General features: G+C 46.2%; 6 protein-coding genes and 1 non-coding gene across 28 annotated transcripts; 5 read left to right on the top strand and 2 right to left on the bottom strand.

Moving 5' to 3' along the window:
* Positions 1–5,738: 5,738 nt before the first annotated feature.
* CUNH9orf43 (chromosome unknown C9orf43 homolog) lies at positions 5,739–38,341 on the bottom strand. Of its 12 annotated transcripts, none has more exons than XM_050131026.1 (16): positions 38,262–38,327; positions 37,619–37,715; positions 32,935–33,087; positions 32,673–32,823; positions 28,723–28,777; positions 27,193–27,293; positions 26,682–26,745; positions 26,212–26,265; positions 25,135–25,310; positions 24,351–24,498; positions 23,915–23,987; positions 23,601–23,659; positions 23,374–23,416; positions 19,921–20,003; positions 18,891–18,960; positions 17,763–18,651 (listed from the first exon to the last, which is right to left on the bottom strand). In XM_050131026.1, exons 2-16 carry the CDS (start codon positions 37,677–37,679, stop codon positions 18,422–18,424), a joined length of 1,521 nt encoding a protein of 506 aa, XP_049986983.1. In that variant the 5' UTR covers positions 37,680–37,715; positions 38,262–38,327; the 3' UTR covers positions 17,763–18,421. The 12 variants fall into 12 exon arrangements, with proteins under 12 accessions (XP_049986991.1, XP_049986993.1, XP_049986983.1 ...); XM_050131025.1 differs by having other exon boundaries at positions 38,243–38,317; XM_050131033.1 differs by having other exon boundaries at positions 17,763–18,575; positions 38,243–38,317.
* Positions 38,336–41,783, top strand: Pole3 (DNA polymerase epsilon 3, accessory subunit). The gene is made up of 4 exons (XM_050131037.1): positions 38,336–38,548; positions 38,641–38,726; positions 39,017–39,135; positions 39,326–41,783. The coding sequence occupies exons 1-4, from the start codon at positions 38,483–38,485 to the stop codon at positions 39,493–39,495; spliced, it is 441 nt and encodes a 146-aa protein (XP_049986994.1). The 5' UTR covers positions 38,336–38,482; the 3' UTR covers positions 39,496–41,783.
* A 1,552-nt stretch (positions 41,784–43,335) lies between these two features.
* Positions 43,336–53,482, top strand: Alad (aminolevulinate dehydratase). 4 transcript variants are annotated; one of them, XM_050130996.1, is made up of 13 exons: positions 43,449–43,478; positions 45,594–45,687; positions 48,265–48,447; positions 49,141–49,191; positions 49,702–49,798; positions 50,514–50,649; positions 50,754–50,837; positions 50,926–51,014; positions 51,548–51,603; positions 51,686–51,773; positions 51,861–51,947; positions 52,203–52,332; positions 53,347–53,482. In XM_050130996.1, the coding sequence occupies exons 3-13, from the start codon at positions 48,335–48,337 to the stop codon at positions 53,406–53,408; spliced, it is 993 nt and encodes a 330-aa protein (XP_049986953.1). In that variant the 5' UTR covers positions 43,449–43,478; positions 45,594–45,687; positions 48,265–48,334; the 3' UTR covers positions 53,409–53,482. The 4 variants fall into 4 exon arrangements, with proteins under 4 accessions (XP_049986951.1, XP_049986954.1, XP_049986953.1 ...); XM_050130994.1 differs by lacking the exon at positions 45,594–45,687 and having other exon boundaries at positions 43,336–43,478; XM_050130997.1 differs by lacking the exon at positions 45,594–45,687 and having other exon boundaries at positions 43,375–43,482.
* A 7,213-nt stretch (positions 53,483–60,695) lies between these two features.
* On the top strand, positions 60,696–63,485 carry Hdhd3 (haloacid dehalogenase like hydrolase domain containing 3). 2 transcript variants are annotated; one of them, XM_050130998.1, is made up of 2 exons: positions 60,696–60,839; positions 62,558–63,485. In XM_050130998.1, exon 2 carries the CDS (start codon positions 62,696–62,698, stop codon positions 63,467–63,469), a length of 774 nt encoding a protein of 257 aa, XP_049986955.1. In that variant the 5' UTR covers positions 60,696–60,839; positions 62,558–62,695; the 3' UTR covers positions 63,470–63,485. The 2 variants fall into 2 exon arrangements, with proteins under 2 accessions (XP_049986955.1, XP_049986956.1); XM_050130999.1 differs by lacking the exon at positions 60,696–60,839 and adding an exon at positions 62,353–62,455.
* A 1,258-nt stretch (positions 63,486–64,743) lies between these two features.
* Bspry (B-box and SPRY domain containing) lies at positions 64,744–82,862 on the bottom strand. Its single transcript, XM_050130993.1, has 6 exons — positions 82,297–82,862; positions 78,352–78,450; positions 74,568–74,798; positions 73,093–73,118; positions 68,754–68,878; positions 64,744–67,535 (listed from the first exon to the last, which is right to left on the bottom strand). The coding sequence occupies exons 1-6, from the start codon at positions 82,801–82,803 to the stop codon at positions 66,997–66,999; spliced, it is 1,527 nt and encodes a 508-aa protein (XP_049986950.1). The 5' UTR covers positions 82,804–82,862; the 3' UTR covers positions 64,744–66,996.
* Positions 82,863–97,661: 14,799 nt separating this feature from the next.
* LOC126493910 (U6 spliceosomal RNA) lies at positions 97,662–97,765 on the top strand. The gene has a single exon (XR_007589898.1). It is a non-coding gene; the product is annotated as a U6 spliceosomal RNA (small nuclear RNA).
* Positions 97,766–98,674: 909 nt separating this feature from the next.
* Wdr31 (WD repeat domain 31) lies at positions 98,675–117,436 on the top strand. 7 transcript variants are annotated; one of them, XM_050131017.1, is made up of 11 exons: positions 98,742–98,787; positions 102,108–102,190; positions 102,716–102,803; positions 106,817–106,960; positions 107,295–107,427; positions 108,567–108,641; positions 109,931–110,176; positions 111,300–111,367; positions 112,599–112,740; positions 114,138–114,300; positions 116,114–117,436. In XM_050131017.1, the coding sequence occupies exons 4-11, from the start codon at positions 106,845–106,847 to the stop codon at positions 116,272–116,274; spliced, it is 1,104 nt and encodes a 367-aa protein (XP_049986974.1). In that variant the 5' UTR covers positions 98,742–98,787; positions 102,108–102,190; positions 102,716–102,803; positions 106,817–106,844; the 3' UTR covers positions 116,275–117,436. The 7 variants fall into 7 exon arrangements, with proteins under 7 accessions (XP_049986973.1, XP_049986970.1, XP_049986975.1 ...); XM_050131016.1 differs by lacking the exon at positions 102,108–102,190 and having other exon boundaries at positions 98,675–98,791; XM_050131013.1 differs by lacking the exon at positions 102,108–102,190 and having other exon boundaries at positions 98,681–98,787; positions 102,646–102,803.
* The last annotated feature ends 9,935 nt before the right edge of the window (positions 117,437–127,371 follow it).

The raw sequence follows: 127,371 nt of genomic DNA, 5'->3' as shown, positions 1-127,371 counted from the left end.
ATATATACATATTAGAGTACTACTCAGCAGTAAAAAACAAGGACTTCTTGAAGTTTGCAGGCAAATGGATGGAAATAGAAAACACTATCCTGAGTGAGGTAAGCCAGACCCAAAAAGAGGAACATGGGATGTACTCACTCATATTTGGTTTCTAGCCATAAATAAAGGACATTGAGCCTATAATTCGGGTTCTTAGAGAAGCTAAATAAGGAGAACCCAAAGAAAAACATATAGGCATCCTCCTGAATATTAACCTTCATCAGGCGATGAAAGGAGACAGAGACAGAGACCCACATTGGAGCACCGGACTGAAATCAAGGTCCAAATCAGGAATAGAAGGAGAGAGAGCACGAGCAAGGAACTTAGGACCACGAGGGGTGTACCCACACACTGAGACAATGGGGATGTTCTTGGGAACTCACCAAGGCCAGCTGGCCTGGGTCTGAAAAAGCCTGGGATAAAACTGGACTTGCTGAACATAGCAGACAATGAGGACTACTGAGAACTCAAGAACAATGGCAATGGGTTTTTGATCCTACTGCACGTATTAGCTTTGTCCTTGGACTTCCCACAGGACAGGGAACCCTGATTGCTCTTTGGGCTGACGAGGGAGGGAGACTTGATTGGGAGAGGGGGAGGGAAAGGGGAGGCAGCGGTGGGGAAGAGACAGAAATCTTTAATAAATAAATAAAAAAGGAAAAAATAAAAAATAAAAACTTAAAAAAAAAGAAATCAGAGAAGAATCCCAAAGGAAGCGACCTGAAAGGTGACTAATTTAAGCAAAAGTGGTGAGGAAGGGGTTACAGGCACAAAGAACAAAAGCTTAAAAGGCCATAAAATAACAGAAGCACCATAGCTTGAGGAAGTGAACAACGGGAAGCATGGGCAGAATTTAGAATGGGGCAGAGGAGTGGTATGTAACAGGCTAAACAGGGACCAGATCATATGGGCGCTAACACTTTACTATGACGACCACAGGACACTTGCCAAGCACCCATGCAGCCCTGGTTTGATCTCCAGCTCCATGAAATGAAACAAAAGGAAAATGAGTTTTAGACCATAGGAGCCTAGTGTGGTCACTGAAAGATTTGAACAGGGCCCTTCAAGCTTTCATTCGTCTTTTATAAAGTCCTTTCTGACTAGAGTTGGCAGAAGAGAGCCATGAGAGTGGTGTGGGAGTCCCCTCTGTGTGCTGTGAATACCAGTGGTAGGCTCAGGGCAAAATAGAGGTAGGCAGGGAAAACTAAACTGAACGCTGGGAGAAAGGAGGCAGAGTCAGGAGAAGCCATGTAGCCCCGCCTGAGACAGACAACAGAACTTTACCCAGTAAGCCACAGCCTCAAGGCGATACACAGATTAATAGAAATGAGTTAAATTAAGATGCAAGAGTTAGCCAATAAGAAGATAGTGATTTCATTAATACAGTTTCTGTGGGGTTATTTCGGGGCTGAGCAGCCGGGAACCAACAAGCAGCCTCCCACAGCAGTGAGAGGAGCTGGTATGAGGGCTAGAAACAGAAGGTTCTCTGGGTGCTCTAAGAAGGCCTCTACCAGACTAACCAGCAGTGCTCCCAAAAGAATGGAAGGAATATCATTGTCAGGGCTTGGTAACCAAAAGGACGGTTGAATAAAAGGAATTCTGGCTTTAGAAACAAAATGGGCAGGTGCAGCCTTCACAGAGATGTAGCACCTGACAAGGAATCCTGAACCAAGGGGAGTGGGCTTCCATGAGGCTTGTCCTGGTTAGGGTTTCTTTAGCTGTCATAATCACAAATGACCAAAGCAACTTGGGGGAAGAAAGGGTTAATTTGGCCTACACTTCCACATTGTAGTCCATCACTGCAGAACCTGGAGGCAGGAGCTGATGCAGAGGCCATGGAGGGGTGCTGCTTACTGGCTTGCTCATCATGGCTTGCTCAGCCTGTTTTCTTATAAACCCAGGACCACCAGCCTAGGGATGGCACCACCCATATTGGGCTGGGTCCTCCCCATCAATCAGTAACTAAGAAAATGCCCTATGGGATCTTATGGAAGCATTTTCTCAGTTCAGGTTCTTCCTTTCATGACTCTAGTTTATGGCAAGTTGACATAAAACTATCCGGGACAAGGCTGCTAAGGGTGAGTTAGCTCTGCAAGACCTAAGCGAAACTGGACATTCCGGGGTGGCTCTCAAAAAGAAATATTTAGGCTAGAAATGTTGGTTTAGGAGTTCCCAGGAAAGCCACAGGCATGGATAAGAAAGCCCGACGATAATGTTCCATGTGAGAGGAAGGCTCAAGATCTAACCACGCAATGTACCAACTGAAAGGACAAAAATAGAAAGATCAGGGAAGGGAGGAAAAAAATCAGGGAATGTGCTGGAGAGAGCTGTCCGCATTGAATGCCGCTGAGGGGTCAAGCAGGTTAATAACTGAGAAGTGCCCGCTGGATTTAGCCACAAAGCTGTCATTGTTGACCTCCCACCCCAAGCTATACAGCAGCGAGGCCACAGGTCCACATGAGGAAAGATTGCCGAGTCGCTCTAAAAGGGAAAGCACCAGGCTCAGTGCCAGAGAATACTCTGGACTCAGTTTGTTTTCTCGTTTTTTGTTTTCCCTCATCCTAAATTTAACCAGTCGGAATGCTTGGTTAAGTAGTGTTTTGTTCGTCCTTGAAATGGAGGACTTGTCTTTGAAGAGTGTGTCTGCACGTCATCTCCACAGTGGAGCACAGTGTCTTTGGGGTAGGGACTCTCTAAGGAGCAAATGCTAGGTACTGCAAGTGCAATGGAGGAACTTTTTATTTGCCTCCAGTGGAGACATTTTTGTTGACCTAAATACTCAAAGAGCATCTAAGTGGAAACTGAGGCCACATGAAAAAGACTAACCGTCTACTAATGGGAAGTGAAATAGTTAAATTGAGGTCAAAGTCTTGATATGATCCAGGAAGAAAGCATGGTCCCTATAGCTCCTCAAATTACTGTATCCTTGTGCTTGAGCTGAAACCCTTTCAGTCCTTGGAGAAGTACCCTTTTCCTGGCCTGATTGAAGAGCACTTGGCTTGCCATGGTTTTGCATTCCTGAGTGTTCCAAACTTAAAGAACAGTGCAGATGTCCACTTCTAGCCAAAGTGGAATATCAGGGACATAAGGCTTTATGAGCCCTGAGAAACAGAGGATCATCAGACCAGACTGCTACCACTGCAGGTTTTCCAAAAGGGAAACTCTGAGCCCTGACTTAAGACATTAGGGAGGCCAAGGTAGCTAGAGTTCATGAGACAAAGTAACAGAAAGCAGACAGCCGCACAAAGAGGAGAACACCAGAGACCTGCCGAGGTGCCCCAACCTCTGCTATACAATACTCCTGGGTATTAGGAAAATACCCACAGATGATGGAGAACTACCTTGAGCTGGGCATGGTGGTGCATGCCTTTAATCCCAGCACTTGGGAGGCAGAGGCAGGCACATCTTTGTGAGTTCGAGTCCAGCCTGGTCTACAGAGTGAGTTCCAGGATAGTCAGAGTTATTACACAGAGAAACCCTGTCTCAAAAATAAAAAAACAAACCAAAAAGAACTACCTAAAAGTATTAGAGAAAGAACAGTCTTTGAAGCTTTCACAGAGCCAAGAACAGCCTTTCCTCTCCTCAGCCACAACGGGAAGACTTCCCACCCCCAATTCAGAAGGCATTGGGCAGCAGACCCAGAAGGGTCTTGCTGCATTTGTGCCCTAAGAGTAAAAAAAAAAAAAAGCCCATCTAAAAAAGCTCAACAACAAGACCCAAAAGATCAAACTGTTTCTTTGTAACCTAACAGCATCCCAGAACAAGCTCGAGATTATTTATAGGAATACAAAAATATCCAGCACCCAGCAAGGTACAAGTCATGACTGAAGTTCAATAAAAAGCCTCCAAGCATGCAAAAAAGAGGCAAATATGGCCCACAGAGGAGCACTGTCAATCAACAGACACGAGTCCGTGGAAGAACACAACTGATAGACTTCGCAGACAAAGAATTTAAAATAGTCCAGTCCGTGTAACTGTGTTTTATAGGCTAGAGATGCCCTTTAACAGTGTTACTGTTTGGATATGAAATGTGTTGAAGGCATGGCACCCAGACCCAGCTATGGTGCTAGAGGAGGTGACCCAGATATGAAGGCTCTAACTCCATCAGTGACCTGATCCACTGATGAGGGCAGGGGGGCCTGGTGAGAGGAAGCAGGCCATTGAGGGCATGGCATTGAAGGGTATATATTTTTGGCACCCTCCCATCTCTCTCTCCCTCTCCCTCTTTCTCTGCGCTGTGAAATAACCACCTTTCTTCTGCTACTCCTTCCACCATGACACACATTACCTCACCATACAAGCCCCAAAACACAGACCAAGCAAAACAGAAACTCTAAATCTATGAGCCAAATAAATCTTTATTCCTTACAAGTTATTTTCTCTGGTATTTTGGATTATCAACAGAAAACACAATTAAGTGAAATATTAACTATCTAAAGAAGGAAATGTTGTGTAATATTTTGACTAAATTCTGACAATAAAGTTTGTTTTGAATCAGAGGGTGGAGCTAGCTACTAGCTGACCAAAATTAACCACAGAGATTTTGGAGGACTGAAGATAGAGAGACAGGAAGTAGTAGGGTGAGGCTTACAAAGGATCTCGGGCCCCTTTTGGTTGTAGGAATGGAAGAGATAAGAGGTACCTGGTCACTTCTCCACTGCTTTTCTGATCATTCAGGTTTTTATTCTGCTATCTGACTTCCCAGTTTTATTGATAGGGAATAATTAGATAAACACTTCAGGAAAATATGCCAGAGATAAAAAAAAATTGCAAAAGATGTAATTACTGAACTTGAAGTTTACAACATAAATTCAAGGGCTGGGAAAATGGCTCAATCAGTAGTGTGCTTGCTGTAAGCATGAGGACTGAGTTCGATCCCAGAACCCCATATAAAACCAGACATGGTACTGTGCACTTGTAATCACGGAGACTGGTGAATGCCAGAGTTCCTAGGTGTCAGCCATGATAGCCTTCTGGATGAATTCCAGGAGTCAGCCCCTGAGAAACTACACTTAAGGTTGACCTCTGGCCTCCATATGAAGACACACAAATGTGCAGTTGCACGCGCGCGCGCGCACACACACACACACACACACACACACACACACACGGGGGAGGGGAGGGAAGGGAAGAGAAGGGAGGGAGGGAGGGAAGGAGAGACTTAAAATGAAAAGGATGGATCAGGAAGCTTCAGGACGGTTCAAACAACCTAACACTGTCCCTGGAACCTGAAGGAAGGAGGAGACAGTGGATCTTAATGTTCCAAATTTACAGAAACTGTAAGACACCACAAAGCCAAGAATCTCAGTGAACCCTAAACAAAGAAATATAAAGAGGCTTACGCCAGAGCGTCAGGATGAAATTGCCTAAAGCCCGTGAGATGCGGGCATCTCAGAGAAGCCCTTTCAAGAGAATGGCGTCAGACCACAAGTACGTTGCCAACAAAGGCAGGTAGGAACCTCCAAGTTTTGTTATTGTTCTTTGGGGTTTGTTTGTTTATTTGTTTGTTTGTTTGTTTGTTATTTTGTTTTGTTTTGAGACAAACCTCACTATATAGCCCTGGCTGACCTAGAACTCATTGTGTAGACCAGGCTGACCTTGAACTCGCAGATGTCTACCTGCCTCCCCAGAGCTGGGATTAAAGGTCTGGGCTCTGAAGAGAACTTCTTTAAAATCGTGAGAGAAACAAAATGTAAACCAGAATTCTCCACTCAGCAAAAATACCTTTCAAAGAAATGAAGATGAAGCATTGTCTCAGATTTGAAAAAGCTGAGTGGACACAAAGTCTACATATGCACTAAGGGTCTTTCAGGCCAAGAGAAAATGGCAGACTGTCATCTGCACCTGCTCAAAAGGATGGAGAAAACACCAGAAATGCTAAGTGGGCATTATAAAAGTGGGTTTTCTTATTATTTAAATCTTTTCGAAAAGAACAATGTAACCAGGGTAAGGAAGCCTTAGCTGAAAACGCGCAGGACCCCTGCGTCCTGGAACGAGCTGCTGTCTGCTGCCTTGTCTAGATTCTGATGAGGTCACCACAAGAAACGAACTCCCCAGAAGCTCTTAGCAGGTTAGTGTTTATGGTCATGTGGGAATCTGGTTGTGCAAGGAAATACTGCAGATTCGATTAGGAGAGCGCACAAGAAGCACTGCTTACATTCGTGGCTCGGCTGGACCCCACGCAAGCTGGACTGTAAGACTCAAGTAGATCAGAGCCTACTTCTGTATCAGTGTAAGACGTCGAGGTTCAGTTCTGCGGTGTCAGCCAGTCACAAAAGGAAGAGGCCATGATACCCAGGAAGCCGATTCTTCAACACTGCCGGTTTTTCTGGTTCTGTAACAGAGAGGTGACATGTATTCTCTTTGCTCCCAGATTTTCATCAGCCACTTCCGCCACCACCGCAGCTGAAGCTGTCGAGTGGTTTGTCGGTCACCACTCATTTCCTTACGAGAGCTGCTTTTCTGTTCTTGAGGGTCTCCACCTTGCCTGTGGTTTCCCGCTTCTCTACACTTGCCTTCTGTTATGACTGACTCTTCTACCTTTCCAGGGAAAATGTGCTGCTTCCCCTCCCCCTTCTCAGTTTCCTCTCCCTCTGACGCATCAAACAGTCTTGCTATTTTACTGTTCTGATGACTCCACAACCTCTCTCCAATTCCAGGACCCCCAGGCCATCTTGGCCTTGACATGCCTGTCTCCAGTCTTCCTCTGTGGGCTCAGCTTTCCAACTGTTCACCTACACTAGAGCCCTAATTGCCTGCTCCCCCATCTTTCCACTCAGAGTGAACGACACCACAGTGTGAGGATTGAGAGGGTCTTCATAGCTGCCTACTGCCCATTTAGCACCTGCCAGGAACTGGGCAGTGTGAGGGGGGCGGGGGAGTCTACGTCATGCCAGGAATTTCAGTTCTATAATCAACACATAAGACATAGGTTAGGATAGCCACAGTTGCCCTCAAATGATCCCTTAAGCTACTCATAAAATCATGCGGCTTTACAAATGAAAGAGAGAACAGCGAATTTCCCTTCTCCATCTTGGCCCCCCTTTGGAAGTACCGCGTGGAGTGGGAGAGCTGGGACAACTCCATTAGCTGCATTATCTCTGTTGCTTCCTCTTCCACTCTTTTTACACCCCACGCATTGATTGGATTTCCACAAGAGAAATGCAGTCTTCACGCTACCACATAAGGGTTTGATGAATGAATTCTTTCCCTCAACTGCTTTTCCCCTTGACTTCTACTTTCTGCCGCGACTGAACACAGTGACCCTGCCTGCTCCTTCCTCATTTCTCTTGTGTTCACTGGTCACTCCCCACAGTCCTGCTGCCCCCATCACTCCAGGCCCTAACCATGCCCATCTTAACTTCTAGGAAAGCCTCCAGCGCACTCTCACTGGTCTGCAGCAGTTCATGTTTTACATGGCCACGGGAGCAACATTTTCTGAAGCAGCAATTTACTCAGCCATCAATGGTTCTCCACTGGCTAGCTACTAATGTCCAGGTCCTGTCCAATCTAGTCCCAAGCCATCTTCAGCCTCCCAGAAGAACTCTATCCCTTGCCTAATGCCCGAGTTTGTCCCGTTTATATCACTGTGTTCTGCCTCAAAGCCACCCACAAAATTGGAAACCCAGTTTCAAATGCTGACATCCCAACTGGCCTTTTCTTCTCACCACTGCAGCTCCACTTTTTTTAGACAGGGTTTTTCTGTGTATCCCTGGCCGCCCTGGACCTAGTTCTTGTAGACCAGGCTGGCCTCGAACTCACAGAGATCGACCTGCCTCTGCCTCCCGAGTGCTAGGCGGCTCCACTTTTGAATGGTGTATCTCACACTGCTTGATCATGAGTATACTAAAGAAAAGAACATGTTGGGGGCTGGAGAGATGGCTCAGTGGTTAAGAGCAAAATTGCTCCTCTTCCAGAGTCCCAGCATCCAGATTCAGAACTGTTTGTCACTCCAGTTCCAGCGCCTTCTCTGGCCTCCATGAGCATCAAGAATACATGTGGTGCACAGATATACATGTAGGCAAAGCACCCAAATATATTAGACTTTTATTTAATTTTTAAAAAGGAAGAAACGCTGGACATGGTGGTGCATGCCTTTAATCCCAGCACTCAAGAGTCAGGCAGGCACATCTCTGTGAGTCCAAGGCCAGTCTGGTCCACACAGCAAGTTCCAGGACATCCAGAGCTACAAAGTGAGACTCTGTGTTTCAAAAAACCAGTAATTATAATAGTAATAGGAATACTAGTAATGAGGAAGGAAAGAAGGGAGAGTGGGAGGGAGGAGGGGAGGGACGCGTCTCATCACTCACTGTCTCAGCATGCATCACTGGGCACTTACAATGTGGCGGGCACTCAAGCAAACGTGGAAACACACCGTGGCACCATCAGAACCATAGTTCGACAGCAGGGGGTGGCATAGACAAGCTGTGACACACACCCCACGGAGACCACGAAAAGACAGATAAAAGGAGACTCACCTTTACAGTGCTCAGGTGGGGAAAGGGCTTGTTTCCAAGTTGAGGAACACGTAAGTTGAGACCCAAGAATGAATAGAAAATAACAAAACAAGAAGGAAAAAAGAGTGTTCCAGGTTGAATGGAAAGTACCAAAAAATTTTAAGACTGAAAATAGCATAGGACATGGCTCATTAGAAGAATTCAAAATAAAAAACAATCATGGTTAGAGCATACAGAACAAAGCAGCAGCCGTGAATAGGGTGAGGCTTGTAACCTTGTCAGAGAGACTGCATGAGCCTCCCTTCCAGGGAGGGCTTAGGGAAAGGTGCGAGAATTAGAGAACTGCGGTGTCAGCAGAGCGGGGCTTGAGGCACTAACCAGGAGACGCAGGCTAAGACAAGAAGAGATAATGAGACGAAATGATCACATAGCTAGACCACTGCCATAGCCATAGCGGTTGTCCGACTAATAGTTGTGCCGTGGGGCTGGAGAGAGCACTTACTGCACAGTTGTGAGCACTGGAGTTCAGAGCCCAGCACCCACAGAACAAGTCAGGCTTCTTGCAGATGCCTGAAACTCCAGCTCTGAGGGACCCTACACTCTTCCACCTTCCACACGGCACACACGTGTGTACATTCATCCAGCCAGACACACACAAGCTAATCATTAAAGGAATATTCTGTCCTGCATGACTGTACAAGTCAGCAAAGGAGAGGCGATGCCCTCACGACTACAGATGTGCACCACCACACTACACTCTGCATTTCTTTCTTTCTTTGTTTTCAAGACAGGGTTTCTCTGTAGCTTTGGAGCCTGTCCTAGAACTCGCTCTGTAGACCAGGCTGGCCTCGAACTCAGAGATCTGCCTGCCTCTGCCTCCTGAGTGCTGGGATTAAAGGCGTGCGCCACCACTGACTAGCTACACTCTGTATTTCTATTTTAGATTTATTTTATTTTATCTGTATGGATGTTTTGCCTGCATGTGTGTATATACATGCAACACGCGGAGTCCCAAAGAGAGTGTCAGATCACCTGAGACTGGAGTTATAGACAGTTGTGAGGACCGTGTAGGTGCCAGGTCCTCTGGAAGAGCAGCCAGTGCTCTGACCTCCTATGTCATCTCTGCAGCAGCCTCTCTCTGTATTTCTCTTTTGTCTCTGTGTGGGTACACACTTGTCAGTGTGTGTGTGTTTCCATCATGTGGGTCCTGGAGATCGAATTCCAGTTATCAAGCTTGGGAGCAGGTGCCTTTACACAGTGGGGTCTCCTCACCAGCCCATTCTCTGACACGGGCCCTGAGAGTACTACCTATAATCTAGGCCCTCAGAAGCAGAGGCAAGAAGGATCTCAAATTAAAGACTGGGTTTGGCTAAGTTTCAAAAGTTTCACATATACACGTGGACTTGGTTCTTTTTTTCCCTTTCTTCCTTGTGGTGCTAGGACTTAATCCTGGGCTTCATAATTTTTAGGCAAAAAAAAAAAAAAAAAAAAAAAACCCAGACCATACAGAGTTACACCTGGGGACAGAGTTACACCTGGGGACAAGGGAGAAAGCAAACCAGTGTTGGCGCCTTAGGTTACTTTTGGTATTTTCAGCCTCCTGAGTCTGCCCAGCCGATGATAATCAGGTCATCAATAGCTCCCAACTTTCCCGAGTCCAAGGCTTCTGGATTCCAGAATTCCGCACATTCTTGAAAGGGTGCTTCCAGTGATAATCTAAATTATTAAGATATGTCCATCTGTTTGTCAGCTAGTTATCCACTGACTCCCATTTGTCATTTGTTACCTGGGGTTGTAACCGTGACAACAGGCACAGCCTCAGTGAGCTACCGGTCCCTCAAGCATTTAAGTTAGACCCCATATGTAAATTAGAAAACATCTTTTTCTTCATTTACTCCTCAAGAAATGCCTTTGTTGTATAGACACTGCCACAAGGCTCGTTTTCACGATGTAATACTGCCACCTAGTGGGCCCAACCAGGGAAACAGTGATCAGGAGATTTTCCCTGCAGAAATCTATTTTCAGGAAATAACTTTCTACCACTTGAACCCTTCCTTTCTTTTCTAGGCACTAAGATAGCTGGGTCATTTGTGTTGGTTGGTTTTTGTCAACTTGACCTAAGCTAAAGTTATCTGGAAAGAGGCATCTCAATTGAGAAAATGCCTTCATCAGACTGCCTGTAGGCAAGCCTGTAGGACATTTTCTTGACTAATGATTGAGGTGGATGGGCCCAGCCACAGAGGAATGGTCCTGAGTTGTATAAGAAAGTCAGCTGAGCAAGCCAGGAGGAGCAAGACAGCACACCCACTCCAGCACAAGGTCTGCTTCAGTTCCAAACTCCAGGCTCACTACCTCAGTGACCGACTGCTACCTGCAAGTGTCTGGAATCCCAGCATCTGAGAGGCTGATGCGGGAGGACTGTCATGATTATGAAGCCATCCAGGACTACAGAGAGAGCCCCTGCTTCAAAACAACAAAAAGTAACCTAGGAGTTAATTCTCTAAGACAGTAGTCCTCCCGCTTCCTGATGCTACGACACCTTAATACAGTTCCTCATGTTGTGGTGACTGCCAACCATAGAATCATTTTCATTGCTACTTCATAACTGTAATTTGCTAGTTATGAATCATAATATAAATATCTCTTTTCCAATGGCCTTAGGCAACACCTGTGAAAGGGCCATTTGACACACACACACACCCCTGGCAGGGGTCATGACCCACAAGTTGAGAACCACTGCTCTAACACATAACAGGTAAATAAGCATTTGTTAATGTATAATAGAAGAACACATTAGTTTTATAATCTGGCACTTTATGGCAACAGAAAGAAAAAAATAAATTCTTTCGGATTCCGCTTGGCTCCAAAGGGCCTCTAATCACTTCCATCTACAGGCCAGGGATATTTCTGTCCCTAATCTAGCAAGAAATTCTTTCAGGCATACTTGAATAAACTAACTTTTTAAGGGTCACTGGTGAAACCCTGACCCCTTCCCACCAAACTCAGGGACTTTCTCTAATCCAAAAATGGAGAACAGATTCTGTGGTCCCTGAGGCCGGGACAACACCCAAACTGGACAGTGTGTGGACCCAGGATTCTGAGGGTGCTTACAATGACTGCTTCTACACACAGATATGCCTATGATGCTCAAAAATCCAAGTGAATTAAATCAAGTGGTCTGTTTCTAACAGGCATAAGGTGACAAAGAGCAAAAGACCGATGACTCTTTTCTTGGAAATATTACCTTCCCAAGACAATATTTCAACACACTAAACTACAAGTTCCCCTGTCAAATTATGGGAAGTTAACTGCAAGCCCAAGTCTTACTTGTTTCCCGAGGCCCCGGTGATGGGAAGTGGCAGTTAGCAACAGTTACCTGGGTCCTCCTTGGTCAGAACACTGCCAGGCTGAGGCAGAGGACGACCTAAGAGGTCCTCGTCATTTCTTGTTTTTATGGCCTTATCCTTTCTTTCTGCTTTAGGTGTCTATCTCAGCTTACATTAAAGGGCCAGAGCGATGTCACAGGCACTGTGGCGGGGGGGGGGGGGGGGGAGGTTCTACTACTGATGTTTTTCAAAATAGACATTTGTTAATTGCCTTCTACATACAAATGTTTATAACCATAGACTCGTGAGTTCTCAGACTTGGTCAAGGAAGCCTCTTTTAGCAGTCGGTGATGGTCAAAGTATGGACTCATAACTAGTCAAAACTCTGAGAATAACTCTGTTGATGCTTGTCTCAAATGGGACATCTCCGGCACTCCCTCCAAGGCCTAGGGAACATCATAGGAGAGGAAGTGAACCGACTGTGGGCACCAAAGACTAGGGAATCAAAGAGTGAGGAGCCACCACCTTCTTGATAAGATGTGGTCACTGCAATCATGAACGCACAGCAGTGTGATATCATCACTGTCGATGGGACAATGGGAGGTAGCAGGTTTGGCTTTCTACTTTGGTCCATTTCGAGACCATGTTTAATCAAACTGTCCTTAGGATAATGAATAATTGATGAGGGAAAGTTTCTCTTCAAAGATCTTAGACTCAACCAGAGTTCCTATGTGACCCAGGACGTGAGGAGCTTCATTGTTCTCCAGTCAAGCACTCAGACTCGGGTCTACAGGACTCCTCACAAAGGTATACAACCAAACAATACTTACCCAACAGGCTAGAGGATGACTCAACAGTTAAGAGTGCTTGTTTCTCTTATTTAACAAAAGCAACAACTCAGGTCTTGTACCCATGTGGTGGTTTCTTTTACAGGGGAATTGATTCCCTGTTCTGACCTCAGTGGGCACCATGCATGAACATGGCACTACACACTTGTAGGGAAAACAGTCATGGAAATGAAATAAACTAAATAAATCTCTTAGAAAAAGAGGAGGAAAAACATTTTTTTTCAAGAAAATATACAAAAACAGGCAGATAAGATGGTTCAGTAGGTAGAGGCACTTGCTGCCAAGTCTAACACCCAAGTTTGATCCCAGGGACCCTTGTTGTGAAGGAGAGAACCAAATCCCACAAAATGTCCTCTGACCTATGCATGAGTGCCGTGACATGTGCATACACACCCACCCCTACCCCCCCCCCACACACCATATTTTTAAAAGTTATTTTTTAATTTATTTTTATTTTATGTGCATTAGTGTTTTGCCTGCATGTATGTCTGTAAGAGGGTGTTGGATCCCCTGGAACTAGAGTTACAGACAGTAACCTAGTAGGTGCTGGGAACTGAGCCCAGGTCCTCTGGAAGATTAGCCTATCCATGCTCTTAAGCACTGAGCCATCTCTCCAGCCCTGTGGAAGGAAGGAAGAAAGGAAGGGAGGGAGACAGGGAGGAAAATAAAGTTTACAAAATTTTCTTGAAACTCTTAGGTTCTATGGTATGTGACCAAGAATATGAACTTTTTGAGAGACAGAAAGTATACTCTGGTCTACTGCAGCCAAAAATGCATGGCTGCTTCATCTCCAGCAACAAATCAGGGGACTATTTTCCAGGAGGGACCAGTTATCAGCTCCCTACCACCTGTTTCCAATCCTAAGTTCCAGGTCAGTACACTGGCTTATTTGAGTGAGGACTCCCTTCTTCTACCCAGGGGCTCTACTCTGGGCATGGTCCCACTGAGAATACTGGGGCCCTGGTGACCTTGTCATCGCTATGGAGCAGGGTTTCATACCAACAGAGGTAGGCAAGGTCTCAAGACCCACATCTGCCAATCGCTCTGATCTTAACAGAGAGCACAGCACTGTCCCTGTCCTCCCACCACAGCCTGAGCTCAGAAACGTCCCCAAAGACATGCATATATATGTGAGAAAGTGAGAATCTGTGAGGCCACAAACATGTGATGGACAACACAAAGTGGACTTTTTTTCCTTTCTTCTTTTTCTTTGTGTGTGTGGGGGTGTTACAAGGAAAGGGAAACAGACATGAGAGAACTGGGAGCTGAGCATGATTGAGGCGCATGATGTGAAATTCCCCCCAAAAAAAGGTCAATAAAAATATTATGCTTTTAAAAAGAAATAGAATCTAGGATGAAAATCATTAGAAATAGTTAAGAGAATTATAACCAAGTAAAATTGATCTTTTAAGGTGGAAAAAAATAAGACCCACATTCAAAAAGTAGAGGTGGAGATATATATATAGGTCAGTGATAGACCATTTACCTAGTACCTGTGGAGATATATAGGTCAGGGGTAGACCCTTTACCTAGTACGTGTAGTTCTAAATCCAATCCCTGCTACTACAAAAACAAACAAACAAATAAATACTAAAATCAACAACCTGTCTTCGACCTTAAGCCACTGGGGAAATAACAAACACCCACAGCAAACAGAAAGAAGGAAACAGGAACAAGAAGGCTAGAAACTCATTTTCTAATGGAAATGACAAATCATTAGCTAATCAACAAAAGAAACAAACAAACAAAATAAAAGAGGAAGACTCAGTTCTGATCCTACTAATCAGGAATGACAGGGGGACGTGAGCCCAGAAGTAAGCAAGCGAGGGAGTCCTGCTGAGCACCCAGGAGGGAGAGGTGGAGGATGGAGGCTTCAAGGTCATCTTCAGCTCACAGTAAGGTACAGGTCAGGCTAGGCTACAGGAGAACCTGTCTTAACAGAGAGAGGCAAGTGTAGGAAGAACACAGAGACACTACTGCCAACCTTACAGAGATAAAAGATATCATAAGAAATAACATATATATACATCCAGGCAGTGGTGGTGCACACCTTTAATCCCAGCACCTGAGGGCAGAGGCAGTGGATCTCTATGAGTTCAGACCATCTTTTCTACAGAGTGGGTTCCAGAACAGCTGAAACCACATAGGGAACACTTTCCCCGCAAAAAAAAAAAAAAAAAAAAAAAAAAAGTGGTTACAAAAAATAAAATATATAATTGTGTGCAAAGAAATGACAATGTAGATGAAATTGACAAATATTTAGAAACTACAGAAACAGATTAAAGAAGAAACAGGGCTGGAAAGATAGCTCAGTAGTTAAGAGCACTGGCTGCTCTTTCAGAAGACCTGGGTTCAGTTCCCAGCACCAACATAACAGCTCACAACCATCTGGAACTCTAGTCCCAGAGGCACTAGGCAAGGACATGATGCACAGACACACATGCAGATAAAACTCCCAAACACATAAAAATAAAAATAAATATTCTGATGACGTAAAACAATGGGTTGAGTTCATAATTAATAAACAATCAAATAAATAAATAAAAAACTATTCCAAAAGAAAAGTCCAAACCCATATTGCTTCATTGGCACATTCTACCAAAAGTTAAAGAATTTAATGTCTTCACCAACTTTCCCAAAAAACAAAGAATACCAACAAATAAAAACATAATATACCAACTTATTATAATGAGTCTTTGATATCAAAACTAGGGACACCACAAGAAAGGTACATCCAAGAGGGCTCTAGAGCATGGCAGCTCAAGCCTATAATCCAGCTGCTCAGGAGGCTGATGCAGGAGGATTGTAAGTCTGAGGTCAGCCTCTGCTACATAATAATTGATATGCCAGCCCAAGCTACAAACTAAGATCCTGTCTAAGTAATAACTGATACACCAGCCCAAGCTACAAACTAAGATCCTGTCTTTAAAAAAAAAAGCTAGGAAATTGAATCCAAAGACTTAAAAATAGCCATACACCACAATCAAGTAAAATTTATCTCAGGAATGCAGGTTGGTTTAATAGCCAAAGGAAAAAATCCATGTGATATATTAATGAAATAAACAGCCAAAAATATATACTCATTAAACAGAAAAAATTTACAAACACCAATGTCTTTTCACAGTTAAGGAACAAAAGAATTCTCAACAAGCAAAGGACAGAATTTCTAATCCATATGGACTCCTATGGAAAGACCTATAGCTAACAACAACCTTGTGGCAAAAGAGAGCATTTTTTCTCCTAAGGTCAAGAACAAGACAAGGATGTCTGCTTTCACCACTTCTGCTAACACTGTACTAGATGATATGGTTAGACAAAGAAAAGCAACAGGCTGCCGAGAGAGCTCAGTGGTTAAGGGTGCACACTGCTCTTGTGGAAGACCCATGTCAGACAGCTTCTTACTTCATAGCAGTTGAGGGTGTCTGCACAGGGCATGCACAATCTCACCCCAACTTTTTCTTAAATTTTATTTAATTGATTGTGTTATCTGTGGTTTGTAGGTACGAGTGCAGGCAGATATGAACCATGTCATACACATGTCGGAACTCCTCCCACTGTAGGATCGGAGGACCCAGCTTGGGGTCTTCAGTTCCACACAGCAAGTGCTTTCACACACTGTCATCCCACCTGCCCGGAGAAGAGCATAAACCAGTTCTACTGAGTATGCTTGTGCATGGAAGAATTACAAGTCAAGATACCACACACTTTCCTACTTGATCAGTTGTGGTGTTATGAGTAAGAATGGCTCCCATAAGCCCATACGTTTGAATATTCGGCCCCAATTGGTGGAACTGTTTGGGAATGATTGGGATGTATGGCCTTGATGGAGGAGGTTCAGGCTCCAAAGAACTCGCACAATACCCACTGCTCTCTCCTCTCTCCTCACACTCTCAGATCAAGACGTGAGTTCTCAGTGGTTCTTGCTGCCATCATGGGCTCAAAGTCACCAAAACTGTGATAACAAATTAAACATTTTGTTTTATAAACTGCCTTGGTCACTGTGGCTTATCACAGTAATAGAAAAGTAACTAAGCCACCAGTCCATACTCAGCATCATGCAAACCTCACAGCTTCGGGAGATGCCACACCTGACAGCCTAAGTACACAGCCGTTCTCATCAGTCACACCTGCAGGCGCTCCAGCCCTCTAACCAGACCTCTTTTAAGCGCCTCAAACCCAGCAGCACACATATAGCTGGCAGGCTCAGGAAAGAGCCTTGCAGAGGCCATGGAAGCAAGTGTGCGACCATTTAGTTAGGGAATTCTAGGGTTCCAGACACCAGGGGCCAAATACAAAAGAAATGAGACTTCAAGAAGGTATGCTTGGGAGACACAAGGGTCAATATGATCAAAATACATGGTATGCATTATGAAGTTCTCGAAGAACTTTAAGAGTTACATTTTTAAAAGAAGGTAAGCTTGTCATTGGTCTTATAGACTTCTCTGTCCATGAAAAACATTAGCTAGAAAAACAAAACAAAGCAAGAGTAGGTCTTTCTAAAGTATGTGGTCCAACCCAACCAAAGGCCTTTAAAAACAAACTTACCAATGCCCCAGGTAGAGTTTTGCTATATTATATTATATTCCCTTTACTTTTTATGCAATTTTGAAATTTTACAGGTTAAAAGATTTCAGCTTTTAATAGTAAAGGTTTTTTATGGGCTAAACACAATGGAAAAAATTTCATCCAAAAACCAAGTTAGAAGGCTCCTGAGTCTCTGGAATTCTGGGTCTTTGTCTTTATGGACATTGAAATTTCCCTGAAGACTAGGTTTCTTGTGTGTGTGTGTGTGTGTGTGTGTGTGTGTGTGTGTTTGTTTTGTTTTGTTTTTCGAGACAGGGTTTCTCTGTAGCTTTGGAACCTATCCTGGAACTAGCTCTTGTAGACCAGGCTGGCCTCGAACTCACAGAGATTCACCTGCCTCTGCCTCCTGAGTGCTGGAATTAAAGGCGTGCGCCACCACTGCCCAGCATGACTAGATTTCTTAGAAACTAGAAATTTTGTTAAGTTCTTTAGAGTTGGAATGAATTCTAGGAAAAGAGAAAGAAAAAATGAGGGGGGTGTACAAATTAAAAGAGATTAGCGCATACTGAGAAAATGTAACTTATAAATTTTATTTGAATTCTAATACGAATATGTCAACTGTAAAAAAAACTTAATAAGACATGAAAATTTGAATGTGCTTGGATATGTGAAATCAAGCGATCAGTATTAGTTCTGTGTAATGAAATAATTTTTGGATTTTTAGTGCTTTTTTTCAATACTGAATTATTTGTAGCTAAGATGAACTCAAAGGTGGGAGCAGCCCACAGTGATTCCCACTTGATAATGGTGCAGGCCCCGTTACCAAGAGACGGCATCTCCAGGGAATGAGCAGAGTATGTAGGGATATTATAAAGGTTCCCATAGCTGAGTCTAGCTTCCTACCCCTACAAAGATTTCAGAGCAATAAAGGGGACCCAGAAAACAGACACAAGGAAGCACCTACCTCCTCTCTTCCTGGAAACAGAGAACAAGTCCTTTGATAAGGGATTGGGTTTAATAGTGAAAATAATCTGCCCTGGAAAAGTTTCCTATATTTAGCGGAACTAAGGGTTTTTTCTCACTCATTTTGGAGTTGTAAAGCAAGTGAAAAAAGCAAGGTCTCTAAGCCCTCATCCTGTTGGAGGAATCCAGAGAACAATGTCCAAGGTCATTGTCCTCAAAATACCAAGAACTGTTCCGGTAGGCTGCCCCGTATGACATCCCCAGCCTAAGCATCCTGAGACGCCTCGCTCTGTGCCCTAGAAAGATGGTTCTCCTCATCTTCCTCAACACTGGCCTGAAGAATCCTCAGCAGTTTGAGATCAGGGTTCCAGCCGGTTCTGTCCACACTTCCAGACATACTCCTGGGACTGCTGTCTTGGCTGGAAGGAAGCATTCCCAACATAGTCTCATCCACATCACTCATGTCCTTGTAATCTGACTCAAATATTACAGGACCTAAAAGAAGACCCAACCATTAATAGCATGGGGTATTTCTCCCAAATAACTGTAACAAGAGGCATTTTAGAACAGACTGGCTCTCTTTAGGACCCCTCCAAAGCATAAGGACTGTGCTCCTCCTCCCCCCCCCATCCCTGCTCGTCCTCCCCCCAACCCTGCTACTCCTCTCCAGAAAGTCAGCCGTCCTAGCCAGCACAGGGTCCACAGGGTCGGCTCTCCTGTTCTCAGGCACTTACTCTCTGGGCTGGTGTAGTAGTCTGTGTAGTAGGTGTCCAAGTCATATGTCACTGAGTTATCTATGGAAACCTAAACTCATGGGGGTAAGCAGAAGAAATGTAAATCTAGCAAACCAAAGGAACTTTCTGAAAGACAGTTTTCTTGGGGAAATTAACATCTAAGGCAGAATAAAGAGTCCCAGGACAGAAATCAAGCCTTTATCACATTCTTTGTTTTCCAGGCCACCTAGGTGAAGCCAGGGCCCACTTATCCCCATTTCCAGGAAGCTTGCCTCCAGAGATGGCTGCCCAGAACTGCCAGACTGCTCTCACCAAGAAAATTCACTCCTGGGAATTTATGTGAAATGGTGGCTACTTTAGTCAATAAATGGTACAAGAAGTAACACTGTTTTATGGAGTGTCTAAAAAAATTAGTAATTTAAAAAACCGAGAGCTGGTTCAGCAGTTAAGAACATATATTGCTCTTGCAGTGTTCAAGTCCCCAGCACCCATGTCAGAAAGCAAATAACTACCCACAATTCCAATTCCAGTTCCCAGTGATCTGATGTCCTCTTGTGGCTTCTCTCTCTCTCTCTCTCTCTCTCTCTCTCTCTCTCTCTCTCTCTCTCTCTCTAACATAGACATAAAATAAATGTATTTTTAAAATATAAAAAGTGACTAGTCTTTCAATAAGCACTAATAAATTACATAAAGAGAAATCATAGGTGAGAACACAGGCAACTTGGCTAATAGCCCTTCCTCCAGGGGCACTGAATGATCTCAAATAAGAGAAGAATGACTGACTGTCCAGTCAACCCTGACTTATTGGAAACCACACATCATGGCTAGGCATGGTGACATGAGCTTGTGATCATAGTCCTCTGGAGACTGAAGCAGGAAGACCATCAAGTATGAAGTCATCCTGGGCTACATAGCAAGATCCCATCTCAACAAAAAAAGGAACTGAATAGCTATCTCTGCCTGTACTTTGATGTTTGCTAACAGCAGGAGGGGATCGAACCTGGGCTGCAGGGGTCTGGGGCATACTCACATGCTTCACACTGACTTTCTTCCCCTCCTCTTCCTGCTCCTTCTGCTTTTGCTCACTTTCCTGTCTTGATGGGATTCTTGGGCCTAGTAACACAAAGTAGGTTCAATCCTCTTCTTATTGGCATTTCACGCCCCACTGCTGGACTTCTGGCTGACCCCTAAAGTAGCTCCCTAGGCAGGACAAGATGAGGCCTTGCTGGCAGATAAAGGGAGTTAGACCTTCTAAATTCCATTTCTGTCAAGGAGCATCTTTTTTATATAACTGATGTATAAAAAATATTGTACCTATTTATGAGTTTCCATGTGATGTTTCAAAATATGCATATGCCATGTGAAGCCTTCTGAGCTGTTTGTGGTCCTGTCTACCTAGGTTGTAACCACGTCTACTAGAGAATAAAGCATGTGCCAAGAGACTCAGTGCCAGCAGTGGTGAGGCACACAGCACTCAGGAGGCAGAAGCAGGTGAGTTCCAACTCAACCAGGCTAGCTGGGACCACACCATGAGAACTTGTCTCAAAAAAAAAAAAAAAAAAAAAAAAAAAAAAAAAAAAAAAAAAAAAAAAAAAAAAAAAAGTAGGAAGAGGACTGGAGAGATGGCTTAGTGGTTAAGAGAACTAGTTGCTTTTTTCCAGAGGACCCAAGTTCACATCCCAGAATACACAATGAAGTTCATAACTATCAGAGCAGAAGGAGAGAGAGCACAAGCAAGCAACTCAGGACCACGAGGGGTGCACCCACACACTGAGACAATGGGGATAGTCTATCGGGAACTCACCAAGGACAGCTGGACTGGGTCTAAAAAAAGCATGGGATAAAACCGGACTCGCTGAACATAACAGACAATGAGGGCTGCTGAGAAGTCAAAAACAATGGCACTGAGTTTTGATCCTACTGCACGTACTGGCTTTGTGGGAGCCTAGGCTGTTTGGATGCTCACCTTACTAGACCTGGAAGGAGGTGGGAGATCCTTGGACTTCCCACAAGACAGGGAACCCTGACTGCTCTTCGGGCTGCTGAGGGAGGGGGGAGTTGATTGTGGGAGGGGAAGGGAAATGGGAAGCGGTGGCCGGGAGGAGGCAGAAATCTATAATAGATAGATAGATAGATAGATAGATAGATAGATAGATAGATAGATAGATAGATAGATAGATAGATAGATAGGCAGGCAGACAGACAGACAGACAGACAGATAGAAACTCTAGTCCCAGAGCATCCGATGTCTTCTTTTGGCTTTCTTGGGCACCACATCCACAGGGTCCACAGGTACACATAAACATAAAATAAAATTTAAATTTAAAGAGAGAGACACTCGCCTCTTTGAGGCCATTGCTGGAGAGGCAGGAACCAAATAAAGTCCAATCTCTTTATAACTTCTGACTGAAGCAAGAACTATCCAAAGAACTGAGACAGAAGTGTAATGCTCAGTCTATGCCCATTACAGGATGAGAGAGTTCATGTTGTACAGGGACATCTCAAAAGTCATCAAAGTGATGAAGCAGTCCAGGATTTACAAGTAGAGCAGACAAAAGCTGATGACACAATTGTCCATGCGGGCCTTGCCCAGCCAGGTGAGAGGAAAGTCAAGTCTTACCATGTAAGGAAAGGAAAGAGTGAATACAAGGGAGGACAACTGGAAAATACAAGAAGAAAGCAATACGTAACTTGCATTCAACAAAGGCGACAGACAGACAGAGACATAGAGACCCAGAATTCCTCAAAGAGGTGCAAAGTGGATCCCTGCCATTATCAGCAGCAAAAGAAACTGGATCTCTAAGGCAGGCATGGCAGTGTACGCCTGTCATCCCAGCACTTAGAAGCAATGGAAGAAGGATCAAGAGTCTGAGGTCAACCTGATCTACTAGTGAGTTCCAGGCCAGCCTGGGCTACACAGTGAGACCTTGTCTCAAAAAGAAATCAAGAGGCTGCTGCTATCTCGGTTTCCACCCATTACTATCCCTTCTGTGAGAATGTGACTGCCGTCCTCTGGGGATACCCCAACAGGCCCATATTAGTTTCTGAATACAGGCCCTAGGGTGTTTCTTTTACGTACACAGTTTTCACAATCACACCCTGAACGCACCCATCCTCTCTTTCTCAACCTTCTCTAGATGAACAGCTTCCGAATATTCTGCTGAAACAGAGCACCTATCATGCTCCCATGAGCACTGGTTCTCAGCTAAGTTCACATTAGCAGCACTGGGAAGCTTTAACATACCTGGGTCCCCAATTCCAGAAATTCAAATGTGGGTTCAGGATGGGTGTTAAGTTTTAAAAAGCTTCTCATGTGGCGTCAGTGTGTAGTCAGGATGGACATACTGACCTGGGACCTAAAGGGCAAATATAGGTGCAGAGAGTCCATGTAGGACGCCCTCTCCACACTCTCCCTTAAACCCTCTTAGCCACTCTAAGCAGTTACACTAGGCAAGATGTGTCTTCATAGGCTACTCTCAATTCCAGGAATCCTTTCCCCACATCAGGATCCAATTCACACATCGTCTTCTCTGTAAAGTCCATCTCAGGGAGGACAGACACTGCTCTGAGACCCTAACTCAGAGAGGCATACCAGTCACCCAAGCAAAACAGCTCTTGTTGGGGGCATCAGGAAGAAGCACAAAAGGTACCAGAAGAGAACTGTGGGAGTGATCATCATGGATATGAACTCTCCAGGCTAACAGATAGAGTGATACAGAGAACGTAGGACACGAAGCAAAGCAAGAGGACGGCATCTTTCTCAGGGACGTCTCACCTGAGCCCTCTCAGGACCCCAGATTCCACAACGAATTCTGAGAATTTGGTTGTTTGCAAAGTAAAGCCAGAAATACACAGTCTGAGCAAGGCAGAACAATCTTAAAAGATTCTAGAAGAGTCTTCCTTGGCCTTTCTACTCTGCATTCAAGCTGAGAAATGTCAGCCAGACAGTGTTCCATGTTCCCTTCAGTCGTATGAGATCAGAGTTCCATAAACAGAGGTACTATTCTGGGTTTCAACATCAACACCGGTTTAAAAAGGCTGCCTGTTGAGTACTGGCTACTGTTGATACAATCTGTTGAATACCCAGTGAGCCCCAGAACTCTCCAGCTTTTGGTAGGGAAACCAGAGGGCTCTTGAGAGACAGGATCTGTCTATGTAACCCTCAAACTTCCAACCCTCTCACCTCAGCCTGTGATGTACTGGTAGAAGCTCTGAAGAAAATACAACTATGAATCAGCCATCTCTCGAAAGCCCGTGTGAAGCAGACATATTGCTAACCTGCTTGTTCAGTTACTAGTTAGTTCAAGGATGACTCGGGGCAGACCAGTCAGCCAGACTGAGTATTTCCTGAACAATTCTGAATGCCTGACAAAGGCAAGTTTTACAATGACAAAAGCATGCCTGACTGCTGCCTTCACTACAGCCCAGGACACCAGCACTTGACTGAGCAAAGGGAGAGTTATAGACGTCGACCTGTACATACTAGGCTCTCTCTCCACATCACTCTTGACTGTCTTCTTAGCCTCCTGAAACCAACATAAGGAACTGAATTAGGACTTTTGGAAGCAAAGAAAACTTTTGCAAAAAGAAAGACATCTGGGTAGTAATGTCATATCCACACCCGACAGATAGGGGAGAACCCCTCCTCTCAGTTACCCCTTCCCAGTCCTCACTGTACCCCTACCCAAGAGACTTTCTTCACTACTATACCTGCATTTCAGTAGAGGTTTTCACCTTCCTCTGCTGCTGCTTCTGCTGCTTCTTGTAACCTGGTAACCAGAGAGGCCAGCTCAGTCTTCTCCCCTACTGAGAGCCCACACCTTCTGCTAGGCTACCTACTGTGACCTGCCCCACTATGGTACTCTGCTTCCCTGGCCAGGACCAAGCAAGAAGCTGCTCTGAAACTGGAGTCTCCTGAGTTCTCCACGTGACTCGGTGTGACTGTGGCAAGAGAGAGACCTGAACATGGACCAAGTGATGTGAGAGAACACAGTGGCAGTGCAGGGGCCGACGGGAGACGGTACCTGAAGATCCTTCGTCTCTCTTCAGGTTGTACTGCAGCTTCCTCAGATGTTCAGGGTACCTCAATGATGGTCTCTGCCAGAACAAAAATGCATGAGAAGCTCCTGTGCGGGTCTTTCTCTGCCCCAAGCACGCACTGACCTAGTCTATAAGCATGTTTTGAGAAACAGATGTTTGGCAGCAGCTTTCTACCAAGGTCCGAGGAAGAAAGGAAAGGAGTTGAAAACAGGGTCCAGAAGACCCAGAGACATTGCTCCCCTTGCCCCTCCCCCTATACTGGCTTTCACTCCCATATAACCCAGCCCTCCACTCTGCAAGGCCTGGGCCCAGAGTTGCAGGGCAGAGCGAAGATAGCAGACAGCCAAATCTTCCTGTCTTGAAGACAGATGGGCATGACTTCATTGTAGGCCTTCTCCTCTGAGACACCATGGCTCTTACTTGCAAGGTCAGGCGGTGCACAGTTAGATACATCTTAGAAGAGAGAGCGCTGTCAGGGCGGGTCCTTTCCAGAGGAAGATTCTTTTTCATCTTGGCCAACTCTGTCTTTACCTCAGGACAAGCCATGGTTTTCTCATGTGCCAAAATGCTAAAGGGGACAGAGACATCTAGATAGTCAGCAACTTTCCAGTCGGCTCTTCCCAGAGAGTGGAGCTTGAGAGAAAGAAAAGGGGCTTTAAAGAAAGTTCCACTTGGGCTCTAGAAAGACTTGCGTGGGTCTCTCTCAGTAACATGTCTTCTACTCAGTTAATGGCTAACTCTGTACCAGACTCCTGTGCTTTATACCACTAATCCCTTACAGCACCTAAGGACAGACATTATCATCCTCCTCAGTCTGCAGATGAGGAAAGCTAGGCAGAAATGAGCTAAATAAGTTACCAATAATTCACAAAGCCAGTTAAGTTTCAATATGCAATTCAAAGGCTGTCACACGCCAAACTACACACACCATTATACCTCCCAAATGGACAAATGTCCATAATTAATCAATGGGGGAAAAAGGAGAACAGGAATTCAAATGAGAGGCCACCTAATAGGCTTAGCCTGGAGCCCAGTGGACAGTCAGGGCTTGATGAATGGTGGCAGTGATAACTCTCACCCTGCATGTCAGTAATCCAAACAAGGGTCGAGCTTGCTCCCTGTTCTCAAAGCACATGGTTCTGCCCTTTTCAACTTCAACAAAGAGCAGGGCTCTGGCTCTCCTCACTGACTCCATAATACTCACCATTCCTTCAGGAGATCCCGGGGAAGCATGTCCACTTGGGTCAATAGAGGTATGGCTTTGGAACTTAATTGGTCAAATAAGTGCACTGGGGAGGGAGGAGGCACAGTCACCCCCAGACTTCTCGAATGTGTTGACGTATACTGCCTTCCAGAAAAATACAGAGATGGCTTGCTTTTCTGGAAGAAACCATGCAAGTCACTCTCTGAAGCATTCTCCTCCCAATATTCCACCCTGACAAATGAAACTCCTCATTTCCAGACTGTGTCAATTTGATTGAATTAAAACAAACAAACAAACAAACAAAAAAACCTGAGGTGAGGCTGAAGAGATGGCTCAGGGGTTAAGAGCAGTGGCAGCTCTTCCAGAGGTCTTGAGTTCAATTCCAGCAACCACATGGTGGCTCGTGATCATCTACAATAGACCTGATGCCCTCTTCTGGCATGCAGGTGTACATGCAGAGCTCTCATACATAAAACATAAACAAATAAAATAAAACACTGAGAGCAGCAGGTGACTGGGCTCAGTGGGTAAAAACACTTGCTGCACAATCTGGAAGCCATGATGGAAAGAGAGGATCGACTCTTAAGAGTTGTCCTCTGATCACACATACACACTAACAACAACTACTAAAAATGTTAAAAAGATTAGCAAAGCACCCTCTGGGTGTGTCTGAAAGGACTCCAGAAATGATTAGACCATGAGGCCACTGATGTCATGAGTGGATTAATCCCTTGATGGGTTCATAATATGATGGCACAAATGGGACGCAGTAAAGGGGAGGTGGAACCTAGGTGGCAGCAGTGGGCAACTGGAGACGTGGTCCTAGAGGCCACAGCTTTCCTAGCCTCTTCCTCTGCACCCAGTCTGCCAATCATCCAACAGCCTCTGCCACATGCTCCTACCAGCCCAAAGTCTGCCCAGGCACCTGAGGCCAAGCAACCACTTGCTGTGAGCCCTCTGAAACTCGAGCCAGTAGAAGGTTTTCCACCCGTGAAGTTGTTCTCTTGGGAATTTTGGTGATTGCAACAACAACAACAACAACAAAATAACACACAGACCTACGTCAACTTTTCCCACCTTCTCTCCTCCATGAAGGACACCCAGTTTCTCCCTTGTTGGGCTTCTAACATGCTGTTTCAATGATACAAAGCCAGGATCAATTTGTTTTTCTGAAGAGGCCGTTCACTTATCCACTGAACAAACTAACAACACTAATCCAATTGGGTACCAGACAGAAAGTGGGAGTTGGTCAAGAAAGGACATGGAACAGGAACTACTTCCAGGGACATAAGATCATATTTACGAGAAAGGCAGGCTTGGGGTTGGAGGCCCAGGCCATAATAACTCCTGATCCACTGGAATACTATCCCATCACACTGGGAATTTGCTTCTGACTGGCCACTGCTTCCTTCCTTCCTCTCTTCAAGTATTTCTTACCTTCCCACAGAGAATAGATAGGGAGGGGTCTGAAGATGTCTGTGGCTACTCCTAAAGAACCCCTGTCAGCTCTACAGCATCACTTCATAAGGGGCAAAGATGAAACTCACCTCTCCCAGCTTCTTCCTCTTCTTCTCAAGCCACCTGGAAAAAGCAGAAGTCTTTCCAACTGAGCTTGAAATAAAAAAACCAGAACTCATTCCCAGACGTTTTAAAATAGAAGCACTACAGACATTTGTGAGTGACAAGCATGGAGATGGCGGGAAGCTACGCTATGTTTCAGTTTCTTTCATACGACCACCATTCTATCCCAGGCCCACCTACCCCCACAATTTCTTTACAAGAAAGAAAAGGAACTTTAATGGCTCTTGTTGGTGACAGCACACATACGCGTTCACGCTCTCTCTCTCTCACACACACACACATGATGCATATATAAAGAAGGATAATTTGGTCACAAAGCGAAAGTGGAAAAGAAATTCTTAAGATTGATATGAATGAGAAATCTATTGTTTTGTTTTTGTTTTGCTTACAATGAGATGAAAAAGGGGTCACAGAAGCCTACAGGGAACTTAGAGAGTATGGGTACCATGGCGGCTAAGGTTTAGACAGGATGCTCACCTCACGCTCTTCTCCACTTCTTCTGGAACCCAGGTTACCACCATGTTTCTGACATCTTCGGAGAAAGGAAGTTTTGCCTCATTCAAATTCAACACTGAAAGCTAGGAAAAGGTGTGCAGTGGTCTGGGACTGAGCACCAGCAGGAGGCTGGGGCCACACACCAAATGCTATATTGTTATATTCACCAAAACATTTCATGATTCAGAAAATTATTTAAAAAAAAACCCTCCTACATCAGATAGCAATACAAGTACTTCTCAAGGGGTAGAAGTTTTAAACAATAACATTCCCTGCTTCTGCATGACATTAGTGTAGAATTTAGAAAAACCCATTTCATATGAAGCTATCTTGAGGCAACCCTACAGGGACTCTACTTATTCTGCCACTCCACTGCAAAGACTGGGATTCCCTGTAGGTAAGGCAGCCCACATTTTGGAACCAGGGACATACTGAGTACAGGTAATCAAGGTTTCTTCCTTTAGTTTAACCCTGTCTATAATTACAGAAATCCATATAAGTTAGCATGTTAATTTCTCCCACCCCTGAGATCGATCACACAGCACTAGGGTTCAAGGAAATCCTATGAATCATCTAGTCCATATTCTGTTTAAGTCTTGCCTTCTGATCAGAACTGACTGTCCTGGGGAGGTGGAGGCAAGGGTATCTCTGTGAGTTCCAGGCCAGCCTAATATACATAACAAGTTCCAAGCCACCTGGGGCTACATAATGAGACTCTGTCTCAAAAAAAGAAAAAGGAAAAAAAAAAAAAAAAAACAAGAAAGAGAGGAGCAAGGAGAGAGAGAAAGAGAGAGAACAAGACAGGAAATATCAGAATATTTACCCTATGGGAAGGTAAAAATTTTCTGATGCTCTTTTTGACTGCAAAATCTAGCATTATTTTTAGTTGGCATATAAAATGATGGGTTTCATTATGACATTTTCATACATGTATATAAAATCCGTGTCTAACCATGGATCACAGTTTTTAAAGTTGCAGGCATCAGACTAGATGACCTTAAGGCCCATTTTAAGCATGACATTTTGGCAACCTAAGTTCTCTGGATATGAAATAAGAATGTTTACTTAAAAGCTGAAAATGTCCTATATAAGGACAGAGAGAAATCCTTACCTGTTCCAAATATTCACAGATCACTCCCATGCGTCTGAGGTTTCTAAAGACAATGTAGTGTGTGGAGCTGTTAGCATAGAGCCTAGCATACGCTAAAGAGAGCTCTTATCCTCCTCATTCCATGATGCTGGGGCTGGAGAGATGACTCAGAGAATAAGACCCAGGTCCAATCCCTAGCACCCAGATGGTAGCTAACAACCGTCTGTAACTCCAGCTCCAGGGGATCCAAATGCCTTCTTCTGGCTTTGGAAGGCACTGGGCATATATGTGGTGCACAAACATACGGGGACATACACATACCACCATACACAGAGAATAAACATTTTTAAGAAAGAACAATTTCAAGGGCAAAATATTCCCACTAATAAAGAGAAAATGTTGAGGAACCAACTGTGACTTACTTTAGGAGGTCTAGAGCAACTGGCTACACCTTTGTCATAGAAAGCCTTCTGAGACCTGGAAGACACGAGTTCCAAGCATGAAACAGAGTAAAAAATAAAATAAAATAAAATAAAATAAAATAAAATAAAATAAAGCCAGGGCTGGAAAGATGGCTCAGCAGTTAAGAGCACTGGCTGATTTTTCAGAGGTCATAAATTCAATTCCCAGCAACCACATGGTGGCTCACAACCATCTCTAATGGGATCTGATGCCACCTTCTGGCTTTAAGGTATACATACAGATATAACTCATGAATAAAATAAATCTTAAAAGAAAGAAAAAGTCAATGGAATAGCAAAGTTTATGCTCTGAATAAAACCCATTCACTTACTATGAAGCCCCAAGATTTACTATTAATCAAATAAACACAGGTACTCCTATACAGATATTGTATACTGCACTTTACAACTAGATAGCTCACCAAACTCAATCCATAGCCTATGTCTGTCCTTCTACCTATAGAGAAATAGGTATAGCACCTTAAACAACAGTGTAGGAAGAGCCAGCGAAATGGCTCAAGGATAGAAGCACTTGCTGTGCAAGCCTGGCAACCTAACCTTGGTCCCTGACCCCCAAAAGTTGTCCTCTGACCTCCACACATGCAGTGTCATACACACATGCTTGTATATACACACACAAACACGCACACAAAAGAGAGACAACCTGTAATGTTTCACAACATTTGTTCCTTATTTTTTAAGACACCTTAAGTTTACGAATGAAAGAGTAATATGGAAGTATGCAAACAAAGATTCCACTCATCCTGATTCATGAGGTCTCATGTGATAGAGACCTTAATTCCCAGTGGCATTTTCTACAGCTCAGCCTTAGCTCTGAGCCCACGTCATTGCTACTCTATGTTCCAAACTCTGGAAGAATGTCCTCCCCCTTGTAGGCCCTGTATGTGTTAGTCCTGTAGTTTAGATTTTCCCCCTGCCAGCTTCCCACATACAAGCCTCCCCTTCAATGCACTGCTCTAACTTGAGCGCTGGGGATCGATGCTCTCTGTGCAGATAACAGTGCCCTAGGACAGAAACTCTTTCCTGGGCTTCCATAGCAGTAGGGAGCAGTCCTTTCAGGGCTCCACTGGATACCCTGACCTCCCCTCTGGAAACACATCTGTCAGCTGCACATGTGACTAAGCAAATGATGCTGTGACTCCTGCCTAAGGGGGCTTAAAATCCAAGGGTGCAAGAAGATGGAGGGCTGGAGCACATCCACAAACATGGCGGGAGGATTCGGAAGAAGAGGTAAAACTCAGCCTTGACAATGGAGCAGGCCATATCGCTTATTCGTCAGAAAACTGAGCTTCCATTCCATGCCATGTACTGTTGGAGACACAGGAAGGAATAGAACTCTGACGAGGAATCCATCCTGGGCCCCCTGGAAGGGCGGCCAGTGCTCTTCACCATTAAGTCATCTCTCCAGCCCCCAACACTGACATTTTAATGAAGGGAGACTGTGGACTGATGTCCCCAAAGTCATATCGATATTGAAAAAGTCTATAAATGTTCTGAAGGAATGACTGGGATTGTGGAGAGTTGGGATGTTACTGATCCAGAACCAAATTTTCTTGGCTTTCCTTTCATATTCATATTTCTTTCATAACCATTTGCTGTCCAGCTCTGTGTCTGACCTAACATGCTATAGCCATCAGGTGAAACCTTTTGAGATTTGGTAACAGATCATTACCACCCCAGAGCTAAGGAAGAATGTCATCCTGCAGCCCCTGAGATCATAACAGAGACCTCTCCTGCTTTGTTGTAACCTCTGTGTTTCAGGCCATGGTCACTCATATTTGACTCAAGAATGAACAATCTTGTGTTCCTTTTTGTTGTTGTTATTTGAGACAGGGTTTCTCTGTGTAGCCCTAGCTGTCCTGGAATTCACTCTGTAGACAAGGCTGGCTTCAAACTCACAGAGATCAGCTTCTTGCCTCCTGAGTGCTGGGATTAAGTGTTCCACCACAACCAGCTTGCATTCCCTTTAAATGTGATGTAGGAGTGTCATATATCAATCTGTTGATTTCATTGGTTAAGCAATAAAGGAACTCCTTGGCCCTGATAGGTTAAAAGATAGATGGGAGGAGGAAACAGAATAGAATTCTGGGCGGAAGAGGAAGTGAGGTCAGACTCTGCTCTGCTCCCGGAGAGACCCTACAGCTTAGCAGAGACACCATGCTCAGCTCTCCTGGGTAGACTCGACAGCTCTGCTCTAGACTCGACAGCTCTGCTCTGGAGCAGAGACACCAGGATGGACGGAGGCTAGAATCTTCCTGGTAAGCGCACCTTGGGGTGCTTACACACATCATTAGAAATGGGCTAGTCCAGGTGCGAGAATTAGCCTGTAAGGGTTAGAGTTCATGGGCCAAGCAGTGTTTCAATGAACACAGTTTGTGTGTTGTTATTTCGGGCATAAGCTAGCCAAGCGGCCGGGGTGTTGGGGACGCAGCCCCGCCGCTCCTATTTCAACAGTGAGAGCTGTGTTTTGTGGCACAAGGCAAGCAAATCAATAAAAGGCTTCTCAGAGCAGGATGCGAGGCAAAAGAAGCCAAATCAAATGGTGGTTGTTTGTGTTCATGGGAAATTTTAAAGAGGTGTTCACCTCTTTGAAAAAGGAATTCTTAACATTTAAACTAGATGACAAGGAAGAGTTAGCTGTAGGGGGATCTAGAGCAATTTTCTCAAACGGGCAACTCTGCCCCCAAGGGACATCTGGCAATGTATGGATTATTTTAGGTTGTCAAAGCAGCAGGAGAGGTAGTACTGCCTGCAGAGAGCAGAGACAGGAATAAAGCTCAGTGACAAAGAGCACAGACCCTAGTAATAGCTTTCTTCCCAAAGTGTGAGTAATGGTGGGTTGCAAAACCCCAGTCTAGGAAGCAAACTGTAGGTGGATGAGCTGTGGGGTAGGAAGTGTGGAGTATGTGACAGACAGAAAGGACAACATAGCTGGAACCTACTAAACAAGGAAGAGAGACACATAAGAAGAGGTCCATCAGGAATGCAGGACCTCCTGTGGCAGTAAAAGCTACTCCAGGAATGTTATGAAGCAGATCAGAGGGAACGGACTCTTTAAGGTTGGGAAGACTGCATGGTCACAGTGTTGGAGACAGAAGTCACCATCAGAAAAGCCAGTTTGACTCTGAGAAAAAGCTGACATCAGAGAGTGAGGACCATGAGTAGAGAGGAGTCCAGCAATACAGAGGCTACAACTCTAGAATGAGCAGATTTTAAGGAAGGAGTTGAGTGAGGGGATGGGCAAAGCATTAATCTGAGGTCACAATGTGAAAGTGTTAAAGAGGAGGAGAGCAGATGCCCACACTCGGGACATGCCGGGAGCAGCTAAGTTGTGCCCCGACACCTAGGGTTCATTCGCTGAGTTCCTAGGCCCAGTACTTCAGAGTGACTATACTTACAGACAGAACTCTTTGAAGAGATAACTCAAATAAGATGAGGTCCTGTGGAAGGGTCCTTATCCAATAGGACTAATATGCTTATAAAATGAAAATAGGGTTAAGACAGACCAAGAAGACTGAAGGACAAGATGTCATCTCCTAAGGGAGGGACCTAGAAAGTCTTGCCTCCAGAATTCTGTGACAAAGAATTTTGTTAGTCCTACCATTTAAGCAATGGTATTTGGCATGGGCACCAATACAGCCCGGAACTACCCTGCTCCTGGAACACACATGGGACTGTTTCCTTTGGGCTCTCCTCCCGTTTTCTACTTACTTAAGTTTGGGTGTGTTCCATTGTGCTATTTTGTTTTTTGTAACACTGGGGATCAAACTCAAAGCCTTGTATGTGCTGAGCAAAGGGATTTTATTACTGAGCTACATCTCCAGCCCTTAGTATTTCCTTTTAAACCCATCATTCCCAGAGTCCTCTATGTGGATAAGAGAAACACTCACCTGCTGTAACGCCTGGAAGCTGGTTTCAACAATAAAGACCGCTCCCACTCCTTAGGGAAGATAAATTTTGGTGACTGTCGCTGAGCCATCCTCTTCTTGGTCCACAGGCAGCTATCCGTGATATTGACAATGGTGAGTGTTGGGAGTTTATCTAAGAAAGCAGACCAGAACAAAACATGTAACCTACTGCCTTTAGAAAGGGAAGCAAACAGAAATAGTGTAAGGACTTTGTGAAGAAAACGACAAAGGCTAGCCAACGCACCATCAATCTCCCGGGAAGATTTGCCGGGTGAGTCCAGGATCCTAGGATGGCCCCTCTCAATCCGTCGGAGAGATGCCCAGCATTGTGGATGCTGACAAACTGCTGAGCTGCAGTTGGTTTCATCCCACAGATCCTCATTTGGCAAGTTCATAGCTATAAACGATTTAAGACAAAATCCAGTCTTGCAGTATTTTAGCCCTCTGGAGAATTAGCAGCCACCCACTTAGGTGTTATTATTTTTATACATTGGACAGCCATGCAATCCAGATCTCATTTTGAAATGAAATCATAAACTATCTATTGACTCCATATAAGTAAATGCTGGTCACACAAAAACAATAGAGAATTGAAAAACAAGCAAGTATAAAGATAAGTCAAAAGGCAAGTCTGAGAGATTATCTTCAAGAGCCCACTGATTGGCCATTCACAGCTGCATGACATGAGACTTTCCCACTCTGTCTGCTCATCTGTAAAATGATAAGTCTGTTTCAGGAACTATTAGTTTATAGACATTCAAAAACTTGCTTAAGGCTGGACGTGGTGGTGCACACCTTAAATCCCAGCACTCAGGAGGCAAATGGTGGTGGATTTCTGTGAGTTCAGGGCCAACATGGTCTACATGGTGAGACCGTCATCTCAAAGAACAACAACAAAAAACAAAAACAAAAAAAATTGTTCAAATAATTCAAAAATTAAATATCAGAGCTAAATGCTTATACATGTAATCCCAGCAGCTCAGGAGGCTGAGATAGGAGGATTAATAGGAATTTGAAGGCAGCCTGGGCTACATAATGCATTATGAGCCATCCTCGGCTATAGTGTAGGATCTTTGTCTTAAAAAAACAAAAGTAGGGGCAGGGAAATGGCTCAATGAGTAAAAGCATTTACCAGCAAGCCTAACAATAAATAAGAGTTTAATGATCCCCAAACCCCACATGGCGGAAGGAGAGAACCGAATCCTGCAAGCTGTCCTCTGGCCTCCATACATACACATACACACATTAAGCAAGCAGACAGAAAAAAATACTAAGCATAAAAAACGAGGAAATCCAGGCCTGGGGAGCTGACTCGGTGCTCTGGAGTGCACAGCTCCGCAGCAGCACATCACAGCCAGGCACAGCACTGCACATCTGCAACCTCGGCTGGAGAGGCACAGACAGCTGGGTCAGGGCTGTGAGCCAGCTAGTGAGACATCCTGAACTTTCAAGAAATAAGGCTGAGAAGCAATTAGGGAAGTCAACCTAGTGTTGACTTTTGGCTTCTATATACATCTGAATGGTCAAACATATATGCATGTACACATGCATTTTACACACACACACACACAATGAAAAATAAAATATTATCAGCAGCCTTTCCTTTTCCCCTTCATTTATCATTACAAAAATGCCATCTTTGAAAGTTACGATCAGTAGAGACAGGCATACAACTTTAATCCCAGCATTCTAGGAAGAGGCAGGTAGATCTCTATGAATGAAAGGCCAGTATAATCTACATAGCAAGTTTCAGGCCAGTCAAGGCTGTATAGTAAGACTCCATATCAAAAAGAAACCAACAATAAAAACTTAAAAGCAATGAAATCACAGAAGTGCTTTTTAGCTGGCTCAAGCCTTTAGGAGGCATTTTTCACTGTTCAGATGCTATAATCATCACAGAATATCCCCTACCTGTGAATGGCTTTGCTTAAGACTGCAAATCAGATGGCCTGTTGTTGCTTCAGAGACCACTAACTTTTCATCTACTTCATACTTCTCAGGTCATTTCCTCACAGAAGAGAGTCGAGGGTCCTGGAGACTGGGCTCAATGGTTCAGAGAACTAACTGCTCCTCCAGAGAACCTGAGTTTAATTCCCAGCATTCATGTGATGGCTCACAACCTTCTGTAAAGACAGTTCCAAAGGGTTCCTTACCCCTCTTCTGACCTCCACAAGTACCGTATGCATATGGCATATACATTCAGGCCAATACCACTACACATAAAATAAATTTTAAAAATTTCATTGTAGGAACACACACACCAACAATTAAAGAAAAGGAGAAGGGACGAGCAGGGCACAAATGATCTGAAGAAAGAAATGGTGAAAATAAGGAGTTCTGACTAGAAGATGGGGGATAAATATACAAGTGGGGGAGTATGATAAAATAACAGAATGTCTGAAAAATCATAAGAAATCATCCTTTTCTGGTTTTTGAGACAAGGTTTCTCTGTGTATTTCTGGCTGTCCTGGATCTCACTCTGTAGACCAGGCTGGCCTCAAACTGACAGAGATACACCTGCCTCTGCCCCCCCCCAGTGCTGAAATTAAAGATGTGCACCACTATGTCTATCTACCTAAAAATACCTATAATACACGTAAGTCAGTATATAAATAGACATATAGCGTTTAAGTGAAATTTTCCCATCTGGGCTGAGAGTGCTCCCCCCAAGAGCCATAGGCCATCAACAACAACAACAAAACCCACAACACTGGGTATGAGAAACCCTCTTTTTAGTTGTTGGTCAGGGTTGTCCAAGAGACTCCCAAAACATTACAGTCTATTGCTACTGTCCTTGGTTGCCCCCCAAAGGTGGAAGGAAAGACCCTATTACTGAAGACATAATACACTTCAGACACAGGGCTCAAATTAACTTGAAAGCCTCCTCCCCAAAGACTAGCTTTCATGTTACCAGAGGTGCCAAGAAAGAATTTCTTCCAAAGAAGAGAAGCAATCAAAGATGCTATGAGTCACATCAATGAACAACGTGGCATCATAACTGTAGCAGTAAAATAGAGGCATGCACACCTTGGTGGTAACCAACAGCTTTTTCATAGGACTTAAGACCCACTTAACAAGTGGAAGATCATGCCTGGTACTGGAAACCTTGTCAGCTACCTAGAGCTCGGGAAGAACCTACAACCACCAATTTACTAAACTAACTACGCTCTATGTATTTGTCCTTATACCCACATATAAGCCTAGTCCTCACCCCCTCAATAAGGAAACTTCTCTTTGCAACAGAGACCATTACTGAAAACCACATCCAATTGAAATTCAGGGTTAGAGAGCCCAGTCCCAGTGGTACAGCTACAACACAATTCTTATACCTACACCTCAGGGACCACTGTGGTAGATGCCCCCCAAATTCCTCATCCAGGGGCTATATAACCTGTAACCATGACTCTAATAAACGGAGGCTTTGACAAGAACTCTCTGCTTGGCCTCCTTCCTCTTTCCCGCCCATATCTTTCAGATAGCGCCTCTCCGGGACCCTGGAATTACTGACCTGACAGGCAGGTTACAGCCCCTAGACTGAGTAACCTTCCAAGGTGGACCACAATCATCAGGCTGGGGAGATGCTCCATAGCCAGAGCACTGAGAGGGCAAAACATGCGAACTGAGTTCAACGCCCAGATCCACATGAGGTAAGGCACAGTGCACGTCTGTAACCCCACTGCTCCCACTATGAAATAGAAAGCAGAGGTCTGAGACTCCTGCGAAGCTTATGGGCTAACTAGCCTGGCATATGACGGTGTTTCAGGTAGAAGGCAAGACCAAGACTCAGGGTAGTCCTCTGGCCTCCATACCAGCATGGCACAGGAATATCCATACTAGTACACATTTAAGGGCGTTACATTAAATGCACACACAAATAAAATTATACTAAAAATAAGTATTATCCCCTTTTTAAAAATGTCATGTAGTTCCTACAATTACCTTATTCCTTTTAAGATATAATTGTGTTTTATTCATCTATTTGTGGGTTCGGGTGCTACAGTACACATGTGAGTGAGCAGGAGCCCATTCTTCCATGAGTCCAGAGACTGCTCGGGTCCTCAGCCTTGGTACAAAGTTTCTCTAACCTCTGAGCCATCTCACTGGTCCCCTTATTCACTTTTTAAGGACACTGTCCATTTCTTCTAGTCAACACATTTATTGACTACCAAATATGTGAGAGAACCTGTTTGGGGCATGGAGAACAGCAATAAACAAACTCTGTTCTAAACAGCTTGCAATTTAAACCAGAAGTAGGAAACTATTGGACTGAGCCAGTCTCTTGACATTGAAATGGGTCATTATGTGCGGATTTCTGGCTTCTCTGCTCGATCAGCTAACTAGTGGCTGGCACTCAGGCTGAGGAAGTCTTTAAAGCAGGCCTCTTCTAAGAGCAGAGCTCTTTTGCCATAACAATCCTCAGTGCACTCGTCACTCTCTTTACCTTGTTGTGGGTTTCTTTTTCTCCCAGTAGGAAAATATTTCTTTTTTTAACTTTTTTATTTTTGCAATTTTTTTTCAAGACAGGGTTTCCCTGTGTAACAATCCTGGCTGTCCTGGAACTAGCTCTTGTAGACCAAGCTGGCCTCAAATTCACAGGGATTCACCTGCCTCTGCCTCCTGAGTGCTGGAAAATATTTCTTTGTAATTATGTCTTCATGAAAAGTGGGAAAACAAGTCTTGGACCATGTTTTAAGAAAAGAAAGAGAGCAACAAAGAAAGAGGGAGAGAGAGACACCAACATTAGTTCTCAGTAAGAATTTTTCCTGTACTTAATACAAAAATTTTATAACTTAAAACGTCATTGTAAATGTAAAACCTTGTAAAGAGTTTGATGGGGAATATGTATGCTAAATCACTTAATGAATTAAGAAATACAACTTTAACACGGGCTTTTGAATGAGAATGAGAATATGATGCATTATTCTTACACTCAGGTGCTTCTCGCCCTTTTAGGACCAGACCAGTCCAAACTGTACCCCGGAGTCTCATCAGGTGTCTCCCGATATCGCCAGCCTTATAGCTGTTCTAATAAAATAGTTGGCATTAAAAAAAAAAAATAACAACAAAGTTTTAGATAACATTTACCCTTAATACGAGTATCACAAAGATGGAAGTGAAATAAGATTAAAGATGGACATCGGTGCAGTAAAATTGAAAGAAAATCTCCACTGAGTTCCGAGCCAAAAAAAGAAAATAAAAAAGTGTCAGTGGTCAGCGGTTCCGAGGCATAAAAGGAGATTCCAAAGCGCTCTGTTCTAGGGACAATGCTGAGAGAGCGAAAACGCTGCAAGGCTTTGGCTCCGCCCACGCCTCCCAGGGCCCCGCCCGCCTCTCCCAGAGAGGCCCCGCCCCCTCCCCCAGAGCCCCGCCCATCCTGTCCGGCGGAATTGCACGCTAGGCACCATGCCGCCCCGTTGCCTAGCAACAGCGCAAGGCACAATGGGAGAATAGACGGAAAACTCAGAAAGCCAAACTTAGTTTGGTACGAAAGTTCCAGTAATAGTGACAGTACGTGGCAAAGAAACGAGTCTAGAGAGGAACGTGAATGATACGGTCGAAGCTAGCGAGAACCTCAGTGAGCCGAAATCACCGCGATATGGAAAGCTTGGCTAAACCGCCGACTTAGGCGGGGCTGAAGAAGGGAGGCTGTGGCGCGCAAAGCACTGTGGGGCACTGGCAACGTGGGGTGGGACGGAAGCCACCGAGGGTCAGATCTTACCGACGCGGGAAGTCCAGACACCAGAACTGTCTGTAGGCCTGAGGCGGAGGAGGCTCGGGCTCCAGCGGAGGCCATGGCGGAGAGGCCCGAGGACCTAAATCTGCCCAACGCCGTCATTACTAGGATCATTAAGGAAGCGGTGAGCTGCTCGGGCTGGCGAATGGGTCGAGGGCGGACGAGCGAGCCGGAGGTTAACAAGATCCGCGTGTGTGTTTATCTCCACTCTCGCAGCTCCCGGACGGCGTCAACATCTCCAAGGAGGCCCGGAGCGCCATCTCCCGCGCCGCCAGCGTCTTCGTTCTGTATGCCACATCCTGGTGAGTCAAGCAGAGGCAGAAGGAAGGCTCTGCGGGATCTCGTCCCCGACTTCGTGGCCCCAGTAATTGTTCCCTGCTCCAGTAGAGAGAGCACTCCTCCAGTTCCCACAAATTCTGAAGCAGGTTAAACAAGGTTCCCGTAGCCCATTGTACGGGGAAGGAATGAACTGAGTCGTGTTCACAAAACCCATGAATCTAAGATAAATACGGATTTTCCCGTCCCACCTCTTGGTGTCTCTTGTTCCCACCCACTCTGACAGCTTCTGAAGGGGTTTTGCTTTTTTCTTCAGTGCGAACAACTTCGCAATGAAAGGGAAGCGCAAGACTCTCAATGCCAGCGATGTGCTGTCAGCCATGGAAGAGATGGAGTTCCAGCGGTTCGTCACACCGTTGAAAGAAGCTCTAGAAGGTATCGTCCGCTCTTCGGTTTCTTAAGCCTTAGGAAAGATGATCCATCCTTTGTTCCCTGATGGCCTTGATTGCAGTAATCTGGCACTGGGCACGATTCCTCTGTTTAGTTGGTACCAGCTGAGATACGTGATACGGGCCTGGTTATCTTTCTATGCCTTGGTTTGCAATAATCTGCTGCTTCCTTACAGCATACAGGCGGGAGCAAAAAGGCAAGAAGGAGGCTTCCGAGCAAAAGAAGAAGGACAAAGACAAAAAAACAGATTCCGAGGAGCAGGACAAGAGCAGGGAGGAAGACGATGAAGATGAAGAACGATTGGATGAGGAAGAACAGAATGAAGAGGAGGAAGTAGACAACTGAGTGGAGAGTGGGCAGACGGTGGCGCCATGGAAGTGACCACCTACAGTGTCTTCATGTGAAGCGTTTCCCTGCAAGGCAGAGCCATCTTCGGCACAGGTGCCTGAGATCAAAATGAAAACTGACCGGAAAGATCAAAATCAGTTCTTCCGACACTCAGAGAACCTGAATGACAGAAACCTGTTTTGCTGAATCAGTCTGGAGGTTGTGACTTTTTAGTATAAGGGATTCTGAATGACTAAATAGTTTGATATTGTTTGTTTACTTAAGTATGTGACTAGCTACTTTTTGATCCCATTTCCCTGCCCCTCCAAAAAAGTAGTAACTTCCATGTTGCCTGCTGTGTTCTAGTTCACAGAGGAGAAATGGGGCTTTGAGCAGTCACCCTGTTTGATTGTACAGTGTTGGCAGTAGGTCAGAATGGTTGCTCTTTAAGACATGACTAAAAAGCTGTAGGAGAATAAGGTAATCTCATCACTGGAGTGTAGCATTACTTGTTAGTTTGTTGACTGGAGTTAATTAGCTTGTAGCCCTTCTTTATTGACTGTAGATGTTCCGTCTGCGGTGGTGGCTGTACATACATTCTTAAATTCTTAATGTCGATTGTAATCTGTCAAAAAAATGGTGCCAATTCTTAAAAACAGATGGCTCAATCTTTGGCAGTAACTCAGTGCCTGCACTGTAAGATTTAGTGCTACCCCCTGGAAGGCATAACATCCCAGGCTCTCTTCATTAGCCCATCTCCCTGACCTGCAGCTGCTACTTTTCATTCCCTGAACTCTTGACAAGTTCCAGAATTTATTTCCTCTAGCTCTTTCCCCCTTACATCTCTCTCCTGCCTCTGCTTCCCAGCCCCACTTTCTCTTCCTTTTACTTATTTCATCTTCCAGTCTAGGAACTTTAATAACCTATATACTATCCCAAAGTGCAAGTTCCTCAGATTCCTTAGTCCTCCCTGAAATGCCTCTGAAGCTCAAGGCAGATGTAATGGTGCTCGGGAATCTAGCGCCAGAGCCACCACCGCTGTGGCTTTGGAAGTGTCTGCTGGCCTTTCCTTTCTCCCCATTCAGTGCTCCACGCACTTTTTTGTCTTAGCTGAGCACTTGAGGTTGACAAGTAATGTAATATAGCTGGATACTGTGAGCTGGGTGAGTGGCTGTGGTGAAGACTATTGAAAGTGACTGGGGACTGCTGAGACGATTTTAATGCTTTATACAAATAAAGAACATTTTTGTTTAAAATGATGACTCATACAATGTGCTTTTGGAAAGGACCCATCTAGATTGATCAATCTCTCTCTCTCTCTCTCTCTCTCTCTCTCTCTCTCTCTCTCTCTCACACACACACACACACACACACACACACACACACACAAAAGCACAGAACCCTGTATCTCTGGATCACCAGCAGATGAATGAGCATAACCACAGCCAACATTTTCCAAGAGTAGCCTTGACTGCCCCAGCACTCACTCTGTAGACCAGACTGGCCTTGAACTCACAGGGAGATTTGCCTCCATGCTCCAGTGCCTCTGTGCCAGTGCTGGGATTAAAGGCTTGAGCCACCACCACCTAGCCACCTATCAAACAGCATTTTCGTTACCTCTGTTAGGTCTTACCACAGCTCTATATCGTTCTTAAGTCAACTTTATTTCACAAAGAACCCAATGGTCATTTGATATCCTTTCTTCATTCCATGTATAATACTTAGCAAATAGATCTTCCTAGAACATAACTTTACTTTGTGAGATCTACCATCTAATAACCACCATAAGGCCAATAGAAATGGAAAGGACTCAGTTAACAGGGTACTTGCCTAGCATGTTCAAACAAACAAAAAAAGTTCTTTATGTTTTTAGTTCATCCTGTCCAATCCCTTAGCCAAACTTGTTAACTGTCTAAGAGAAACCTTTTCTATCTGGAAGAATCTTTGAAGTCATCCATCAGCTTTTCCTCAATCCTGCCTACACCTCCCCATAATGGCATCTGGATTTTGAAGGTTTTCCAGCAGACCAAGGTATGTTTCTCATCTCTAAGCAGAGTAGCATGGATCTGGGCAGTGGAAGAGTTCTTGTTCTAATTCATTCAAAACTACTTTGAGGGTCTGAAGAGATGGCTCAGCAGTGATGCTCTTCTAGAGGACCAGGATCCACATGGCAGCTGAAAATGTCTGTAGCTACAGTTCAAGGGAATCCCATGCCCCTTTCTGGCCTCCTGTCACTGCAGGCAGGTGGTGCTAGCCATGCAGGCAGGCAAAACATTCACACATAAAAATAAACACTTAAAAACATCTTTTTGTGTGCTAGCCCCTATCTTATAGGAAGTTGAAGCTCTTTTACGAGAAATTACTGAGATCATGATCCAGTGGCCTTTGGCCTTCTGTTTTTATTTTCATAAACTTTGTAAATGGTTGGGATAATTTGAGATACAGAAGAATTACAAGGAGTGCAGTTCTCATGTACCCTTCATCCGACTTCTCATATTGCACCTTTAAGTCCAGATTTTCTAGTGAATGTTTAAAATCCAAAATGAGATCACAGATCATAAACTTAACCGTTTTGAAATGAAGATTTGCTGGTCTAAGCACATTTACAGTATCACACAGCTACTTTTCCACCCATCTCACTAGTGGGCAGGTCACTGCCCATGCCTCCCTCCACTCAGGGCCTCACTCCCCCCACCCCCAAGTCTTTGTTTCTGACTCCATGCTCTGAGCATCCACAGAACTTTAACTTTTTGTTGTTTTTGTTTGATTGATTTTGTTTTTCGAGAAGGGTTTCTGTGTGTAACACCTCTAACTGTCCTGGAACTCACTCTATAGACCAGGCTGGCCTTGAATTCACCTGCCCCTGCCACCCGAGTGCTGGGATTTTGTGCATCACCACTGCCTGGCTAAATTTTTAAATTAATCGTGTTGTCTGTTGTTTTTTGTTGTTGTTGTTGTTGTTTTTTTGGGTTTTTTTTTTNCAGTATTTTAAATTAGCTTTAGATTTTCTTGTTTGGGAACAGTGATTTATGCTTTTAGTTTTTAAACTTTTCTTTCAGATTTTTCAGTACAGTGGGATATGTACAAATAATGAACACATCAGGTTTTCTTTGGGTTTCTCTGTGGCTTTGGAGCCTGTCCTGGAACTAGCTCTGTAAACCAGGCTGGTCTCGAACTCACAGAGATCCGCCTGCCTCTGCCTCCCGAGTGCTGGGATTAAGCTATTACTATGTGATAGCATTGGCTGACCTGGAACTCACTTTATAGACTAAGTTGACCTCAAATTCAGAGATCCACCTGTCTCTACTTCCTAGTGCTGGGCTGAAGGGGTACACCACCAGTCTGCTCCCTTTGGTCAGATTTTAATGTATACATTTTAGGTAAACATGATACCCCTGTCATATGTGGTTACTTTTCTTTATTTTCAATATCCACATATTTCAACCCATCACAGATCAAGGGCTGGACAATTAATTACGCTGTAATACGTTGGTCTAAAATGGGCCGTCTGCTGCTGAATACAACAACTTAAAAGTGCTTAGTCCGCCAAAATGGATCTACCCGCTGTGTTTTATTGTCTTGAACATCTTTTTTTAACCAAAGAGCAGCAGCCAGTTTTTTTGCTGGAGGCTAAGAAGAGACCTAGAGAACTCTTCGGTGAGTTCGGAATGACAAGCCAGGGTTCCCCAGATGCTCGGGCCTTCTCCCCTCCAGTGAGGCCCGCGGGGTCGGATGGTGTGTGGACCGGAGAGGCGGGGTAGGCGGGCTCTCGCGCTCCCCGAAGGCTCCAGATTGGCCAAGATTCCACCCTCTGAGCGTGGGCCAGGCCCAGCGGGCGAGCAGAGGCTGCCCTGAAGGGAGCGTAGGCTGCACGCCCGTGGGGGCGGGCAGAAGGAGAGCCGCTTCCGGGTGAGTCGCCCCGCCCCTACGTGGACTTGCTCTCTTAGAGCGGGAGAGGCGGGAGTCAGGAGCGGAGCTGCGGCGGGGGAGCAGTGTCCGTGGTAGGTGAGCGGGCCCGTCCTCTGGCAAGTGGTGGTTTGGGTGGGCATCCCGGATGGCATTGTGCTTCTGGCGCTGCGGCGGAGACGCAGTCCTGGTGCACCCTCTAGAGTGGGCGGGATCTTGCCGCTACACGGTCTTGTGCTTCCAGGCTTGGGGATTCAAAAGTGGCCTCCACCCGCCTCCCTTCTCCGAGGCCTCTGGGGGTAGTCTGGGAGTGCAAGGTGTCTGGCAGGCTGGAGAGCTAGGGGAAAACAATCTGCTCTTTCAGTCAGTACAACCACCCATTGAGGTCTCTTGAAGCCCCAGTTTACCACATGAAGAGACAGGAGTTTGCCCCCAAGCCTTTTAAATCCCACTTAACTCTCCTGCTACCAGCAGTGGTCATGTCTAGGTCACATCCTCTTCCCTCCCCTCCTCCCTCACCTGGAGCTCTCAGTCGGCTCATCTCTGCTGGGAATATCATGTATGAACTCTGATCTTCTAGTGTCAAAGGCCAAAGTGAGGGTTGAGGGCTGCTGGACTCCTGAATTTTGGGCCAGATTTCCTGCTGCCCTGCTCTTATGTCCTTCTCAGAGTTCAGTTTTACCATTGTTGGATGTAGAAGCTCCCAGCCAGAATCTTATAGCAATCTGGGAAAAGCAACTCATAGTTTGAAATGGCTAAACCCTGGCAGGGGAGATTACGCCAGCAGACTAGACAAGGTCTAGTTTTCTGTCTGATCCCTCCTAAAAATACTGTGGCAGGTGGCAGCTAAAGTATTCAGGTCTGACTGCCCGTAGCTGCCTTTCCTGGGCCGGTTTGAGAATGCTTCAGATATCCCAGTGTTAGACCTTCCACCTAGCTGGCCCTCCTGAGGAGTCTATTCCCCAACCCTTGCCGAACCTGCCAGAACTGGCACTAGCTCACCTCTATCTATGCCAAGAGCACAGCCTCTGGAATCCTCCATGGGGCACAGCCTGGGAGCCCAGGCCCTGAAGCTCTTTCTCAGCCACACCTGGTGGCAGTCTCTCTCAGTTTTTTCTGGTGACAGGCAAAATAAAAGGCAAGAGATATTACTCTTAGTCTCAGTGCAGAGGACCTGGGCTCAGTCCCTAGACTCCATATAACAACCATAAGTAATTCTAGTTCCAGGGGATCCCACAGCCCCTTCTCTTGTGAGATATTTGATTGCACTATGTAAAGATATGTCAGTGTGATTGGTTTAATAGACAGCTATACAGCCAATAACTAGCTAGGCCGGAGGTATAACGGGGACTTCTGGACAGAGAGAGCTCTGGGAAGAAGAAAGGTGGAGTCGCCAGCCAGATGCAGAGGATACAAGACATACAGAAGTAAAAGCCACTAGCCACGTGGCAGCATGTAGCTGAATGGAAATGTTATAAGAACTAGTGAGACAAGAAGCTATAGGCCAAGCTTTTATAATTAATAAGTCTCCGTGTCATTTTTTGTGAGCTGGCAGCCTCAAGAAAAATCTGTCTTATCCTTCTAAACTCTGCCATCACTGCAAATGTATGATGCATTTACATGCCCATAGGCAAAATCTTCAATATTTAACAAAATCCAAGTTGTGCTGTTCTGGCTGGGGATGTAGCTCAGTAATGGAGCACAGGGGTCCAGGAGTTCAGTCCCACAAGAAGCAAACAGGAGCTGCTGTAGTGCCCCACCGCCCACACCTCTGCACTCCTCCCATAGCTCCCACCTCCCACACCTCTCCACTCCCCCCCATAGCTCCCACCTCCCACACTCTGCACTCCCCCCTATAGCTCCCACCGCCCACACCTCTGCACTCCTCCCCATAGCTCCCAGCTACCCTGAAGTAAAATTTGGAGAACCACACAGCTCCTATAGGTGGCCCTCCAAGTTTTACTTTCAGGCAGATGGCCTATCAGTTACTCCCTTAAGCTTTTACAGGTGATGAGTGAGAGCCAGGGAATGCAGGTGTGGATTCCATAAGCCAGGTTCTGCTACAGAGAATGTTCTTGGGCAGATGAATCCAAATATGCACGTGGTTTCAAAACCTGGCTCCAAGCCACAATGGCACTGAGCAAGTTCCATAACCTCTCCTGGCTTCTGTCTCCTAACTATTCCACTGAACGCTATATTGACTTTTGCAGTTAAATGAGCTGAAGTTCCACCTTCAGTGCTCTGTGCTGCTGAACTCAGTAGATCAGTGTCCCCAGAGGGAGACCAGCTGGAGCCCAGAACAAGGTCAAATTCTCGTTTTTTCACTAACTGGCTATATGGTTTTGAGCAAATAATTTTACCTCTCGGCTAACTCCTGGCAGATAAGAGAGCCAAGTTTTGCACAAAGTGGGTAGATAAATCCTCGTGTGTACTGAGTGTGACATCTCTAAGGAGGCCTGGCCTCCCGTGTCCTGTGATGAGGCTGGCCCACCCAGGGGTGTGGTGATAGGGTTGGTTCTGTGTGGTCCTGATAACCCCAGCTCTACCAAGGAGGAAGACGGGATAAGATGGGCCCCTGAGCTAGTTGGGAGGACTGAGAAACAAACACAGCAGGGTGCAGCGAAGGATTCCAGCGCTCTGGACTTGTTTCCACTTCTGATTTGCTGCAGGATTTTGGGTAAGTACCTCCCCTCTGGTCCTGGATATTTCCTTTGTTCGAAGAGCCAGGGATTCAAACCTACCAGCCTCCACTTTCTGTGGCTTTTTTTTTTTAACTTGTCTGCTTAGTAGCCAAAGGGTATCTCCGAAAGCAAATGTCTAAAATGGAACTAGCTGTCCAGCCCTTCATCCCGCTACCCTCTTCCTGCTTTGTTCCTGTCTCCGTTGTCCCCTGGGTCAGAGCATCTGCCCTAGGAGACAGCTTCTTGGCTGCCTCAGGATGGCCCTTCTCTGCCTCCTGACCTCCCCCTGCTCCTCTGCTTCCTGTCTGATCTCCTCAGCCACAAGAGTTCTCTTAAAGGCGCGTCAGGCCAGTGCCCTATTTGCTCAGAACTTGTCCCTGTCTCAATTCCTCCACCTCTGTCACGTGACCCCTGTTACATCCGTGAGTATTCAGAACAGTCCACAGTAATCCTCACCTTTCCCCTGCCAGATTCACACATCCCACAGAAGAGACCCCAAGCCCTGTCTTCTTCTACAAGCTCTCCTGCCCTCCTCTCTGGGTCCCAGGATCATGTAGGCCTGGGCTGCCTGGCTCTGCAATGCACTTAGGAGTCCTGCCCACCCCCCACCCCCAGGATTAGCCTATGACTTCCAAAAGGCATGTGAGAGGGTGCCGTCGGGGGCTGGCACACAGTAGGTGCTCCTAAAACAGTGTGGCACCCAGGCTTCCTTCAGGCGTATATCACTTTTGAGGCATGCAGTTTTGTCTTGTGCTCAGTGTGATGAAATACTTGCTCTGTGCTAGAGTCCATGTGTGGGGAGAGCACTGTGTGGGAGGCAGGACTGCCCTGTAGAAGCTCTGTTTACTAGGGCAAGATAAGCCGGTGCCACAAAGAACTGTTACATAAGAGGCATTGTAAAGTGGGCAAGAAGGAAGCCACGCGGGAGAGGGTGAGGCTGTGCAGAGTGTAGGCCTAGGGAAAGAGAGGAGCGTGCCACCACAAAACAAGCAGTTGGACTGGTGGAGCGCTTGCCTGGCGTTCACAGAAGCCTGGGTTCCTGTCTGAGAATCACATAATCCTAAGCCTTGAGGGTTAGATGCAGGAGGATCAGTTGTTTGTACTTGACCAGCGCAGAAGGCTCCTTGGTTGTACGAGGTCTTTAGAGGACACTGTACAGGGGAGGACATGTGTGTCCCTCTGTCCAGTCATGCACGCAGTACTTGATCTTGGAATACATTGTGCCTCTGGCCACAGTCCACATGTCAAGGCATTAACAGTGCTTTGCACGGGCAGCGGAATTCCAGGGCGTTTTTCTTTTTGCTTATCTAAAATACTGGCTAAGCAAGTTTGAGGCCAGCCTGAATTACATAGTGAAACCCTACCTCAAAATCAACACAAAATCCTAAGGCTGGGGCTGTAACTTAGTAGTTGAATCCTTGCCTCCCATGTGCAAAGCCCCTGAGTTTGATCCACGGCACCACATTAAAAAAAAAAAGTTCACAAAACAAAAAAAGCCGTGTGGTGGCGCTTGCCTTTAATCCCAGCACTCAGGAGGCAGAAGCAGGCGGATCTTTGTGTTTGAGTTTGAGGACCGGCTCCAAAGTTACAGAAACAAGTCTCCAAAAACAACAAACAAAAAAACAAAAACAAAAAGATAACCTCTCAATCTGCCTTAATCATGGGCGTTTATAATGCATTAAATGAAGTTTAAATGTTGAATGAACAGTACTTCTCAAAATATGTGCAAGGAAGAATCCATTCGGTTTCTCTTTTATTTCTAATCTTCAGATTCTTTACTAAGATACAATTTAAAGTTGCCAGAAATTTTATGTAATTTTTTATGTGCATTAGTGTTTTGTCTGTATTCATGTCTGTGTGTGGGTGTCAGATCCTCTGGAACTGGAGTTACAGATAGTTGTGAACTGACATGTGGGTGCTGGGAATTGAACCCAGGTCCTCTGGAAGAGCAGCTAGTGCTCTTAACCGTGAGCAATCTCTCCAGCCCCTGAAAACTGGTTTGTTTGTTTTTTAACTATCAGTCCTGGGAACTATAGCCCAAGTGCTATCATTAGATTGAAATTTCTCTGAAACTTCTACAGGATTCCCTGCCTTACCTTGTTCTGGAGGGGCAGCAGTTGACTGGAGAGAGGGGAGGCAGAAACCTAAAAGAACTGTCCTCCGAACGTCACGTCTTACGCTTCCTGTTGATCCCCCACAGAACTGAGTGGACAGCGGACACTCGGAGCCTAGAGTCCATCTAGCAGGCTACCCTGTACCCCGCCCACACCATGCATCACCAGTCCATACTGCACAGCGGCTACTTCCACCCACTGCTGCGGACCTGGCAGGCCTCTGCCTCCACCATCAGTGCCTCCAACCTCATCTATCCCATCTTTGTCACGTGAGTCCCCAGCAGTGTGCCAGACCTGGAGCGGGCAGTCCTGTCGGGAGGGGGAAGCCTTAAAGTGGTCTGTGAGGTTGGGGACTATGGTCTTTGGAACCATACAAGCTCCGAAAAGAACTCCAGTTGTCACGTCATGATTACCCTTGCCATTCCAGAGCTTTGGTGGTTAAAACAGAAGAGGGAAGTATCTGGGTCAAATGCTATGTCTGAGTTAAGAGGCAATTGTTAGCAACCACAGAAGATATTTGTGGAGTGCTTACTGCATAGCAGGTACTGTGCTAGGCTCCTGCAGTCCTGGCCTCTTCACAAGGAAGAAAAAGACATCCTTATGCGTCCCAACTCTGGAGGGCAGGGATTGTTGCCTGATTGGCTCACTGTTCTTATCTACTGATAAGAACACTACCTAGAACACTACCTAGCACTTGAGAACTGTTGAGTAAATCTTAAGTGCTTGAAGAAATTAATCTACGCAGGATCCAGATGAAGTGCCTAAGGCTAAAGGAGATGCTTGGCTCAGACACAAGGACCCTCTGAACTCAGAGTCAAGTCCTTCAGTACCGTTGCTCTTACTGCCATGCTATTATTGTTCCTGTTACTGTTAGGCCTGGGCTTGGCCAGGCAGGGGGATCAGACATCCCAATCTTGTCAGTCACACAACCATTAATTCGTAACCCTCTCCAACTCTTGCAGGGATGTTCCTGATGATGTCCAGCCTATTGCCAGCCTCCCAGGAGTGGCCAGGTAGGGGTTATGGTGGGTGGCGGGGATGGTGGAAGGAAAGATTGCACAGGTGCAGGTGCCAGGAAGTAGAAGCACACTTAACAGGTAGCAGATATGAAAAGACACTGGAAAGAAGGATTTCATGGAGAGTAAACTGTTAGCTAGTATGGGAGGCAACCTCATAAAGTGACAAGCATCCCACCATCGGGGACATTGGGGCAGAGGCTATTGTAGGCAGGAACTGAGCTTGAGACGGGAGGAGTCTGCCACAGCTAACTGCATAGCTCTCCTGTCTGTGACCCAGTTTGCCCGTCTCTCTGGTGGGTATGCTGCTACTTGGTCCTGGACTATGGGGCTTGCGCTCTCCGGTACCCTACGCAGCTTGGCTCTTCACATGCTAGCAAGTGTGTTTCCACAGAGCTATACCCCAGCCTGCAGCTTGACTTGTAACAGAAGCACTATTCAAAGGCATGGAGGCCTGGGCAGGAGACCTGTTCTCTCAGCGCTTTGCGCTTCCTTGCCCTTCCCCAGGTACGGCGTGAACCAGCTAGAGGACATGCTGAGACCCCTGGTGGAAGCAGGCTTGCGCGCTGTCCTGATCTTTGGTGTCCCCAGCAGAGTTCCCAAGGTGACAAATGGAAGAGTGGAGAGGAAGATGAGGGAAGTGTCTGGGCTGGTAGAGCTTGCTGCTCCAGCTTGAGGACCTGAGTTCAGTCCCAAGACCCATTCTGAAAAGCTGAGAGGCAGTGTATGACTGTTCTCCAGTGCGAGGAGGTAGAGACTGTGGCTCCTGGGGTTTGCGGGACAGCCAGTCTGCCTGATTGGACACCTGTGCTACGGTGGTACACGCCTTTAATCCCAGCATGAGATTGGTACGACAGGCCCCTCTCTCTCAGTTCAAAGCCAGCATGGTCTATACAGCTAGTTCTAGGCCAGCCAGAACTACATGGTAAGTGAGATCCTACTTCCAAAACAAAAAAATTAAACTAAGGTGGATAGTGATTGAGGAAGACACCCAGTTTTGGCCTGTGCTCTCCACATGTGGAGACACACACACACATAAGAAGGAAGGAAAGACAAAGGAAGCCTGAGGGAGGGAGGACTGAAGCGCTGTGCTCACTGTGGCTCTGCTCTGGGCAGGCTTTGGGGGCCATAGTCGCATTGCTGTATTCTTTGCCTTTGACCCCAGGTCAGGAAGCTCACGAGTAGGCCTGTGACAGCCTAACTGGGTGGTTCTGCTGTACTCTGTAAATGGGGCTGGGCCTGTGTTCTTCGGTGGCAGCCAGCATACCTTCTGAAAAGGTGTGTAATAGACGTACCACCTTGTCCTTCCCTGGCTCCAGGACGAACAGGGCTCTGCAGCTGACTCTGAGGACTCCCCAGCTGTTGAAGCCGTCCGCTTGTTGAGGAAGACCTTCCCTGACCTCCTAGTGGCCTGTGATGTTTGCCTGTGCCCCTACACCTCCCATGGTCACTGTGGTGAGCTCCTGCATACAGACCTTGTTATCTCAGCCCAGCGGCCCCCCAGGGTGGGGACAGACAAGGGCCAAGGTGCACTCCCAACCCAGCATCTTGTCTCCCAGGCCTCCTGAGTGAGAAAGGAGCATTCCTAGCTGAGGAAAGCCGACAGCGGTTGGCAGAGGTGGCACTGGCCTATGCCAAAGCAGGTGAGTGAGTGCCCTAGTAGCAGAGACAGGGAGTCGGCATGTGGGCAAGAAAGATCCAGAATTCTGAAGGTCACCCTCTGTCCCTCAGGATGTCAGGTTGTAGCTCCATCAGACATGATGGACGGACGTGTCGAAGCCATCAAGACTGCCCTGCTAAAACACGGTCTTGGCAACAGGGTATGACCTGAGGGCAGGGAGGGGTGTGAAGTTGGATGGACGGAGAGGGCCTGGGCAGCCCTCGGAATATGGCTCAGTCAGTAAAGCACTTGCTTGCAAGTGTGAGGACCTGAGTTCGGATCTTCTAACCCATGTAAGAAGCAGGCATGGTGGTGTGTGTGTGTGTGTGTGTGTGTGTAATCCCAGTGATGGGGAGGTGGAGCTTGCTGGCCTGCTAGCCTACCCTTGGTAAAGCTGTAGGCCAGTGAGAGATCCTATCTCAGAAACCTTAGACAGCACCTAAGGAATGCTGCCGTTGTTGTCTGTGCCCCGCATGCATGTGCACACACACGTACCTACACGTGAGCCAGTACATACAGTGCGTCTCAGAATTGAGAGCGACGCTGGGTGAGCCCTTTGGGTTACACCTCAAGGCCTAGTGTTCAGAGACTAGATTATAGGTCCTTTGATTCCTGCCTGAGGACCTTCCCTTGTTTGACCCCTGGGATTTGGGAAGGGCTGACTAGGCCTAGACTCCACTGTCTTCTCTCTAGGTCTCTGTGATGAGCTATAGTGCCAAATTTGCCTCCTGTTTCTATGGCCCTTTCCGGTGAGTGGAGTCAACAGTGGTCTATTAAATTCCTGGCCCAGTCTCCTGACGCTGGACCCCAGCATTGTGATATTCTTTGCAGGGATGCAGCTCAGTCGAGCCCAGCTTTTGGGGACCGCCGCTGTTATCAGCTGCCTCCTGGAGCCCGTGGCCTGGCCCTCCGTGCAGTTGTGAGTGATCTCAACTTAAACCCCACACCCACCTGTCCTGTCCTGTCCCTGTCTCAGGCGCTACCCACACTTCACCCTTATCCCTAGGCCCGGGACATTCGGGAAGGAGCTGACATGCTCATGGTGAAGCCAGGATTGCCCTACCTGGATGTGGTGCGGGAGGTGAAGGACAAGGTAAGGACAGAATGTAGGGTGGAAGAGGTTGTCCCCTATAGTGGACCCTAAATGGGAGAGGGGGGCTGTAGAATCAATCTCTGAGCCAGAACAGGAACCCTCTCCCACCCTGCTTAGTTCTGCGTGGCTCATGGCAGCACCTAGACAGCTGTGGACGGACGGTTTCAGAGTGAGCTGGCTCTCGGTGGCAGTGATTATTCAGACGGGGCAGGAAGGAAGGGACAGTCACTTGACCCCATCTGCCATTCTCTGCAGCACCCCGAGCTCCCCCTCGCGGTATACCAGGTGTCAGGAGAGTTTGCCATGTTGTGGCACGGAGCCCAGGCTGGGGCCTTTGATCTCAGGACTGCTGTACTGGAGGCTGTGACTGCCTTCCGCAGAGCTGGTAAGCAGGGGTGGGGTTTGTGACTTGTGCCACAGGGCATGATGGTCACTCTGCCCAAGAAAGAAAGCAAAGGTCTTGAGAAGCTCGGATTCTTTGCCCAGTTCGGATCACCAGGCACAAATAGAGAAGAGTGTGAGGAAGGGCAGAAAACTGCAGCGATGACAGCAATAGGACCGCCATACAGCTTTCTGCTTGAGAGAGCTTGGGCAAGCCGCTTTGTCAGTCTTGGGGTCCTGGTCCATAGGCCAGGATAAGATACCTGGTACATACTGTCCTGAGGAGTGCTGAGATAATATGCAGTGTATACTCTTATTACCTTATAAATGGGAGCAGGTTTGGCTAGTATCACAGACCATCCTGGTTGTCAGGTTGGGTTTAACAGCAGACGCCTGTTATCCCCACTTACCGGAAAGGTCCATAGGAAAAAGCAAATTGAAGCCCGGTGGTGGTGGCGCACGCCTTTAATCCCAGCACTCAGGAGGCAGAGGCCTGCAGATCTCTGAGTTTGAGGCCAGCCTGGTCAGAGCTAGTTCCAGGACAGGCACCATCAAAGATACAGAGAAGCCTTGTCTCAAAAAGAGGGAGGGAGGGACGGAGAGACGGAGAGGTGGGTATTGTGTATGTGCAGTGCCCGCAGAGGCCACAAGAGGACATCAGATCACTGGGAACTGGAATTGGAATTGTGGGTAGTTATTTGCTTCCTGACATGGGTCTAAGTCTGGCTGGATCTCAGAGTGACATGGCAGAGGAGAAAGAGCCTCAGCTAGAAATGTCTGTAGTTTGGTCTCAGTGCCGCACTGGGCCTCGGTTTCCCCAGACAGCTGGGACATTCAGGCTAGTGCTTGCCTGCTTCTTCTGCACATATCACACATCAGCAAATCGGGCCCCAGGTTCAGTCTTAGGCTGCGACACCATGCTATGCCTCTCCATGGTGGTCCTTCCCTGCCTGGCTCTCCTCTCCCAAGTGTGCTAAGAGCTGATGTCATAACCCTCTCGTTTTTGTTTTCTATGTAGGTGCCGACATTATCATCACCTACTTTACACCCCAGTTGCTGAAGTGGCTAAAGGAAGAGTGATGGAGAGTATAGGATTTGATGTTGACAAAGCTCCTTGGGCCTTGAGTGAAGCCAAAGTAAATGCTGGAACTGTGCCTGTGCGGTCTTCCTGCGTGCTGTTGGCGGGCGCAGCACCATGGGTGGTCCTGCCAACATGCTGAGCTCCCACTCTCTTTCCCACCCTGGCTCAGCCCAGAGATTCATCTCCCTGCTTCTGAGGTGTGGCTTCAGCTCGGCAGGAGCCAGGAGCCGTAGGCACAGGCCTTGGGCTTTGTGACGAGAGGGGAGCAGCTGGATCTTGAACCCCAAAGAAGACTTATGCATTAGTGAGGCTCAAATCCCAGAAGCAGAGGGAACACACACACACACACACACACACACACACACACACACACAGACAGTTCCTGAGAACGTCTGACCAGGGCTATTTGGACGCAGCAGGACACACAGTAGCTTGTCTCTAGACAGAGAGGGGAGTCAGATAAGACATAACAAAGCAGTTGAAGTGATACTTCCTTTGAAGGAAAGGGTCAAGACAGAAGCTGCCCCTCAGCTGAGACCTCAGAGGGACAAAGAGGACAGATGTTCAGAGACCCCTTTGGGAGGAGGAGTTTTACAGGACTGGAGGACAGTCCAGGAGGAAGGTGGATAACAGGCTGGAGCTTGGAGTGATTACTTCCCACACATTTGGTGTCTGATGACAGCCATCTTAATGATGCTGAGGTGGTTTGGTGTGGTTTGATTTGCTCCACTGAGGACTGAATACTCACCCATCAAGGCAAGCGCTCTGCCACTGAGCTGTCCTAGCCCTTCAAGAGAGAATCTGGAGAGCTGGGAGGTGGTGGCGCACGCCTTTAATCCCAGCACTCGGGAAGCAGAGGCACGCTGATCTCTGAGTTCAAAGCCAGCCTGGTTTCCAGAGCAAGTTCCAGGACAGGCTCCAAAGCTACAGAGAAATCTGTCTCAAAAAAAAAAAAAAAAGAGAGAATCTGGAAAGAGGACTAGAGAGACTTTGGTGGAAGGCAATAGGGACAGGAGGGAGTGGGGGTGTCTATGGCAGCTTAAGCACCGGCTGCTTCAGTTCACCTGACATCTGACACGCACTGCCACTAATGGACGTTAGGTGGGGCTAGTTTGCAGCTCACCCCACTTCAGAGTCCTCACTGTAGCACCAAAGCAAGTTCAGTTCAGACTCTAAAGCGAAATGAAATCCGTCTTTAAAATGTACAATTATTGGGTTATAAACTGGCAGCTTCTGCAGTTAGACTGGTCCTAACTCTTGGTACCTTTCATTTAGAGCTGTGACTGACCCATAAGAGCTGAGCTTCCTGTTTCTCACCTTGTGAAAGGTAGCCTCCAAAATCAGGTTTTTTCAAAGTTTTTTATTGAGCTGTGTATTTTTCTCCCCTCCCTTCTCTCCCCTCTCCTACCTACCACCCTCTTCCACAGTCTCCCCACACTCCCAATTTCCTCAGGACATCTTGTCTTTTTGGTTTTTGTTTGTTTTTGTTTTTTTGAGACAGGGTTTCTCTGTGGTTTTGGAGCCTGTCCTGGAACTAGCTCTTGTAGACCAGGCTGGTCTCGAACTCACAGAGATCCACCTGCCTCTGCCTCCCAAGTCATCTTGTCTTTTTCTATTCCCCATGTAGATTAGATCCATGTATGTCTCTCTTAGGGTCCTCTTTGTTGTCTAGGTTATCTGCAAAATCAGATCTTAAGAGTCCTAAACATTCCCTTTCTGGAAGCCTGAGCCTAGATCGACAGTCTGGAGCTCAGATCACTAATTTGAGACATGCCATCATTGGGCCAGAAGTATACCAGACTAGAACTGTCTTAACTCCTAGACATGTTCCACCACCTCTGAGCTCTTCTTCAGTTAAAATGGTTCATGTGTTAGGGGTGGCTTTCCTTGGCCATCCTGGAGCCATCGTCACCAAGTCAGTGCAGAAAGCCAGAAGATGTGCTGCCCACTGCAGGTACACCATGTTAACCGATGTACCCAGGAACTTACTGTAGACGCCGAGCAGAGACAAGTGAAGTGTGAAGGTCACCAGGTCCCGACCTCTGAAGGTTCAGAGAATTGTTCCCTGAAAGACCAATATTTGGATGAGTAGCTAAGCTGAGAAAGAATTGGGCAATAATGTTCTAGGGAAAGAACCATTGTGCAAAGTTCCTGGGACCCAAAGCTATGAGCACAGGACGAGTGGCTGGCATACCAGGAAAGATACAAGCAGGTGACCTCAAGAGTGGAGCTTCAGGCCGAACCACACGGGCTCAAGGTCACATCTCCCTAACTTTATTCCAAGGTGGAAAGGCATTTCAAGGGTGTCAGCAGAATGGCCTCTTAACAACCATGGACATGATACAGATGAGGTGTTTGAGCTGTGTGGGCTAAGTGACCATAGAGATGCAGTATAGATGTATTTAGGGCATAATTAGAGGTGAATTGGACATGAGACATGAACTCGCTTGACTAGGTGGCAGGTGGGCGGGCCATTTAGTGGAGAAAACAGGTCCATGGTAAGTTTAGCTTGGGATTCTTGGCAATGACAGGTCTGTTTAGAGATTTGATGGCACTCCTCCGAGGCCATATTTGTGGCATTCTGACCTGACTCCAAAGTCTCTGCTTTTAACCACTTCCTGACATCCTCCAGTAAGCAGCAGTGAACGCATGGCTGGCGCTTGTGTATGATCGACTTTGGCATGGCGGGAAGGCCCAGGAACCCATTTTCCTTCAGGTGTCGGTGGCGCCCCCTGGAGTCTTGTCACCTAAGTGTCCACTTGGTGACATCTTTAGAAAGCAGTTGCATCTAGGTTAGGATAGGAGGGGCAATTGTGCCCATGAAGTTAGAGCAGGATGGTTGCCAGGACTTCTAGACGAATCCCAGCTGCAGTTTTTTTTTTACAATCGGGAAGGGACAGAGTCATCTGGAAAGATTGCCGTCTTCCTGTGGATCTGCACCCATCTCTGGATAGAGAAATAGACTTTCACAGGCTGGCGAGGCATCAGAAGCCTCAGTGAGTAAGACTTGGTTTTTCGTTCTCAAATGTGCTAGTTTAGGCTGTAGCTTGTCTGTTTGACGGGCATTTTAACCAGCTACCTCACTCCCCAGAGTGGAGACCATGTGTTTCCAGCCCTTGTCCCACATGGACTGCCAGTTCCACAGAGGAAGGGCCTGTGATTTGTGGCACACCAGATTCTGGGTGGCTTTGATTGCAGGCTAAAACAGTTAAATAGAAAAAGCAGCTCAACTGGTTTTCACGCCAAGATCTTGATAAGACCAGAAGTGTCCCTGGGTCAAAGACTTACTCTTGGCCTTGTGTAGACTTTATTGCTATAGATAAGCCTTCCCAGTAAACTGTGAACCCTGTAACCCTGAAAGGACCCCTAAGATTTGTAATCTCAGAAAAAAAATCCATTCTGTCCCTCCCCTGCTGGAAGAGCTGCGGTTGCTCTGCTTGGTCACATGCCTGCCATTTGGCTCACTCACTATGAACTAAGGGGCAACAGTTGAGCTGCCCCATTGCATGAAAGGCTGGCAAGGCCCTGACTCTTGTACCAATGGTCCTCTCTGCCTGAAATGCATTTCCCTCTAAGTCTGGGTGTCTCCTTTTATGTGCTGAGCTAAGCTGGTGTCACTCACTTCCTCGAACCTGATCCAACAATCTGTCAAAGCTTACCCTCTCTGTATTTGGATTAGTGAATAGAACAAAAGCCAAAATAATAAGTTTAAAGGTTTACTTCTTGGAAGTGGTGACTCAACAGATCTAAATGCTTGCCTTGCAAGTCTCACCTGAATTCAATCCATAGCACCCACTGAAAAGAATTAACTTCCAAAACGTCTTCTGACTACCACATGCCCACTTTTGTATTCGTGTGTGTGTGTGTGTGTGTGTGTGTGTGTGTGTGTGAGAGAGAGAGAGAGAGAGAGAGAGAGAGAGAGAGAGAGAGAATTATATAATTCTGTAAGCACACTGGGACTGGTTTGCCAGTTTGTGCAGGCAGGGGAATTGATCTCAGCTCCTGTTATTCTGCATTCCATTTTCATCTCAAGTGTGGTAGCACATTCTTATAAACCCAGCATTGGACACCTGGGGCAGGAGGATCGTGAGTTCAAGGCTATCCCATGCAACATAACAGCTCGCAAAATCACGTGCATGAGCACCAAAGGGGTGGGGAACCTTGAGTTGTCGTCAATCCTTTCTTTCTGACACTGAAAGGTAGATGGCCTTTGAGAATGCAAAACAAGAGACTTCTAGTTACTAGTACAGCCATTTCAGAAATCTGTCTACTGAAAGGAAGCACACTTGATGAGGGTATCCTGATTGCCACTCCTAGGTATTTATCAAAAGTATTTACTGGTGTTCTCTGAGACACAGTAGGTTCACATGTGCCTGCTGTCTTCAGCTACTTAGATGGGAGGATCATAAGCCAAGGTTGGAGACCAACCCAAGAGAAAATTGTTCAGAACACTTTCTAGTATGTGTGATCATCCCAGACTGGAACTAACCCAGTGCCATCAGCATTGAGGTGTATTCCATCTTGATTATGAAATGTTATAGTTCTGAAAAGGAACAAGACAGCCACACAGTGTGATATGGATTAATAAAACTTAGAATCAAAGGAAGATACAAGAATGTGCCTGCCATGTTGTTCATTTACACAGCTCACAAACAAGTGAGATTACAATTAAAAACCCAGCTGGGCAGTGGTGGCGCTCGCCTTTAATCCCAGCACTCGGGAGGCAGAGGCAGGTGAGTCCCTGTGAGTTTGAGGCCAGCCTGGTCTACAAGAGCTAGTTCCAGGACAGCTAGGACTGTTACACAGGGAAACTCTTGTCTGGAAAAACCAGAAGCCCAGGGTGTGGATCAGTTGTAGGAAGAGTACGTCCCCGGTTCTGGTTCAATTCCAGCACCACGCACATAAAGAAGTGGGTCATGGTGAGTCAGGCTTGAATCTCAGCATTTAGGATTGCTGTGGATGAAATAGGGTACCAACATAGTTCTGGGCTACTGTGTGAGATCCTCTCTCAAAAGGGCAAGGTGGAGGGGTTTGCTATCATTTAGGGGATAAGCAAGTGAAAGCAGACCTGCTCGTGCCATCTAGATTGGAGGGGGGTCTGGGTAGGGTATCCATACTGTTAAAACTCAAAAACATACTTTAAAAAAAAATGTGGTCTTACTATGTAGCCCTGGCTGTCCTGGAATTTGTTCTGTAGACCAAGCTGGCCTCAAACTCACAGATATCAGTCTGCCCTCTGCCTCTGAGTACTAGGATTAAAGGCATATACACTTTTTCCTGTGTGTTTTGACTGAAACTTTAAAAAAAGTAAATGAAAAAAAGTAATAAGAGATGTGTGCCTGGCAGGTGTGCCCCTGCCTGCGTTTCCTTAGTCTTTAACAGGAGCTCTTGTGAGGGAAATGTTCCATCTAAGAAACTTGATTTCCCAAAGAGAAAACAGCCCAAGCTAGCATTCACAAGCCACAGGGCATGGAATGAACTAACAAAAGGCTGAAACTGTCAGGAGACTTTTGTAATTTAGTTATGGGATGAGAACATATTCATTAAATCGTATCCATGTACTATTTGTCTGTGTGAAGGGATCCTGCTCCATAGCCAAAGATGGCGTGACACCTGGAGTGACCCTTCTGCTTTGCCTTCCTAACTGGGCTTGCCCCTGTATACCACCTGGCCAAGTGTACCTATCTTGGAACTTGCAAATCAGAAAGAAGCTAGATACAGAGTATCAGAGACCACCACCATCTTTCCTGTGATACCCCAGGAGACTGGGACACCTGCCGCTTCCACTTCTTCGTTATTATTAATTGTATTTGCAACTAGCAAACCTAGCCGATTCTGGAGGCCATGGTTCCAGGTGAGCAGACATACCCCGACAAACACTCTGGGAGATGTGCAGTGCGTGGCTCTGTGCTGTGTGCTGTGTGACCCCGAACAAACTTCTTAAACATCCAGCAGTCTGTTTTCTCATCTAAGAAGAATCTTGATAAATCCTCAGAGGTTTTCTATGTGCTCTGCCATGCCATCTTCATATGGAGGGCCATATGGAACGACAGGTGACGTCAATTATCTTGGAAATCCACTTAAAGCTAGCCTGGATTCTGTTGGAAGTTGCTTTGTCTAGTCCCCAGAGTGGCAGCGTTGGGATCTAAACTAAAGGGTTAGTTGAGGTGACCCTAAAAAGAGACTGTCAGGGATTCTGGATTCTGTGAAAAACAGGTGGAACTCTGATGTCCTGGCTACCCTTCCCACCTCCGTTTCTGAGAATCAACCTGTGACACAAAATCCGTGTGGCAAGGGAGAGCCCCTGCCCATGACTGTGCACTTTGTTTTCTGGGGCCCAGTGAAACAAGTTGAGTTCATCCAAAGTCCACAGAGAACCAGGAGATGACATGTGGGGGGAGGGCAGTAAAGAGCAGTGGGAAGTGCCTCTCCCAAAACCCTTGTGTATTAGCTTGATTTTCGTGTAGGCAGGAAACTGCTGTTTTCCTGCTGTGTCCTCAGTGAAGAAGGAATGGGTCAGGCACAGAGCACAGGGGCTTGCTTAGCACGTGGCGAATCAACAAAGTTGAGGGTGCAGCTTTGTTTGCTTCCGACAGTTTTTTTTTTTTTTTTAAGATAAAGTGTGTTTCAGTTATGAAAATACGACTCTTCCTTACCCTTAAGACCTAGGGTAGACAAACTCGGTGGTGGCGTGTCTATAATCCCAGCACTTGGCAGGCTGACGCAAGAGATGTTCACTGCCAGTTTGACCTGCATAGTGGAACCCTATCATAAAACTAAGTGTCTAGCCGGGGGGTGGTGGCACATGCCTTTAATCCCAGCACTGGGGTGGCAGAGGCAGGCAGATCTCTGTGAATTCGAGGCCAGCCTGGTCTACAAGAGCTAGTACCAGGGAAGGCTCCAAAACTGTCTTGTCTCAAAAAAACTAAACTAAACTGTCTAGGTTACTGCAGAGGACCCTACCTACCTCAATGACCTCTGTGGGTGTGACAAGCAATTTCTTTCTAGAACCCATTGGGGTCTCTCAGAACAGAGATGTATCAATAGCGCATTGCTGGAGTCCTCACTACATGCACTAGGGGAGACAGGCTGAGACCCAAATCAGTCTAGGTACTTCCCAGGGTGTCCCCATTCCTGGGATGTGGGAAGTGGGGACGCGGGCGGGGTAGAGAAAAGCTGAGAGAATCACGGGTTGAGATTGTGACCTTGAGAAGCAGGAGGACGGAGGGACGGCTTGGGACCAGGAGCAGGGTGGCTACTGGGTAACGGAAGGAACGAAGACCGGAGACCGGCACGAGGGAGGAGCTTGGTGACGCCGAGAGCAGGGCGGGGCGAGAAGTACGGTCAAGTAGGCGCGGGTCGCGAGCTTCTGCGTCTCTGTGGAGCCGGTGGAGCAGCCGCTGCCTCTCTGGTCTCTTTCCCTGAACCAGGTAGTGCCGGGCCCCGGGGTGGGAGCCGCTGAGCCGTGGGGGCGCTGTGCGGCCGAGCGGGGGACGCTGGAGCCCGGGTCACGCTGCTTTCAGGGTGGTCAGGCCTGTCTGGAAGCCCCCACCCCGCTACACGTTTTTTTTTTCCTGGGCCATAGCTGAGCCAGAGGTGTCCCGAGGTGTTTAGGATGCAGTCAGGTTCCTGGTTGGGCCTCGGCCTACCCACTTGAGCAGTAAGAGCCCCTTTAAAGTGGTCTCCCTTTATCAAGCTGATTTAAATCCTCCTCTTTGTCACATTTCTCTGAGCGCCCTCCCCTACCCACACCTCTATCTGTGCCTGCTTGGCAGCATTCTGAATGAATCCGCCCCCTCAGAATCAAAGAGACAGTTTTGTCTGCAGTCAGGTCTGTCTGGGGGAGAAAGCTGCAATCGGTCTCTGACTCCGGAACGCGTCTGGGCATTGGGTCAGTTGCCCTTCTGAGTTGGCCTCGGTGGCAGCTGTTATTACAAACTCTAGCAAGGATGGAGAAGCTGCAGCTAAGAGCCAGGTAGGAACAGACTCTCTTCTGTCCCACCCTGTACAGGCTCAGCATAACCCAATTTCTGAAAGAATATAAATATAGGTAAGCAAAGTCCAGTTGAAGGGAACCGTGTCTGGACATTTAGGTTCTAATCCTGGCTGTGTTTGCAGACGGACTGTGACTGTAGCCAAGAAACTGCCTCTCACTGGCTCCATCCTCCCCTCTCCAGCCATATTGCTCGTCAGATCAGGGACCATCCTCTCTTTTGACATTACTAGTAGGTTTTTGGTTTTTTTGATGAAGTTGGAGACTTTATTACTGATATTTTAGTATAGGCTTAATCATGAGAGTCAGGAGAAAGTCGGGCATGGGTCTTCAAAGTAGGATCACATTTACTATTAATTTTAACAGTGTCATGGGCTCAGATGGCCTGGGTTCAGTTCTCGACACACACACACACACACACACACACACACACACACACACACACACGGCAGTTCACAACTGTCTGAAACTTCTGTTCCAGGGCATTTGAAACCTTCTGGCTCCACAGGCACCAAACGTGACTGAGGTGTACTTACATGAAGGCAAAATACAGCGTAGAGATAACAGCAATCTTAACTGCTTCCCGACTTGGACCTACAAAGCTGTGTAGCTGAGCTCAGCTCCACTGGAGCACTATGCCCAGCCTCAAGGCCCCAGAACTTCACCTGCCAGGGAAATGTCCCGAAGTCAGAGACTAACTTTGTCTACAGAGAAACCCTTATCATTTAATGCCTAGGAATGCCGCAGGGGCTAGAAATCTGTCTTCTTCCCCAACATACGGCTCATAAGATGCCCAGAAATTTGGTTTAAAGTGTATGCATAAATAATTTCATTTAGTACAAAAATCTACGTTGGGTTTTTTGAGACAGGTTCAGCTCAGGTTGGTCTTAGGCTTGCTATGTAGCCAAGGATGACTTTGAACTTCTGATTCTCTTGCCTTTTCCTCCTAGTCGCTGGGATTATAGGTGTATGCGCTATGCCAAGCTTATTCGGTATGGGGATCGACCCAGGCTTTATGTGTGCTAGGCAAGCACTCTACCAAATGAGGCACAGGTATTCAGAGAGTAATTTCTCAGGACATGAACTTTGTCCTTCAGAATGTTGACCCAAGTCTCTAACATCAGGGTCCATCTCACCTGCCAATGTTCATTCCAGGATCTTGTACTGAAAGACATTTCCAAAGTGCCTCGTGTCTGCCTACAACTCTGACCTACACAGCCTGGGACCTGTAGAGGAGACCTGAACCAGTTTAGTATCTTCTTTGATCTGTGACTTACAGTGACCTTGCTGTCCATGGCCCATCGGCTGCAGATGCGTCTTCTGACGTGGGATGTAAAGGATACCCTGATCAAGTTCCGCCGTTCTATTGGGGAGGACTATGCCAGCAAGGCCCGGGCCCATGGGCTGGTGGTAGAAGCCACAGCCCTGGAACAAGCCTTTGGGCAGGCATACCAGGCTCAGAGCCACAACTTTCCCAACTATGGCCAGAACTGTGGCCTTACCTCCCGTCAATGGTGGAAGGACTTGGTCCTCCACACCTTCCACCTGGCAGGGGTCCCAGATGCCCGGGCCATTACTCCCATTGCTGATCAACTCTATGAGGACTTCAGCAGCCCCTCCACCTGGCAGGTGCTGGAGGGGGCTGAGACTACCCTGAAGGAGTGCCGCAAGCGGGGTCTGAGGCTGGCTGTGATCTCCAATTTTGACCGACGCCTAGAGGACATCCTAGTAGGCCTCGGCCTGCGAGAACATTTTGAGTTTGTTTTGACTTCTGAGGCTATGGGCTGTCCTAAACCAGACCCACGAATTTTCCACAAGGCCTTGCAACTTGCTCAGGTAGAACCTGCGGTGGCAGCTCATATTGGGGATAGTTACCCCTGTGATTACCAGGGAGCTCGGGCTGTGGGCATGCACAGCTTCCTGGTGGTAGGTCCAGAGCCTTTGCACTCCTCAGTCAGAGATTCTGTACCTAAAGAGCACATTCTGCTCTCTCTGTCCCATCTCCTGCCTGCCCTGGACCTTCTGGAGGCCTCAAGTCTGATGAGGGAAGGAGGTGGGACCAAATAAACACTCGAAGCAAGGAGTCCCTTCTTTCTCCCCTCCTGCTTTCCCTCCGCAACCTCGATAAACTATTCTGATCCTGGAACAGCAAGAGCTTGGCAGTAGCCTAGTTTTTGAGTTCACTCATTATTCATACTTCCGTCCCTCTTAATTTATTATTATATGGGGGTGTGGGTCAGAGGCTAATTTTATAGACTCTGGTCTCTCCATCTTCCCATGGGTTCTGGGGATGGGACTGAGATCATGTGCACATGTGCTATTATGCACCCGGCTGTCTCACCAGTTCCTCTGTCCCTTCTATCATAACCTGCTCCATATCCACGGAGGGACCCTATTCACAACCAGGTTGATGTGAACGGTCTCTAGTCCACACTGGCCTGGAGCTCATGGTCTTTCTCCATCAGCCTTCTGAATCCTAGAATCACAGGTGAGCCACTCTTTTAAGAGCTAGGGACGTGGATCAGCAGTAGAGCACTTGTCTGCCTTATGAGGCCCTGTGTTCAAACCAGATATATTCTCATTCTCTCTCCCTCGCCTTTACAGCAAGGGCTTGTTGTCACTGGAAGTCTGACACCCCACTGTGCAGCACACAAAATCAAAAAAGCCCAGAGAAGTTGAAACAGAAATCCATTCCCAACCTTGGCACCTCAGGGTTAGATGAATCAGGGTGCTGGGCTATACAGTAGGGACGCTGTGACCCTTGAGAGGACGACACTATAACTGGTTCGAAGAAGGACACTGCTGGCTTGTGCCTGCCCTGCAAGATACCCTGATAAATGTTTTGTTTTGTTTTTGAGGCAGGGTTTCTCTGTGTAGATTTGGAGCCTATCCTGGAACTCTCTCTGTAGACCACACTGGTCTTGAACCCAGAGATCCGCCTGCCTCTACCTCCCTGAGGGCTTAAAGGCATGCGCCACCACGCACAGCCCACTAAATCTTTTTACCGCAAAGCTATTCAGTGGGCAGAGGTGGCATAACCCCACTTTACATATGAAGAAACCAAGATCCAGGGCTTAATCTGTCTGTGGTCACACTTGTGAGGGAACCTGGATTCCAAATTTGCCTGTCTGACTCAAAAACTATTGACTTAACCACTGGGTCACAACTAGACAGGGACCGCGGCATGTGTGAGTGCAGTGGATTTTTTTTTTCCTTTCAAGCCAGGGTCTCTCTGTGTAGTCCTGGTTGTCCTAGAACTTGCTTTGTATACCAGGCTGGCCTTGAACTCCTGGTTTTGCCTCCCAAGTGCTGGGATGAGTGTGGGCCATGACACCTGGCTGTTTTTTTTTTTTTTTCAATTTAATTTTCCTTCCTGTCTTACCTATTCAGATGTTGTCTATTAGATAAATCTATGCCTTGTTCATTGCTGGGCGCAGGGGATAGCATGGGCTATCAGCAGAGATAAACATGAGTATATATGCTCTGACACAACAGTGACTCTGGAGGGGACTTCATCAGGGAATAAAGCTTGGGTGATATCTGGACAGTCAGAGGAAGAGGTGTGTTTGCAACAGCCCCACCACGAACTGTGAGCTGAACACTGTCAGGGCATGACCTGGGGCCTCTGGATACTAGTGGAAGAGGGTGACTTTGTCCCTAGATGTTTTGTTTTAACAGAGCCCATGTCCAGGCAATGGCAGAGCTCTTCAGACTGACGAAACCTTTCTGCCCTGGATCTGATGACTCAGTAGTAACTCCTAAGGGTCAGGCAGTGAACACAAGGCATGAGCTGTGGTCCCAGCTACAAGGGTCTCAGAAACCTTCAACAAAAGTTAGCTGACGATAGCAGACCTGTGGTTTGATCTGACCAGAGTTTTGAATAAGTGAGTAAACAAACCTAACAACATTTCACATATGAACACAGTGGCACTGTCTGTAACCCTGGCATTCTAGAGGTAGAGGCTACATAGTGAGTTCAAGGCCAGCCTAGGCTGTATGAAACAGTAAAAAAGCAACAAAGGAGCCAGGTGGTGGCGGCACACATCCTTAATCCCAGCACGTAGGAGGTAGAGGCAGGCTTGTCTACAGAGCGAGTTCCAGGATAGCCAGGGATACACCACAGAGATGGGGGAGACTCTACAACAACACAGCTATCCTCTGATGACTTATGCATGTGCACCCTGGCATGCGAATGCCACCTCATATTAAGCACAATAATAAATTAAAAACTAAAATCAAAAAGACTAGGGAGAAAGTTCAATGGTAAAATGCTTGCTCACTACTAACATGAGCCCAAATGTGATCATCAAAACCCACATAAACTTGCCAGGTGGTGTGATATGCACCTGGAATCCAGCAGCGGGGAGACCAAGACAGTTCCTTGAGGTCCACTGGCCATCGCCCCTAGGTGATGAGCTCCCGGCCAACTGGAGACTGTCTCCAAAGGGGAGATGGCACTTCTGAAGATGCACTTACATACATGCATGCCTATTTACACACATGTATTTACACACATGTACATATGAACCCATAGTCCTCCCAGGCATCTTGGGACCCCGTTTCTGCATGGCAGTAAGGGACTGAAGCAGAACAGTGATTATTTGCCAGCTGGACTTGTGGCCACCCTGACTGGTTTTCATACTTCTCAGTTTGCAGTGCTAGGAATGGAACTCGGGGCTTTTGGCATGCTAGCCAGGTGCTCTGCCACCAAGCTTCCTCCCCAGTTCTCACAAAAATGTCATCCTCAGATGAGCTCGTTATGGAGGAAATGGCAAAGAGACGTGCTTTTGGTTCAACATCTCCAGGACCTTTCTGCTAGGGGAGCCACGGCCCACTTATTTCTAAGCCTGTACTCAAGGCTGCCTTGCAGCTTGAAGCCAGTTACAGCCAAGACATCACTAAGCATCCAGAAACCTCTAACGACACTCACATTCATCCATTAAGGATAGTCCTCCTTTCCCCTCAGCTCTTCTGGTATGAAGCTCTCCAGCCAGGTCTCCTCCCCAAGAGAAGCACAGAGAGGGGGATCACCCTATCACAGGCAGGTCCATGCTACAGCTCAGCCTCAGGGCCTGGGACAAATGCCCACAACTGCTACAAGCACACTTCCTGGGGACAGGATACTAGCGCCATGGCAGAATGTGGGAGGAAGGCATGACACTTCCAGGCCTGTTTTCTGGCCAAGAGCTTCCTGGCAGGTTGTCCTTTGTATGCTAGAAAAATATTCTCTCCACAAGCTGTATCATGAAAAAGACCAAGAACTACTGAGCTGCGAGGCTAGGGAATCTTCACCACAGGCTTCTCTGCAGAGACACTCCAGGAACTACGACATCACAGGTCATCAACCTGCCCAGCCATATACTCCCTCACTGTGCACCAGGAACCATGCTGGATGGCAGAGACACAGATTTATGAGATCCTCAGAAGAGCACAAGGAACGGTGGGTTTGGGAGAGTAAGGCCAAGAGAGAAACAGGTTTCCCACAGATGATCAACACTGAAAGGTTATGTCTGAGTTTGAAGCAGATCCCATGGGGGAACAGCACACTAGCTGGAAGCATGGCCTGTAAGGGTGACAGGGGTGTGGATCTGGCCTCACTGTGGCCACTGGTGAACAATGGAGATGAGCTGGTCAGCCACGGCAAAGACTGGGAGCAGCGGTCGAGGGAAAGACGTGCGGTGGATGTGAAGCACCGTCCCTGAAGCAGGCTCACAGAAGACCAGCTCTCCTGCTTGGAGGTCCAGCAGCACGCCCAGCTGTGCTGGGCACCGAAGCAACGCCAGAGGCTCGTGCTGCCCATTGTGTGAGAAACGGAACTCTTGAGCATAGCGGGAGAAGACCCAGGAGAAGGCATTGTGGCCCAGGCGGCAGTCACTGCCAGAGCCCTTTCGAGGCAGCTGGGCTGAGGCGACGCCCACTTTATAGGCACAGCTATGCTGAACATTCACTATCCAGGCGTGGAGTCCGGCATGGAAGGTGGTGGCAGCCAAGGCATTAGGCCAGTGGTCAAAGCGTTCGGGGTCATCTGAGCAGGCCTTGGACTTCTTGGCACTGAAGGTCAGGGTCCGTCGATCTTCAGACAAATGCAGCAAGGGGCTGACAGTCCTTTCATTGATATGCACCTCCTCCATGCCTGCCAGAGAGAATCCTCAGGGTTGTCCCGAGTCCTACCCCTGCTCCATTCCTAATCTGCTCCTACCAGGTACCACTCACTGACCTCAGACAGCCATCTACTCTCCCTAAGCCTCAGTTTCTTCCTCTTTAAAGTACTTGTCACAGGGTAGTCATGGGGACTAGCTAAGGTAGTGTGTGTCAAGTGCCTTGCATAGACCATGCTGAGTAGCTAGAGCCAGGAGAACATTGGTCTAAAATCTTCATGTACAAATTCTGATAGAAAGAAGTGAGTTGTCCAAGTTCCCACGTCAAGCTGGTGGTAGGGTCAAATGAATACACAGTATTTAATTTTCCCTATCTTATTGCTTTTGAGCTGATCCTATCTATGGCTTCCAGAGCTGATATCCTGAGGGCAGAGCCCAAAACTAGGAAGCATGACAAAAGCAGTTGTCAGAAGTTAACCATGATACCAGAATCTAGAGCACAACGCTATTACTGGTCATAATAATAATTACATATACATATATTACATGGATAACCTGCAGGGGAGAGTTAAAACTGAGAAAGCTTCAGTCTGTCACCAGGGGACATATGAGCTTCCACCTAACCCAGTGGAATTCTGGGAGACAGTAAGTTTCGCCTCTGACGGCCCAGTATGCAGCACAGGCCAACATTCAACAGCAGTCAACATTTTGTTGTCCTCTTGTGTTTGAGACAGGGTCTCAGATAGGGAAAGAGGCAGCTAGCCTGGCCTCGAACTCAGACAGGGTCTCAGACAGGGAGAGATGCAGCTTGCCTGGCCTCAAATTCAGACAGGGTCTCAGACAGGGGGAGAGGCAGCTAGCTTGGCCTCAAACTCAGACAGGGTCTCAGACAGGAAGAGAGGCAGCTAGCCTGGCCTCGAACTCAGAGTTCCTGCCTCAGCTGCCCAAGCGCTGAGCATCACCACACTCATTTAGGCCGGTGTTTGTTAAGTGAATGGGTGAGGCAAGCCCTGGCAGCTTCACTGTGGTACCAGTGATCTCCAGGTAGATGTCATTCTACTTTAAAAAGGAATCTGAGGTTTCCAATAAATGATAAGGCGCTGTCCCAGAGAGGTGAGATGTAAAGGGGACGGAACTTAAAGGAACATAATTTATCCTTTACCTAACCATAGAGAAACGGGAAGGAAGGATCCGGGCAACCCCTCCCCACCCCCACACACTGCAGGCTGTGCTGCAGTCTAGTAGCTCCTAACCTGAGAGAGACCCGAAGACCGATGTTGCCCAGAGTTGAGTCAGCAGTGGGCTCCAAGCACGCTTCTCGTTAAAGCTTAATTTATCTGACTCCTGGGGATCCAAAACGCCCTCTGCTTCCTCAGCCCTAATGCAGGGGGAAAAAAGAGACAGAGGTTCAAGAAGGTTCTGGAAATGCACCTGGATCTACATGAGTGAGGAGAGGAAAACAGAAGTGAAATCCTTCCTTTGTAGGTGACACCATGATTGTATTAGCCAGAGGGAAAGTGGCTTTTCCTGACTCCCCCTCCCCAGGGACCTTCATTCCAGCAAAGCAAACAGTATATAGGGAAGTATATTCTTAACTGGTCTTAACAGTGGGGGCAGAGCCTGGAGACACCTCAGCAGTTAAGAGTGCCTACCGCTTCTGCAGAAGTCCCCAACTCCAATACAACCACCTCTCACCCCAATTTCAGGGGATCAGAAAGCTTCTGTGAACACTTGCACTCACCAACACACACACACACACACACACACACACACACACGCATGCAGGCATGCAAACACAGAGTGGAGACTGGAGGCTGTGTGTTCTGACAGCAGAGGTGGGATAGGATCTGGGCCTGGGGAGCTGCTGTGTGATAACATTTCTTTATATACTATCCAGAAAATATCTCACCTCCTCTAAAACCCACTGCAACAGTCCAAAGATCCCAGCCATTCCTCGGTTCTTAAACACAAACACCCTTAGCTGAGGACCACACAGAATTGGGACATTTAGTCCTCAGGGTGGAATTCCTTAAAGCTGGGGAGGTGACTCAATAGGTAAATCACTTGCAGTACAAGTTGAGGACCAAGGGCTGAATCCCCAAAACCCATGTAAAACGTGATGAGATAGCATGCACCTACGATCCCTGTGCTTCTAGGCGAGATGAGAGGTGGAGAGAGGAAGCTCAAAGGCCAGCTAGCCTGGTGTAGGCTAACAAGGAGACCCTGTCAGAACCAGCATCTGAGATTGTTCTCTAACCTCCACATGCACGATGGTATTTACACACACGAACATGCAGGTATATATATAGACAACACACAAATACACACACACACACAAAAGAAAAAACCCCACGAGGGCCAGAGACATGGTTTAGCAGTTATGAGGATTTGTTGCTCTTGTAGAAGACTCTGGTTCAAGTCCCAGAACCCACATGGAAGCTCTCAACCTCTGTAGCTCCAGCTGCAGAGAATCCAATGTCCTCTTCAAATATCCTCAGGCTGCTCCACATCATGGTGCACTTACATACACACAGGCACACACACACACACACACACACACACACACACACACGATAGATAAATATTAAAACGAGCCAACGAGGGACTGCCTAAGAGCAGGATGCTGTCTATCCAGATGTTTGGCCTCTGTGTTTACTGTTTTATACATGATCACTTAGACTGTGTTGTAATGGGAAGGTAGTAGGTTCTCCATTCGACACCAGAATGGAGCTTTATGGAAGACACTGAGTAGAAAATGGGAGCTGGATTCAAGTCTTGTTTCCATGTAAAAAAAAAAAAATAGAATAGACTTGGCCCAGCTGAATGAGCCCGGGCAACATTCAACACGTTTCCCCCCCAATCTGAAATGAAATCTCAAAGGGACAAAAAGTGAAGCAGGAACTCATCTGATACTTTGCAGTCCTCCAACCTGGCTTCTCAAAAGGAATGCTCCTCTACCTCTAATTCTGAAGATGGCCTGAGGCCATCCAGAGGTGCTCCTCTGATACGTGCAGTCTCCTCTGTGAGACTGTCACTGACTGTCCTGGCCTGAAGAATGAGATGAGCAGCCTTAGAAGTGAGGAGGTACAAATGCTGACAATAGGCCCTGAAAACAAACAAGAGAGAGCCTGTGCTCTCAAAACATAACAGCACAATGTGGAGAAGCCCCAGCTAACGGGGAGACAGTGTCAGCAACTGAGCTGTCCTTCCAGAACAGAGCTGAGACCACCCATGGACTAAAGTCAACAGAGAGCCACCCGTCAGCTATTGCGTGGGACAGAACACAATAGTCATGGCCCCAAGGTACAGTGGGACTTGAATAGAGCAAAGCCTGGCTGGAATCAGAATAGTCTGCCTGTGCAGTGGGGACTTGTTGCCACTCTGCCACCAAAGGTGTGGACATACCAGAGCCAACAAAGCAGTTCTCATTAGATAAGTGAGATCCCACCTAGATGGGCCTGACAACAGCTCTTGGGAGAGCACAAAGCACTACAGACAAATCTTCAATTCTACCAGTAGGTTTCTCAATGGAAGAAGTACGGACTCAGCAATTCAACAATCATGTGCTGAAGGACTAAGCAAATGAATAAGCTATTGGCCTTGTTGGGAGCTGAGACTCTTCTGGTTGTTGTTGTTGTTATTATTATTATTAGTGGTGGTGGTGGTGGTAGCAGTGGTTTTTTAAGAGAGGGTATCTCTATGTAGCCCTAGCTCTCCTGGAACTATGTGGATCAGGCTGGCCTTGAACTCACAGAGATCTATCTGCCTCTGTCTCCCAAGTACTGGGATTAAAGGCAAGGGCTATCAGGCCTAGGTTCTTAGTATAAGATACAAATATGAAACTGGAGGCAGGCAAAGGCAGTGTTAACTGCAGTGTTAGACTGGAATTAGAAGTTATGATACAGATTCGTGCATAAGAAGTTACAAATATCCCCCACTCTGATGAAAGGTCCAGTACAATGACATGTCAGTAGCAGCGAGAACACTTGATGTCCCATCCTGCTAAAAACAGATAGAAGACCCCTGGGGAAACAGCTGGTTCCAGAGCTAGGGCCGCAAAATCCAATCTGAACCAGGGATAACTGGGTAAGAATGTGTACCACATGTGTGCCTGGCACCCAAGGAGATCAGGAGACATCAGATTATGGGTTGCAAGCCACCTTGTGGGTGTTGGGAACCAAACCCAGGTCCTCTGTAAGAAGAGTAAGGTCTCTAACTGCTGAGCCACTCTCCAACCCTCCCACTCCTGGGGACATCTTTTGTGCCACAGTAAGAAATACTCAAAGAAGAGGGGACCTGTCAAACAGACAAGCCAGTGACCGGTCAAACGCGGGCAACCTGAAGGTCAAAGCAACCACAGCGGCAGCAGGGCTTTACTATGCAGCAGAGAAGATCAGGATCTGTGACTGGCACTGGTTCCAATAAGAGGGAATAAGTGAAAAAACAAATGAACAACTCGGGCAGAAATTAACATGGGTGCAAAACTCTTGCGGTAAAAATCTGGAAGCTAACAGGAAACACACAGAAAGTGCCTTTCATTGTTGGCTCATCAATTATGAAAGAGAAAATGCACCCTTATAATGAAGAACCTGGCTGACGACACCTGAAATGCCCACCACTTCATTCAAGCGTTCAAACGTAATAGCCTTGATAACGGGACAGTGACATCACAGCCCAGGCTATATATATCATTAAAAGGAGGCAAAAAAGAAACACACACGAAGCCACATATATTCCAATTAAATAAGAAAGCCAAAATCCCAAATCTAGTCAGAGTTTGGAATCCCACATCTGAGACTGGAGCACGGACTCGGTGGATAAAGGTTGGCGATCCAGGACTCACACGGTGGAAGCAGAGGAACAGCTCCCATAAGTTGTCCCCTGACCCACACATGAGCCATGGCACCTGCATGCACCTACACACACGAAGTAATTAACTAATTCTTAAAACGAACCACATCTCTAGGGAAACAGATTGGGAAGGGCTGATTTGATAAAGGCTCACTTTCCATTTTAAATCTTTTTCATTTTAGAGGCTGGGAATTGAACCCAGAACTTTGTACAAACCAGGTAAAAGCACTGTATACCAAGCAACAACCCTATTGGGATTGGCTAATCACCTTGCCTGGCTAATTTCATCTATTTGGTCATTTCCTCAGGCCCTGGCCTCTCAACCTTCTAGCATTCAGAAATGGCCTGTTGAAATTCTTTAACTACTTAACAATTAGGATGGGGAATTGAGTGGTAATGCAGCCTTAAGTCTTAAAAACTCGTTCATTGCAGAAAGAAAGGTAGAGGAGACACCAAGGAAGCAGGTATCAGTGAGTCCAGGCCCCAGTTCTGAGTCTCAGGATTCTTATCCAGAGTAACCATAGTTGAAGTAGGATAAAGTTTAGGAAAGCCCAGGGCAAGGCCCTAGCTAATAAGTATTTGCTTTACTTCCTTTCGATATGGATCTGAAGAAGATATGGAGGGTGAGAAGGCCTGGCCTGACCTCTGACCTTGGAGCTAGGCTTTAGGAAGTTGCAATGGCCTGGGAGGAAGGAAGGGGGTCTCAGTGACAGCCTGAGCAAGTTATAGGGCCACACTCACCTCTCAACAATCTCATGCTCCTTCTGCTGCAAGAGAGGAAAACATGGTCAGGCTGGCAGCAGACACCCAGTGTGTGAACATGACCTGACACATTTCCCTGCACACAACTGTGTGGATGCCGGCTTCACAACAAAGGCCTAGCCTCCTAACATACACAAAAATGAATCAGCCATTGCCCCTCCCCTGTGGCGAACCAGGCTCCTCTCAACTCCAGTTCAGCGCCATCTTCCACAGAGCCAGTGCCACCCGCCATGGAGACCACCTGCTCTCAGAGGCCTGTGAGGGTCCCAGTTGCTGGGACAGGATGTGCCCTTGCCTGGAAGCTGGTGCCTAGTGAATTCACAATCGAGGGCAGTCAGACTACCTTCCTGTTTGTTCTTCATTCCTCCTCTGCAGGTAGACACTTAGGTGTCTACTGTCCCTCAAAACTGGAGGCTTCTGCATATCTATAAAGTACTTTGAAAAGCAGTGCACTAAAGACTAGTTGTGATTATGTCTGGTAAACCCAAGAATGTGTTTTTATATTGGGGCCTTATCTGCACCAAGTGCTGCCTTCTCCCCTAGTGCTTCTGAGCACTCTGCACGCCCCAACTCCCTGCACCTGGGTACTTTTCTCATTACTTCAAAGTCACTTCATCCAGGAAGCTCTGTGGTCTATCCCTCCCACCTTGTGGGTGTTCTGACCTCAGAGGGATTACTCTACTACCATGACACATTCTACTTGTCAGTTTATGTAGCAACTCTTAGGTAGAGCTCAGAGCAACTGCAGCTGTGCCCTGTGGCTCTGCCCCATTACATAACACAAAGGCACTCAGTAAGTATTTGCTTGCTGTTGAAAGTAAAGAAGATAGCTATAGGGACTACTGCCAGGGATCTTGCAGTAGGTGAGAGAGATTGAGTTCAACTTTGAATGCAGCATGGGAACTGATGGCCACAGAGCAGGGTGGGATCACTGTGTAATAGCAGTGGTTCTCAATCTTCCGAATGTCTGACCCTTTAATACAGTCCCTCATGTGAGGTGACCCCATCATAAGATTATTTTCATTGCTACTTCATAACTGTAATTTTGCTGCTGTACAAATCATAATGTCAATATCTGTGATTCCCAACCCCAGTGAAAGGGTTGTTCAGCCCCCTAAGAGGCCGCAACTGCTGACTAAAGAGGAAACATTGAGGGGGAGGGGGATCCTAGCTAAACCTACCTGACAGGATTCTTGCTAAAGACAGACCTTGGGGATAGTGGAGAAGTGGAATCTGATAAATGCCAAGGGCTATCAGTGGTGGGGGTTTTTGGCCAAGCTGATTTAGCTGGGTTCTTTGCTACAGAAGCAAATCATTAGATGGGCCAGAATAGAAACAGCTTCACAAGTCTGTTACTCATCCCTATCCCAAGGCCATCTTTTTGGCATTCTTGAGGTCTTCAAATCTGGGGGAACCTGGCCAACCTTCTGTGTCCTCACCCTCTCCTGACTTACAATCAGCTGGAGGTCATCCAGATGGGTGAGCATGCCCACCAGGCTGGTACGGAGGGTGTCCAGCTTTCTCAGTGCCTCCGTCCAATGTGCCTGCTGAGTCAGGATACTCTGGTGAGCCCGCTCCTCTTCACCGAGCACCTGCTCCAGCAGCCGCTGTTCCTCACTCTCACACAGGCTCCTCACCAGGCTCATCCTCTGGATAACCAGCTCCCTCGCCGCACTAGCCATGCTCTGGCAGGGGATAAGATGAGGAGTCAGAGACAAAGTCACAGTCACAAGGAGGAGAGGAAGTATGGGCTGAGTATGGAAAACAAAGGGACTCAAGCCATTTACTTTAACACCCTAGCATTTAGAGTTCCGAAGTGTGGCATAAAAAGATTCAAACATCCAGGCCATGTCTCAGAAGGTCATGACCACAGTTTAAAAGGTAGACGGGGCTTAGAGATGAACCAGCATTGGGAACATGATGGTCATGGGACAAAAATGAAGGAATCATAGTGATCATAGGGCACAATGGCCTTGAAAGTTATTCTCATCAGCCAGACCAATACAAACCAGGCTCCAGTTGAAATTTCACCCCGCCTCAGAGCCAAAATCTTATCCCCTCCTAAGGCTTGTCCATCCCAACTGGTTCCAACAGAGTTTTTAATGTGCCATCAAGGGGCTCTGAAAAAACTTTCAGCTAAAGATTTTTTTGTTGTTGTTTTTTGTTTGTTTGTTTAAGTTTTTCGAGACTGGGTTTCTCTATGTAACCACCCTGGCTGTCCTGGAACTCACAGAAATTTGTCTCCCTCTGCCTCCCGAGTGCTGGGATTAAAGGACTATGCTACGTTGTCTGGCTCAGCTAAGGATGTTTATGTACATCGTCTTCTGACTCCTAGTGGTCAGGTTCTGGCTGCAGTTCTACCTCCAGACACACTCGGTGACTGAGCGGGAGACTTCTTGTCAGCCTGGACACTGCGAGCATCCTCCCAACTGTCATCTAGCCCTGCTCCCGAGGCCCAAGGACGGTGGCTTCTCTGGGCCCTGTGCCTGCAGACCTGCTTTGTACAGTTCAGGAACAGTCATCCTTCTTTTGTAGAAGAAACCGAGACCCATATCTTCACAGTGTGGAGGACAACAGCTTAGTGAATATCAAGGAAGCTCACTTGAGTCTGAAGCACACTGACTTCACCTGTACCTGCAGCTCACTTGCTCTCCTGGCCTTTACTTTCGCTGCCTATGGCCACTTCCTACTATAGCTGTTCCTTTTTAAACTGAAATCCCAATCTGTCTGTGATCCTGTGTGTGTGCGTGTGTGTACCACATGCATGTCAGATCTCCAGGAGCTGAAGTTAAGTGCAGTTCTGAGCTGCCCAAAGTATGTGCCAGCAACTCAGGTTCTCTGGAAGAGCAGGAAGTGTTCGTAACTGTTGAGCCACCCTTCTAGCCCCTAAATTGAAGTCTTTTGCCTTATTAATAAATAAAAACAAAAAAAAAACCAACCTTTTCAGTGATTTGTGTTTATATCTGAAATGAAGGCACCCCCCCTGTGATCGAACCTCTTGTTTCTCTGATTTTACTTTTCCTGCCATCTCCCCTGTTCACACTGCTTCAGCCTCCCAGGACCTTCTGCCCCAGAAGCTCGGGCGCCCTCTGCCCAGGTCTTTTGCACTTGATGACCTGTCTAGACACTCTGCGCAGTTGTGCGCGTCATCACTCCACTTCCTAGGTGTCTGAGTAAAATACAAACCTTTTGTTCAAACTTTTCTTTATCGTTATTGTGTATGTGTGCGTGAGTAGGCGTGTGCACATCATGGTGCATATGTGGAGGTAAGAAGACAACTTTATAGAATTAGTCTCTCCTTCTATCTTTATGTGGCTTCCAGGAACAAACTTAGGTCAGCAGGCTTTTGCAGCAAGCAATTTACCTCTGTTTTGTTTTTGTTTCTTCAAGACAAGATTTGTCTGTGTAACAGCTCTGGCTGTCCCGGAACTCACATTGTAGACCAGGCTGGCCTGGAACTCAGAGATCTGTCTGTCTCTGCCTTCTGAGTGGTGGGATTAAAGGCGTGTGCTACCACTGCCCAGCAATATCAGCTTTTCTTGATGATAGCATTCCTTATCACAGCATAAGTCTCTGAACCCATCCCTCAGGACATGCTGGCCCCCTTCCTCAAAGAATGTACTGCCTTCTGACATTAATACATATTTTATTCTTTATTGTCCGTGTCTCCTGACCAGCATGTAGCATTCATGCAAACGGGCACTTCCACGTTTTGTTCACTGTGGAATGCCTAGCAAACAGGCAGGCCAGCAGTGCCTGGCCTATGGAAGTGCTCAGTAAAGATTTGTTAAAGAAACAGTAAAATGTTGGAAGTTGTGTCCGGATCTGCTACTATAGCTTCTAGCTTATATTCTACTGAAGGCTTAGCCAGTGCAATAGGACAAGAAAATAAAAACTGTGAGAGTCAAAGACAGACTGAGATAGAGACATCAAGATCATGCAAACAGAAGGGGAGATGAATGCAGAATAGGTGGACTCCTAGCTGCTTTCTGGTTACTGGTGCTGTTCCTTTAAGCTTCTGGAGATGTCTGTGCCCTACCATGAAGTTTATGCCAGTTTAGTTTATGCGATTAAAAGAAACTTGGTTAAGGCAGTGCCAAACTTATTCTGTATGCTATGTGTATAGGTGGGGGTGTGTGTGAGGCATAGGGCATATGCAAAAAGAAATTCACAGGCCCTGCCCTGAAGGGCCTACTTGAGAGAGAAGACATAAGAGTGGTGCTTCATAAAAAAGGATCAGCAGTGTGATGTAGTAGCAGCAGCGGCCTGAGAGGCAGCAGATGCAGGATATAGAAGTCTCTGTCTCTGCAATGAGGAATGAGGGGTGGGGCCCCAAGAGTCAGCAGGTCCAGGACATAAAGCTGTCTCTGCAATGAGGAGTAGGGCCTTGGGCAAGTCAACTCACTTCTGGGAGACTTGTTTCCTCATCTTCAAATAGGGATGTTTACTGCCATCTATGAGTACTTCAAAAATTCCTGTCACGGAAGCACTTGCATGGAATCTCAACAATCTGGATATGGAGGAAGGAGGATCTGTAGTTCATGGTCAGTCTTGGGGCTAGCCTAGGCTACACAAAACACTGTTTCAATAAGCAAAACAAACAAAAGAATATCTCAAAAGTACTGGAGATGTAGCTCAATGGCGGAGCATTTGCCTAACGTACGTAACCCTGGATTCAATGCTTCATACTGGCTTTAAAAAAGAAGAAAGGAGAAGGAGAAGAAGAATCCATGTAAAAGTGCCTAAGGAACTTCATAATTCTAGAGATGAGCACAAAATAATTCCAAAAAAGTCTTGGGGCTGGAGAGATAGGTCAGCTGTGAAGAGCACTTGTTGCTCTTGCAGAGGATCTGGGTTTGGTTTCCAACACCCACATGGTGGCTCACAGTCATCTATAAGTCCAGTTCTAAGGGATCCAATGCCCCCTTCTGATCTCTGCTGGTGCCAGGCACACATGTGGTGCACACACATGCATGTAAGCAAAACAATCATACACATTAAAATAAAATTTAAAAAGTCTAAAATTTTGTGGGAAAAAAGGCACTAGTCTTTTTGGCTTTGAACCCAAAGTCACCAGGATTCTGCTTTCTAGTCCCACAGCCTCTGTGCTGACGGAAGCAGCCAGCTCCTCAGTAGAAACAAGGCTGTAAGCCTGGAAAGGGATCTGAGACTGTGCTAGACCTGGGCTAGAGTCTTAGCCTAGGGGGAGGCCCGGTACCGAGAATAAACGAGAATTACCACTGCTTTCTGGTTCTTCCCTTGCAGGACCTCCGCCACATACTTGGTGATGCCCGCACTCTGTAGCTGCAGCCTCTCACACTGGTCCACAATCTTGTTCTGCAACACAGATGGCATTACTGTGTCTTTATTCATGCATATGGGCCACTCACTCATCCGAGCAGCTTTTCCCTTTTACTCTACCCTTAGTGACCCACTCCCACGGTTCAAATCCAGATATCATCACATCAGAAACAATTATGTTCCCAAAACCTTATGTCAAGGATCCCATATAAGCCTATTGTGTCTTTCCTTCCAGCTCACCAATGCTGGGCTCCCTATCCAGTTACTCATTTGGGGCCATCAAGACACTTGGGTCTTTTTTTTATGATTTATTTATTTATCATGTAGACAGTATTCTGTCTGCGTGTACACCAAAAGAGAGCACCAGATCTCATTACAGATGGTTGTGAGCCATCATGCGGTTGCGGGGAATTGGACTCAGGACCTTTGGAAGAGCAGTCAGTGCTCTTAACCCTCCAGCCCACACTTGGGTTGTGTTGGGTCTGTCCCCAACCCTCCTCCCTCACCTCACCACTACTTCCACTTCTGTTATTCTAGCCAGATGGTCACCACCACAGAGGAACCCTGTTAGACCGCCTCCGCATTACCACAGCCATGTCCAGTTCAAAATCCCAGTGGTTTTCCAATACAGTCGAGGTGAGAATAGGCCTCTTATCTGAGCTGCAGGTCCTACCTGGAATAACTCTTGTCTCCCACGCCACCTCCTACTTTACACAAACCTTCCTTCAGCTACTTAAAAACACCAGATTTACCAGCCTGCCTGAGGGCCTCTGGGCTTGTTACTTCCTCCTTTAGTCTAAGCCTCCCCCAATTGTCTTACTCCCTTGATCTGCCCATATGCCGCCTCCTCGGGGAAGCTCACTGACTCACCCTGACTCTGTCCTGCTTTATTTCTCACAGCTGCGGACTACATCTTGTATGCTTTCCTGCATATAAAGGGCCTTAAATAAATATTAATTGATATGAAGTCTCATTGCTTTGACCACAAGTGAGTCGGTAGTGTTCTGTTCCCAAAGTCACAAGCATCAGCCATCAAGGGGCAGGGAACGGGTTGGGAACGAGGGAGCTGAGGCAGATGGCTAGCTGGCTTAGACCCAGGCCTTTCCCACTCCTTCACACAAGGTAACAGCTACGGCACTTCCAGGTACCCAATCCCTCCGCTGCTCCAGTTACCTCTTCCAAGAAAGTCTCCCAACCCCCTCCCATCACGTACCCAGGGACGAGAGAACTGAGCTTAGCTATTGTCCTTTTTTTATTTTATTTTATAAATAAAGCATGGGTATATCTGACCCTCCACTTTTTTATGACTTACATGAAACAGCATATGCTATTTTAGAACTCTTTTCAGTTAGTGTTATGCTGTTCCAGATTTTTTAAAATGTATTTCATGTATCAGTGTTCTATCTACATGTATGTTTGGACACCAGAAGACATCAGAACTCATTATAGATGGTTGTGAGCTGCCATGTGGTTGCTGGGAATTGAACTCATGACCTCTGGAAGTGCTGCAGTGCTTTTAACTGCTGAGCCGTCTTTCCAGCCCTTATCCTTTTTTTCTTTAAAAAAAAAAAGTTTTAGCCAGGTGGTGGTGGCCCATACCTTTAATCCCAGCACCTAGGAGGCAAAGGCAGGCAGATCTCTGAGAATTCGAGACCAGCTAGAGAAACCCTGTCTTGAAAACCCAAATTAAATAAATAAATAAAAAGTTTTATTAGTATATACTAACTATATAGACCGGTCCACGTGACTCTCCTGTCGCAATCACCCTTCACCCACTAGCGCCCTCCTCCACCCTGATCCTCTCTTCCTTAATGCGCCCCCTTCTAAGGTTCATGTCTCTTTTTTCTTTTTTAATTTTTATTTATTCTGACAATTATTATCTTATTGCGTTGGTGTTTTGCCTGCATGAATGTCCTGGTGAGGGTGTCAGAACTCTTGGAGCTGGAGTCACAGACAATTCTGAGCTGTCATGTGGATGCTAGGAATTGAACCCGGGTCCTCTAAAAGACATCAGTGCTTTTAACTGCTGAAACATCTCTCCAGCCCTTCTTTTTTCCTTTATATTACTTAAGACTTTTTTTCTTTTGAGATAGGATTTCTCTGTATAGCTCTGGCTTTCCTAGAACTCACTTTTAGACCAGGTTGGCTTTGAACTCGAAGGTTCTCCTGCCTCTACCTGCCAAATGCTCAGACTAAAGCTACTGGCTTTTTTTTTTTTTTTTAAGATAGCTTTATGATGGAATCCGAACTAGCTTCAAACTTGCCATCTCTTGCCTTACTCTCTCAGGAGTGTGGCACCACACCCAGCTTAGGTTGTCTTTCTATGGCTTGTGTCCAGGTTTCCCATGAGACAAAACACGTGACAGTTGTCTGTCTGATCAGGCTTGTTTCAGTCCACTTCCCTCCATCTTCCTTCCAAACCACGTCATTTTATTCTGCATTATAGAATAATACCTAATGTGTCTATTATGGGAGTATATCCATATTTTTCTTATCCAGTCTTCCGACAATGGGCACCTCGGCTGGTCCCTAACTGAGCTGACCTGCTAACTCACTTTGAGGCATGGGTCCGGAAGTTAAGAGCGGGTGAACTGGTGCTATTTTTCCCAGGGCAATTTCTCTGCAGGATGGAGGGAATGAGGGGTGTATTGAAGGAGGGGTGGAGGGAAGTAGGGTGTACTGAAGCCATGGTGTGTGCTAGGGCTAGGGGTGTAGCTCAGGGGTAGAGTCTAATATGCCTGAGGCTCTGGTTAAATCCAGCACCAAAAAAGAAAAGCAAACAAACAAACCACAAAATCTAAAGTAGAAGGGGGAGAGACTTGCTTCCTTTAAGCCAAGGCCAAGCATGTGTGTAAGGTCTTAGGGTGGCCCAGAGAAGGCTCCTGGGGCATAGCACCACGCCTGCCACCCTGCCCCAGCTTTCACCCCTCCCACTGCTCAGATTCAAGGCTTTCCATTAGGTCCTTTCCTCTTCCTAACCACTGAGGTCAAGCAGTGGTTTCCTCTTGCCCAGTCAATGAATCTTGCCCTCTGAGCTCTGAACATTAGGAGTCTGGGAGGAGTTATCATCCTGCTGTGGTGTGGGTCTCCTCCTCATCTGAAAAACCTGAATTCAAACCCACGCTTCAAAAGCCCAGCCTGGGTGGAATGAGATGATAAATATCTAAGTCCTTAGGAATTTGTAAAATGCTCACCCATGATGCAAGCTGATTCTATCAACTTCACTCAAGTTTGTTTTCATCATGGCTGAGTAACTGAACCCTGCTGGCCGCAGTTTCCAGCAAGGTATGTTTATTACAATCTGGTTGAGTAGCTGATGTCCCTACAATGAACAGCAGGGCTCAATGCCAGGGTGGGGTTGGGGGAATTAAGCCATTTAGAATGAAAATAAAACCGCTGCACCAAGGTGACTTGGCCTCCAGCCTCAGAAGTTCAGGGGAAAGGGCGGGGGTGGGGGATCACAGGAAGGTGACCAGCCTAGAGCCACACAACAGGTGGAGAGGCCTTGAGGCCTGCCATTTTCCTCACCCCGGTTCATCAACTTCGCGTCAAGGCCAGGTTGGAAGAGAACTAGATCCCTCACCAGAAAATCTGAGGGGAGGGGAGGAGACTCTGAGTCAAGGGGTGTGAGGGAACTCAGTTTTTCTGAGGTCAGCTATAACAAACACGCGGTATTATGAATGTCCGGAAACTACCGGTGAAATATAACAAGCTAGGTTCCGTGACTCACGGGGAATGGGTAGAATTCGAACTCGGATCCAGCTTAATCCAGAGGTCACACCTCTAACCACCTAATTCTGAAAGGGAAGCCACAGAGAAGCCAGGCCCCGCCCCCCGACTCCGAGAGCAGTCACCCCAGTTCCAGGCCCCAAGCCCGCTCACTCGCAGCTCCTCGGCGTGCTCCTCCGCCCGGCGGATGCGGTGCCCGTGACAGCGGCCGCCCAACCTGGCGCAGGCTGCGCACACCGGCCGTCTCTCGAAGAGGCAGAACAAGCTCAGAGGCTCTCGGTGCTCGGAGCACAGCTGGTCCGGCTCGGACCCCGGCCCGGACCCCGGCCCGGACCCCGGCTCGGACGCCGACTCGGACCCCGGCTCGGACGCCGGCCCGGACGCCGACTCGGACCCCAGCTCGGACGCTGGCCCGGACTCTGGCTCGGACGCCGGCCCGGACGCCGACTCGGACCCCGGCCCGGACGCCGACTCGGACCCCGGCCCGGACCCCGGCCCGGACCCCGGCCCGGACCCCGGCTCGGACGCTGGCCCGGACCCCGGCCCGGACGCCGACTCGGACCCCGGCCCGGACGCCGGCCCGGACCCCGGCTCGGACCCCGGCTCGGACCCCGGCCCGGACCCCGGCCCGGACTCTGGCTCCGAGGCGTCCGCGGACATGGCCGAGAGCCGGGCGCTCCACCTGTCGCAGGTGCCTGGGACCGGGTTTCTTTCGCCCACGCCCTTTCAGGCCCCGCCTTCCCTGACCCCGCCCACACAGTTTGCGCCCGCGCGCTAACCCGCGCCACCTTTGTACGATTAAGTTGTATTGTGCCTGAGTTTTTAAAACAAACAACTAACAACCAATATTCTAGTGACTGAAAGAAACTTTACGAAGTGTCGGTTTTTTGCTAGATGCTTTGTTTAACTGTTTGTTTGAGAGGCAGCTTTAGGCAGATAACTTTAAAGCCAGGCTCCCCTCTTAGTCCCTCAGTGGGCTTGAGTGTTAAAAAGGATTGAGACTATTTCTCTAACCTATTTGGGTTGAGGAGTAGATAAATGAAAACACATGAAATGAGCCAGGAGCGGCGCACAAATCTGTAATCCCATTATTTAAGAGATGGAGGTGGGAAGAATATCAGGAGTTCATGGACATCTTTGAGCCTAGGAAGGTCGACCTGTCTCAGAGACATAAAATCAAAATACAAGCCATAAGTGGCGGCACAAGCCTTCAATCCCAGCACTCAGGAGGCAGAACCTGCTGGACATCTGTGAGTTAGAGGCAGCCTGATTTACATAGCAAGTTCTAGGCCAGCCAGAGCTGCAGAATGAGAAGACACTGTCTCAAAACAAAACAAAATAAAAGTCTACAACAAATCAAAAAGGCATAAACAGTGTTGCACACACGGCATCTGAACACTGCTCACAATGGGGAAAGCACTATTATGGCACATTTTAAAAATGAGCTTTGTGTTTCAAGACAGGGTTTCTTGGTGTAATCCTGGCTGTCCTGGAACTAACTTTGTGAACAGGCTGGCCTCGAACTCAGAGATCCACCTGTTTCTGCCTCCCAAGTGCTGGGATTAAAGGCGCGCGCCACCACTGCCCGGCAGCTCAATTTTAATCACATTTATTCAGTGTGTATGTGTGTCTCAGGATTTTTATTGTTGTGAAGAGACACCATGACCACAGCAACTCTTATAAAGAGAACATTTAACTGAGGGGGCTCACTTACAGTTTCAGATGTGCTGGCAGAAGAGGCTCTGGAGACAGGAGGGAGGGATCCTGAGCATAAGAAAGCTCAAAGCCCACTTCCGCAGTGACACACTTCTGCTAGCTAGGTTGTTCCCACTCAGACCAAGTCATACCTCCTCGTAGTGCCAGTTCCTATGAGATTATGGGGGCCAGTTACATTCAAACTCCCAAAGTGTGTGTGTGTGTGTGTGTGTGTGTGTGTGTGTGTGTGTGTGTACATACATGGAAGTACATGTTCCACAATGCACTTGTAAACCAGAATAAAACCAGCGAGAATGAGATCCCTCCTTCCACCATGTGGGTTCTGAAAATTAAACCAAGATTAACAGACTTGGCCTTCACCTTCGGAGCCGTCCCACCCTGGTTAATATTTTATGGAAATTAAACGACATCTGGAGTTGCAGGGACTGATTGATGCCAATAACGCCAAAACCTAAGCACTGACTTGAGGCTACCAGGATGATTAAGTTTTAAGTTACAACAATTGAGACCCATTGAGAAGGCTGATTTTTCAAGCATATTTCCACTCAAATTTTCTGAATTTGATTATTTGTTTTTTTCTTTTTTAAATTCAGTAAAGTCATGAATCTAAAAGAAAATGGAATATATAACTAAGCATATAGGGAAAAAAAACTCCACTCCAAGAACAACTCACTGCTAAGGCACACCTGAGGCTCTCCTGCCTCTCTCATGTATCAGGCTGAGCCTGAAGGGGCCCTCTGCTGGGCATGAAACCCAGCATGCCTGACATGTGTGTGTGTGTGTGGGGGGGAACTGCTCCTACCTCAAAACTGGCCTCTTGGGGGCTCAGGCGTCTCTACTCTGAAAACCCTTTAAGCCACTGTGACATAAAGAGGATGGAGCCTTTCCTCTGTGGCCCTGGTTTAGTCCCCAGATGTGAATGCAGCTGAGGTCACTCAGAGTAGTAGTAAGTAGAGCCAACCTTCCAGTAGGGACACAAGACCACGCAAATGCACAAATATTATATACCAGTTGCCATGGAGAGAATATCGGAATGTAGGGTTGTTCGTCCTATCCTCTGCAGCTGTAGGTCCTTGGTCAGGTTGGCTGGTTCTTCTGGCCTGCCTCTCCTCAGTGCTCCAGTAGGACAACAGATATCTCACTTAGAGAACAGCTTCTGTGCAGTCTCCTCTGTGCACTCTCCTCTGTGCACTCCTCTGTGCACTCTCCTCTGTGCAGTCTCCTCTGTGCACTCTCCTCTGTGCACTCTCCTCTGTGCACTCTCCTCTGTGCACTCTCCTCTGTGCACTCTCCTCTGTGCAGTCTCCTCTGTGCACTCCTCTGTGCAGTCTCCTCTGTGCAGTCTCCTCTGTGCACTCTCCTCTGTGCACTCTGTGCACTCTCCTCTGTGCACTCTCCTCTGTCCAGTTCTTAATTTGGAGGTTTGGCATGGACCAGGAAGGAGAAATGCCACGAGGATTTAGAATGTACTCATTGCAAGTTCAGGATGCAGATCGTGTGAGGTTCTTGGAGGGGAGGGTGGTGTGGAAAGCGGGCTAGGGAGCTGGAGAGATTGTTCCGTGTTTAAGACCGAGGACTGTTCTCACAGAGATCTGAGTTCTGTTTCCAACACACAAGCACCTATAACTCCAGCCCCAGGGAATCTAACAACCCACACGATCACCCGTCCTCATGCGCACATACCCACGTGGAAACACGTAATTGAAAAATAAATCTTAACAATAAATAAATAAATTAAAAGTTCTTTTAAAATAAAGGTGGATACCCAAAATGACATCTGTCCTCCTCTCAAGCTGAGATGGAAGTAGGCCATAGTAATTAGGAATTGTCATTAGATTTTGTCATTGCTGCTGTTCAAAAGAAGCAGCTGTGGGGGACAGAGAAAGATACCCCATGAGGTCCTTGAGAGAAGCTGGACGCCTTCATTGGGGGTTACCCTGAGAGGGCCCTACAGAGCTACAGGCAAACCACTAGATGTACTTCAGAAAAGGCATTGGCATATACAGAGGGCCAAGGGGGTTCATCTATCCCACTGCCAGCCCTAAGGGAATTCCACACAAACCTTCTGAGGCCACGTTTAGGATACTACACTCTGGCTAGAGCAGAATAGACAGGCTTTTATTTTTAGGATGAACAAGAGGCTGACCTGAGAAGGTCTGGGTGGTTCTTGAACAAGGAAGAGGAAGAAGTTACAAATGGCCGCCCCATGGAAAGTGTAGCAGGGTCCGCACAACACTCAGAAACTCCCACACATAACTTTAAAGTCGCTGGGGGATGGGAGATGGGCTGTTGGGAAATGGGTTTTCTAGTACGAAATTTGCAGCACACTTTTTTTTAGGCCACCAGCCAGCTCCCAAATCATGACATGGAGACTTATTATTAGTTTTGAATGCTTGGCTTTAGTTAGCTCTTATTTTAATATGTTCTCTTTATCTACATTTTGCCTCTGAGCTTGTTTTCTTTTCTTTCCTTCTTTCTTCCTTCCTCTCCTTCCTTCCTTCCATCCCTTTTTTCTTTCCCTCCCTCCCTCCTTATTTCCTTTCCTGCTGTCTTTCTGTCTGTCTGGCAACTGCCTGGCTTCTGGCCCTGGGAGCATCTCTTTTTCTCCCTCACTCCCTCCTCCTACTTATCCTCTCTGCCTGCCAACCCATCCCTCTCTGCCTAGCTATTGGCTTTTCAGCTCTTTGTTAGACCAATCAGGTGTCTTAGGCAGACAAGGTAAAAACAGCCACACATCTTTACATAATTAAACAGATTCAGCATAAGCAAATGTCACACAGCTTTACACAGTTAAAGTAATATCTGCAGCATAAACAAATCTAACATCCATGCCCAGTTAAAGTAATAATCCACAACAGAAATCATTCACTAAGTCTGAGAGAACCGAGAACCTGTGATTTTACAGTCACCTATGATTAGGACACAAACGAGCCTTCGGAACTTTAGGGGCAGTGGCAACTCTTTTACTAGAGAGGGCTACCGAGTCAAGGGAGGAGGAAGGAGGAAGAAGGAAAGGAAAGAAGCACAACATAGCAAAGTTTGTTGTTTCTCAGTTGTGTGTGTTGTGAGAGATCGTCATTTTGGATTAGCGACAAAATGGAGTCACTTAAGCTCACTACAAGCTAAAACTAACTCATCAAACTTGCTTGTCTGGAACTTCCAAGGAACAAAAGACAAGGATAAAAAAGAGATTATGGGACAGAAAGCCATTGTTAACCTACACAAGCCAGATTGAGCTCAGTTAACTAGGAATTTCCCTGTTTTGACTCTATAAGGAAAGGAGCTTTGAAATTATTTCTGCTTTCTGTAATCCTAAAAGCAAACCTCATCTACTCAGTCCATCCTTTTATAGAATAAGATTTTTCCCATTTCTAGTATTGCTAATAAGAATCAATTAAATAACACAGATAAATGTATAGTAATCTAACCTTTAGATTGTATAAGGAGGAAATGGGGACTGTGTCTCTTTCTGTGAGTGATAAAAAAATTGAGAATTGCTGAGTCAGAGAGATTTCTGGAGCTTTGGTGGGCTTGATGCAGGCAGTATTTGAACTTGAGGGTTTATAAAAGCAGGAAACCTCGAAGAAATAGAGAAGAAAGGATACCTTTGTCACATTATAGTCATTCAACAGATTTATTGGGTAATTACCTGTGTACATGCCCTGTTTAAGGCACTGGAGCTATACCGGTCAAGAGGAACAAATTCAGCTCCATAGACAAATGAAATATAGTGTCAATAGTGATAGGAGCTACAACAAAGAGTCAAAGAGGCTGGACCTGGTGGCACAGGTCCATGTTGTCAACCCTTTGGAAGACTGAGGCAGGAGGATTCCAAGTTCAAGGCCTGTCTAGGCCACGAGGTTTCAGACGAACATGAGCAATCTAGCAAGACTCTATCTCAATCAGTTAAATATTATATAATGCAAGAAAAAAATGACTTAAATTTAATTCCAAGTGGGACAACAGGGGAGGAGGGGTGAGGAAGAGGTTAATTAGCTTGCAAACTTTAGACCAAGAACAAAAACTGTTCTCTATATGTCTCCTATGTCCAGCCAAAGCAGATTCATATGAATAACTTATGCCTTCCATCTCCAAGTTTTCTCTTAACTACTATATTCAGCAGACTGTTTCTAACTGTCACCTAGTTCTGCTGCAGGTGGTTTGGGGGTTTGTCCTAGGGTCTTCTCCTTTCGGGGGCTGGCATCTGTAACTGCATAGTGAATCCTTTTATTTCTGGGACCCCTGGCTCAAGAATGAACTCGAACAATTGAGCATGAGCTTGTGGTGGTGCTGGTCTAGAACAGATGACCTAGGAAGGCTCTGGGAAAAGTAAGTCATGAGAATACCTGGGAGAAACTGGCTTTGGAGCACAGGGAAAATAAGCGAAAATTTTCCTGGTTTATGTTGTTGTTTGTTGTTGTTGTTTTCAGTACTGGAGACTGGACTCAGGGTCTCACACATGCTAGAAAAATGTTCTATCAATAAGCTCAGTCCCTTTCAAAAAAAGTTAGCCCAGGCTAGCCTTGAATTTGTGGTCCTCCTACCTCAGCCTCTACAAAGCTGGGGTTATAAGTATGCACCACCACGCCCAGGGCAAAATTTCTTATGACATCTGCTTCCTCTTAGCAATGAATTTCATTCAATTTACAAATGCAAAAACCTACAACAAATTATGTACAGTGAGATAAAGAAGTCTTAGCCCATCCCACATGGTACAGGAAGGAGCATTGATTGTACAAATTGCGATTTTGTTGCAGGGGAGTGAGCCGCTTGTTCATCCTGGCCACCCAGAACCAAAATAACCACCAGAAACTATCGTAATTAAAACACTGCTTGGCCCATTAGCTCTAGCTTTTATTTTCACTAACTCTTATATTAATTTAACCCATTTCTAATATTCTGTATATCGCCATGTGGCAGTGGCTTACTGGCAAAATTTAGGCATGTCTGACTCTGGCGGCTCCATGGCTTCTCTCTGACTCTGCCTTCTTCCTCCCAGCATTCATTCCAGTTTTCCCTACCTAACTAAGTTCTGCCCTATCAAGAGGCCAAGACAGTTTCTTTATTCATGAATGCTAATCACAGCACACAGAGGGGACTCCCACATCACCTCCCCTTTTCTGTTTAAATAAAACGGAAGGTTTTAAATTTAACATAGAAAATTACATATAACAAAATAGTTATCAAGCAAGAATTACAGTTACAATATTTATATCTACTTTATCTGTTATCATAATTAAGGAAAACTATAACTATAAATTCTTCAACTCCATCAAAGACTCCAGAAGGGTATAAGTAAACAGGATATAAGTAAACCTAAGTAAACAGGAAGTACATTGTAAGCAACTTCCAAAACTCTAGAATTGACAGAGACATCTCGCTGCCTGAACAGTCACCCAAATTTCTTCTGTAACATTGGGGTATCCATCTTCAGCCTACAGGGCCATAGTATCTAGCAGACTATTCCATGAAGCAGGAAATTTCAAAGACAGTTCAGTCACTTTCTTCTGCATCCTGCAGAATGTCTTGCAGACTCTTTCGTGAAGCAGGAACCCCAAAGGATCATCTCACCTTTAGGCAAGTTCAGCAGTCATTTCTCTGACGGTCCTGCATGTCCAGTTAAGCAGTCCAGGCAAGACCAGTTTCTTGTCCAAATGGCTAACCAACTCCATAAGGAGCCTCTTTGATACCCATCTTCCTCTTGAAGTAGCTTGGTGTTGCCAGGAGCAGATGTGTCTCACTGTCATGAAAAGTCCTAATTTCTTAAAACATTTAAATGCCATACTTTGAAGGTCTCTGAAAGATTTGAAGAATACCTATCTAACTGAAATATATCTCTATGCATCCAGAAAATCTAACTAATATGACTACAAGCTTGACTATTATAGATGATTATTAACCTATATTTTTAATTATATACTACATTTTTAAATGAGCTGGACAAACATAATAACTTAATCAAAATCAGAAATACATATACACAGTATAACAAAATTGAACTTAAATTTATATCAATAAAGCAAGATCCAAACCAATGCAAAGGATCCATCTCTATAGCATATCCCCCTTTAAATGTTAACAAACAATCATAAACAATATTTGGAAATATGGGCATAGTTTTTTCCATACTCCTTCCTTTTGATTGGGGGCACTATTAATCAGGTCTTTTATGGTATATCCTGTTTGTTAGGTTCATCTCAGTCAGCAGTTGGGCAAAGTATTTTTTTTAGGGTGTTCACAGTGACCTGTGGGGGATCTTGTTCCATCGTACCACACAAGTTTGGAAGCAATCCACAGGTTCCCATCCTCTTTGGAAACAAGAGAAGAACCTCTTTTCCAAACAACATATCCTTAGACCCAAATTTGGAAGTCATGATACCTTTATAATATACATGCTGGTTTAGCTTAGCAGCCCATACAATGAAATGTCTCTCTGTACTTAGCTCACTCACAGTCAAAAATTCAAAGATAACACAATAATATAAACAATCCAGACTCTCTGTGAGTTTTCCATTTTTACATGGCTTATTTTTCTTTACTCCTCTTAATCTATTACTACCTGTACTCTGTCTCTTTAAAGACTTTACACATTTTTTTTAAAAAGCATTAACTTTATTTTGTGACTCTCTATACTCTTTTTCTTCTCTCTTCCAAGCCTACGCACATTTATCCAACACTGGATTTTCCTTTATTGCATAGCTGTAATTCTTTACTGTCCAGGAGAGCTTTTTAAAATGCTAAGCACATATTAACACTTAAGCTGCACCATTAGTATGGCATATATGGTACTCTCTGATGCCCACCCAGTCCAGTATGGCCTAGCCAATCAGGCCTCTGAGAGCTATGCCCACAGCCCCATTCTCAGACACACAGCCAGTCCATGTCACCATTAAACAAGCTGCAGAAGTCTGCTCACAAACCCCATCCAAATACTCTGTAGCCAGACCTCGTGCACAAAAGAGTCAGAGTTTGCACTGACAGGGCTCAGAAAGCTGGCATTTTAAAATGGCCACGACTTTTTTCCTGCTACAGCTGAATTAGGAAAATCTCTCTTAAAAGGAGCTGCTGCAAGCTGCCAGAAAACAGCAAAACGCTGTGTTAAACTTCGTTTTTTTTTTTGTTGTTGTTGTTGTTGTTTTTGTTTTGTTTTTGTCTAGAATTCCTTTTCAAGCCCTCTCAGGTCTTCCGTGGATTTAGTTGGCCATGTGGACGCCAATTTGTTGCAGGGGAGTGAGCCGCCTGTTTGTCCCAGCTGCCCAGAACCAAAATAGCCACACAGACACTGTAATAATTAAAACACTGCTTGGCCCATTAGCTCTATCTTCTTATTGGTTAACTCTTACATATTAATTTAACCTATTTCTATTAATCTGTATATCACTATGTGACAGTGGCTTACTGGCAAAAATTAGGCATGTCTGACTCTGGCGGCTCCATGGCTTCCCTCTGACTCTGCCTTCTTCCCAGCATTCAGTCCAGTTTTCCCTGCCCACCTAAGTTCTGCCCTATCAACAGGCCAAGGCAGTTTCTTTATTCTTGAATACTAATCACAGCACACAGAGGGGCTCCCACATCAGGATCCGTGTACCTCCTGCTCTGTAACCCATCCCTTCACTTCTGTTCATGACTTTTCTGAAAACTGAACTCAGACTTGAGCATGTCAGGGCCATTCTGCCACTGAGCTATACCTATACCCTTAAGTTTATTCTTAATAAACATTTTAGGAAGTATTTTAGGGAGAATTGTCCTTCCCTGGGCAGAAGAGCCTTCACTATCTGCCTGGCAAAGTTCTATATACATTCCTCCTCACTGCTCACACCCTGGTCCCACTCCTCCTCACTGCTCACACCCTGGTCCCACTCCTCCTCACTGCTCACACCCTGGTCCAGAATTGCTGGTATCTGGACCTGAAGTTATCCAGCTTCAGACTGCTCAGATTCTGGGCTAGCAAGGCTGTCAACATCAAGGCTTTGTTTCCTTCTATGGTGTTTTCACAGACTAACCAGTTTCAACTGTCATCTTTAAGAGGGCTTGGCAGCCTGCCAGTATCCACAAACTCAGCCATGTAGGTCGCTGGTGACAAGGTCAGGGCCCTGGGGGAAAGAGGCCTGCCTGTCTGAGGCACACCAGGTGAGCCCAGAGCACCTCCCTAGAGGGCTTTCATGACCAGTTCACTCCATAGGAAGAGCATGACCAAACTGGGTGGATCAGGATGAGGACAAACAACTCAAGCAGTAAAGAAGCAAGAGCCAGGTGTATTACATGAAGTGTAAAGGTGGCAGCATAGGCACTAGTAGTGCAGATGGAGGGGACAGGAGATGAGCCTGGCAAGTGTGCACAGGAGACCATGGTGCTCATTACACTCACAGCACTCCAGCTTCTGTTCTGACTTTCTCCAAGACGTTTTGTCTTTCATTCTTTATCAAAGCACTCAACCAGTAAGGCTGCAGAGATGGCTAACAGGTTGCAGGTCGGAGTAAGGAATGGGATGGAAGGAGAGGAAGGGCTGGGAAGTAGAATAGTACTAACTAAAGAAATAAATAGAATGCTTGTTGTTCTACAGAGAATTCTGATTCAATCCCCAGTACCCTTATGGTGTCTCATGAGTATCCACAACCCCAGTTCCAGGAGATTCAACAGGTACATCCATGGTGCATATACACGCATGTAGGCTATTTATTCATACATGTAAATCAAAACAAAATTTAAATAGTCACCAAGTGGCTGGAGACATTGTCGAGGACAGGTTTTGACAAAATTACCTCTTACCAGAGTAGGGACATGGGAATTGAAGAAATATAAGTAAAGAATACGAAGACACATAAAATAAGACAAAAACCATAAGGCAACATTAGGGGAGTATTCCAGGGATTACTGAAATCCTGAAATCGTCAGCATTTATTTTTTCACAGCTTTTATACCCAATATAAAACAGGGGAGGAGGTAAGAAAAGATTTTATTAACATGATACAAAAGGATAACTCACACAGTCAATGGGCTTATCACCCTGGGGCATTAAGTCCTTAGCATTCTGTCCTCTAGGCAGCAAAGGTGCTCTAGGTCAGGTATGCTGAAAACTGTCCTTCCCTAGGTGACCTCACAGTTACAAATGGAGCAGAAGTTCATTTGCATATCCTGACCACACTTCAGGATGGCATTGAACCATCTTAATTTTAAAAGAGCCAGACAAACACCTCCTGAGTTAGAAGGTACAATTATGCCCCTCAGTCTCCAAGCTCTCTGATGGGCAGGCAAGGTGGAAATGGGCCTGCATTTTTTGGCCTCCACAGACATAGCTCAGGTTGTTGAGTGTTTGCCTAGGGTATCTGAAGTCCTGAGTTCCATCCCCAACACCATATAAAACCAGGTATGACAGTGCATCTCTATAATCTCAGCACTCAGTAGGTGGAGGCATGAGGGTAAAAGAGTCAAGGTCAATCTCAAAAACTGGAGATCCCACTTTTGTTTAAAAAGCAGAGCATGGTGTTTCATGTCCCTAACCTCAACACTCAGGAGGCAGATCTCTGTGAGCTCAAGCCTAGCCTGGTATACTCAGCAAGTTCCAGGCTAGCCAGGGCTACCTTGCCTCAAAAAACAAAAAGAAAGAAGAAATGAAAAACTCTACTATAGGGAAAGTGAAAGAACTTTGAAAGCACAGAAGTAGAATCACTAAGCTGGTCTGGAAGAGGAGAATGGCTCTAAAGGCTCAGTGGGTAAACAGGAAGGTAGTCTGTAAACACAGCCAGACAAAATGGGTAAAGGGTAAGGATTAGTTTACTTTATATGTTGCTGGGACAAATACCTGACAAAATCAACTTAAGAATCAAAGGAATTATTTTGGCTCACAGCTTGAGGGGTACAATCTATATGCTGTTAGTTTTTGTCAGCTTGACATAAACTAGGGTTATCCAGGAAGAGGAAACTTCAACTGAGAAAGTGCCCTCATTGTCCTGTGGGCATTTTTTAAAATTAATGATTGATGTGGGAGGGCCCAACCCACTGTAGGTGATACCACATCTATAAGAAAGTAGCCTGAGCCAGCCAGGAAGCAGCATTCCTTCTGCCTCTACTTCAGTTTCTGCCTTCAGGTTCCCTCCTTGAGTTTCTGCACCCCGACTTTCCTTCATGATGGACTACAAGTGTCAGCTGAAATAAACCCTTTCCTCCCCAAGTTGCTTTTCATCATGGTATTTTTTTTTTTTAAATATTTATTTATTTATTATGTATACAATATTCTGTCTGTGTGTATGCATGCAGGCCAGAAGAGGGCACCAGACCTCATTACAGATGGTTGTGAGCCACCATGTGGTTGCCGGGAATTGAACTCAGGACCCTTGGAAGAGCAGGCAATGCTCTTAACCACTGAGCCATCTCTCCAGCCCTCATCATGGTATTTTTATCACAGCAACATGAAGCTAGCTGATAAAGCTTATCATGGCGGGGATGACATAGCGGCAGAAGTGGCAGGCCGCTGGTCTCATTGCATCCACAGTCAATGGAAGGAGTGGTGGATACTGACCACTTTCAGAAAGTCAGCTTACTTTCTTCTTTTTTGTTCACTCCAGAACCCCAGACTGGAACTAATAAATTGAGAAACCCACCTCAGCTGATCAATCTAGAAACTCCCTCATATGCCCAGAGGTTTGTTGTTTTCATAATTCTAAATTCTATCCAGTGACAGACAATACAAACCTGCACAGAACATAAGGATAGCGTGACAAGACTCTAAGGTAACAAAGAGCTAAGTTTTGAGTTACATAGTGGCAGAGAGGATAAAGATATGTGGGTGTGTGAGTGTGTGTGTGTGTGTGTGTGTGTGTGTATTGTGGGACAATGGCTTGTAGCCTGTCAATGGTATTTTAATAAAATGCTGATTGGCAGTAGCCAGGCAGGAAATATAGGTGGGACAGCCAGGCAGGAAGTAGAGGCAGGGGGACAAAAGAACAGGAGAATTCTGGGAAGAGGAAAGCTTGGTAAGTACGTAGTCATGACCCAGCCACAGAAGTAAGATGTGATTGCCTCGCTGAATAAGGTACCAAGCCACGTGGCTAACATAGACAAGAATAATGGGCTATATAAGGTATAAGAGTTAATAAGAAGCCTGAGCTAATGGGCTAATCAGTTTATAACTAATGTAGACCTCTGTGTGATTTCTTTGGGACTTAACGATTGTGGGAACCAGGCAGGACAGAAACCCCGACAACAATACACACACACACACACACACACACACTCACACACGTGTATGAATGTATGCATGTATGTATGTAAAGCCTGGATGAAGAATTTGGACTTCACCTGGATATTCAGTGTTTAATGGGCATAACAATACACCTAAAAGCTTAATGGTTTAAAATGGCAGTTGTTTCTGTGCTTATGATTCTGAAGATTAGAAACTGGGTTGGCGTACATGGAGCACTTTTCTGATGACAGATAGTATAAAACAGTCTCACTCATATGTAGTCAAACTTTGAGCCCTCAGCTCCCAATAATGACACAGAGGCTATTTACTAGTTATGAAAGCTTGGCCTTAGCTTAGGCTTGTTCCCAACTAGTTCTTAAAACTTAAATTAACCTTTTTATATTAATCTACATCCTGTCACATGGCTCATTACCTCTTCTCAGTACTGTATGTCTAACTTCCTCTGCATCTGGCTGGCGAATCCTCCAGCTTCAGATTCTTTTCTAGGGTTTCTGTCTCTGCACACAAGTCCCACCTATCCTTTCCTGCCCAGCTATTGGCCATTCAGCTCTTTATTAAACCAATCAGAGGGTGCCTTAGGCAGGTGAGGAAGGACAGAGTCACATCTTCACAGCAGTGTGCTCAAATATCCCACAACACTCGTATGTATACTGTGAAGATTTGTCATTCAGATTGGTTTAACAAAAAGCTGAACGATCACTAGCTAGCCAGAATTTTGTGGCAGAGAGGACACTGGGAAGAAGAAGGGTGGAGACAAGCAAGTCACCAACCAGATGCGTAGGAAGCAACATGGACATTACAAAGTAAAGGTAACCAAGCCACGTAAAAGAACATAGATTAAAAGAAAAGGGTTAAGTTATAAGAGCTAGTTAGAAATTAGTCTAAGCTATTGTCCAAGCTTTTGTAATCAATAGGAAGTCTCTGTTTGGTTATTTGGGAACAGGCAGGTGGGACAGAAACTCCGCCTATGCTCATATGCTTGCCATTTGGTGCCAGCTGGGGATGTGCTGTGTCTTTCAGGTGAGCCGGCTGGGGTTTCCTACTGTAATGACAGTGACTCAAAAGATGAGAGGAGAAACTGAGTCTTTTTCAACTTAAATTCAGAAGTTCCATGTGTTACTTCTACTACATATCATTTGAATGTATTATTTGCCCACTTGGACAAAATAATTTATAAGACCAGCCATAATGGAAGAATCAACAATGAATTTATGGTCATTTTAAACCTATTATGTTCTGGATAGTGTTGGCCTGAACCCAAAAGGTGGGTAGAGATAAATGAGATATTTAGAAAACAGAATTGGAAAATCTTGTGGGGAGGATTGCTCTTGAGGAGGAGTTCCAAGTGACTCCTAGGTCTGTGATTTGGGTGAGGAAAGAAGAACAGGTTAGGCAGAAGATGATGTCTCTGAGTCATGTCAAGGAAGAGGTGTCTTTTAGATAGCGGGTGGAGGTAGCATGAAGTAGAGAGGGTTACAGGTGAGGCTCGGGACACGTCTGACTACAGATAAAGCTTGGAAGTATCAGCTGCCAGAAGACTAAGGCATTTATCAAAGGGTCTGTATCCCAGAGCAGAGTGTTTTAGGGGTGAAACTATAATAATAACATAGTTTGTAGCTATACTTAAACCTACTAGTCTCTCCAGGACAAATCAGTAAGTCAATCTTCTGCCAAGTGTACTGTCACAGCAATTTGAAAAGCAGATATTATATTTGCTACTTATTGAAGTTACTTATTTTGCCACTTGGTTATGTGGCAGTATTGCTCTGGTGCAAAATGAGATGATGAAAAAAAATGAATTAAGTATGTATCAGGAGGCCGGGCGGTGGTGGCGCACGCCTTTAATCCCAGCACTCGGGAGGCAGAGGCAGGAGGATCTCAGTGAGTTCAAGACCAGCCTGGTCTACAAGAGTTAGTTCCAGGACAGGCTCCAAACCACAGAGAAACCCTGTCTCGAAAAACCAAAAAAAAAAAAAAAAAAAAAAAAAAAAAGTATGTATCAGGAATGCTGCAGAGGAAATTCTCTCCCTAGATTGAAAGATAAACCTAGTGGCCAAAAATGATCCTGGGGGAAAATTCTCTGGTTTTACTCCTAGACATTCAACTTTCAGAATCTCCACAAATCCCCGTTGGATGGTAATGCTACTGGGATACCTGGTTCTCACAAGGAACACCCACTGGGATATAAAAGGATATGTTGGCCAGGATCTCATCCAATCATTTATTCATTCATTCGTGCATTTGTTCAATCAATCTCATGCTGTACATCAGGAATACTGATAAACAGAAGCTATTTGGGGACTGAAAACTTCTGTAGTTGCTATTAGCTGTAAGTATCTTTCCATTTGGCTCTCAAGAAGACCTTTTGTTATCCTGCTGGCCTGTTTCAGTTTAATGAAAGACAAACAGTATTTGGTTTGGCAGCACATATATTAAGAGCAATTGTTGCTCCTGCAGAAAACCTAGGTAAAGATAAACCTAGTGGGTAGCTTACAACTATCTGTAACTCCAGTTCTGTGGGATCAGACCTCAGCTCACATCAGACACACAAGTGATGCACATAAATACATGCAAACAAAACATTCACACACATAAAACAAGTTATTCTCTACCATTTTTAAAAAAAATTGGAATGATACAGAGAAATTAACATGATCCCCGCACAATGACAGCATGCAAAACCAAAATGTTTCATATATTCATATATATATATATATATATACATGTATACATATGTGTATACATACATACACACACACATATATATATATATATGATTTTGTTTGTTTGTTTGGGTTTTTTGTTTTGTTTTTCTCTGTATAAATAGCTCTGACCGTTCTGGAACTCACTGTGTAGACCAGGCTGGCCCTGAACTCAGAGATATTATATTCCTAACAGAGCCTATCCGTCGGCGCAAAGGAATGCAATCAGATCAGATCAGATCAGATTAAACCAAATTAAATTCTTGAGTTAAATAGATGGTGGACACAGAGAGAGGGCATGGCAGGTGGAACACAGAGAGAGGGCAGAGGCAAACCCAAAACCATGTATTCCTTGTTCCGGCGGGACCTTAAATACCTTGTGGGCGTGGTCCCGACCCTCCCCGGGGAGGGGTCAGCGCTTGGCAGGCTGGGAGTTGGAGTCCAAGCTCTTGGCGGGCTGGGTGACACTTCCAAGTCAATATTACACCGCCTGCCTCTGCCTCCTGAGGACACCACTGCCCGGCTAGCTTTCCATATTTTTGACACTCATTACTTTATATATTTAAAAAATAATAGAAATAAACACACACACGCCGAGAAAGGAATGGAGTAGGGTATTGGGGGAACTGTCCAAAGGGGAAAATCCCTGTTTTTTATATTCAGGGAAACTTCAAATAAATTATCTAGGCGAATAGTAATTACAAATATGATACTTATTAATCTCCTTTGTGGCTATGACAGAGATATCACCGCTTTTCTCGGATGATATAGAGGGCAAGTTTTCTCTGCCCAGAATATCCATATGCCATTAAATTAGGAAAGGAAAATAGGCGTTCTCGTGCCCCTGGGAGACTTCCGGCAGGTGGAACCTCAGTTCCGAGCCTGCCACGGGCGTCGGTAGCGTTTAACTGGGACTCCCGCTCTAGCGACGCGCGCCTGGTTGCTAGGGGCGGCGGCGCGGGAGTCCGTGGCAGCTGCAGATGTTAGCTTCTCGTGCTTGCGGGCCTCGGTGCCAGCCCGCCGGTGGGTATGGAGCCCGAGGTGGGAGAAGGGAGTATCGGGGAGTTGGGGGCCCTCGCGCTGTCTTCGGCGGCAGCCACCTACCTGCCCGAAGCAAGGAGAGGGTTTGGGAGTGTCACCTTGCTTCCATCTTGGCGGAATCCTTCCAGGGCACATGCACATCAAAAACAAGCTTTGGCTGTTCGGATAATTGACAGCTGTAGGAGCATTTATAAACTGAAGAGCCAGAAAGAAAACAAAAACCAAGAACTGCACGCTGATTTGTCCTCAGCCTTGGGTGTTATGCCCTGGCACCGAGTGTCTGTAAATCCTTTTACTGTCGGAACCTTTTCCTTTACATTATCATAGAGAGTCTAACCAGATCATTTGAGCTTCTGCCCGTAGTCTTGTTACTCTTTGAACACTGGTGTAGATGCCTTGGTCTAAGAGAGTCTAGGTTAGATACACAAGTGAAAGAGAGATTTGGAATTTAAAAAAAATCATTTACGTGAATAGTGCCATGCTGGGAGCAAGGTGGCAAGCTGAAGTCTCATTGATAGGCGTATTTACAGGGCCAGCATAAACACAGAAAAGCTTTATTGAAAAGAGTATGTTGTAAGAACAGACAGGCATAGTGGACAGATTGTCATAGAGAGAATACACCCCCCCCTCACAGACTAGACCTTTTATATAATAGTTATAGGGAAGTTGCTCGGATAAAGAGGTAAGGGGATCTCACTACCTCATTAAGTAGTAAATTTTACAGTACTATGTGTCTTGGCTATTTGGGCAGCAACTAGGAGTCAGACTAAATATTTCTATAAGACCTCAAGTCGCTAGGACCAGGCTCCAAGTAGTTAGGGTCTGACGTTAACATATGGGAATTTGTTTTGTGTTTAATCTTTTTTATCTCTACAAATGGAATCAGAAAGCCTGGGGAAATAATATTCAGTTCACTCAGGTCTGACCTGTAACAGCAAGCCAATTCCATGGATCTCATATTTTGGGGCTGGAGAGATGGCTCAAAGGTTAAGAGCACTGACTGTTCTTCTAGAGGCCCTGAGTTCAATTCCCAGCAACCACATGGTGGCTCACAGCATCCATAATGAGATCTAGTGTCCTCTTCTGGCCTGCAAGCATACATACAGACAGAACACTGTATACATAAATAAATAAATAAATCTTTAAAAAAAAAGACCATATTTTGAGGTCTGGTCACACATACTTGTGAGGCAGGAGGATTTTTGGTTGGAAGCCAACTTGGACAATACAGTAAGATTTTGTCTTAAAAAGAAAAATACAGTCAAAACCAGAGGGTGTTGTGTTGTGCCCTTAAAGAAAAGCTTCCGGGGGCTGGAGAGATGGCTCAGTGGTTAACAGCACTGACTGTTCTTCCAGAGGTCCTGAGTTCAATTCCCAGCAACCACCTGGTGGCTCACAACCATCTGTAATGAGATCTGGGGCCCTCCTCTCGTGTGTGGGCATACATGGAGGCAGGATGTTGTATACATAATAAATAAATAAATCTTAAAAAAAGCTTCCGGCTAATGTGAGTCTTCAGTCTACTATGGCATTCCCTCATTCAGCAGATAAATGCTAAATTAATTCTCCCATCCTAGGCTGCTGCTGTGCCTGAGTCCTAGGACCCCCAAGAAGACCACCAAGGAGCCACAGTTTTGAATACAAAAGCAAGGTTTCGTTTATTAAGTACGGACTAGCACAGGTCCTCTGCCTCACAGTCTGGCACAGCAGATGGAGGGAGAAGGACCCTGTCTACTATTGTAAGGGGTTTATAAAGACAAAAACCACAAGACAGTCACAAGGTTACAGTTTCAAAATACAAAATTACATATTCTATGTCATAATTGGCTAACAATTAGGTAAAACCCAGATGTTAGTTCCTAACTGGCTATTTTTTAAAGATTTTTTATTATGTATACAATGTTCTGCCTGCACATCTGAAGAGGGCACCAGATCTCATTATAGATGGTTGTGAGCCACCATGTGGTTGGCGGGAATTGAACTCAGGACCTTTGGAAGAGCAGCCAGTGCTCTTAACCTCTAAGCCATCTCTCCAGCCCCCTAATTGGCTATTGTTATCTAAGAGGGATAGCAACAGCCCCTTGGTTACACCCTCCAGACATCTGCTGACCCTGTGCTGACCACAGGGGCTGCTTGAAATGTTGCCCAGCTGATAGGGGAAGTTGGGTGGGGAAATGGGCTGCACTCAACAACTTTATGTAACTTAGGTTTCTCCATTAGCTAATACTTCCCCTAAAGAGGGGTCCTACAGCCTTCAGCTTATCCTGGGGGCTGGCGTATAGTTCAAGGTCCCAAAAGGATATGGAATCTTTTCTGGTCTTTTAGCTGGAAGCTCAGAAACAGAAACAAACAAGACATCATTCTTCCTCTCAAGTCTGTTACATGTTTATTATATAAAAAAAATAGGTTAGTCTACACATGATGTATTGTCTACCAAGTACATATATTTTTCGTTCTCAAAAATTTCAATTGCCTTAGTGTATAATTTTTAGCCTGATTTTGATCTGTCACTCTAGTTAGGTGACATAAATGACTTGGATTAAGACACTCTAGACTCATAAATCCATCTATCTATGCTGTCTGTGTTGTTGGCTGTTTAATATGGGTCTATTATGAGCAGTGTTAATAACTGAAATTGATGGTTCTGGCAATATTACTGTTAATATTGCAGTCAGGAACTAGATCTTGCAGAGGTGCAGTGCAGGATTCTGGCCAAGAGCAGGGCCTCTGAAGCGCTGTCTGGATGCAGGTCTCAGCCCTCCGCTTGTGCATGAGTGCATTGTTTTCATCTCTGTGCTTCTCTCTTCTCACTGCAAATGGCTGTAAGGTGTAAGGAGGCCTGTGTAGTAGAGCTTGTGAATGAAGATGTGCAGAGCCCTCAGAGACCTTTCTGACACACCATAAGTCCAGCCTTCGCAGAACCAATAGTAGATTTACTGTCTGATTCCGCATGTGGGAAGTGGAAATCCACAGGAGTTGAGCAGCTTGTCTAAGGATACAGGAGAACTGTGATCCAGGCTGTCCAGTCTAGTTCATTTAATCTCATAAAAGTGCCCTTGACTATTCTGTGCTGCACTGAGTATAAATGCTCAGAAGTTATTTGAACTCTTTAAATAGAGTGGTTAAGATTGCTGCTTCTGTGTAGATGTTTGTGGTGGAAATTCTAGGCTTAAACTTGAGAGGGCTGCCAAGTTATAATTTTGAAGAACTAATGTTTCTGTGATCTCCAGATCTTTAAATAAGGGGTAATTGTTTAAAGCTCTTTGTTCACAAGTCCTATGATTCATACTTATTCAAAACAGAAAAGTTACTCTTTTCACAAAAACGTGAAATCTGAAGTAAGCAGTCTACTCTGAAGACTTTTGATGGACAGATGGACTATACTGTGAGTAAAACGAAACTGCTCACTGATGTAATTCAGTTTTTCTATTGTGCACATTCAGAAGCAGATGCGTAGCGTCTGGGATGCCCCTCGGTTGGTAAAGGGCTTGCCTGGCATGTATGAGGCTCTGGGTTCCATCCCAAGCATCGACAAACCATGCACAGGGGCAAGTACCTGTGCTCTCAGCTCTCAGGAGGTAGATGCAGGAGAACCAAAAATTCAAGGTTATCTTGGCTACATTGAGTTTGAGGCTGGGCTGAGCTACATGAGACCCTATCTCAAAACAAATAAAAACCAAATAAATGTGTAGTTAACATCATGTGATACTCTACCCCACTGATGGAAATTCAAAACTTATATACTCTTGGAAATTTGTGTGCTGTTTCTTACTGAGGAAAAACTACAGTAATGTTCTTTTCTAAGAGTATTAAAGGCCCCTTTTTACACTTGTGCTGCAGATCTCCTCGGTGCAAAACACATGCTTAGACAGAGGGGAGATTAAACTGAGCGTCCTCTTGTTAACTACAGAGATTAGGAAGGCTGTTTCCAGAGGCTGAGTGAACTACACAGATCATCAAATACAGCAGCTCACCAAGAAGATACTGTTGTTTCGGGGGTAAGTAATGCCAAGTTACCCTTCCTTAGACTCTCTCCTCAGTGAAAATACCCGATGGGAATCTAGTTTGTTTTAAATCCTTGCATAGCCTCCATGGTCTCCAGGCAGCACCTGTCAGCAGTTTTGACGGTGTTGGGCGTGAGTTAGGATGGCAGATAGGCAGCCCTGCAACTCTGTATATAAACAGTACAGATCACAAGTTTCCCAGATGCTGGCCTAGAGTCTTTCCTTTTATTGCCTATCACAGAACATCCTAGAGTGTTTGAATGGAAGGGACTGCAGGGACAGTAGTTTGCAACAAATGTTTTTGTCATACTGTGCAAGCCGTTTGGAGTACAAAAAAAAAAAAAAAAAAAAAAAAAAAAAAAGAACAGACAGTCATTTAGGAGTGTGCTGCTCCAGTAGCTAGGAAGGCTGATGCAGGAGCAGCACTGTGAGCTGGGGTGAGATGAGGCAGAGCTGGGGCCACTCTGTGGCGGCTGTGTGAATAAGAGTGTTTATCCTGGGAACATTCACCCTGTGGCAGCTGTGTGAATGTGTGAATAACAGTGTTTATCTGGCAGCTCTGTGCACAACTCTTCCTGGGGCCAGGCTGTTTGTGTCTGTGACACATGAATCCTTCAGAAATTTTTTAAGCAGTAACTGGAAGAAATGAGGACAGGCCCCTCTCATTGCCACGTTTACTCCCCCAGATCTTCAACATCTCAGGGAATAGCAGTTGAAGGACACAGGACCGGGGGTAGCTGGGTCTGGCTCCTGGTTCAGCTCCTACGATGCTGGTGCCGACCTCCTCTTCAGATTTCTCCCTTGTTCTTTGTGGCCCCAACAGCTCATGCAGGGTCACCACACGTGAAGAGATGAGATGGACATCCTTGCTTGTTTCTTTTTTCTTTTATTTCTTTTTTTTTCTTTTTGCAGTACTGGGGATCAGACCCATGTCTGATCATGCTAGGCAAGGCTTGTTCACGCCAGGCAAGTACTCTGCCACCTGCAACCACTCATGCTGCTATGCCTGCAGCCCCTAACATGAGCATCTTTGAATTCATGATTACTCTTTAGTTTTAGTTCTAGCCTTGTGAGCTGATGAAGGCAAATATAAGTAAATTTGAAAAAAAGTATTCTTCTACTCTTCTTATTCTAATATAACATCCAATACTAACATGGTGTAATTTCTAGGGCAGTTGTTCTCAAACACTTTGACCTCAGGATCTCAGGATTCTTTTTCATGCTTAAAAGTTATTGAGGATCCCAGAGACCTTTTGTTTATGTAGTTTTTTAATTGGGTTTAGATTTCTGCAATTTTCTATATTACAATAAATCTGAAAAGTTTCAAAAATATTTCCTACTTAAAACTAAAAGTAATAAAACTCTTGCAAGTACAGTATGAGAGTGTATGATTGAACTAACAGCACTTGGAAAGCAGAGGCAGGAGGATTGCAAATTCAAGGCCAGCCTGGGCTGCACAGTAAGCTCCAGGCCAGGGTATGAGACCCCGTCTCTAAAAACAAACAAAAGCCTATTGTAGGCCAGGTGTGCTGGTGCATGGCTTTAATCCCAGTGTTTGGAGACAGGGGCAGGCAGATTTCTGTGAGTTCTAAACCAGCCTGGATTGTATAGCAATCTCTAGGCTAGCCAACACTACATAAATGGCATGATTTATTAAAATTAAACGTTCCAAAAAGTTTTAGTTGGAAAAAGTTGTATTGAGCTTTTTAAAGTCTCTTTAATGTGTGATTTAAAGAGAAGACAATTGGCTTCTCATACCTACTTCATTCTGTTTGTTGTTGCAATAAAATGTATAGAGAAAAAAAGCAGGCCTCACCCTGAGGTAAAGGTAAAGGGAGGCCTTTGGGCCCTTTGAGATAGGCAGAAATGCCCCAGTGTTCTTGCTTTGAGAACTGCTGGTCTAGGTATTAACTCCATGATCTCATTAGCATTGCCTCTTTTGAGTCTCATTTTTGTTGCATAATAACCTCATGATATTGGTTGCTGCATTAGAGAAACAATGCAAAGAGATGAATAAAGACAACAAGTAAGAAAGATTATAGCTCTTAGAGTACTCAGAAAACTTAAGAAGCTTTTCTAGGGCTGGAGAGATGGCTCAGCAGGCAAGACACCGCTGCATAAGCCTGGTGACCTGAGTTCAATTCCAGAACCTGCATGAGGGTGGAAGGAAAGAAGTGACCCACAAAGTTGTCCTCTGACCTCGCTCCTTGCCCCATGTGCGTGTGTGTCAAAGAAGAATTATACAGATTGGTCATATATATGTGTGTATACATATGTATATATACATACATATATTTTATTTTCAATTACATGCTCATAATATTTAATTTATTGTGGTAAAGTACATGGAACATAAGATCTACCATTTGTGACATTTTATACATAGATGATATTGTGTAGTGGTCACTCACTGTCTAGTTGCATGACATTTTTATCACTCCCAAAGGAAACTACTCCAATTCTCCACCTCAGCTCAGCTCCTGGCAGCCACGAACCAATCTATTTATTGTCACTGTAGCTTTTTAAACTGGGTGTTTCATGTGAATGGGATCATGTATTATGTAGCTCAGTATGTCTGGTCTCTCTCTCTCTCTCTCTCTCTCTCTCTCTCTCTCTCTCTCTTTTACTTAGCATGGTGCTTTCTGGGTTCAACCATATTATATTCAATATTCAGGATTGTTTATTATCTGTGTAGGCCACATTTTGTTTATGTATCCATGTATACATCTACTGTTTCTCTCTCTCTCTCTCTCTCTCTCTCTCTCTCTCTCTCTCTCTCTCTCTCTCTCTCTCTCTCTCTCTCTCTCTAAGACAGAGTTTCACTGTTTAGCTCTGGCTGGAACTCTCAATGTAGACCAGGCTGGCCTTGAACTCACAGACATCTGCCTGCCTTTGCTTCCTACTGTTGGGATTAAAAGCATGTGCTGTTATGCCTTGCTTGAAGAAATGTGTTTGTCTCTCAGCTGTTGTGAGCAGTGTTTGGTGAGCAAGTGTCCACCAACTTTTGTTTAAATACCTATTGTCAATTTTTAAATTTATTTATTTTATGTGTATAAATGTTTTGCCTAAATGTGCATGCCTGGTACCCACAGAGGTCAGAAGCAGGCATCAGATCTCTTGGAACTATAGGTTTTTGGTTTTTCTTTTCTCTGTGTGTGTCTGTGTGTGTGTGTGTCTGTGTGTGTGTGTGTGTTACTGGGGATCAATCCCAGGCATCATGCATGCTAGACAAGCTCTCTATTTTACCACAAAAGCACATATCCAGGCCTCAGTTTAGTATTTTTAGAAAAAAAATTAATTTATCTTTTTAATTAGTTCATAACAAAATTATACATATTAATATAATATACATTGCTAATAAAAATTTATAGTACATAGTATTTAAATCAGTTTAAAAATAATTGCTGGGCTGGGAAACTAGCTCAGTTGGTATGTGCTTGACATACAAGCACGAGGACCCAAGTTGAGTATGCAGCTCCTACACGAGAACCTGGCTATGCTGGCAGTTGCATGCAGTCCCAGCGCTGGGGAGATGGACACAGGGAGATCTCTGTGGCTCACTGTCCAGCCAGCCCTGCCTAATGAGCTGAAAGTCTCTGTGAGAGACCCTGACTCAAAAAGCAAAGTAGGTGTCTCCTGAGAAATGGCATCTAAGGTTGGGGTGTCACACTCTGGCTTCCACATACATACACACATGTTCACATGTACCAGCACATGTGAGCATTCATGTACACAAAAATGCATGCGTAAAATAATTTTTAGTGTTTTTGAACATTAGTTTTGATTTGTTTATGTGCTGAACCTATATCGACAGCTGTAGTCCCAAGAGAATGAAGCAGGACAAGGGAAAACATCAAAGGCACATAGTTAATCTCTTTTGAAAAAAATACATCACACACACAAAGAAAGAAAAGAAAGAAGGAAAGAGGAAGGAAAATGTTAGCTTAATCACACTACTAATGTTGGACCTAATGAAATTCGGCGTGTGTGGTCTCTCCATTCCACAGGGAACACGCTTCCCAGCGACTGCGAGGGATGCCGCTGCCCAGATGCCAACTGAAGCCACCAGCTCTTCCTCAGGTTTTCCGTAGACTCTGGGCTGTGATGGGGAAACTGCAGAGCAAACTCAGACACAGCACTTACAAGTACAGGTAGATCGCATCTCAGGGTCCCCAGTTTACACTTCTTCACAATTCTCTGCTAAGGACAAAAGGCGAGTATTGGTGACCTTCCCTCCCACTTGGTTCTGTATACTGGTTTAGGTAAGAAGTGGTCACCTCACCAGTGAGTACCTGCAGCACACACTCTGGGGCTTCGAATCCTTGGGAGTCCTCTCTGATGAGAGCAAAGACTCCTTGCCTCAAAATTCCCCTTCATCAGATTTCAATAACCCTGGGTGTTTCCCAAATACACAGCACTGTTTATTTCTGGACATTCCCCAAACAGTGGGTCTCTTTTCTGCCTCATTTTCCGTCCTTTCTGCAGCAGGCCTGACGGACGTATAGAAGAGGGAGTCCAGACTAAAGCATCCCAGGAGTACAGCCCTGCTCACGTGGATTCTGTCTCTGTGGTTGCCACTCTGAGCTCAGACCTGTGTGTCTCTGGAGGAAAAGACAAGGTGAAGTTTCCATTTCTTCCCAAGAAACCAGCTCACTGTAGGAGATGAGATGTCCCGAGAGTCGAACAGTGCATTTCTGCACTGCAGCAGGGCTCCCGCGGCTCTGCCACTTCCTACTACTGTAGGCAAGTCCGACGTCCTAGTCTGTTACCTGGGTAAACAGTAATGCCCGTGTTCTAAGACAGCGTGAGGATTCAGTGAGAGCCTCGGCCGATGCCAGGCCATCTGCATGCCTTGTAAGTGGGGGAGTTACTATTCCACCCACCTCATTCTTAACAGTAGGACTCAGACTATGGAATCAGCAAAAAATTTTCTGGTTGCTTTATGTTTTGTTTTCAAAAAGTCACACTGGTATTCACTGCCTTTTTATTTTGGTCTTTCCTGTTGCCATCATCCCGGACTTAACTGCTTTCTCTCCCTGCATTAAGAGCTGTCTTGTCACTCACTGCTGGCAGCTGCAGCTGCAGTACACTGCTGATTCTTCCTTGAAGGAAATGCTACTAATAATGTCCTTATTCCCAGTAGACTTTCAGAATCATTCAATTTCATTTGCAAACTGTATTTCAAATTTATGAGATACATTTACCTTGGATGTCATTACTTCAAATCAGGATATATTTGAGTATCAATACTCCATTAGTAATGTGATGTCTCTCTTTTGTTTTTCGAGACAGGGTTTCTCTTTGTGGCCTCGAATTCATAGAGATCCACCTGCCTCTGCTTCCTGATTAAAGGCGTGTGCCACCACCACCCAGCAGCAATGTCTTGTCTTGATGTCTATATTATTTTAGTTATGAGGTCTCTTGAGTTATGGGTTCCCTTCTCACAGCTGTGAGAAGGCAGCAGGGCAAGGACCAGCTCTTCTGTTGTGGGGACTGGGGAGCTGATAGGTCAAGAGTCACAGCGAGCGGCTGGAGCCGTGAAGTACTTGCTCCTGTCTCTGTAGCAGACACTCAGCAAGGAAATACTTAAAGCTTCTGCTCAGAGGCAGCGTGGTGTTTCCACCTGTAACCCCATGTCTCTGCAGACCGCTGTGCCAGGAGTCAGTGTGGTGCTGCCACCTGTAACCCCATGTCTCTGCAGACCGCTGTGCTCAGAGGCAGCGTGGTGTTTCCACCTGTAACCCCATGTCTCTGCAGACTGCTGTGGCCTATAATTGGAAAACTGGACACGTGGTGAAAAGGTTCAGAGGGCATGAGCGGGAAATCACTAAGGTAAGCGTCAAATGCTTATTCTGGAGGGAACTAAGGAGTGAACAAAGACGTCAAGAGCTGTAGCTGTTAAGGGCTGTATATTTAGTCTGAAGGAAAATTGCAGAGGCCTCCTCTGATGCTAGAAGAGCAGAATGAATAATTTCAAATATGAAATTAGCCAAATACCTAGCAGAGGCGTAGTAAAAACTTGCCACAGTACACATAGAGTAGAATATCAGCCAGTCTTTTCTTCCCCCAAGACAGGGTTTGACTGTGTAACCCTGGCTTTCCTGGAACTTGATCTGTAGACCAGGCTAACGTCAAACTCACAGAAGTCTGCCTGCCTCTGCCTCCCTAGTGCTAGAATTAAAGATGTGCACCACCACTGAGCTCACTCAGTCTTCAAAAGGAACAAAAGAGGCTGGGGAGATGACTCAGTAGTTAAGAGCACTGCTGCTCTTCCAGAGGACCTGGGTTCAGTTCCCAGCACCTACATGGCAGCTCACAACTGTCTGTGATTCCAGTTCCAGGGGACCTGACACCCGTGGCAGAATACCCAATGTATTAAATAAAAATTAAAAAATTAAAAAAATTAAAAAATTTTAGAGGAATGAAATTCTGGGATTGGGTATGTAGATTGGGTAAAGCCTAGCATGGTGAAGCCCTGGATTGGATCCAGGACTGAAAAGAAAGGTGGCACTCTGACATGTGTTACTTACACAGTGGTAGTACTGGAAGCTTGTTTAGTGAAAGAAGCTAGGCAGAAGCAGTGTGGCGTGACTGACATGAGGCCGTGAGGCACTGGTGAGCAGGCAGGCGGGGCTGCACTGTAAGGCCATGGAAGTTGTGTCGTTGGAGATTGTTGGTGTTTGCACAACAGTGTGAATATATTTGCTGCCACTGAGCTGTAAGCTTAAAGTGGTCATTTCTGTAACACACACGTGCACATGCACACACATACAGATAATTAAAAATAAATCCACCGAGCTGTAAGCTTAAAGTGGTCATTTCTGTAACACGTGCACACACACACATACAGATAATTAAAAATAAATCTTTTCTTTTTCTTAAGAGAAACAAATTACCCCGGTCTACATAGTGAGTTCCAGGACAGCCAGAGCTACACAGAGAAACCTTGTTTAGAAAAAACAAACCAGAACAATACAAAACAAACAAAAGAAAAACAAAAGAAAGAAATAAAAATAAGAAATGTATATGTGGGGAGGAGTTTACAAGGCCATCTGCTGTTCTGAAGTCCTGTCTAACGTGCACACCTGAGCTGCTTCTGTTTTTATTTGTTCTCCAAGCAGATAGCCTGTATTCCCAAATCAAACCAGTTTTTCAGCGCCTCTCGAGACAAGAGCGTCCTGATGTGGGACCTGCAGGGCTCCTCCCAGCCCAGGCAGGAGCTGTCTGGCCATGCCATGGTGGTCACTGGCTTGGCTGTGAGTCCAGACTCATCACAGCTGTGCACCGGCTCTCGCGACAACAGCCTGCTTCTGTGGGATGTGGGGACTGGACAGTGTGTGCAGAGAGCGTCTGTCTCCAGGAACCTGGTACCTGTAGGACAAGATGGTGGAAGGGGTGTGGTGTGAGGGAAGCGAGCTGGGGCTGCAGCTCATAGCAGAGAGAGTATGTCTACCAAGGCAGAGGGGGCTTGGGTTCAATTGAGAGGTGGCGTCTGGGAGTAAAGAGGGGAGGAAGAAGGAGAAAAGAGAGTGGTACCCTCCTCATTCATTTCTTCCAGCATGCGGTTAGCATAATTTGGGTGGGCACTGCTCGGAATAGAAGTATAACCAAGTACCTTATGTGTACAGAATGTGACACCCAATGGCTGCTTGCCCCTTTGAGTATGTAGAATCATGCAGAGAAGTCAGTGTGCCCTTTGCTTGATGCAACTCACTGTGTGACAGTGAGTGCTGTAGACTTTGCACAGCCTTGGGCCCTGTCTCAGCTGCCTTCCACACTTGTGTTTGTATGGGTTTTTTTCTTTTCCCCATGCTGGGGGTTGAACCCTTAGCCTTGTATGTGCTCAGCAAGCACGCTAACCTGTGCTCCCAGCCCTGCCTTCAAACCACAGGCCTGTCACTTAGTATTGTGCTGTTTGTGCCTAGATTCTAAATATCTCCATTTATAAAATGGGAGTTATGTCACTAGGCAAGACTCTTTCTCTTTGGGTGACTGAATGGCTAAAATATAACACAAAGCCCCTGTCGCTGTGCTTGACGCATGGCAGGTGTTCCTCAGAGTCTAGTCACCTGCTGTGCTGGGGCTGATGACATCAGCTCAGATGGCGGATGTGCTTCCTAATCATCCACATTTGTCAGGACACTGCTGGGAAAAGGACAATTCTGCTACCCTGGGCTGTTTGGAAACCTGTTCATGCCCGTCCAGTCAGGGCTGCAAGGCCAGGATTACTCTTAGGAACCCCTGAGGTGTTACAGAAGAGTTCAGGGGACTCATCGCTGCCAGCTGGGGTGAACCACAGCTAACCACAAGGCCTGCCCGCTGGTACCTTTGCCCCTGAGAACTGAGGAGATAGAGGCGGAGGAGGACTGACCAGCAGCTGTGGACGATGACCCTGCTAACCCAGGCTCAGGAGCACAGAATCCTTGAGAGGGGATGGGAGGCGGAGTTGCAGCAGAGGAATGACTTGATGGGAGACTTGCCTTTCTCCAGGTCACTCACCTGTGCTGGGTCCCCAGAGAGCCATATGTACTCCAGTCCTCTGAGGATAAGACCATCAGGTGGGCTACTGAGCCGCTGTCTCCATTCTGCGTCTTCATGAGGGCTGGCTTCCCTTCACTCCTATCTGCCAGTGTGACCCTGACCTGGAGCATATGGGAACAGAGTGAAGGGCAAGGTTAGGTCAGGCTAAGGTCCTACTCGGAGCAGTGTGAAGCAGCTGACCTCGCTCCTTCCAGTGCGTGGCTTCTTCAGATCAGCCTCGACCCCACCTGCTCCCTGTCCTGCTGGCATGCCCTGCATGATTCTTGGGATTTCCAGGCACCTAGCCAGAGCCTTCCTGGGAAGGAAGGGTCAGAATCTAAATCTGGGGGCAGGGATCAGATTAAGTCAGGAGTTTACAAACTGGGGAGCATGCCTCAAAATTCTGTCTCTCCAAAAAGACTTTTACTATAAAATAGGAGGAAGGAGATAGGAGGAAACAATGAGATGAGAGGCTATGCAAAGCTCTCCCCTGGACTCCAAGGCCACGGCCAGCAGGGCAGCCTCAGCCCGGAACCGTTCTGAAGTGTGGCGATACTCTAGTAAGGATCCTGTAGCGGTGGCTCAGGAGGCTGGGGAGTCTGGCTGCCTGGACTGCATGTAAGACCTGTTTCAAAACAGCCACAAAGGATCTTTTCAAAAATTCCTGGTATAAACACAAAAATAGCCTTTAGTCCATTATACAGTGTCCTAAAAGATCAAATGAACTTGTATAAGTAAGATGTGTGTTCTAGCCAGGTTGTGTTGGCACACGCCTTTAATCTCAGCATTAGGGAGGCAGAGGCAGGCAAATCTCTGAGTTCCAGGCAAGCCTAGTCTACAGATGAGTCCAGGACATCCAGGATTACACAGGGAAATCCTGTCTCTAAAACAACACACAAACAAAAAAAATGTGTGCTCTAAAGTCTCCGTGTAAAGGTGTAAGATGGCTCAGCAGATAGAGGCACCTGCTGCCAAGCCTGACAGCCTTAGTTCAGTCCCTGGAACCCATACACATTGCTGTGGTATGTACACCCGCTCCCCCTAAAAAGTGATTTTTTAAAAAAATAAAAGCCCATATGACTTGATTTCAAAACAGAAAGAATCAATATGGCGTTGATTTGGTTTCTTCCTGTCAGCTTTAGAGTTTGTCAGATTGTGCCATTCTGTCTGTCTGGCGACAAAGAGTCAAGCTTTTCCTGTTAGTGAGTTCACGGTTACATTTTTGTGCCATTTACTACAAGGTCGCTTTCTGCTTCTCATTCCTTTCAGATTGTGGGATAGTCGGGGGCTTCAGGTGGCTCATGTGTTTCCCACAAAGCAGCACATCCAGACCCACTGTGACGTCAGCGTGGATGGACACACATGTATCTCTTGCAGCAGCGGCTTTGGGGGTGAAGGCTGTGAAGCCACGGTAAGAGCCCATAGTGATGAGCAGGCTGCTTTGGTCTCGCTCCCCTCCTGGGCTCTGTGACAGCACTGGCCTGCTCCAAGTGCAGACTGTCAGTCACCCCTGTGCCTTCCAGAGGCTTCCTTTAAGAAGCCTCTGTTAGTGGGCAGTAGTGGTGCACGCCTTTAATCCCATTATGTGGGAGGCAGAGAGAGAGAGAGAGAGAGAGAGAGAGAGAGAGAGAGAGAGAGAGAGAGACAGACAGACAGACAGACAGACAGACAGACTGGTGGATCTTCCTGAGTTTGAGACCAGCCTGTTCTGTAGAACGAATTCCAGGATAGATTCCAAACCTACAGAGAAACCCTGTCTTGAAAGCCATAAAAAAAAAAAACACAAAACCACAAAAACATAAGCACACACACATACACACACACCATCTGTTAACCTGGGTATGTCTGAATTGGTAATAGACAAGAGGAACAGGATGGGGTTAAGTAGAGAAGGGCGAAGGGCTCAACAGAGCAGCCTGCTGATGTCCTTGCTCCTAGTGGAGCCTACATAGGTAGGACATGCTCTTTGTATATGTGGCCATGCTAACAGAAGCTCAGCTCTTTCAGGGAACTGTGGAGCTCCACAATTGGTCCAGGGCCCACCACACCCTCCTTGCCGATACACTCTTCAGGTCTCTCCAGAGTTCCTAGATTCATAATTGGGGGTTATCAGTTAAAAGAATTATCTAGAATTCTCTGTTCCAGATGAGGGAGTTGTGTTTCTGAGTTACTGGGTATGTACGCCATGTCAGGTATCCAAGTAAGCATGGATAATTTCATTTAATCCCTGAGACGAGCTCGTGAGTTAGGTGCTGTTTCAATACCTGATTTACAGTTAAGGAACGGAGGCATAACGAGTTGGAGTTTCTTAGAAAGGGTAGATGAGGATGCTGCTGTCCAAGCTGGCGGATAACAGGATCTCCTGTGACCCCACTGTTTTCACACACCATTCAGTTTTCTCTCCTTCCGGGTGTGGTGTGATGTGTGTCAGTACACCTGGGACTGACCGGGCTGTTGCTTCCTTTGTCAGAGGCACTAGATACCTTACTGTATGGTCCCCATGGGACCCAAGATGCCGGGAGGCAGCTCTCTAAGTTGCCATGGAGAACAAGACACCCCATACTGTTCCATCACCCCACAGCACTGTGAGCTCTACTCCCCTAGCCATGGAAAAGGCGCGCCCTTCCTCCACAGCCATAGCTAGTGTTGTCTGAGGCATAGTTGGCTGTGGTGGATGAGATAAGGGCTCCGCCTGCTTTCTGAATTCATGAGTGGAAGGGAGCAGTGGGTCATGGGGAATGGGAAGATGAATATTAGTGACACATGAGCATCTCTGTGTGTGAGCTATCTGGTGTCATTACTTTGCAGTTGTGGGACCTAAGGCAGACAAGAGACAGAATGTGTGAGTATAAGGGGCACTTCCAGACAGTTGCATCCTGTGTCTTTCTACCCAAATCCATGGCCTTGGTGCCTATGATTGCTACCTCAGCTCATGACTCCACAGTGAAGATTTGGAACCAAGACACTGGAGGTAAGCAGTCTTCTCTCTGTGCTTTTCAAAAGCTAAGCGCAGCCTGGAGACACTTCCCATTGCTCACTGTTTTCAAAGCCACCTGTGTCCTGACACTGTATGGTCTCCTTGTAGTTAAGAGGTGAGACACAAAGTGCCCACATCTGTTCAGCGTCTGTCTCTAAGCCAGCACCATGCCTCCACATGCCATGATGTAGAGTTATTCCTGAGACCTCAGAGACAACATGTTTGGCTCTTACACCTTTTCTGTCTGAAGTTCCTCATCAGATTTTAACTTGTGATGCTCAGAATGTCTGGAAAGGGGAAAGGAACGCTACTTGAGTCCTTGTTTCAGGTGTGCAGTTAGAACCTTAGCTCTTGTTGGGATTGTGATGAAATGAGAACAGACTCAACAACTCCACCTGCTGGGACTATGCGATCATAGTACGGTTAAGGCCTCTCAGCATCACAGAAAGACCATGGCTTCCCAGAGTCCTCTATGAGGAGAGACTGGGAATTTTGTGAGCTGTGGTTTAAACCTTTGACACCTGACGCCTCTGACATGCCTTCGGCCATAGTGGGCTGTACCCATGGAGACTCCCGAGTGCACATTCCGCCATAGAGGGCTGTACCCAGGGAGACTCCGAGTGCGCATTCAGCCATAGTGGGCTGTACCCAGGGAGACTCCGAGTGCGCATTCAGCCATAGTGGGCTGTACCCAGGGAGACTCCCGAGTGCGCATTCAGCCATAGTGGGCTGTACCCAGGGAGACTCCCGAGTGCTGGGAATAAGTGTTGGATTTTCTTCCACAGGTCTGGTTTTCCAGCACTGCTGTTTTACTCTGGACAATGGATTTGGCCAGAGAGAGAAACGGTGTTAATTTAGAGAATTTCAAAAGCTACCCATAGTCATTCAGTTCCCCTTAGGGAGAGAGAACCACCAGAGAGAAGAGGTGGGCCTATCTAATGTCTTTCTGTAAACAGCTGTGGCCATAAGCCAACCCTCTATAGTGAAGACAGGCCTGCCATCCCCTCACCTGGAGCTGGACTTTCCACCTGCCCAGGTGTAACATTTGTGGGCAAGGGGAAGTGGATGTTTCATATGTCCTGACCACAAGCCTCGAAGTGGGGCGTGTTGACTTGAACAGATGGCTCACTGCCCTGCCTGCGTTCCTGGCATTCCTAGAAAAGTTGTCTCAGAGGTGCAGGTGGAAGGATGGCCCAGGAAAAGCAAAGCCCAGCCTTTAATCCCAGCACTCGGGAGGCAGAGCAGGTGGATCTCTGTGAGTTCGAGGCCAGCCTGGTCTACAGAGCAAGTTACAGTACAGCCAAGGCTACACAGAGAAACCTTGTCTTGGAAAACGAAACAAAAGCAAAGCCCAAGCCTGACCTGTAGCACCCCCTCTCCCTATCGTGAAGAGAACCGGCAGCCCAGATCAGTGTCTGTCTGCTTCCCTTGATTTAGCCTGTCCTGTTCCACCCTCTTTAAATATGGCCCTAGTTGTCGGAAATATGGCTTGGTACCCTACATCCTGTTGACCTGGGTACAATTCTCTTCAGTTGAAGTGGTGGAGGTGACCCAGAGTCTTCCCAGGCAGGGAGAGCCCCTCATGGCATAGATGGTCCAGGACATGTTTCTGTTTCTTCTTCCCATGGTACAGCCCCACACTGTCTAGTGATGTTTCAGTGCCTAACAGACCACATGCAGTAGTGTAGAGTGTGGTAGTTGTCTGTACTATCTCCATGACATCACAGTGCGACAACCCTGCCTCCTGACCGCATCTCACAGATGTTTCCGTCACTGAGCACATGACGGCTTCTCCTTCCTTTTCCAGCCTGCCTTTTCACCTTGTCTCTGGATGGATCGGGACCCTTGACCTCCCTGGCTGTTGGTGACATCACCTCCTTGTTGTGTGCGAGTTTCTACAGAGGAGTTCACTTACTCAGAGTGGACTGCAGCCGAGAGCTGGAGCTGCAGGAAGTGGCAGCCTTCTGAGGCCAAGACACTGACTAGACAATATCAGACCATAGCCCCTCCTTTCTCTGTGGCTTTGTGTTTTTCCACATGATCTTGGGGAGTGGGGTGCAAGTCTGGTGTTCTTTTCTTAGGGTCACTTAGAAGGCATATCCGGGTTAGATGTTGGTTTAAGTCCAGTGATTACAAAGTCAGGGTGTGGCCCAGACTGGTCTTGAACTCATAGCAACCTTCTTGCCTCAGTCTCCTGACTGTTGGCATTAAAGGTGTGAGACTGCACTCAATATAAAGTTCTTAATCTCAAGGAAATCCAAATGGAATTTTTATCCAAATGTGAGGTTTTGGGACTACTCTTCAAATGAAATGTACTTATTGGTCAAGATGATGGCTGGGGCCTAAGAGTGGCAAGCCTCTGTGAGCACGAAAACGCAGGCTGGAGTCTCCATGAAGGACAATGTTTCGAGACAAATCAAGTTGGTAATAGTGTTGTTCCATAGAGGAAGTGGATGGCAGACAGTGAGATTAAACTCAGTCACCTCAAAGCCACTTAGGGTAAGAGAGCAACGGCGTCTAACTCCCTGGGCCCGTGCTGCCCAGGGGCACGCAAACAAGAACAAGGACACTGCCCCAATTACAGGGATTATTAAGCCTGCCCCATGTTCCAAAAGGCAGAGGGGATGGGAGACTAAGGCTAAGAAATATGCATCTGTAATTTGGGTATTTTTATTTATATAAGAAACACTGTACACCTCCATCTTCCCTACCTCCCACCCCTGGGAACGGCCAGAGGCAAAGGAGTCATCCCTGAAACAGAGCATGGAACAGGGAGAGATGGACTCAGCTGAGTCCAGCAACCGTGCACCCTTGAGTGAGGAGGGTCCAGGCCACTGTGCAGCTCCCACAAAACAACAGAAGTCCGTTTTGCTTTGGATGAGTCCTAGAATAAGGCACCCGAGGCCTGGCCAGAGAATGCCCACCTGTGTCACTGTGGATCATGCCTGTCCATGGTTCAGAGCTGGCTGCCATTTCCTCTCCCCCCTCCTGTTGTCCCCAGTGTCAGGGGGTTCCTCACATGTAATAAGGTACTCAGGACCTTCACAGGACCTGAGGGCAAGCTGCAAGGGAGTCACGCAGTCTTGTCTAGACTGAATGCTCCTTCACAATAAACATTTGCCTTCCCTCATCTGTCTTACTTTCTAATCTTTCAGCCTTTCAGTTCCCTGACTTTTGGATGGCAAGGGAGTATGGTGAGGGGGAGTTACTTCATTGAATACCTACAGTAGGCTAACTAGAGTCTCATTAAATGCCAAATGATGTTCCCATTTCACAGATGGGAAAGCCAAGGCCCAGAGACATGCAGCACTTTGACCACAGTTATAAGCATAGGAAGGGGAAAGACAGACTTGAAGCTGGGCAGTCCTCTGCCCCCTTTTGCCTTGGCTGTTTTAGACATTCATAGACCATGATGTTAGGGTTTTTTCTTTTTTTGGGTTTTTTGTTGTTGTTGTTGTTGTTGTTGTTATTTATCTAGTTCTGGAGATTAAACTTAGGATATCATTCCTGCTATGCCACTGAGCTATCCCCTAGCCCTGGATTGACTTCTGGCTCTAGTGGGCTCCTGGGGGCTGTAGACAGGTCACCTCTTAGGACAAGGAAACCCGAGTGTATGCTGGATGCATAGTGCTACCACTGACAGATTCTTCTGGACTGAGGCAGTAAGAAAGGAGTGGGTTGGGCGGGGTCCCCTGGTGAATTAGAAGATTCCGCACCAATATCGTCCCTTCCTGAACTCTGCCTGTGTGCTTGATGCCAGATTTCCGATCTGTGCCTGAGAAGCAGAAAGATGAGCAAATGCTCACATTTAAATAGCCTTTTAAAAGTTATTTTAGGTCCTAATTCTGATACTCTTGGTGTCTAAGATTCCAGGTGCTGAAGTCATGAACTCTTCATTTTAGAGGCCACCCTCTACATTCGTATAAGGGAATGTTCCAGATGGTTAACTTTTTTCTTCCCAGAAACGTCTTGTAAGCCCTTGGAATCTTGTCAATTATAGATTAAAATTTAAACACATTTATATATTAACATTTACCATTAGGATAAACATACACTAAGGAAAATGGGTGGCAATTATTAATGGTCTTCACGTAACCTAGGGTTAGCAGCAAAGTGCGGGACTCAGGTTACTTGGAGAGTGTAACCTCTCAGCACTGAGGAGTAGGACCTTGGCCATTCTGAGTGGTCCTTCAAAGCAGTTTCATCATAAGCACTAGAGTTGGCTGTGGTGGTAGGGGCCTGTGTCCCTGCATGTTGGAGGTAGAGCAGGGGTCAGGAGCTCAGGGTCATTGTCACCTACCTCACCAATACAGTGAGTTCAGGCCAAGCTTGCCACCTGCCCACCCCCCACCCCCACCCCACCCCCCCAATTACAAAGATTGCTAGTTGTTTGCCCAAAGTTGGCACATCCTGGCACGGGCTGGCCAGCTAATTCTACATTCCAGCCAGGTGTGCCGTGGGTATATCTGGGAAATTATGGTCATTGCACTCACCAATCAGCTTGAAACCAGGATGCCCCCCCCAGGCCCACCCCCCACTACCTCACTAGAGGAGTTTGGGGGTTTGATAAATGCTTCTGCAGCCCAGATGAGGTCAGAATGGTTAGGTGGCCAGGGCCCTGGGTCACCATGAGTTGAGCTGCTCTGCCTAGCAACACTGTTGCAGAAAGAGAAATGAGCCTCTTTAATCTTCTACATAACTATTTTACTAGGTTTAGTAACCATAAGGAATTTTGAGATGTGTGAGCTTAAATCTCTGATTTGTTATAAGTTGAAAATATTCTAGAAACCAAGACCTAGCAGCAGACAGGTTCAGGACAGGGGAACTAGTAGGTTGCGCTGTTCCACACCCACATTAAATTCTGCCCCCCCCTTTCCTATGTTTTGTAACTGTGGGCAAATTGCTGCATGTCGCGGGGCCTCAGCTTTCCTATCTGTGAAATGGGAACATCATTGGTGACTTTAATTTGACCCTCACAGCCCTCTACACTGCAGGAACGAGGTTGTATGTATGACATCACTGTGGGCCTCAGCTCAACACAGCCTGGTGCTAGTCCATGATCCGTGACTCTTGCTTTAAGACTATATTTGGGGTGTTTGTGGTGCTGCAAGAGACGCAGGTGAAGCAATCATGGACTGCCAGGCTGCCTTTGCTCGGCATTTTTGTGACATCGACACCATCCTTGTCTCTGTGCATGGAATTGGCACGTGTGTAGTTTTTAGTCTGGTACTCACATGACATATGCTTATGTCTGAAACATCCTCATAGCAGGTCTTTGGGTGTGCACATGCTTGTGTCTGTGCTGTGGGACAATGGCCAAATATATGGTGGCTTGGGAGAGAAAAGGAAAAGGAAAAAGTCCTTAAAAAAGAAAGAAAGAGAATAGTTGGGTGTGGTGGCACACACCTTTAATCCAAGCACTTGGGGAGCAGAGGCAGAGAGATCTCTGTGAGTTCAAGGACAACCAGTCTATAGAATGAGTGCCAGGAAAGGTCGGAGCGCTGGCTGAATGGAATGGAGTGCTACCTGCAGACCCGAGGTCGCCGGTTCGAGTCCCAGGTAAGTGAGTTTGTACTGTGTGTCTGTCTGTGCCTGTAACTGTGTCTGAATGTCTCTGTGCTGTGTGTGAGTGACGTGTGCATGCCTAATTAATCAGAAAAAAAAGAATGAGTGCCAGGATAGCCAAAGATACACAGACATCTAGTCTTAAAGAATCAAAAATTAAAAATAAAAGAAATAGAGTTTAAAATAAAGCCATGTAAAGATGGAAAATACACAGAAAATATGAATACTGTAGGTTATTGTGTTGTCTTTGAATGGTTTGATGGCTGAGGAAGAAGCAACAGCTGCTAAAAGACATTTGCTGCTGGATTAATACAACATACATATTTTGAAAATGATTTGACTTCAAAATTTAAATAAAAAGATATGTTACTTTGGAGAAGAGGTTTTGTTTTTGTTTCCACAGGAAATGACAGGCTGTAGTTTCATTCTGGGTTAAGAAAACTCAGGTTTGATCAAGGAAGATACCCTGAAGAATCTCCTATAGGAGCAGATGGTCCAAATGATCCAACATTGCAGAGGACCTCAGTTTGAGTTCCCTCTGAGTTCTGCATACAGAACAGTTTCAAGACTGCTGGCTGAGATGATCAAACCTCATAGAATACTCCAGTCAGGACTTGTCTGTAATTCTAAATTTTCTTTAGGTCCCCATAAGATTATCAGCTCCTGGCTTTTTGGGACCCTAGTCCATTTGGATGCACACCTTCCTAGGTCTGTATGGAGGGGGGAGGGCCTTGGACTTCCCATAGGGCAGGGAACCCTGCCCTCTCTTTTTTTTAATTTTATTTATTTATTATGTATACAACATTCTGTCTCCTTGTATGTCCACACGCCAGAGGAGGGCACCAGATCTCATTACAGATGGTTGTGAGCCACCATGTGGTTGCTGGGAATTGAACTCAGGACCTCTGGAAGAGCAGCCAGTACTCTTACCCTCTGAGCCATCTCTCCAGCCCCCTGCCCTTTCTTAAGGAAGGGGAGGGAGGAGGGTGAGTGGAGGAGCAGAAGGGGAATGGGAGGAGGGGATGAAGTGTAAAATTTTTTAATAGAAAAATTTAAAAAGTAACCACAAAAAAAAAAAGATTATCAGCTCCCCCAATCAGCAGGAAGTAGCATGGAAAACTACACCTACATTCTGCAAAAATGGACTATGAATATTTATCTTTGTTTAGAATGTTGGTTACAAGTTGTTATGGATAATAGAAAAAAAACTAAACAAAGGAGATTGGATTCAGAGTTGTTGTTTTGAAAAAAAGGGGGAAGTGCTGTGGGACAATGGCCTTGTGCCTTATCATTTATATTGTATTGTTTTGATAAAACACTGATTGGCCAGTAGCCAGGCAGGAAGTATAGGCAGGGTGACAAAAACAGGAGAATTCTGGGAAGAGGAGAGTCGCAGTCTGCAGTCATCACCCAAATGCAGAGGAAGCAAGATGAGAATGCCTCGCTGATAAAGGTACCAAGCCACGTGGCTGAATTATTGGCTAATGTAAGTTATAAGAGTTAATAAGAAGCCTGAGCTATCAGGCCAATCGGTTTATGATTAGTGTAGACCTCTGTGTGTTTCTTTGGGATTGAATGGCTGTGGGACCAAGCTGGACAGAAACCTCAGTCAACATGTTTGTGCCCACTCTGTAATGAGCAGAGACTTTGTTCAGTGATTGTAATTCATGCAGCCCGCTTTCATCGATACTGCCAGACATTCCTCCAAAGAACCTGTGCACTCTACTCTCGAGCACATAGCAGGAGAGTCTGCGTTCCGGCTCTTCACCTTTGCCCCCTCTCAGTGCTTTTGAACTCTGCATCCCTCCGTTATAAAAATAGAAGTGCTGATGCTGGAGAATGCACCCAGGCGTGAGTTCCAGGGGCCGCAAATAGAACTTGGCTGGCTTGACCATGTGCCCTTGTCCCTAAGACAGAGATCAGAATTTCACACTAAAGCCTGATGTGCACCTGGTGTTTTACACTCTCACCATCACAGCCACGTTTGCACCTTCCAAAAAAAGGCTCTGATGGTGGGAGGTTACTCTCTCCCTTCTACAGAAGCGTGGCCCGTCCATGTGGTAGGAACACATGAGCTCAGGTCTTGGATGCTTGGGCTGGTTCTTCCTGGCAAGGTCCTCTCCTTTTAGTGTTTTTTTTTTTTTATGGTGGTAGTCAGCCTGAAGGCTGAAGGGGCTGGGGACAGGTAGGAAGTGTTTGTGTCTGTGGAGGTAAGTGACATTAAGTCTAAACACTACACAAGAACACTCAATTCATTCCAGTGTTCTCTCTTCCAGATCTGGAGCACAGCCACCTGTCTCTTCTAAGTCCTGCACACAGATGGTTGAAAGTGCAGCCTTGTAGGCAGTGATGGGGCACACCTTTAATCCCAGCAGAGGAGGCAGAGGCGTGGGAGTCTCTATGAGTTCAAGGCCAGCCTGGTCTATGTGGTGAACTTCAGGACAGCAGAGACTGTAGAAATCCTGTCTCAAAAAAAGCTAAAGAAAAATCTTTAAAATATATTGGCCATGGTTTATCTGGGTATGGAATTAAGTTAAGTGCACGTGCTCTCTTCTGCCCTGACTAGTTTCTTTTGTAAACTTTTGAAATAGGTGATACATTCAGATGTTTACAAGCAAGAGTGCAGAGAGTGGCCCTTCTCCTCCATGTCTGCATTCATATGGTTCCCTCTGGAGATAGCAAATGTGGGCACATTTCCTGCATCTTACTTTATTTACAGGTAAGAAAATAGATGGGATTTTTTAAGGTGTAGCTTTTACAGTGAATAGATTGACTCACTGGGAGGAGAGAATGGAAATGCATGGACTTTTTTTTTGTTTGTTTTTGCCTGTAAGTGCATTTCATGCATGCAGTGCCCATAGAGGCCAGAAGGGGACGCCAGATCCCTTGGACATTAGCAATAGTTGTGAACTGCTGTGTGGGTGCTGGGAACTGAACCCCAGTCTTCTGGAAGAGCAGCCAGTGCTCTTAACTGCTGAGCTTCCTCTCAACCCCTTCCGGACCTTTGTTTTGAAGTAAAGCCTTTCAAGCCTGCATGATTTATGATATAGAAAGATGGCAAAGTGGAAGAAAGGCTACCAAATGGTACACAGAGGTCAGCACAAGGATTTATGAAATATATTTCTACATTTAAAATACAAAGAAGAGAGACAGAGGGATACACACCTCCAGATATCTGGGGTGAGTTTAGTTCTTCCAGGAAGTAGTGTGACTTTGACAGTGGAGCAGTGACTTTATCTGTCCTTGTCTAAATGGAGAAGATGGTGAGAGGTGTCATCAGGACCGTCATTGTTCCCAAGTGTTAGCAATTATATCCACCCGAGTTTCACAATTTCTCTGTCCTACATGTATCTTATACAGTAGAAGTTGAGCAGCAGTGACGGGGAACAGAGAGAGGGCCGTGGAGCTGACGTCCTGAGGACCCTAGAGAGCAGCAGTGAACCTGCACGCCCAGAGGCATAGACGCTGCGGGAACCCCATGGAAAAGACGTCCTGCTTGAGATGGGGAGAATTACAGGCTTCTAGTGAGGGTCGCTGCAGCTTCGGTGGGCAGCTGGGATTGCTCTGTGACAGCCCATAGTCTTCTCAACGAGTCTGCAGTCCACAGGAAGCACCACTCCTCTGAATGAGCTAACCCTCCCCATGGCATCACCACCTTCAGCACTGTCACAAGCAAATAGCAAAGACTGGTTTGGGGAAGGACACACTATATTTAAAGCATAGCACCCCACCCTTGCCTTCTCACAGTCTAAAATACTCCATCCCCAAATCTTAACTTGTTCCAAAGTTCATCCCAAAAGTCTTGTTTTGTTCTGGCACCAGCTATAAAGCCCAAAGTCCCATTTACCAGTCTGTGAAATCAAAGTAAGTTCTCTACATCCAAACACAATGTCAGGACCATCATAAAGTGGATACACTCCTGTCCCAAAAGGTGACCTCGACATAGGCCATCCGCCCCTAGGTTCTGAGTGTCTGAAGTAGCAGCCACTATTTCAGGAGGCTTCACTGCTCAGCTGGAGCTCACGCTCTGCATACATCATGAGCACTGAGAGAGCACAGGGTGTGCCCAACAGTTCAGATCCCCTGTCCTCAGGGAAGGAAGGAAAATTTGAGGCCCTGGGTTCTAGCCTCAGCTCTGACAATTAGTGTCCATATTAGTGGGACTAACCAGCCTTATAACCTGGGTCAGCCTGAGGACAGAAAGGGCTAGAAGGTACAGCTGCACCAGTGTTTCCAGTTTCCTTCACCTGACACAGTCTACATGTAAGATAAAATAACGAGGTCAGCAGCCTGAAACCCTATCCTTAATCCCCAAGTCCCCTGCTCTGAAAATCAAGATTTTTTTTCATTAAATTTGATGTCAAAACTTCATATAGGGCCAGGCAGTGGTGGCGCATGCCTTTAATCCCAGCACTCGGGAGGCAGAGGCAGGTGGATCTCTGTGAATTTGAGACCAGCCTGGTCTACAAGAGTTAGTTCCAGGACAGGCTCCAAAGCTGCAGAGAAACCATGTCTCAAAAAACCAAAACACACACACACAAAACAAACAAAACAAAACAAAAAACCCCAAAACAAAAAATCCACTTTATGTATTGTGCTTTTTTTTTTTGTTCTGATGCCAGTATTCATAATAAACGGTAGAATATCATCCAAGACAGGGAAGGGTGTAGCACCTGCACTACGGGACGGTCTGCGAGCCAGGCAAGGACTGGTTGAAACACACACACACCACACACACACACACACACACACACACACACGCAGAGAGAGAGAGACAGAGACAGAGAGAGACAGAGAGACAGAGATATGGATCATCCTTGAAACAAGAGTGCCAACTTGAATCAAGACCACCCCTTTTATTGTGTTCCAGGGCACCTTATATAGATCTCCTTGACTAACAGCCATGCCCCAGCTCTCAGCTGCAAGCCAGCATCAACCACTCCCCTGTCTCATGCTCAGAGCAGCTGCAAGCATTAACAAGTTGTTTACTCCAGCAGGCAAGGGGGGGTCATAGGAATTCAAGGTCTGGGGGTCCATAGTCCCCACCAGAGGGGTGCATAAGCTGATGACATCACTGGTTATGTTATGGTTAAGTGGAAGGGTTTTTAGTGTAGATACAAGGGATAATACAGGCAGAGGCATCTGGAAGAGTCCAGAGCAGAGAAAGAATGTAGTAGACTCAGCACAGGCTGGACCAGGAAAGGAGAACAGAGAGAAGGGGAGAGTGGGAGGGAGAGACCCGAGAGAGATGGGCAAAGAGAGAAGAGCATAGCTGAGATAGCAGGGTTATCTGGGGGCGGGGGTGGAAGTAGAGGCAGAAGAGCTCGGTTCTTGTGATACTGAGGGAGCCTGTGTTGAAATAGGAGTGGCAGGGCTGCGTCCCCAACACCCCGGCCGCTTAGCTAGCTCATGCCCAAAATAACAACACACAAACTGTATTCATTTAAACACCGCTTGGCCCAGCTAGTTCCTGCTTCTTATTGGCTAGCTCTTACATATTGTTCTAACCCATTTCTAATAATGTGTGTAAGCACCCCAAGGTGTGCTTACCGGGAAGATTCTAACCTATGTCCATCTTGGGTCGGAGCTTCATCGCATGTGCCTCAGAGAGCAGAGCTATCGGGAGAGCGAAGCATGGCGTCTCTGCTCCAGAGAGCAGAGCTGTCGGGTCTATCCAGGAGCAGAGCAGAGTCTGACCTCACTTCCTCTTCCGCCCAGCATCCTATTCTGTTTACTCCTCCCACCTATGTTTTAACCTATCAGGGCCAGCCAAGCAGTTTCTTTATTGCTCAATGACCTTCCTCCATCAAGCCTGGAGGCCAGAAGTCATTTTCCCTTCTGCCAGTGGTAGAGGGGAACCTGCTTCACCAGGTTCTGAGGAGTGCAGGCTTTTGACTAATGGCCAGAACTTGGACTTGACAGTATCTACGTGAACAAGAAAAAGCCACACCTAGCTTAAAGTGTCACAAGGGAGACTGACCAATTAGAACTTCGTGATGAGAACTTTAAATTTGTTGATTCATAGTCAAAATTATCTTGCGTTATCTTCAGTCTCCATATTTGTTGGAGGAGGCTGTGTGTTCATTTCTTAGCCACCCAGACTCCTGAAATAACCACACAGAAACTGTATTAGTTAAATCACTGCTTGGTCCATCACTATAGCATATTCCTCTTACATATTAAATTAACCAATTTCTATTATTTTATATTTTATCACGAGGCTTGTGGCCTATGAGCAAGGTTCCACCTGGCAGCTGGTGCCTTTCCCCTCTGGCATCTCTTTGACTCCGCCTCCTTTCTCCCAGTATTCAGTTTAGTTTTCCCTGCCTACCTCTATTCTGCCCTGCACAGGCCCAAGACAGTCTCTTATTAACCAGTGGTATTCACAGCACACAGAGGGGAATCCCACATCACATATTAGTCATTCACTGTCCATCTGTGTGTGTAACAGTAAACCTTTAAAATTTTTAGGAGACCACTAGCTTCTACCAATTCAAGCTGAGAAATGTCATCAGATAAGGTACTGATCTGCTTAAGCCACCTCCCCATGGCCTTCACCAGTGTAGTCAGTAAATGTGTTGCTTTGGGACTTTCTCATTGTCTGTGACTAATAAAAGTTTATTAGGGGGTGGAGAGTTGGCTCATAGCCAAAGAGGACCCGGGTTCTGTTCCCAGCACCCACACAGTGGCTCATAAGCACCTGTAACTCTGGTTCCAAGGAATCTAAAGACCTCTTCTGTTTCCCCTGGACTCCTGCATGCACGTGGTGCACATAAACTCACACAGGTAAACATATACACTCGTACGTAAATAAACCATTGTAAAAGAAGCCTATGTAAGCACTTCCATGGCAGGACATGCCATTCAGGACAACCTGAGTCCGCACCCCTGGGCTATGGTCACTGACACTTGGCTCAGAGCAAACCATCTCTTACTCTTTCACAGTGACCTTGCACCTTGCATCATCAGGTTCTACAGTGAGGATGACCCACTCTCTCTAGGACGTCACCAAGTCAGGGTCAAGTTCTGCCATGGGATGTCCACCGGGTGCTGGTCCACTCTGAGCTGGCGGTGGATGTTCTTGCCTCTGTCTCCTGCCCTTTTTTCCTGTTCCCTGGGGTGATATGACTGTATGTCTCTTCACCCCAGTGTGCTGGGCTTGTTTTATGTCAACTTGACTCAAGCTAGAATCATTGCAGAGGAGGGAGCTGCAATGTAGAGAAAACACCTCCATGAGATCAGGCTGTGGGTTAGCCTGCAATGGCATTTTTTAATTAGTGATTGATAGGGGAGGGACCAGCCCATTGTGTATGCTGCTCTCTCTGGACTGGTGGTCTGAGTGCCATAAGAAAGCAGGCTGAGCAAGCCAAGGGAACAAGCCAGTAAGCAGCACCCTCCATGGCCTCTGCATCAGCTCCTGCCTTCAGGTTCCTGCCTTGAGTCCCTGTCCTGACTTCCTTCAGTGATGAACAGTGATGTGGAAGTCTAAGTTGAGTAAAC

The sequence above is a fragment of the Alexandromys fortis genome, unplaced genomic scaffold, assembly GCF_014885135.2.
Source record: "Alexandromys fortis isolate MF-2015 unplaced genomic scaffold, M_Fortis_MF-2015_v1.1 scaffold_352, whole genome shotgun sequence".
NCBI classification, from domain to species: domain Eukaryota; kingdom Metazoa; phylum Chordata; class Mammalia; order Rodentia; family Cricetidae; genus Alexandromys; species Alexandromys fortis.
The sequence above is the reverse complement of the archived record's forward strand: the minus strand, read 5'-3'. Positions and strand labels throughout refer to the sequence as shown.

What these genes read in the sequence shown, in the direction of transcription:
- CUNH9orf43 (XM_050131026.1), bottom strand. Translation starts at nt 37,679, where the DNA reads ATGAGACTCCGGGGTACAGTTTGGACTGGTCTGGTCCTAAAAGGGCGA. An exon ending in ATCTTCCCGGGAGATTGATG is followed by an intron (nt 32,824 to 32,934) that starts GTGCGTTGGCTA and finishes CTGCTTTCTTAG; the next exon opens with ATAAACTCCCAACACTCACC. An exon ending in GAAGTGGAGAAGAGCGTGAG is followed by an intron (nt 26,746 to 27,192) that starts GTGAGCATCCTG and finishes TTTTATTTCAAG; the next exon opens with CTCAGTTGGAAAGACTTCTG.
- Pole3 (XM_050131037.1), top strand. Translation starts at nt 38,483, where the DNA reads ATGGCGGAGAGGCCCGAGGACCTAAATCTGCCCAACGCCGTCATTACT. An exon ending in CTAGGATCATTAAGGAAGCG is followed by an intron (nt 38,549 to 38,640) that starts GTGAGCTGCTCG and finishes CCACTCTCGCAG; the next exon opens with CTCCCGGACGGCGTCAACAT. An exon ending in GTTGAAAGAAGCTCTAGAAG is followed by an intron (nt 39,136 to 39,325) that starts GTATCGTCCGCT and finishes GCTTCCTTACAG; the next exon opens with CATACAGGCGGGAGCAAAAA.
- Alad (XM_050130994.1), top strand. Translation starts at nt 48,335, where the DNA reads ATGCATCACCAGTCCATACTGCACAGCGGCTACTTCCACCCACTGCTG. An exon ending in AGCCTCCCAGGAGTGGCCAG is followed by an intron (nt 49,192 to 49,701) that starts GTAGGGGTTATG and finishes GCCCTTCCCCAG; the next exon opens with GTACGGCGTGAACCAGCTAG. An exon ending in TGTTTCTATGGCCCTTTCCG is followed by an intron (nt 51,604 to 51,685) that starts GTGAGTGGAGTC and finishes TATTCTTTGCAG; the next exon opens with GGATGCAGCTCAGTCGAGCC.
- Hdhd3 (XM_050130998.1), top strand. Translation starts at nt 62,696, where the DNA reads ATGGCCCATCGGCTGCAGATGCGTCTTCTGACGTGGGATGTAAAGGAT.
- Bspry (XM_050130993.1), bottom strand. Translation starts at nt 82,803, where the DNA reads ATGTCCGCGGACGCCTCGGAGCCAGAGTCCGGGCCGGGGTCCGGGCCG. An exon ending in GGAAGAACCAGAAAGCAGTG is followed by an intron (nt 74,799 to 78,351) that starts GTAATTCTCGTT and finishes ATCCCCTGCCAG; the next exon opens with AGCATGGCTAGTGCGGCGAG. An exon ending in GAGCATGAGATTGTTGAGAG is followed by an intron (nt 68,879 to 73,092) that starts GTGAGTGTGGCC and finishes CCCCTGCATTAG; the next exon opens with GGCTGAGGAAGCAGAGGGCG.
- Wdr31 (XM_050131016.1), top strand. Translation starts at nt 106,845, where the DNA reads ATGCCGCTGCCCAGATGCCAACTGAAGCCACCAGCTCTTCCTCAGGTT. An exon ending in TCTCTGGAGGAAAAGACAAG is followed by an intron (nt 107,428 to 108,566) that starts GTGAAGTTTCCA and finishes ATGTCTCTGCAG; the next exon opens with ACTGCTGTGGCCTATAATTG. An exon ending in CGTCTGTCTCCAGGAACCTG is followed by an intron (nt 110,177 to 111,299) that starts GTACCTGTAGGA and finishes GCCTTTCTCCAG; the next exon opens with GTCACTCACCTGTGCTGGGT.